The sequence below is a fragment of the Molothrus ater genome, chromosome 17 (assembly GCF_012460135.2).
Source record: "Molothrus ater isolate BHLD 08-10-18 breed brown headed cowbird chromosome 17, BPBGC_Mater_1.1, whole genome shotgun sequence".
Lineage (NCBI taxonomy): Eukaryota > Metazoa > Chordata > Aves > Passeriformes > Icteridae > Molothrus > Molothrus ater.
Genome location: NC_050494.2, coordinates 7,182,549 through 7,312,007, shown reverse-complemented (window position 1 = coordinate 7,312,007; position 129,459 = coordinate 7,182,549). Strand labels below are relative to the sequence as shown.

Below are 129,459 nucleotides of genomic sequence, written 5' to 3'. Positions count from 1 at the left end.
CACCCATATCAGGCCAGAGACTCCTTACATAGCATGGCCCCACAGCGCTTGGCTGTGGGAAGAGCCTCTGCCCTGCTGCAGGACGATCCTGTGTGGGCATAAGCCACAGACAGCAGCAATCTCTACAGTTCCAATGCCTTCCAGGCCATCCATGGAGGGCTGCAGGGAGCTGCCTGCCTGAGTCCCCCATTATCTGGGGGGCTCCATTGTGTGGGGGTCATGGTCCCTGTGTACAGCCTTGGCATCCTGGGCATGCAGTGCTATTTTTGGGAACTCCTCAGCTCCCCTTGTAGGGATCGTTGGAGCTACAGCCATGGCACCTGTCAGCCCCGATCGAGTTTCTCCTGGAGGCGCAGGCCGGCCATGGAGCCAGCAGCAAGGCCGTGTCGCATGACCCAGCACTCGGCTTTCAGCCACCCCCTGCTGCCCCTGCCTCTGTGCAGCCCTGAGCTCCCAACAGGGCTGAGATGGTGTCCCCAGGCACCTGCACCCCCTCAGCAGCTGCACATTCACCCTCAGATCTGTCCTGTGGGGACCCTGCACCACCCCAACACCTCCCTGCCCTCACCACCATGGTCAGCCCAGCACTGGGGACCATATCCCTCCTGCCCTCTGCTGCAGAGGCACAGCCCAGCCCCCCCGGTGCCTCCTGCCCAGTCAGGTCTCCTCCTGGCACACGGCACACAGGAACACTCACCATCTTGGGAATTTATGGAGCTTCCCACCCCCAGAGAATCACCAGCTCCTGCAGCAGGAACTCCCAGAAGCTTCGTGATGCCCCTGGCGCCCCAATTTGTAGTGTCTCCTCTGTGGGATGTGCCTCCAGCTACTGCCCCCTGGCCCCCTCAGCCTATCAGCGCTCTGGCAGCACCCAGCCCCTCTCACTCGCAACTGGCGCCTTTACCTAATTTAGCCAAAGCTTTATTGGTCAAGGGCTGGGATTAACATGGGGATGAGGCTGGGATGGAAATTCAAGCCCTTCAGGAGGGAGATCAAAACTGTGGCAGGAGCGCAGCTCTGCCCACCCCCAACACCCCCATCCAAGGCAATTCAGCAATGAGGGGGTTAAAAATAGCCCTGGAGCCATCAGCATCACCCGGGTAAGGGGGACAGGGTCCTCCCTGTTCAAGGGGCATGGACTATCACCCACTGGCCCCTGAAAATGCAGCCCTTCCTGGCTTACAAGCTCTGAATACCAAGCTGGTTTTCCACAACACAGTGTCCCCCCCTGAACCCCCATTTTCTGCTGCAGGAGGCCAAGGCAGAGCAGTGCTGCAGCCCCCCACCCCAGATAAGGAAGGAGTGCCCTGTGGGGCCTGGGGCGTGAAGTCCCTGGAGAGATTTGGAGCATGAGCCCCATGGTTTGGGGTCCCCAGTGCTGTTGGCACCTGTTCCGGAAATGGCTCCATTTTTTCGTGCTTCTGAGGAGTGGGAATTATGCCCGGTGCCTCCTCGAAGGCTCACTCCTCATGGCCTGTGCCAGCCACTGCTGCCAGGACCGGCTGGGGCCCGTGGCTCTGGGGACACACTGGCCTAGTGGCCCATGCCCTGTGGTGCTCGGAGCCTCAGGGCTGCAGTGGGGACAGGGTGACAAATCTCTGTCCCATAAGGTCCCAGTGCCAGGGATGCCCAGGGGTTTTCTGGCTGCTGCTTTTGCTTGGACCCTCATTCACCAGGTGGGAACTGGGTACAAGTCCAGTCCCTAGTGCATCCCACCCTGCCCAGGGAAGCTCAGGGGTCCCATCTGAGCCCGGGTGGGGTGCAGGGTACTGGAACAGGGCACAGTGAGCAAGCGATGGACAGAGCGATAGCAGCAGCTGGGCTGGTTCCTCGATATTTATAGACATTCCCAAGGAAGCAGTGAGGAGTGAGCAGACAGACACTAAAAAAGGCTGGGCGAGTGCCGGAGGTGCAGCCTGGCCATGGGGCGCGTGGTGAGGCCGACTGAGGCCAGGGTGGCAGGGTGCCAAGGTGGCCCGGGGCACATCCCAGTGGGATCAGGAGCCTGAGTCTGGGGTAGCAGGATACAGGGGTGTTGGGGAATCTGGCTGTCACGGCACAGCGGTGCCAGGGTATTGGGGTATCAAGACCCTGGGACACCAGCGCCGAGCATCGGAGTGTGTGGCTCCTGTGGCCCCAGGGCAGGGATCCGGGGCTCGGCCCGACCACGACATCCCGGACAGGGGACAGAGGAACCGAGACCGGGACGGGCGGGGTCGGTTCCTAGGCAGGGGCTGCGGGCACAGCCAGGCTGAGCCCTGACCCTGATCCGAGAGTCCCGGGCGGTGCTGCACGGACCGATCCCGATCTCAGCCGTGCCGGGCAGTGCCGGGAGAGCCGACCCCGATGGCGCCGGACGGCGCCGCAAGCGCTGCTCCCGATCCCGGCCGTGCCGGGCGGTGCCGGCTCCACCGCCCCGATCCGGGTTCCCGGCGGAGGCGGAGCCGCGCAGGGAGGATCCCGGGACGAGCCGTGGCGGAGCGGCCATCGCTCGGCACCACCCGGCTCGGCTTGGCCCGGCCCGGCCCGGGGTAGCGCGAACGGAGCGGGGCGGGGGCAGCACCGGGAGGGTGTCCCGGGGCCGGGCTGTCCCCGCGGGGGCCGTGCCGCGGTGGGCAGCCCCCGGCCCCGCCGTGTCGCGGTGCCGGCCCGGACCCCCCGGCAGCGATGGCCGCCCGCATCCTGCACCGGCTGCGGCACGCGCTGGCGGGCGAGGCCGGCCGCGAGGAGCCGGCGGGCGGCGGCGGCGAGGCCGAGGACTGCCCGGAGAGCTCGGAGCTGGAGGACGACACCGAGGGGCTGTCGACGCGCCTCAGCGGCACCCTGAGCTTCACCAGCCACGAGGACGAGGAGGAGGAGGAGGAGGAGGAGGGGGACGGAGCTAGCGAGGAGCTGGAGGAGCCGCCGCAGGCGCCGGGGGCGGCAGCGGGCACGGAGGACGGAGGCAGGTGCTGGGGCGGCGAGCTGGGGGGACTGGGGTGACTCCAGGGACACTCATGCGATGGTGGCGTCCGGCAGCCCAACAGATGTCAGAGCCCTGTCCCCACGGAGGGCACTGACACCCCTCTCCCGGCACAGAGTGGGTCTCTGCGGCGGAGCGTCCCGGCGGCAGCCTGCTGACCCGGCAGCTGCAGGAGCTGTGGCGGAGGTCGCGGGGCAGCCTGGCACCGCAGCGGCTGCTCTTCGAGGTCACCAGCGCTAGCGTGGTCAGCGAGCGCTCTTCCAAGTACGTGGTGAGTGAGCCCGGCGCGGCTGGGCGGGCACGGTTGGGTACGAGTCCTGCTCTCCCTAAGGCAGGGATCCCACGGGGCTGGCGCTTATTTGTTTCTCTTTCCCCGTGCTGCTCGGATGGTGCCGGCGGCTCAGATGAGCCTCAGGTAACTATCGCTGATGGGTACTGCAGCTGCAGCAGCCCAATCCACTCCCTTCTGTTTGGGCAAACTCCCCCAGCCCCTTTGAGGCCGCACACCCTGCTGTGCTTGTGCCGGGAGCAGCGTGCCCACAGCACTGCCTGACACCTGCCTCCCCCGCAGCTCTACACCATCTACCTGATCCGCTCTGGCCAGTTTGACAAAGCCCCTGCCACCATCGCCCGGCGCTACTCGGACTTTGAGCAGCTGAACCGCCGCCTGCGCTGCCGCTTCAGCTGCGACATGGCCAGCGTTGCCTTCCCCAGGAAGAGACTGCGCCGGAACTTCACCGCTGAGACCATTGCCAAGCGGAGCCGAGCCTTCGAACAGTTCCTGTCCCACCTGCACTCCATCGATGAGATCCGCCGCTCTCCTGAGTTCCTCGAGTTCTTCTTCCTGCCGGACCTGCAGGCCGCGCAGCGCCTGACGTGCACGGGCATGTACCGCGAGGCCCTGGCCACCTGGGCCAACGCCTACCGGCTGCAGGACCGCCTGGGGGTCTGCAGCTCTGGCCGCTTCCTGCTGACACTGGCTGGGCTGGCCGTGTGCCACCAGGAGCTGGACCAGCTCAGTGAGGCCCACGGCTGCTGCGAGCAGGCGCTGCAGCTGCTGGAGGCCCAGGGCAGCCACCCGCTCCTGGGACCCTTCCTGCAGGCCCACGTCCACCTGGCCTGGAAGGTGGGCAAGGACAAGCGGCGCTCAGAGGCCCGGCTGCAAGACCTGCGGGAAGCTGGGCTGCCCCTGCAGCAGCAGCCTTCCCTGAAGGAATGCCTGATCAAGGAACGTCTGGAATGAGCCACCTGTACTCACATGGGCAGGAGGGCAAGGGCTGTGGGGGGCTCACACGCCTGTGGCAGCTGGGAACAGTGAGGGAAGTGCCATGGGTGGCAGTGGGGCAGGGGAGCAGCACTGCAGTCCCACGGGCAGCACAGTCTATGCCTGGAGCTGCCTCCTGAATGCACTTTCTCTGTGGTTAGTTTGGCGGGGCTGGGACTCATGGGGGTCCACCACCCACACTGGTGCTGCCAGAAGTTGCTCCCCCTCTGCAGGGGATCCTGGAGTAGCTGAGACTCTAGCTGGGACATACTGGCACCTTGCAAGGGAACAGGAAAGCTTCTGGCAGGGTCCAGGGCTCTTGCCGGGAACTTCCCATAAAACTTACACAATAGAAAGGACTTTATTAAATAAAGTCTTGGCAGGAAGAAGAGCAAGGCGCCTGCTGTGTCTGTTTAGCCTTACTACCCCAGGGCATCATCAGTGGGAGGCCTCAAGCCTCCACATAGAGGTGGGAGCTGCCTCATCCCCTTCTCCCAGCTGGGCCCAAGCCCAGTCCTAGGGAGGAGCCCAAGGACAAGCAGAAGCAGCTACTGAGGAGCCAAAGCAGTACAAGCAGCGCAGAAGTGAGAAGAGGAAACAACGTGTGCCAAAGTAGCACCTTCCCCTCCTGTGACCCCGCCTGGCATGGGGGCAGAGCTGATCCACTGTGCTCCTGGCACTGCCCGCCCTCGTGCAAGCCCAGTCACGGGTCCAAGGGGACAAATTCCAGGGACAGAGTCCAGTTCTTCACCCAATGGCTTTATTTTAAGGTGGGTGAAGGATAGCTGATGGCAGCATGTGCTTACATGCTGTGCAGCTAGCAGCTGGTTGCAGTGATGCTCTGTTGGTCACAGTCTGTCGCAGACACCTCTGGCACCAGGACTTCCTGCAGTGCTTGGTCCCACCTGGTCTCCTTCCTGTTCCTGTCCAGGTCCTGTCTTGATCTCAGGGTCCCTCCCTGGGCATGCTTGAAGCCCCTGTCTGTAGGGTGTCCTCAGCTAGAGCTTGCTCTGGGTTGGTGTCTGTTCCACCCTGAAGACACCTTCCTGTGCACAGGTGACAGCCAAGACCCCATCCCTGCGCCACAGCCGTCCCTGCACCAAGCCCCGGCACCCACCTGCAGAGAGAGACTGTCAGACTGCAGCCCACTGCCCTCAGGACAGGCAGGGCTGGCCTTGCCCATCAAGGTCTCAAAAACCCACGAAGGACTTACCAGCCCAAGGGCTCTCACACTCGTACAGCATCCAGTGGTCAGCTCGGAAGGGCGCGTGGAACCACATGGAATGGTCAAGGGACACCATGAACTTCACGCGGTACTGCCGGTGCGGGAGCAGGGCCGTGCCCAGGAAGGCGTAGTCAGAGATGTAGGCAGCCACACAGCAGTGCACCTTCATGTCAGTCTCCCCTGCAGAGCAACCAGTGCTGCCCATCCCATGGGGGCCTGTGGGACATGCCTGGGGTGTTCCACTCCCCTGGAGCCAGCTGCCAAGCACAGCTGGGATTCTTCCAGACTTATTCCCTTTGCCATGCCATGCCCCAGCATGGCTCACGGCATCACCTCTGCACTCACACCTATATTACAGTCTTGAAGTGCCCAGGCTGGGGCACAGGCAGCCCCCTAATCACAGCCCTCCCAGCCCACTCTGTTGAAACAGTGCTCCCCCTTAGCTTGGGGGGCACCTGGACCCAGCAGGACCCACCTATGTAGCCTCGGGCTCGCACCCAGAAGAGCTGCTTCGGCTCCTGTGGCTCTGAGCTGAATATATCTGGGGGGTTCACGGGTTTAATGTCAATCGGCACATCTTGAGCTTGGATCTTGGTGAGACGCTTCCTGTATCCCTCAGCCACGTTAGGATTCCTGCAGCCCAGCACAAAGAAGCGAGGTTGACACCAGACAGGCAGGTTGGAACACATCCTACTGGCAGCAGCTCCATGCCAAGGACCCAGGGGCACACAGAAAGACAAGAGGGGCACAGCTCCTGTTGTGTCCTGCTCCTCTGTTCCCCTCACAGGCACATTTGAGAATTCCTCAGACGATACTTTCCCACGCCTCCCTATGCCCCAGGCAGCAAGGGGACATCCCCGGCATGTCCCTTCCACCCTACTCACTGCAGGAACTTCTGGATGAGCTCCTCCTGTGTCAGCAGCTCCTCGGGGGGTGGCACGGTCGGCATGCTGTACTGGTGCTGCACTGGGCTCCCCTGCGAGAGCTGGAAGGAGGCCTGGCAGATGAAGATGGGCTTTCCATGCTGGATGGCCTTTACAGAGCGAACAGAGAAACTCTTCCCTGTGCGGGTCCGCTCCACCTCGTACAGCACCGGCACCTTGGGGTCCCCTGGGACGGGAAAGGGACGGGAAAGGGACGGGAAAGGGACGGGAAAGGGACGGGAAAGGGACGTTCTGCCGCTGGGCCACGACGCACCGCGCACCGGCGGAACCCGACCGCAGGGGCCGGGCCCGGCAGTGCCACTCACACCGTCCCTGTTTGCTGGCACCGGGATGATGGCGCCTCCTCACTCCTGCGAACTTCCCCAGCGTCCCAACCCCTGCCGGGCCCCTCCGGAACCCCTGCACCCCGCCGCCGGTTCCCCGGTTCCCCGGGCGCACCTGTCCGCACGAAGTAGCAGTGCAGCGAGTGCACCTGCTCGTCGCGGCTCACGGCGTGGGCCGCCGCCACCAGCGCCTGCCCCACGATCTGCCCGCCGAAGAGGTGCTGCGTGGCGGGCACCCAGTGGTGCTGGCCCCTGCGGGGAGAAGGCGGCCGCGATGAGGGTGTCGGCGGAGGACGCGGCGGCCCGGTCCCGCTGCCCCGGCGTCCACCCGCACCTGAAGAGGTCGACCTCCAGCCGCTCCAGGTTCAGCACGCTGGTGATTAGGACGCTGCGCAGGTCCCCGGGAGGCGGCGGCGGCCCGGATCCCGGCCCCGCTCCAGCCCCGCCGGCGTCGCCTGGGGCCCCCATCACCTCCGCGAACCGGGACCGGCACCGCGACCCGACCAGCACGGCGGACCAGGAAGCACCGCCCATCCGCGGGGGAAAGACCGCCATGTGATTGGACGGTAGAGCTGTCAATCACCCTTGTCTTGTCAGGATGCTCTGGGCTGGTTGGCTCGCTTCCTGTCAATCGGGAGAAGCTGGCGCTGATTGGTCAAGATCAGGGTGTGGGCGGTGCCCGTCTGATTTAACGGGGATGGCGGGGTGGGCTTCGGCAGCTGAGCGGAGCCGGTCCGGGCGTCCCCCCGCGACCACCGCTCGCCATGCGCCCGTTTCCTCGCCTGCGAGGGCTGCCCCTAGGGCCTGCGGAGCTAGGCAGGCCCTAGGGGCAGCCCTCGCAGCCACAACCGGCAGCACGGCACCGTTGTCCGCCAGGACGTCAGGTAAGGCCCGCCTGCCGCGTCCGGCTGGAGCTCGCAGCAGCCCCCGTGGTAGGGCCGTGCGCCCGCCGTCCCCCGGTGTAGCACCGCCAGGGCCCGTGGAGCCGCCGCTTGGGCCCAGCCCAGCGCTGCCCCGGGCACAGGCCCTGTCCCGTACCTGGCTTTGATAACCGGGCTGATCCCGGTAGTGGGATGCCCCGGTACCGGGGTGCTGCCAGCTGTACCACGCGCCTGCTGTGCTCGCTGTATAGCTCCTGCCTTTTCCGGCTCTAGACTGCAAGCGTCGGCATCCGCAGCATTCTCCAGCTGTCCTTACTTCACTGCAGTGGAAAGGTGATATCAGGTTTCCCTCAGGGAGCGCTTCGTTCCATGGCCTTCACTTCTCCAAGCAGCTGTAGTGACACTGTTTCCTTTCCATCTTAGCTGGTGGATCTGCTTGTGTGCACAAAGGCTACAAGGTCACTCACTAGTTATGCAACTGCTCCCTTTGCCCTTTTAAAATATAACTTGCCTTCTTAAAATACAATTTAACCTCCTTCCTTGAAGCTTTTCTTGTCGTGTTGTAGCCTGCTCCTCCAGAGCTGCAGAACCGTGTGCTTTAGGGATAAAGACACAATGAGCTTCCTCAGCAATGTGATGAAGTGCTTCTTCAAGCAGTTACCGAGACACTTCTCCTATACCGGGCGCCAGACAAGGGAGGACAAGTCCTCTACGCCTTCCTTGTGGGGAGCAAGGAGTGAGGGTGGAAAGCAATGCACTTGTTGCTGAACAGAGACGTGAGCGAGAGCGCAGTCGATGCGCCTCCAGCCGCTGCACAGCGATGCGGAGGGAGGAGGGGGAGGCAGCCAGGCAGAAGCCGGTGCCCGCACGCCGCCCTGGGGAGCGGCCACAGCGAGCGGCGCTCCCGGTGTTCCCGGGGGTGTTCCCGGTGCGATGCACAGCGGCCACAGCGAGCGGCGCCCGAGCGCTCCGGTGCCGGCGCGGCCGGAGGAGGCGTTGGCGGAGCGCGGCAGGGACCGGGACACGCCGCGGTGTCCCCGCCGGTAGCGACAGCGCGGAGCGGGCCCGCACTGACAGCCCCAGCCGCGCTGGCCCGCGCCTGCCCGGTGCAGCTCCCGGTGCTCCCCCTCCGCCAGCGGCTGTGCCCCGAGCACCGCACCGAGTGGCCGGCCGTGATCGCCGCCGGGAAAGCCGTGGGTGCAGGCACTGAGAGCCACCGGCAGGAGCTGCTCGCCGTCCTGAGAGACCTCATCACGCCGGACTGGCTGCCTCAGCTCCACCTTCAGTGGCTGCTCGAGGATGGGATCTGGGCAGCTGAGGGAGAGCAGAGGCTTCTTCGTGGAGCTGGAGATTGTCATCCAGGGTTAAGTCAAATTTGCAGTGCTGGGCTCTCTCTGGAGAGCTGCATCGCCACCTTTCCTGGCACTAGAAGAGTGTGTTTCTAAGATCTCTCCTGATGCCGTGACACTCTGCTCCCCATCCTGATCATTGTGCTGCTCAGGCAGCTCCCCAAAGTCTGCCTATTTCAGACTTGCCTCTTTGGTGTGCCATGGTAACACATCCCAGAGCTCTGGCCAGGCTTCCCCCACTGTGGCAGCAGCTCAGCAGAAGCAGCAGCCTGTGTCAGCCTCTCTTGTGGCTGTTGAGAGTTGTGTGATTGTTCTCCAGAGTCCACCAGCTCCCTGAGGCCCTTCAGTGTCAGCCTGAAACACCTAATGCTCTTCTCCAGAGTGAGCCAGCAAGCTCAGCTCCTGTTAGATTCTGTCTCCTGTGACAAAACTGGAGGCCACAGAAACCTCAGAGGATGCCAGTGAAGATTAGATTACCCAGAGGACTGAAGACAGCATCAGGCAGTCTTTGAGTGGCATTTGCACAGAGGCTGCCCAGGCTGTGCCTAAGGCAGTGGTTTGGAAGTCCAGGCAGCTGATTTGCACCAGGTAGGACAGGCTCAGTCTACAGATCCAGGAGAATGCCCACCCTGTGGGCATCTTCCAGGAAGGCCCAGGTAGCTACACTTGCCACTTCAACCTGGCCTTCCAGCTGCCCTGCTGGCACATCTTGGCTGTGCTGAATTTGAACAGGAAGCTCTTGCAGAGGGAAATGCTCAGTAGACCATGGGAGAGGGGATGTGATGTCCATCAGGCTGGGTGAGACAGTGCTGATGGCCTCTTGTGGGTCCTAAAGAGCTCCTGGAACAAGTCTTTGGATAAATCCCTGGTGGTTGTCTTTCCTCACAGCAGAGATCAGCCACAGCAATAAGGACTTGGAGCACAGGACTCTGTGGGACCTGGCTGACAGCTGGATCAGCTCCATTGAGGTGAAGCTCCAGCATTGAGTGGGAGCTGAGCTGGGTGCTTCCACTGTGTCCTGTCTTGCACCTTCATTCCCCTCAGCCTGTCATTTTCTCAGCGTGGAAGGGGCAGTTTGGGACCTTGATCTGCTGAGTGAGCGACACTTCTTGCACGGGGCAGCAGAGGAACTGGACTGGGAGCTCCTGATCCTGCAGGAGGGGTCACAGTCACTGACCTGGCTAACAGCTGTGGCCAGGAGCCAGCTCTGGGTGGTGCAATGTGGGAGGTGCTGCTATCCTAGAATCTGCTGAGTTGGAAGGGACCCATTGGGATTGTGTCCAACTCCCAGTCCTGTGCTGGACACCACAAAAATCCCACCATGTGCCTGAGAGTGTTGTCCAGACACTTCCTGAACTCGGACAGGCTTGATGCCATGACCACTGCCCATGGGAGCCTGTTCCACTGCTCAGCCACCCTTTAGGTGAAAAGCCTTTTTCTGATATTCTGCCTCAGCTTTATACCATTTCCTCAAGTTCTGTCACTGGTCATGACAGTGAAGAGATCAGTGCCTGCCCCTCTGCTTCCTCTCATGAGGATGCTGAAGACCACAATGAGGTCTTCCCTCAGTTTCTTCTTCTCCAGGCTGAACAGACCAAGTTACCTCAACTGTTTCTCAAAAGCTTCACCTCCAGTCCCATCACCATCCTCGTGGCATCTTTTGAATAATGTTCTCTAATAGTTCAATGTCTTTTTTATATTGTTGTGCCAAAACTGCCCCCAGGACTTGAGGTGAGGCTGCACCAGTGCAGAGCAGGGTAGGACAATCCCCTCCCTTGCTGGCCATGCTGTGTCTGATGCCCCCAGGACAGGATTGGCCTTTCTGGCTGCCAGGGCACTGCTGATCATATTCAACTTGCCATGGACCAGGTCCCTTTCACAGTGCTAGTCTCCAGCTTCTTTTCCCCTGTCTGTATATACCACCAGGATTTCCCTGTACAAGGTGCAGTGTGTCACTTGCTCTTGTTAAACTTCATACTTTGAGCAATGACCCATCTCTCCAATTTGTCTAGGTGTCTCAGCTGGGCCTCTCTGCCTTCAATGGAGTTGACAGCTCCTCCCAATTTAGAGCTGTTAGCACTAAACATTAATATATTACTTCATATTCCTTCAAGTCCTGAGTCCAAGTCGCTAATGAAGATGTTGAAGACAATTGGGCCAAGGGTGAAGCCCTATGGAACCCCTCTAGTGGCTGGACACCAGCCTGATGTCACCCCATTCCCTCTAAGTCTTTGTTTGTGCCCAACCTGTGAGCCAGTTGCTCACCCATTGTGTAACAGGATTATTCAGCTGCAAATTGGACACTTTGTCCAAAAGAATACTGGGACAGACAGTATCAAAAGCTTTGCTGAAGCCCAAAAACATTACAGCTACTGGCTTTCCTTAGTCAGTTAGGTGGGTTACCCTGTTGTAGAAGGAAATCATGTTCAACAAGCGGGACTTTCCCCTCATGAAGCCATGCTGGCTGTGACCAGTGACTGTGCCCTCCTACAGGTGTTTTTCAGTACCTGCCAGAATGATCTTTTCCATGATTTTACTGGGCACTGAAGTGAGACTGACAGGCCTGTAGTTTCCAGGATTCTCCTTCCTGCCCTCTGAAATCGGGACATCATTCCTCAGCTTCCAGTCATGTGGGAACCTCTCCAGATTCCCAAAACTGCTCCAAAATCATCGAGAGTCTTTGTGATGACATCAGCCAGTTCTTTGTGGTTTCTCAATCCCATAAGGGCCCATAGATTTGTAGGGATCTAGGTACAATAACACGTGACAAAACTATTTCATCTGTGGCCAGCACCCGCAGGTCCTTGCAGCATCCAGCTGTGAGGTGTTGTGCAACTGAGCCAATAAATCACCCTCGTGTTGTTTGGGAGCTGAGCCTGTCCCTGTGCCAGCTGCAGCCACCCCTCCCTGCCCAGGGAACGGGGCATGGGACAGGACTTTGGGCAGTGCTCCTCAGTCGTCCTTTCTCACCATGGAGCCTCAGGTGGCAGGAGGTGGCAGCTCCTGAATCCCTGCAATCCCACTGTGCTGCAGCCCATTACAGAGCAGGGGTGTTGTTTGCCTGGTTGCAGCAGCTGCTCTCAATTCCTCAAGAAACAGGAACCCGCCCTCGTGTGCAGGGGTCACTGCCGGGCAGATAACGCTGCAGGGAGGTGGGGAGCAAAGGCTTCGTGCAAGGGTGGGGGAGGGAAAACAGCCTGGAGAGCAAACTCCCTCCTCTGTGGGCGCTGCTCTAGAGTGGGTGAGTTCCCCAGCCCCATCGCAGCCAGATGAGCTCCAGCCCCATCAGCTCCCAGCCTGCTGTTGGGACATAGCAGGAAATGTCACAGACCTCACTCCATTGCTGTGGTTTGGTCACTGTCCATGTTTTCCCATGGAATTTAGCAATTCCTTCATTAACACTTTGGTGTTGATGGAGTTGGCTGTGGTTGAGGGCTGGGGATTTCCTTTGAGCACGAGTTTTGTAACATGATCTGATACTATCGAGTCTCTGACTAAATATAGCATCGTGTTTCTTTAAAACACGTTTTTGTCAGCTTAGAGCTGCTTGTTTCCCCTTTGGTTGTGCTGTGGAAGAGGCCTGAAAGGCTTTGCCAGCCCCTTTGCTATCTTTCTGGCTCCTGTGGGAACCCCTCTGATTTTAGGAGACTTCTCCCCTCCAGGCTCTTCCTCTGCACAGCTGCCGCCCTGCCTCCCCTCCAGCCTGCCACAGGCACTGCAGGATGCCATCCTCACCTGCCAGGGCTTGAAGGGTCTGGCTGAGGGCACAGAGCTGAGGGCATGGAGCTCCAAGTCAGGATGGCTGTGCCCCACACCAGGTCACTGTGACTGGCTCTGTGGCCACAGACATGTGCCCAAGCAAGGGCTGCTGCCAGCACTGCTATCTGGGTGCTCCAGCATCTGACTCGTCCCCCTCCAAGCTGAACACACAGGAAATAACTCATCGTTCTCTGGGTAAACATCTTTCCCAAGAGTGAAACTGCCCGGCCGGGATGAGTGTCCGGCTGTAATTTACCTCCACGTGAGCACTGTGCTGTGCCCTCCCACGCTCCACCCACTCTGATCCACCCTGACAGTCCCAGAATAATGCCGGGGACGTGTTCTGAACCCCACAGGGCTGTGGCCTGTGCTCCCTTCCTCACTGGTGGAGGAACTACTCCCACAAGGGGAAAAGCACAAGGGCGTCCCAGCCCCCCGAGCCTCCTTTGACAGAGTCTTGTCTGGAAGCACTTTATTGCTGTCTCTGACCCACATCAATCCCCCTGCCCATGCTCTGGGCATGCCACAGCATCAGTGTGGGAAAATCCAAACCCCACTTTGCTCTGCTCTCATGTCAGCCCTTCAGCAGCACATGCTGGGGTGAGTGGGCAGGGAGGGGCTCAGAGCCTGCCAGGCAGCCATCACTGGGGGGCTGCTGATGTGGGGGGCAGCCCAGCAGCACCCTCAATACCTCACTCATGTTGGCAGGAGCTCTTGAGTAGCGGGGGCAAGTCCAGGCCATCGATGGCCAGGCGGTGCACAATGTGTTTCTGGATAACCAGCCGGCACAGCGTCTGCAGGGAAGGAACTGCAAGAGAACAGAGAGTGTACCTGAGCTGGGCAAGTCAGCAGTGAGGCTGAGCACAGTGGGTGGAGGAGTTGGCAGAGCTTCTCAGAGGCACTGTGGTTAAAGGCAGTGGTGGGTGAGTTTGTTCTGCGGCATCGTCCTGCCCTGGGCTCAAACTGGCTGTGCGGGGGCTGGTGCCAGGCTGCTCCAGCAGGGCTGGAAGCTCAAGGGCCCCGGGCAGCAAAGCTCTTCCCGTTATTAGGAGGAAGGCAGAGAGACAGTTATGTGCCCAAGCTGTGTGTGACTGTGGCTGGTTTGCATTTCTTTCTCTGGTGGTTGTCAAGCAGCTCCCCAGGGTCTCACATACCCATGCTGTGCTTCTTTTCCATCCCACTCCCTTGGTCTGCCTGCACTGGCCCTAGCACCAAGCTGCTGAGTGAGTGCAGGCTGGGGCTGCACTGCCTGCAGAGACAGCGCCCACCACACATTTGGGGCAGACTACCATGAGAACCGTCCCCTTGGGCACCTGCACAGAATCTGCCTGGTTCCTGCTCCTGTGATACGACTTCTCAGAGCCATGGGTGGCTCAGCATGGGTACTGTCTGCTGCAGCCATTACTGTCCTCAGCTGTTACACCAGGGAGAATACCAGGTTCCAGCCTCGGGACAGAAGCAGCTGCTCGTGACACCAGCATGTGAAGCAGTGGCTCCCAGTGCTGGGGGCAGGCAGTACTCTGGCTCTAGCTGTTCTTCTGGCTCTGTCTCACCTGATCCATCTCCTCATTTTTCCAGCGTGGTGCTAATTAGCACTTATTAGCGTGGTCCCTCCCAGCAAGCCAAGGGACATGGGCTAATGCCCAGGTTCCAATGGCATCACAGGGTGTCTGCCCAGGGAACATCATGTCTGGGGCACGTGGCAGGTGCGTGGGCGCCGGGTGCTGAGCTCTGGTGGGTGTAGGTGGATGTTTTGATGCCAGGGCAGGATCTTAGCTGGCTCTGGCTGCCACGTGCTGTAGGCAAGGCTGGGCACAGCAAGGCCTCACAGCTGAGGGACAGCCCCAAACACCCAACCCTACCACTCTGCTCAGGAAGGGTGGCCAGGGGGGCTCTGTCTGACTGCTGCTGCTGCTGGGGGTCTCTCCCCTGGCCCCAGCACAGCGCCCATGGCAGAGCTTTCATCAGACACTGCCCAGCAGTGATACTGTGGATCTCACCTGTGCTCCACAAGGACCAGAGGCTTTCCTGTGCCCTCTTACCCCCTGTGTCCCTCTGCCCAGGGGCACATGCCAACCTTCCCTCTGTTGGCGACTACGGCATGACCCCACCAGAGCTCCCCCGCTCCTGGCCCACGCAGCACGGAGGGGCACAGGTACCTACAGCCATAATCCACCGGGATCACCCGGACACTCTTGGTGGAGGCAAAGACGTCGATGACGGCGTAGAGCGGGCGGGAGGTGGGCAGTCCCCTGGCGCTCGGCCCCATGTCCTCGCCGTTGATGACGATGTGCATGTCGGCGGTGCCGTCGGGCTGCGGGGCGTACAGCACCCCGATGCGGCTGCGCCGGGCGGTGGCGGGCAGCACGTTCATCTTGAACAGGTCATCCAGGATGTGGCTGTAGCGGCCGGGCCGGCTGCGCCCCACCAGCGTGTCCCGGGGGATCCGCAGCCGCTCGATCAGCAGGGAGGGCTCCCAGGGCCGCCCCCGCGGCTGCGCCTCCTCCCCCTCCACCACCACACGGTTGTGGTTGCGGGTGATGGCAAACACCCAGGTGTCGCCCAGGTTGACCAGGTCCGGCAGCGAGTACTCAGGCACTACCTCCAGTCTCTGGGGATCATGGGCTGTCAGTCCCACGCGCAAGTGCCCGCACCAGCCCAGCTCCTTCTCCTCAATCTCCACCAGGAAGATCTGCCCGGGTGCCAGAGGCTCCTGGCTGAAGCAGAGCCCGTTGGCGAAGCTCTCCACCCGTGTGGCTTGTGTGTGTGAGGCATCCAGGCGGATGTTGGCGCCGTGGATGTGGTGGAAGCGTGCAGCAAGCCGGCACCGGGCAGCCATTGCAGCCCGAGCTATTTTTAACTGTCCCTGTCACAGCTGCTGTGAGGTGCTGACAGCCCGGCTGGGAGGGACAACCAGAGGGCTCAAGGGGGGTCCTGGTGCCATGGGGGCGGCTGGGGGGGCCCTGTGGCTGATGGGCACAACCGGGCCCAAACCAGACTCGCAGACATTCCACCCTGGACTGTCCAGCGCTACCACCTGGGCCGGGATGTCTGGCTGTGCCCATGCTGTCCAGCAGAGCTGGCAGTGCCCGGTGGTGCCCAGTGGTACCAGCTATAGCCAGCAGTGGCCAGTGGTCATCCCACGGTGATGACTGGCGGTGCCTGGAGATGCCCAGCTTTACCCGGCGGTGCTGGGTGGCACCCAGCTGTAACCGGTGGTGCCCAGTAGTGCCCACCGGCACCCCGTTTGGGTACGGGGGCTCCATCGGTGTCCCCCCGCCACTGTCCCGGTCCCGGTCCGGGACCGCTCCCACGTGCGCGGGCAGGGGCGGAGCGGGGCCGGCCGCCCCCGGGGCGCTGATTGGCCGCCGTGGGGCCCCGCCCCGCTCACGTGAGGGCCGCAGGTCATATGGGCGCGTGTCATGTGCCCGCCGTGACCGCCGCCTGCGAGCGCCGCGCCGGGAGCGGCCGCGGTCAGTGGGACCGAGGGGCGCCGGGACGGGACCGGGGGGATGGGATGGAGGGACCGGGACCGGCGCCAGGGGAGCCGGCTGGGCCGGGCCGGGGATCAGCCCCGAGTGGGGGCCGGGTCGGGGCGCTCGCGGGGCGCTGCCGCGGCCGTTCCTGGCCGACAGCAGCCTGACCGTCCCTTCCGCCCACCGCAGATGGGGCCAGTGTTGCTGTCGTCGCTGCTGCTGCTGGGGTTGGGCCGGGCCGCCCCCCCGGACCATGAGGTGACCTACCTACCCGGGCTGTCAAAGCAGCCGTCCTTCCGCCACTTCTCGGGCTACCTCTGCGCCGGGCCGGGCAAGTACCTGCACTACTGGTACGTGGGACTGCGCCTGGCGATGGGGGGGCATCGGCTGGCACCGGGCACTCACAGCTACGCGTCCACAGGTTCGTGGAGGCCCAGAGCAATCCCCAGAACAGCCCCCTGGTGCTGTGGCTGAACGGGGGCCCTGGCTGCAGCTCCATGGAGGGCTTCCTCAAGGAGCATGGCCCCTTCCTGGTTAGTAGTCACTGCTATCCTGTGGCTCAAGGACTCAGGGGATGACCGGCTGTGTGGCACGAGCCATCCCGCTGTGTCCTGTCCTGCTTTGCCCATCAGTCACCACCTTCTTCCTCAGATCCAGCCCGATGGGGTCACTCTGAAGTACAATGAGTACGCATGGAACAAGGTAGAGGCACTGCTTTTCTTTGTGGCTTTGAGACGGGGTGGCCGTGAGCCAGTTCCTCCTGCTCTCTCCATGGAGCCAATGACCACTGCTCCCCTCCCACCCAACACACCCTCCTCTCCTCTCGAGTGTGCTGTTGAGCAGCACAGGAATGTGGCCGTCCCAGTGCAGCCCTGGGGCGGACCACACTCCTGTGGGTGCTGCCATGGGCGGGGCTAGTAGTCCTTGGCCCCACTGAGCCAGAGGGTCTCCCCTGATCACTGGCTCCTCTGCTGTCCTTGCAGATTGCCAACATCCTCTACGTGGAGTCTCCCGCTGGTGTCGGCTTCTCATACTCTGACGACAAGAAGTATGCCACAAATGACACAGAGGCGAGTGACTGGGAGAGCCCTGCTCCCCTGCCTGCCCACTCCTGGCTATGGGGTGCAGCCTCACCACCTGACTGTGCCCCCTTCTCCCTGCAGGTTGCTCATAACAACTACCTGGCACTCAAGGACTTCCTCCGGCTCTTCCCCGAGTACTCCAAGAATGATCTCTTCCTCACAGGGGAGAGCTATGGAGGGGTCTACATTCCCACACTGGCAGAGTGGGTGATGCAGGACCCCAGCCTCAACCTGAAGGTGGGCAGCTTGGCTCTGCCCAGCCAGGGAGCAGAGGGCTTGGCACAGCCAGGGTGGGACCAGTTAGGATGCAGGGCACGCCTCGCCCTGCAGCCTTTCATCTCTTCCTGGGGTTCTGGCAGCAGCTGCTGGTGGACGTGTCTGTCCCTGCTGCCGGGGGAGTGTCCTCAGGCACCCCCAACCCTCCCTGTTCCCTCTGCAGAGTAAACAGTTCCACATCTGCTTCCTGCCTGCGGCTGCTGTGCTGTGACTGCCCCGCGGGGAGCTGGAACACAACAGGGTTGTTTTCTTCTTGCCTCGCAGGGAATCGCTGTGGGAAACGGCCTCTCATCTTATGAGATCAATGACAACTCCCTGGTTTACTTTGCCTATTACCACGGGCTGCTGGGGACCGAGTAAGAGCAGAGGGAATGCTGGATGTGCCATTTCTGTGCAAGCAGGATGGCTGCACAGCTGAGGCTGGGGCTGTTTGGGTCGGTGGTGTTGAGACAAGGGCAGCCTGTCCTGGGCCAGCATCTGGGCTGTGGCTCCTTGTCCCAGGGCAGCTCCCATGGGTGGGTTTGTTTGTGGGGTAAAGAGGGCATGGGGCCAAGCTGTGTGCCTTGTGGCCACTGGGCAGAGAGCTGCAGGGCAGCTGTCATGTCACTGTTGCCACCTGGTCCAAGTGGTCCTGGTCTCTGCCCGCAGGCTGTGGAAAGACCTGCAGGCCTATTGCTGCTCCCAGGGGAAGTGCAACTTCCATGACAACTCCAACCTGAATTGCACACTCAAGGTGAGGGGAGCCAGAGCCCTTATACATGTGCCGAGCAGAACGTGTCTGGGCCCACAAGGGTCCTGCTGAGTCCCAAACCCTTCTTATGATTCCTTGCAGATGGGGGAGATGATTCAGATTGTAGAGGAGTCTGGCCTCAATATCTACAACCTCTATGCCCCATGCGATGGAGGTGTCCCCGGGAGCATGAGGTGAGAGCTTTGGTTGCACTGACACAGAGGGACGTGGTGGGCTGGGCAGGGGGCCCCTCTGGGACACATGGATGGTGTGTGGCTGCTGCTGAGGACTCCCCCCAGGCGAGCCCTTAGCCCTTGTACTCCAGGGTTTTCAGTCTGTCCTCATACTCTCTCTGGCTACAGATATGAGGGTGATTATCTCATCACACATGACCTGGGCAACTCCTTCATCCGGATGCCACTGAGGTTCTCCTGGCGGCAGGTGAGCCACAGTGCCCATGCTGCTGGGCTGTGAGCAGCCTCTGTTCAGCCAGTTGTGCTGTTGTGGGCAGGAGGGGCAGAAAGCAGCTGCTCCATGGGGCAGGTGCTGCTGTGACAGTGACTCTCCTGACTCTCCCAGAACCTGTTCCGGATGCCAGTGGCTCGAAAGAAGGTCCGGATGGACCCTCCCTGCACCAACTCCACAGCCCCTAGCATGTATCTGAACTCCCCCGAGGTGCGGAAGGCTCTGCACATCTCCCCCGAAGCCCCAGAGTGGCAGGTGTGCAGGTGAGCAAGCTGTGGGCAGGGAGGGACTACTCTGAGAAGGAGCAGACATGCTGCCATTGCTTCCTCCACAGCTTCGAGGTGAACCGCAGCTACAGGCGCCTGTACATGCAGATGAATGAGGTGTACCTCAAACTGCTTGGAGCCACGGTGTGTGCAGGGGAACCCACAGACCCTGGAAGTCTCTCTGCCAGCTCAGCTCCTACCTGGCTGGGGCTGCTGCCCTGCCAACAGCTCACTCTTTCTCTGCTACACAGAAATACCGGATCCTGGTGTACAACGGGGACGTTGACATGGCTTGCAACTTTCTCGGGGATGAGTGGTTTGTGGATTCCCTGTGCCAGAAGGTAAATGGGCAGGGCCCAGGCCAGGCCAGTCACTGGCTCCAGGCTATGTGCTGTAGCCGGCTGTGGCAGGAGCATGGGCAGGGCCAGCCACAGGTGCTGAAGGCACTGCTGCTACTCCCAGGTGCAGGTGGCTCGCCGGCCCTGGCTCTACACGGAAAATGGTGAGAACCAGATCGGTGGCTTTGTGAAGGAATTCACCAACATTGCTTTCCTCACTGTCAAGGTAGGGCTGAGGGCTCTGGGGGCCAGGGATGGGGCTGTGGGTGGATGTGCTGGATACCAAGGCTGCAGTCAGGGTTGGGTAATGTCAGCTGGGCTGTGGCAGCACCCCAGCCACACTGCCAACCACTGTTCCTTTCCTACAGGGAGCTGGCCACATGGTGCCCACAGACCGGCCGCTTGCTGCCTTCACCATGTTCTGCCGCTTCATTAAGAACCAGCCTTACTAAGAGCTGCAGAGGTGGCGCCCGGCGCTCCAGCTGCTCCCACTACCCCACCCGCCCTCACCACCGGCACCTTGCACAGCCCGGCCTTGCTGCTGCTCGGCTACACCACGGACCTGTCATGCCTGCAAACCTTCCCCCCGGCTGGACAGGGTGAGGGGCACGGGCTGGGGGTCTCTGTCCTTGTGCGAGAGGCTTTGTGCACCTGCTGCAGCCACACCTCCTCCCTTGTGGCTTCCTGTCTTGCCTCCTCCCTGTCTGCGGTGGCAGCTGCTTCCCTCCCAGGCAGGGAGCAGTCCCCAGCACTTCCCCTCGGCCCCACATGCACTCGGCCTGGGCAGGCTATGAGGAGCAGCAGCAGGGGGCGGCTGGGTCCTACTCACCTCTACCTTGGCTCCCACCACCTCTGCTCCCACTGAAGGAGACTTACCACCACTACCACAACAATCCTGCTGCCAGGGCACGCAGTGCTTCAGGAACTCGCAATAAACTCTGACCAAGGTGGTTCTGCTCCTCCTGACACCTTTGTGCCAGCCCTTGCTTCACTTTCCTCTGCTCTCTGAGGAGCACCAGTGAGTGCCAATGCCCTTTGCCAGGGAGCCCTGGGCTCTGTGAGCTATGCCCTTTCTGCAGGGGTCCCTGCATCCTGGAAACGAGTGACCCACCTAAGTGGCAGCAGCACGGTCACTCTGAGCCCTCTGGCACTGCACTAAGCTGCGTTTGCTCCCAAGGATCCAAGCTGGGCATCAGCTGCCTCCTTTCCATCTCCCCACCATGTACCCCGGCATGGACCATGTACCCCGGCATGGACATGTCCTCCAAGCAATGAGGCCATGTGGTTGGAGTCAGGTGGTTTATTAGTGTAATGAACAGGGCTGCAGCAGGGATTCCCAGAGCACCCTCTCCACCTTGCTGCGCCCCACCAGGGCCTGGACGCCCTGACAATGTGCTGGTGGTACCAGGGAAGCTGCTTCCTACCTACAGTCTACGGGTCCAGCCCGGGATCTGCCCTTGGTCCAGGGAGGAGAGCTAGAGCGAGCTGGGATCCAGGCTGGGCTCTGCAGGCTGGGAGCTGGAGTAGGCAGCGGCGGTCGGCACCGGGCGGTATTTCTCAATCACCTCCCGCAGCCCCTTGGAGAAGTGGAGATCAGCTCCCACTGTGAGGAATCCCTGCAGAGGGAAGAGGGTCAGTGCAAGGCTGGAGGTGACAGTGCCCTTCCTAGCAGGACATGGAGGCACAGGCTGTGTCCATCCCACCACATACCGCGTGATTGGTGACCACCTCCCTGGTGAAGTCCATGCCTTCAGGCAGTGGGATCTGCACCCCCTTCTTTGTCCTCTCTGCAGTGAGGGAGAGCTGGGATGAGGCTGAGCTCTGCTATGCCCCTGCCTACACGCCCAGTTGTGTGGGAGCAGTGATGCCTACCATTAATGATGGGCATGATGGTCAGCTGCAGCAAGGTCTTCAGTGGGGCCTGCAGTGAGAACAGCTGTGGGAGAAGAGCTGGGGTCAGTGTAGTGGCAGAGCTGCCAGCCCAGGGCAGGGAGGGCTGTAAGGGGGGATCCTGAATGGACAGCCTCTCCCCAGCCCACCCCAGCTGTGGCTGGGTGTAAGGGTTCCCAGGCCATCAGCATGCTCTCACCGCAAGTGACTCCAGCGCTGACTGCTTGGAATAGATGCGAAACCTGCACAGAAGGAGGCAGTTGTGAGTAGGGTGTGGAGGGGACCCTCCCCATGCCCCATAGGACCCCAGCCATACCGTCGTAGGTCCAGCTGCACACGCAGTGCCTTCCCTTGCAGAAACACCTTGGCACTCAGCTTGGTTTCCTGGGGAGGGAGAGGGCTGACTCACGGCAAGCAGAGGACAATAGGCCAGCTCATGCCACCGGTCCAGTGTCCCTCTGCTCGGTGACACCAGTGCCTTACAACACAGGATGAGGGACACTGCTCCCATATACACTGGGGTGACTGCACAAGGAGCCCCAGCCCCCCTCTCACCATGGCCATGCTGGAGAGCTGGACAGGTGGGCGGTCCGGGGGCACCAGTGAGATGTTCAGGAAAGCAGAGACAGAAACTGAGGTCCCTGAGGGTTTGATGGTGCAGCGTGGGGGAGCAGAGACCTGCAGCACCAGCCGCAGCGGAGCATCCACAGAAGGGCTCTGGGGAAGGCAGGTGAGTTGGAGGCTAGGCACAAAGCAGGCTCTGTCCTAGGGCTCTGCCATGCCTTCCATCCTGTTTGGGGGCTCCTTACCAGCATGAAGATGGTCCCAAAGAATGTGGCTCTCAGCAAAACCTCCAGGTCCTTGGGCACCTGTGGAGAGCACAAACTACTGGAGGAGGAGCAAGCCACTGCTGCAGGTCCCAGCAAAGCTGCTCCCTGGATGCCACCTCCTTTGCTCCATAACACAGCCCACCCCTCCCTCCTGCCTGCATACAGTCTGAGCGTCTGGTGCTCCTTACCTTCTCGCCCTGGAGCTCTATGGTCAGTACTCCTGCCTGGAAGTACGAGTGCATGGCTGAGTCGAAGAAGTACTCAGAGAAGGCAACATAAACCATGCGCTCAGTCTCCTTGATCACCGGCTCCACTGCATGGTTCTCCAGCTCCTGGTCCTCTCTCACCCGGGGGAAGAACATGCCCTGGACCAAGAGCAGGAGAGGTTCCCACAGCCACGGGGCAGCCCTTACCTGCTCCATGAAGCCCAATGTGCCTGCTGGCACAGCCTTCTCCACAGAGATGGGGAAGGACCAGCAAGGCAGGACCCAGCGTTCACCTTGAAGTCAAGCTCAAGGGTGTCACTGGTGATGGATGGATCCCGTAGGAGGGAGTAGTCAATCCCGATATGCTCATCCACGTAGTTTCTCACTGCCGGGGAAGATGTGCAGGTGTGACTTAGCCTGGAGCTGCCTGGCAGCTTGATGTCCAGCCCTGTCTGCCTGACAGTGAATGGGATTCCAGCCCTTTCCCAGGGCAACACACACCAGGCACTGTGTCCAGCAAAGAGTTCAGCAGCACCAGGCTGGCATGCTCCAGGGATGGGCAGATCTGCAAGGCAAGGAGCCAGGCTGAGGGGAATCACTCCCAGGACTGGATGGGGAGCTGCAGAGGCAGGACAAGGCCCAGCAGACGGGTGGGATACAACTCTGCCCTCTCCCACACATGAAGGATCGAGCCCTAACATCCCACAGCCCCTCCCTGTGCTCAGCTGTACCTGCTGGCTGAGGAGGAAGCGCATCCCTGTGACGATGAAGGTGCTCAGGAACTCATAGACCTTCCTGGAAAACACAAGAGTGGTTCTACACTGCCGGTTCTCCCTGTGGCTCTGTACCCATTCCAGCACACAGCTGGGCTGAGGAAGCACTGAAAGTGTGGGAAGGGGGTCAGGGAGCCAGGAACACACAGAGGGGTCAGGTGTTACCTGAGTGTGCCAGAAAAGCCAGCGTGCATTCTCGCTATGGAGGCATTGCAGGTCATATTGGAGATCTTGAGGCGCCCAGCCTCATCCTTGGCCAACTGCAGCACTGTGTAAATGTGGACACCATCCGCAGAGGCATTGATGGACCCAATGTCATAGCTAGAAGCGGGAAAGCAGATGAGAGGAGCACACAGCTCCTGCCAGCTGCAGGACAGCAAGGCACCTGTGGCACCCAGCAAGCACAGCTATGGGGTGGGCTAGCACCCAGAGCAGGAGGAAGGGGAGGCAGCTCACAAGAACCAGTAGAGCAGCTGCCTGCGGAAGCGTAGGCTAATGGAAGCATTGCTGATGTTGAAGACAAGGTGCTGCTGGGGCTGGAAGTTGAGGTCTGAAAAGGCCAGCTGCAGGTCTGTGACCTTGACCCTGCAGGGAGGGGACAGGAGTGGTTATACAGACAGATGAACATAGGAAGCCGTGGGCAGCAGGCAGCACTCACTGGCTGATGTTGTACTGGAACTGGCCCTCACTCCCATGCAGGTCTGACACCGTGATGTTCTGCAGCTCCTGCTCCACAAAGCGCAGCCCCTCCTGCTTCACTGCAGGGAAAAACGAGGCTGGGCTGGGACATGCCCTCCTGGCAGCATCGCCCCTCACAGCCCCCACTGCTCCCCGGCCACCCCATGGTGGAACAGTGCAGGCAGAGCCCTACACAAGCACAGACCCCAGGAGGGTGCCCAATGTCCCTCTTTCCCAGACTGAGAGATCCTGGCCGGCGCCTTACCCAGGTCCAGCCCCTTGGAAGTAATCCGGATCTTACAGCCAGGAGCGCTGTGTGAAGTTGTGACCAGCGAGGGCAGAAGGAGAAGAAGGAGGCAGCCGCCGGCAGCCATCTCGCACCTGGAGGCAGAGAGCAGGGTCAGCACGGACTGGCCTGGGGACATACATGGGTGTCAGCACAGACAGGCCCAGGGGACACACTGGAAGGGAAGCAGCTGCTGTCCAACCTGCCCAGGGCAGGGGACAGCTCCAAGGAGCACCCCATGGCTCCAATGTTCTCCCTGAAACCCCCCAGTGCTGCCCAGGTTGCCTTTGCCCGAAACCCCTGGACCAGCAGCCCATGAGGGGCACGGCTCCCACCCCAGGGTGCTGTGCACAAGCCCCCGCACCGGCCCTGTGGAGCCCGAGGGTCCCCCATCGGGGAACACCCACTCCAGCACTCCCCCACCCTGAACACACCCGCTCCCCAAACCGCAGGGCCAGGCGCCAGCCCCGTGCGTGCTGCTGCAGCGGGGAGCCCCAGCAGCTCGCAGAAGAGCGAGCCCTCGCCCGTGGGGCCGTCCCACAACCCTCACAGCCCCCCCGAGAAGTGCCGCCTGCCCCTAGGCTGGTTTGAGACGGGAGCTGGAGCCTGTCCATCCCGCAGCAACAGGCAGAGCTCCGTACGAGCCTGCGGGATGGGACGGGGCTCCCCCACAGTTTCCGCCAGTTCTCTGAAAGGAGAGGATGGGGACCCTCTCCCCGAGGCTGTGCGATGGGACGGGGCACCCCCCACAGCGTTTTCCTCCAATTCTATGAAGGGAGAGGATGCGAGATCCCCTTCCCCGGGGCCCGGAGCCACCGTCCTGCCCAGCGGCTGGGGACTCCCCCACACAATGCCGGCTCAGTTCGGGTACTTACAGCGAGGCTTGTCCTCGGCTCCCGGCGTGGGGAAGCTGAATCACGTGAAGGCAGGAGGCAGGGAGAACACCACCAGCTCCAAGACTTTCTTTTGAGCTGGCTGAGGTTTCCCTGCCTTTATATAGCCCCCAACTGCCACTCCTTGTGGGTTCACAGCTGGGAGGAGACAGCGAGACGGACGGACGGGGAGGATGCAGGTCTGTGTCCCGCCGAGCCCGGCTGGCTGCCAGCATCGGCACAGACAGCGGCTCGCCTGGCCACCTCCAGGCTGGACACGAAGCCTTCCTCCTCCCGAAAACACCGCTCCCCGTGTCCTGCACACGCAGCCACAGCCATGGATCTCTCCGGCACCCCCGTGCAAACGGCAATGTCCGGAGGGCCTGGGCTGCTGGGGACTCCCAGTCTATGTTATGAAGCTTCTGCCAGTGCTCAGCTATCCCAGCTTCAGTGCAGACCCAGGCCGGGGGTGCTGCTGGGGGCTGGTTTATGGCCATCTGTAACATGAACCTGAGCAGAGAAGCTGCGGAGCCTCAGGACTGCCCCGACCCCAAGGCAGGCAGCACTGGCTCTGCAGGATGCGCCTCTGGACGGCCTTGCCCCGTGTGTTAGCGGCAGCTGGGCTAGCTCCGGGGTCGCAGCACCGAAATAGGCACTGCCAGAGTGTCCCCATGAGCGCCCACGGAAAAACGGGCAGCTCCTCAGCCCGGGGCTCCCTCCCGAAAATCCTGCCTGGCCGAGCCATGCCGAGAGTCTGCCCCTGCTCTCTCCACCCCCTCGGCCACTTGAGCTGCCTCGCTCCAAGGCTGGAGTTTCACTGTCCCTTCACAGAGTCCCCTCTGCCCTCAGGGGTCGGTCTGAGCCGCCCTTTGTGCCTTGGGGGGTTATCGGTGCTCTGGGCAGCGGAGCCGGGCTGCTGGAAGCCCAAAACGGGAGCCTCAGTGCTTACACAGCACTTACACACCCCAGAACTGCTGCGCCAGCGTTAACTCATTAAACTGACCCCGGTGCTCCCGGAGCAGAGGGCAGGACTCCGGGAGATGGGAAACCCCTTGGAAAGCTGGGCAGCGGGGATATCCCAGGAGAAAAGGGCAGGAGAGGCCTCGCAGTTTCCCCATCCCGTCTTCCCCGGGGGCCATGGGCCAGCACCAGCCATCGGCTGCCCAGGGAGCTGCGGCCGAGTCAGGACGGGTGCTCTGCTAGGTGGATGTGGCAGAAGCTCCGCCGGCTGCGAGAGGTTCTGCGGCCCCCAGGGAGCCCCCAGTAACAGCCGTGTCCTCCTTCCACGTCCTGTGCCATCCTCCAGCATATGCTGTGGAGCAGCAGCCGCAGGACAAGGGAGCGACCCCAGCCACCTGTGGTCCCTCACTGCCAGCGCCTGTCGGCTGCCACCGGGACCCGCGGGCCGGGGAACGGCCACAGCAATAGTGTGGGGAGGGACGTGTCAGCGCTGCGCCCGAGGGACCGCCGGGACAGGCAGCGGCTGCCAGGGCTAGCCCGGGCTGAAGCGCAGCCGGAGTAACCGCTGTGCCCGGCGGGTGGCGGAAGCCCCACGCCCCCACATCAATGCAGCCCCCCCGCCTCGGCCGCCACCCCGCCCCGGCGCCGCCGCTCTTCAAAGGCCCTTTGGTGGCGACCGCTGCGGCCGCGCCCTGTCAGTGCCGGGAACCGCCCGCGGCGGGCGGGAGGGCGGGGCCGGCCTGCACCGAGCGGCTCCATGACAGCGCGGGCAGGACCGGGACCGCTCCGCACCCACCGCGGGGCGGCGCCCGCCACAAAGATGGCGCCGGGTGGGCGGGGTGACCGCGCAACCTTTGCGCGTGCTCCACGTAATTCCCCCAAGCGCGGGCTCTGCTTCGCGCATGCGCTCCACACCCGCGGCCCCGGCGCAAGATGGCGGCGGCGGGGCGGGCGAGGCGGAGGTGGGGCGGCGGCGGTGGCGGACGCAGCGGTGCCCGGTGCCTGCAGCCCCTGGCCTCACGCCCAGGTAAGCGGCGCAACCGCGTGGCCGCGGCCCGCCGTGCAGGAGGAGGCGGCGGGGACCGGCGGCGGCGCGCGGGCGGCGGAGGGGAGGCGGCGCAGGCCCGCGGCCGCCATCTTAGAGCGCGGCTGCTACTGCCGCCGCGCTCCCGCCGCCGCGCCCCCGCTGTGCCCCCGCTGCGCCTGCGCGTCGCGCGGCCCCTCCCCGCGGCGGCGTAACGGGCTCCTGTCTCCGCAGCCGCCCCCGCGGGCCAGGCGCGGGACGCCCCGCTATGAGGATGCGGCCCCGGCGCGCCAGCGGCGAGTACGGAGCGACGGCCACGCGTCCCGCCAGGCAGCCCGCCACCGTAAGTACCCGCCCGGCCGGCCGCCGCCCCGCTTAGGCCGCGCCCCCGGACCGCTCCCGGCCAGACTGCAGAGTTGTCGCCGCCGCCGCCTCCTCTCCGCACTCGCTGGGCGCCCGTGGCCGCCCGCCGGCCCCGGCCCGCCGCGCCGAGGAGCTCCGTGCCGTCTTCGCCGCCGGCAGGGCAGCCCCAGGAGGTTCCCGGCCGCTTCCCCGCGCAGACACGGTGCCCCGGTGCCCAGTGCCCGTGGTGCCCCGGGAGCGCTGCGCTGCTCAGCTCCGGGCCCGCCGGCCGGCGCTCGAAAAGGGGATGGGTGCCGATGGAGGAGGCGATGGCCTGGCTCCCAGCCTCCTGGAGCAGCCGTGGTTCTGGGATGGGGGAGAGCCGCGGGGTTGTCCCGGGGGGCTGTCGCTGATCTCCTTTGTCTGCATTTGCTGTTGTCTTGTACAAAATTCTATCTCGGTGAAATGGAAACAAATACCGGTCCTGTTTGCTGTACTTCTTTACTCTGTGTCTCCTTACCCCTCGCTGTGGTCTCTGGTTGTGCTGCTGCTGCTCTAGGTTGTAAGCTCTCTGGGCAGGGACAGCGTTGTACCGTGTTTGTGAAGCACTGTATGCATTGCCATGGTGTATAAAAACATACCGTAATCACCATAAAATGCTTCCTCTGGATCCCTGTCACTGTCTAAGTCCCAGTGTAGTTACATAAAAGTAGAGTGGCTTCTGCCAGGATTCCTGTTAGTTTGGCTGTTTCCTTTTCCCAGACCTTAAGGGTACTTGGATTTAATACTTGTTAACACTGATCAAGTGATAAAACTTCTTGGCTACTTCCACCATTCCAGTTTATCCATAAATGGGAGGAGGCAGAGCCAGTCACCCTATTTGACAGCTCTTTTGAGCGATGGGTGGTGAAAAATACTGGCCGGTCACTGGAGCTGGCATGTGCCATGCAAGCTGGCCAGGGCTCTGTGCCCAGTGCTGTCTGTGAATCCTGACAGTCATGACTTTGGGAGCTCTGGTCCCCCCAGTACACACCAGTTCACTCCAGGGTGTGCATGCTCTGTGTAACATGCAGGACACAGCAGCAGTTGCATGTGCAGTGTAGCTTTAATTTGAGGAGGAGGGACTAAACATCTCAGAGCTTCCCTGTGCTCCTGCCTCGCAGCCCTGCCGTCTCCAGGGTCCCTGTACCCACGGGCTGACACAAGCCTGAGCTGCTGCCCCTGGCCCAGCTCACCTTGGCACCTTTGTGAAGTGGCTGTAAGGACACGGTGGGGTTGGAGTTCAGGAGGGAGTGTGAGATTGCACAACGCTCACTGCTGAGGCCATTAAAGGTCCCCTCCTGTGTCCTGTGCTCTGCAGCAGGCACAGGGCATTACCTGCTTGCTCTGGGGCAGAGACCCAAACTCCAGGTGTCCACAGTGTCCCACACCTTCCTTTGTGTACCCTGGCTGGAAGGATGGAAACATCTTCCAAGGGGCTGAAGGAGTCGAGTTCCTCAGTGCTGATCTCAGCCAATGCTGTGGGCAGCTGAGCTACTGGCCACTCGCTCTTGACCACTATTTGTTCCTGCTTCTGTTCTGCTGAAATAGCCACTGGCCTTTATGCACAGGAAGGGCAGCAAAGGCTTCAAATCCCAGTGATAGCCCTAAAAAAATCCAAAGTTTTTATTGGAGAGCTCCTGTATGTGGCTCCTGCTGCCAGGTAGTGTGCTGCTCAGGTGAGGAGCACACTATGCACAGCATTGTGCTGCTGCTGCCCTGACTGCTGGTGTGTGCTGTGGGGTGTCTCCAAAGCCTGAAGAGAGAGTTAAGTGTCTGAGGTAGCTGGGAATTATGTAAAATGCCTTGTTTCCCCCCAGTTCATTGCCAATGCGTTTTGGGCTGCCAGAGAAGAGCAATCTGTGGCGCTGTTTCAGAAACTTCCCCAGGGGAAGAGTGGTGACTAAGAGAGGAAAAGCCTGGCTGTTCCTCTCCAGCTGGCAACATTAAATTATGATTAAGAGGAGCTTTATTGTTCCAACAGACCTTCTTTTGCATAACTGTTGTTATGCAGATGAAAAAGCAGCAAGGGCCAAAACAGCTGGCTGAGGCCCTGCTTGTGGGACTAGGACTAGCACTAGGACGTGTCAGCCTGGGACATGCAGAGGGTAATAATTCGGGAGCTTCTGAGTCCCAGCCTGTGGTTTTCTGAACCACAGAAGTTGTTAGTCAACCTCCAGGGCTATTTTATATAGCAGATTTTTTTTTTTTTTAATGAAAGCCTTTTGTTGAAATGATGTGCAGTTATGTGTGTGTGAGTTGATTCAAACTGTCTCTGAGGATAACAGATCAGACCTGGCCAGTGGTATTGGTGTGGCAGAAGGTGGCACATAATCACAGAGGAGCTTATGTTAATTTTTACAATCTGATGCTTCACTCTTTGGGAGATCTAGCTGAAAAGGGAGTATTTTGAATGCTGCCCTGAAGAACACCCTGGCTAACCCCATTTAACACTGAGCATTCCTCATAGCTCGTTGTATCCAGGATAACAGGTGTTATTCAGGGCTGAGGTGCAGTTTGCGTGTACTGGTTCAATCCCTGTTTTATTATCAGAATGAACTTTTATTGCTACACCTGAGTGTGCCAAGCAGATCTGGGACCTTTCCTGCTGTAACACTGGATATTACTCTGTTTTTTCCAGTGTGGTTGCTGAGAAATGGCCAATGAGAATCACAGAAGCCCTGCGGAGGAAGCGTCTCTCATGAGTCACTCACCTGGCACCTCCAACCAGAACCAGCCCAGCTCCCCCAAACCCATGCGCCTGGTACAGGACCTGCCAGGTACCAACTCTGCCTTCAGGAATTCTGCAGGGTCCTGGCAGTGGGGAGAGGGGTGAAACAAGGCTGCCAAGGGAGGCCAGGAATGATGTGTGTTTCAGAGTGTGCTGTGACAGTGCTGGGCACTGCAGGGCAGGTCTGTCGTGCAGGATGCTCCTCTCCTGACTCTCACTGTCCTCTCAGATGAGCTGGTGCAGGCTGGCTGGGAGAAGTGCTGGAGCAAGCGGGAGAACCGCCCGTACTACTTCAACCGCTTCACCAACCAGTCTCTGTGGGAAATGCCTGTGCTGGGACAGCACGATGTCATAGTAAGTGCTCACTCACCGTGGGAGTGCTGTGCCAGGACTGGGGTCTTCATGGTCTGTGGGCCTCAGATTACAGGTGTGTGAGGGTCTTGTGTGCCTTCAGAACTCCTTGCTCGGTCCATTGTCTGGCATGATTCTGGGGAAGTGTTCCTCTGTCAGGTGTTGCTGTTCCAGGAGTCATGCACCGCTCAAAGAACAGTCAGCGTGGGGGATTTGTGATGAGTTTTTCTCATTAAAGTATTTTAAAGAAGCATATAGACATCTAGAAGAGAATCTTTCAGCTTTGTGCAGGTGTGACTAGTGGTGTCCCTATTTCCATTCACGTGGGAGCTGGGAGCAGTGCAATGGGACACTGCAGTGGCAGTGGATGAGCTTGACATGTGCTGTTGTTTGGACTCTCATAGTCAGACCCTCTGGGACTGAATGCGGCTCCTATGCCGCTGGAAGGTGGGGTGGCAGATACTTCTGTGGAGAGCAAGCAGAGGAAGAGGAGGTTCTCAGAAGAGGTTCCACCAAGTGGCAACAGTGTGAAGAAGCCCAAGGTGAGTGTGGTGCTCTGAAACAAACATGTGCAGCCTGAAACCAAGGGGGGCTGGAGAGCTCATGGGCGTCTCCTGTGTGGTGTGCTGGTGTGGACTGTTTGATTCACTGGGCTGCTTCTCCTTTACCTGTCTCTTTGGTGCAGTAATTCATCTCTCACACACACAGGTGGATGTCCCAGGGAACCCAGCTGCTCAGCCAGTCCCCAGCTCTCCCAGTATTCCAGGAACCTCTGTTTTGAAGTCATGGTGTGTTTCACCTGAAGACAAACAGCAGGCAGCTCTTCTACGACCAACTGAGTGAGTTGTGTCCATTTGTCTTCTGTTCCTTTCTCAGTAAAGTGTTTGAGACACACAGGTTTCAAGAAACCTGAGGGAGAAATCACTGCCAGGGGTCTTGATAGTTTGGTTTCCTGGCTGGTGAAACAGCCCAAGGAAGCATCTTTAAAAGTATTATTTGATAATTAGCCAGTGATCTGGTTATCCTGATGACATTTGCTTCTGCCACAGAGTATACTGGGACCTGGATATTCAGACAAATGCTGTGATTAAGCAGAGGGCACCATCAGAAGTGCTTTCTCCACACCCCGAGGTGGAGCTGCTCCGGTCCCAGCTCATTCTCAAGCTGCGGCAGCATTACCGTGAGCTCTGCCAGCAGCGGGAAGGTGAGTTTCTGTTGGGTTCCGTTGATTTCCATCTCAGTTCTAGTGTTCTGGTGATCTGACTTTTGTTTTATGCCTGTCTAGTCCCTGTGTTCTCTTTTTGTGATGGTTATACTCTGTGGCATTGTTGGTTAATTGATTAGGCAGAACTTCGTGTGATGATCCTTATCAGAGCTACTGGGCATTTCTGTATGGTATTGATTAGACCCTTCTGTGCATCTCCAGGGATTGACCCCCCAAGGGAGTCATTTAATCGCTGGATGTTGGAGAGAAAAGTGGTTGATAAAGGGACAGATCCTCTTCTACCGAGTGACTGCGAGCCAGTAGTGTCTCCTTCCATGTTCAGAGAGATCATGAATGACATTCCCATCAGGTACTGTTCACAGACAGAGCACTTTGTTGGGATGGTTCTGGGTCAGTCTGGTCTGGTGATTTACCTGCCACGGTTCTGATGTGGTGCTTCCCTTTGTTTGGATGCTGGTGAAGGAAAGCTGGGGAACTGAACCTGTCTTCCATGCCTTTGTGAGACTCATGCATATGAATTTAACTTACCTCAGGTTATCCAGAATTAAGTTCCGAGAGGAAGCCAAGAGGCTGCTCTTCAAGTATGCTGAGGCTGCGAAACGACTGATTGAATCCAGGTGGGAGCTCTTCTCGCAGTGCTCTCACGTTCAGAAAAGACAAAAGGACTTTAGGGGCTTCTCATCCTGCCTTATTCAGCACTGGGCATAATGTTATTGAGGAAAAGCAAGGTTAGGAACATACAGAGGAAAAACAGTAGTGCTGGAACCATCTTTTGATAATTATGTTACTGTAAAATGTCATACTGGGGAGCTGAATATGTCTGGAGACAATGAAGTACTGGGTGTGGAATGTCTTTCGTTATCCCTGAGATAAAATCAGGAGTGCTTGGGCACTCACTGGTGTTACAGAGCAACAAGCTTAGAGTGGCATTTTGTATACAAGGTAGGGTTTTTCTGACCAGTTCTGCCACAGGAGACAGAACTGAGGAAGAGAGTTGGGGAGAACCTTGTGGGGGAAAGGAAAAGCTTGTAAACAGGGTAGTTTTCTCAGAGTTACAGGCCCCTAGCAGTAATTGAAAATTAGAGGCAGTGTCAAAATGGACCAGTGCCATGACAAATAAAGGCTTTTTGGGCCTCTCCTGTTGCAGAGAGGACAGCAGCCAGCTACACCAAGTTTTGGAGAGAATGTAGCAGTCTGCAGTCATGCAAATGTCTGGAAGGCCTTTCCAGAGAATGGAGGGGAGTGACAGGGATGGGCCTTGACAAGTGACTGTCCACATTCCCCACTGATAGAAAACTTTGGAGGGGTGTGGAATATCTTGCTGTGCAGCTGTGAGTTAAATTTTGCCTCTGTTTTTGCAGGAGTGCTTCCCCAGACAGCAGGAAGGTGGTGAAGTGGAATGTGGAGGACACCTTCAGCTGGCTGCGACGGGACCATTCTGCCTCCAAGGAGGACTACATGGTCAGTGTACCACTGATGTGTGGCTGGGCACAGGGAGCTGGGGAGGGGACATGTGGGGACAGGTACAGGTCCTTCTGGAGACATTGAAGACCCCTGGAGAGCCAGTGGTGGCCGTTTAAGAGACTCTGGTTCTCTGTTTCCACAGGACCGCCTGGAGCACTTACGCAAACAGTGTGGGCCCCATGTGTCTGCTGCAGCCAAGGACTCTGTCGAAGGCATCTGCAGTAAAATTTACTACATATCCCTGGAATACGTCAAGCGCATCCGGGAGAAGCATCTTGCCATACTCAAAGAGAACAATATCTCTGGTATGCAGCCAGCTTTGAGGAGCTGTAGAGCTGCAGCACTGCAGTTAAAGGCCCCATGGTCTGGCCTGTCTCTATTCAGAGAGTGTTACCTGTTGGGAGAGCAGCTCTGTCTCCAAAAGTCAGACAATCTGTTTCAAAGTAAGAAACAGCCAGTCCAACATGGGCCTCAGCTTTCAGTCCCAGTGTCTGTGCAGTGACAGATTGTCTTCCATCAGGTCCTGTGACCAGCTGTACCATCAGATACTACAAATATGTGATTTGCCAGGATGAAGTAGCTTGTTAGGAGCAGGTCACACTGAGCAAGGCATTCATTCATTTCACTTTTTTGCTTTGCTGCTTCATGAATTCCTGGGGACAGCTGACACCCCCTTAGTAATGCTGAGTGTTCTCCCTTTATTCTCATTTGCCACATTTCTTGTGTTTTGAGCACCCCTCTGCCTCCCAGCTTGTCACTGTGCACCCTTTCTTGGCAGAGTTTGTGTTCCTTGATCTTTCCTCTGTTCTTTCTTTCATTCGTGTCTGTAGATCTCTCTCTAGTCAGCTTTTCCTTCCTCCATGGGGTCTGCTTCTTTCATTGCCACTGTCTGTAGTCCTTTTCCCTTTTGGGTCCTGGCTCTCCTTAGGCTCCCTTCAGGTCCCAATGTCTGCCTTTTGCCATTGTTTTTGATACTTATCTTCCAACCCCATTAAGTCAGAGATTCCTTCCAGCTGATTTATGAGGTCTCCCTGAAGCTGAGGCAATGGATAACCACAAGGTGCAGGGAGATTCTTTTGCCTCCTGCATTTGGCAGCCTGTGAATTTTTATTGTGCTTTGGATCAGTTTGGGGCAAACTGAAATAAGAAACAGTAGCAACAAAAGAGGGTTTTGTTTGTTTGGAGCATGCCTCAGGACGCTGGGGTGGCTGTGTGCTGTCTGCATTAGGGAATCAGCTTTGAACCTAGGTAGCTGCCTACAAGATCTGTGAGGGACCACCATGGTGGTTTTTTGGGAGGACCACCCTATTCTTCAGCCCTTTTTGCTTCGCTGTGTCTTTTGAGGTGGACTGAAGATTGGTCCCGAATACCCTTGGCTTCTCACAGGCTGCCTTTCTGTTCATTGTCCATAGCTGAGGTGGAAGCTCCTGAGGTCCAGGACAGGCTGGTGTACTGCTACCCCGTGAGACTGGCCATCCCCTCCCCGCCACTGCCCAGCGTGGAGATGCACATGGAGAACAATGTGGCGTGTGTGCGCTACAAGGGGGAGATGGTCAAAGTGAGCCGCAACTACTTCAGCAAGCTGGTAAGGGCTGGGCACTGCTCTGCTGCCCCTGGGGCACGGTCATCTCCTGGGCAGGGCTGGGCAGAGGCTGGCCAGCTGACCCTGCAGGGCTGTCACACACTGCCATGGCCATGAGGACAGCTACTCTCACCTTAGCTGGGGTCAGGCTCTGCTGGGAGTATTTCCCAGGTGTTGGGTGTGTGCTCTGAATAAATGTTGTGCTGCCAGAACATTGTACTCAAACCAAGGCAACCCTTGCTGCAACACGTGCTGCTGTGGTGGTTCATTCATTTTGTGTTAGTGACAGGCTGGTGGCTCACGCAGTGACAGCAGATGTGCTGACAACTCCCTGCAGAGCCCACCTGCTCCTCAGCCTCCCTCTCCCTGTCACAGTGTGCGTGTATCACTATAGCTTGGCTGTTCCTGGTGTCTTCAATGGCTGGGCTTTCTCTTCCAGTGGCTTCTTTATCGGTACAGCTGCATCGACGACTCAGGCTTTGAAAAGTTCCTGCCCAGGGTTTGGTGCCTTCTCCGTCGATATCAGGTACGGTCTCACCACAGCTGTACATCAGAAAACCTTGGCAGTACTGGGGAGTTGTCTTTGCTCTGGGAAAGGGTCACAGCTTTGGGAGCCTGGAGCAACATGGGGTTTAAACTGGGTCTGTAGTCTCCTCATGTTTTGCTGAGGTAGGACTGTGGACTGGGGAGCAGTTGTGGTCTTGACATGAGAAATAGGTGTGGGTAAAGATCTTTGTGAAGGAAACCTTCAGTAGCTCTTGACTCTGAGGGCAGCTGAAGAGTCACTTGGGTACAAGAAAAAACTGATGGTTTTGTGGGGTCAGAGTTGGATAAAATCTCTAAAGAGCATTCTTGGGTACATGCAGGGACCTACACGAATTTGAGAAAGGATGAGGGGGCCCTGCATACCTAGAGGAGTGGGTGCATGGACATGTGGTCCTGGGTCTGTGGTCAGTGAAGGGAACAGCAGGAACAGCGAGTGCTGGCGCGGCTCACCAGGGTTTGCTCTCCTCAGATGATGTTCGGTGTGGGGCTGTATGAAGGGACAGGTCTGCAAGGGGCACTTCCCGTGCACATCTTTGAAGCCCTCCACAAGCTCTTTGGAGTGAGTTTTGAATGCTTTGCCTCGCCCCTGAATTGCTATTTTAAACAGTACTGTTCAGCCTTCTTGGACACAGACGGGTATTTTGGATCCAGGGGGTGAGTATTGCGTTCCCTTGCTCTGCGTGGGTGTGGGTGCATGCCCGTGAGATGACTCAGGACGAGCTGATGGGAATCTTTGCCTCTTTCTCCAGCCCGTGCCTGGATTTCTTCCCTATAAGTGGTTCTTTTGAGGCAAATCCTCCGTTCTGTGAGGAGCTGATGGATGCCATGGTCTCTCACTTTGAGGTATGTCTGCTCACAGTGAGGTTGTTTGGGATGGAGCTGTGCTGTCCATCCTCTGCTCCTCACCACTCCTGCACCCTGAGGGCATGGACAGAGGACAGTGACAGCTGGTCACTGCTCTTAAATCAGAAGCATTTCCTTTCTGTAGGACTTATTAAAACACGTCATTGCTCAGATTGTTCCTTTTCTTCTTGCACTAGAAACTGCTGGAGAGCTCCAGCGAGCCGCTCTCCTTCATTGTCTTCATCCCTGAGTGGCGGGACCCCCCCACGCCAGCCCTGACGCGCATGGAGCAGAGCAAATTCAAGCGACACCAGCTCATCCTGCCGGCCTTCGATCACGAGTACCGCAGCGGGTCCCAGCATGTCTGCAAAAAGTAGGCTTTGTTCTCAGATCCTTTGGGAACACAGCTCTGAAGCTGTGTGACAGAAATATCCTCTCCCAGGCTGAAATCAGTGGGAAGCAGGGAGCAGGCAAGGACAAGCACAGCGCATCATCACTTTGGGTGTTTAGGATGGGCAGACAGCATGGTGAATTCAACGTCTGTTTAATGACTGCTAACTTTAGCTTGTGAGAGGTGTGTGCCTTGGGCACGAGTCCAGCTGGAACAGGTCACACCTGTGGCACTGATTTGTGCCTCTGCCAGCCCTCAGGCCTGGTAGCTGCTTGTGATGCAGCAGCTGGATGTCACTGGGAGAGCAGAGGCAAGGGGCAGTCAGTGGGGGTTTGGTCTCCAGTGGGGCAGGCTGGTGTCTGCTCTGCTGCTGAGGCAACAAGTGTGAGTAGCAGCTTGTTTAAGCAACAGGTGCCAGAACACTGAATTTCTTACCTGCTGAGGACTGATGCCTCACTGTGCTGAGTCCCTTCTGCAGGGACAGCAAGGTTCCAGCACGTGCATGTACTGGTACGCAGCAATGGGACTCTGCAGCATCAGTTTCTTCCCTGTGGAAGCTCAGGAGCCTCTACTGTACTCAGAACTGCCCAAGGCTGCACTGCGCTTCCCTTCTGCTCAGAATAATGAGAGAAAGGATGGGACAAATACTTGTCTACAAAGGAAGAGGAGGAGCAGGTGTGAGGGCTTTGGGCGGGAGCCAGGGGAGGTGCTGATGCCTGTGCTCTTCCCTTGCAGGGAGGAGATGTACTACAAGGCTGTGCACAACACAGCCGTCCTCTTCCTGCAGAACAGCGCCGGCTTTGCCAAGTGGGAGCCCACGCCGGAGCGGCTGCAGGAGCTCGTTGCAGCCTACAAGCATTCGGGCCGAACCCTCAGCTCCTCGTCTTCCTCCTCCTCGTCCTCATCTCCTCCTCCTCCTCCACAGCGGACAAAGAGCGGGAGCTGGGCCGAGAGCAGAGCAGCAGCCGAGAGACTAATCCCAACTAAGGCAGAGGTGCGAGGCAGCAGGGGAGGTGCCGGTGGCCCCGGGGGAGGCTGGCCGGGGCAGCAGAGACTGCTGGCTGCGCAGCACGGCCTGGGACTCCTGCGCAGCAGCTCCACGGCACCCGCTCTCCTCTGCGAACTGCACGCCAGCCCCCAGGAGCCGGGAGCGTCCGGCGGCCGGTGGGAGAGGAGGCTCAGCCACGGCCCTCAGCAGGGCGAGGGAGCCCAGTGTGGCGCAGCAGGAGGAGCCGGCAGCTCCGCGACGCCGGAGCGCCGAGGGAAGGGACGGCCAGAGCTGGGACGCGCGCGTGGGCAGGCAGAAGGACGGTGGAACAGATGGAGGGACGGATGGCAAGCGCGAGTGCTGGGCGCTGAGCGCCGCGGCCGGAGGGGCCCCGGCAGGAGAGGGACGGGCAGAGCCCGGGGGCTCCTGCGGCCGGGCTGGCCCCAGCACGGCTCCGTGTCCATAGTGTAAATAGTTCTGTCTGTGGCGCCCACGCTCCTCGTGGGGCTGCTCCCATCGCATCTGTGTTTCTTTCTCATGTGTGAGTCCTGTGTTCGCTGACATTGTGTCCTGGAGAGGGGAGGAGCAGAGGAGAAGAGTTTCTTTGGTGTGTAAAGATGTCTTTGCAGCTGTTTTGTAGTCATTGTGGTTTTTATGCGGAGCCTCCGGGCTTTATTTAACCTCCTTGGGTTTTGTTTTGTAAGGATTAATTTAACACCGCTAACCATTTTATTACTTTTATCAAGAAGAGCAAAATCTATTTTTGATTTCTGTTTCCTAGTTCTTAGGAACATTAAAACCAGCATACAGCTCTGCTTGTGTCCATGACTTGCCTTCTTTGGTGTGGGGTCTGTGCTTATCACTGTCTGGTCTCTTCCTGGGTGGAAGGTAGAAAAATGTTGGGGTTTGATTTTTCAGAACTGTCTGACATCTGCCCTTTTCCAGGCCTCCTGGTGAGGGAGGCATTTTTTCCTAATGACCAGTGTGAGCCCCTGCAGCAGCCTGACCGCCCCACTGCTCCAGTGAGGTTTTGGTGTTCTCCCATTGAAGAAGTGCACTCAGACTCCAAGTGCCTCTGGACTCATTGGGGCAGGCAGCACAGCCAACCTCTCCTGTGCAGTGCCACAACGCTGCTGGTGCTGGACCAGTGTCAGTGCCACAGCAGTGACAGTGCCACTCTGAAGTGGGCAGGAATTGCCCAGCACCAGATGCTTCCCACTCCCAGAGGCTTCAAAGCTCTCCAGAGATGCTTTTGATGGTGGCAAGGAGATCATTGATGTCCTTTAAGTCAGGGCAGTTGGGAATGTCAGCTGTGAATGTGGCAGTTTATAAAGCCTTTTTTTCCCCCTTTAATCATTGTTTTTGACCCAAGACCACCTGCTCCGGACGCACAGGTGAGCAGAGATGTGCTGATGCTGGGAGTGTCCATCACCCAGCCCTTGGTCAGTCAGTGCACACTGAGCCCTTTGCCTGCTCCCTCAAGTGAGGTACAGTTACCTGGTTAAGTATCCAGTGGCTGTGGTCTCACAGGGATGTGTAAGTGACATCAGTGGCCAGAAGCCTGGTGGTGTGGGCTGCTTCTTGAGTCTCCTTTATCCTGACAGAGCAAGAGATGGTCGACGGGACACATCAGGTTGACACTGGGGCATTTCAAGGGCAGATAACCAGGACTAGATCAGTCTGTGAGGGTCTGTGGTGTGAGGGGCAGCTGTGAGAGTTGGTAGCAGTGGGTGGTACGGGCAGGACTGGGGGCAATGATGCACACCAGGAGCTGAAGCCCTTGCATAAAAGCTCTGTCAGGCTGTACTAAACCTGGACAATTTCGACAAAAAGGCCCTCACTCCCATTGTCCCTGTAGTGGGCAGTGCTGCCACTCTCCTGTCTGGAGGGAAGGAGGGGATCCCTGAGTGCTTTTGTCCCCAACGGCTCCTGGAAACGCCCTGTAAGGGCAGCAGCTGGGAGAGGATTTGGGCTTGGGAAACACAGTCTGCAGTGTAGGATGTGCAGGGGACTTGGCTGTGCCCACCCTGAACCTGTCAAGTGCTGTGTCCCCCGAGTGCCCCCGACTCGATTCCCCGGGGATGCTGAACCCCAAACGCCGCTACCGCAGGCCCCACGCCGGGAAGGAGCATCCTCAGGGCTGACCGTGAGCGGGGAACCCTGGAGTACCGGGAGCCGCACCGATCCCGCACCAAACCCTGCACCGACCCCTGCGCCTGCCCCTCAGCAGCCGGCGGGGCCCGGTTCTGCACGAGGGGGCTCCGCAGGGCTCCAGCACGGCCCGTCCGAGCTCCCCCTCGTTCCCCGCTCCCCGTTACCGGGCCAACGCCGCGGCGCTGCCGGCGGCCCCTGCGCCGTGCTCGCCCCCGCAGCGCGGCGGGCAGCGCCCCGCGCCTCCCCCCATGGGGCTGCCGGGCCTTCGCCCGCTGCCGCGGAGCCCACCGGTGCCACCGAGCCCGCCGGCGGCGGGGACCGAGCCGCCGCTGTGTCCCCGCCGGGAGCTGCAGGTACGGGAGAGGATGCGGTGCGGGCCGGGAGCGGGGGCGGGGAGTACGGACCGAGAGCGGCTCGCCCGGGGAGCGGGTGCTGGGTGGGAGGGGTCCCCGCCGCCGGCACAGCCGGTGTTCGGAGCCATCCCGGGGCCCCCGGGAACCCACACGCACCGAGAGGGGCAGAGATGTGTCCGGGAGCTGCCCTTCCACTGGCGCCGGCCCCTGGGAGCGATTTTTTCCCCGCAAAGCAGGGGCGGGATGACGGCGAGTCCCAGCGCCGGTGGCACCGGGCTGGGGTTGGAGTCGCGGTCGGGAGGGGGCTGTCGCCACCACTGTGCTTTCGCTGCCCCGCTCTCCCACCGAGCCCCGGGGTCTGACCGGGACAATGGCCACGGCATGCGGCGGCGCTGGGACCCCACGCGTGGGAGGCAGCGGGCCCGGGGCCTGCCCTCAGCCCTGGCTGACAGCGGTGCCCCCTCCCTGCAGCCCGGACAGCCCCCAGCAGCCCCCCAGGAGCATGGCCCAGCCAGAGAGCAAACTGGTGTCCCCGCCGGTGGCACCCTCGTCCCCCGAGCTGGAGTGCCACATCTGCTACAGCCACTTCGACGCCCGAGCCCGCAGGCCCAAGCTGCTCCGCTGTGGCCATCGCCTCTGTGCCCGCTGCCTGCGCAGGATTGTTCCCCCGGGGGATGCTTCAACCCCCCAGCTCCGTTGCCCCTTCTGCCGCCAGCACAGCCCGGTGCCGGGTGGGGACGTGCAGCAGCTGCAGGATGATGGTGAGGCACTGGCACTGCTGACAGGCCGTGAACGGGCCAAGAAACGGGGTCCACCCCTATCTCCTGAGGTACTCCTTTGCCCCAGCGTGCTGGAGCCCACATCCAGCCCCGACTGCCTGGTTGTCACCATCCTGGAGGTTCCAGAGGACGTAGCCCCACCAGAGAGCCTGGGCAGGCTGGAGGTGGTGCGGCTGTACCGCCCCACGAGCCTGGGTGCCCTGCCCTGCCACGGCCCTGGGCAGAAGTGGCGCTCCTGGGGGTGGCAAGCCATCCCCCGCTTCATTCTGGGCGTCCTCTGCCTCCTCTACTTCAGCTCCCTGCCCTTCGGCATCTACCTCCTGCTCATCGAGCACCACAGCCTGGGCATCATCCTGGTCAGTCTTGTGCCCTCCACCCTCCTTCTCTGCATTGTCTACAGCCTCTGCCAGTGCCTGTGCCTGGAGGTCTTTGGGTTCCCCCACTCCTGACCCTGCACAGCCAAACCCTGTGCCTGAGCCAGGCAGGATTTGGGTTCCTTGGGGCATTGTCCCTTGAGGTACACATGTCCTCTGACCCACAGCATGCTGCGCCTGGACCATGGGGAGAAGCTCAGTGCCTGGTGCCTTCCCACACAGAACAGCACTGTCTTTTCCATGTGGGTGCTCACACTGGCTGGAATGGCTGCAGGAGCTCATTGCAGCCTACAAGCATTTGGGCCAGACCTCAGCTCTTGTCCTCCTGCACAGCAGACAAAGAGCAGAAGCCAGGACTCTGATCCCAGCTGAGGAAGCGCTGCGGCCGGAGGGGCCCCGGCAGGAGAGGGACGGGCAGAGCCCGGGGGCTCCTGCGGCCGGGCTGGCCCCAGCACGGCTCCGTGTCCATAGTGTAAATAGTTCTGTCCGTGGAGCCCACGCTCCTCGTGGGGCTGCTCCCATCGCATCTGTGTTTCTTTCTCATGTGTGAGTCTCGTGTTCGCTGACATTGTGTCCCAGAGGGGAGGAGTGGAGGAGTTTCTTTGGTGTGTAAAGATGTCTTTGCAGCTATTTTGTAGTCATTGTGGGTTTTTTTTTTTTGCACAGCCTCCAGTCTCTATTTAACCTCCTTGGGTTTTGTTTTGTAAGGATTAATTTAATACTGCTAACCATTTTATTACTTTTATTAAGAAGAGCGAAGTCTATTTTTAATCTCTGCCTTGGACCTGCCCTGCTCCACAGGGGCTGCTCTCTGCAGCACTGGCAGTGAAGTTACCCTACCATCTCTGCTGGCACCCCTGCATCCCTACCAGCACCCCTACCAGCATCCCTACCAGCATCCCCACCGCACACAGTCAACACCAGGAGACCCAGGACAGAGTCACATTTATTACTGTTTTGTGTTCCTCCCACCCGCATCTCCCACTCTCCTTGTTGAGGGAGCTGCTGGGTCCCATGGCTGTCTCTCGTGTCATGCCCTTGGGGACAGGACATGACTGTCCCAGTCCTATACCTGCTCCAGCACCACTGGCACCCCAGGGAGACACTCGCTGTTGCTGGGTGAAGATTCCAGCATCTCTGCCACACTCCAGATCTTGGGTTTCTGGGGCTGCTTGTCCTGCCCAGGGCCTGTCATCACCTCGGGGCTGCCCCCACACCCATCCTGCACGGGGCTGGAACTGGGAATCGGGACAGCACCCGATGGGACCCCCTCTCCCTCGCTGTCCTCTCCATCTGAGGCGCTCTGTGTGGCCCAGCTCGCCTTTTTCTCCTTCTTGAGGCGCCGGCGGGCATTGGCAAACCAGGTGGAGACCTGGGTGAGGCTCATCCGGCTGACCACAGCCAGCATCACCTTCTCCCCCTTGCTGGGATAGGGGTTCCTGGGGTGCCGTGCCAGCCAAGCCTTCAGTGCCCCGGTGCTCTCCCGCGTCGCCGCCGCCTTCGCCCGCCCCGGCTCTGTGGGCAGCCCCAGCGGCACCTCAAAGGGTGCTGAGACCTGGAGGGGCACAGGGGTGTCAGGGTGGGACAGAGGGGCACGACGGCCAGAGGAGAGGGGCTGTGGGATGTCAGAGCTCGGCCCTTTGTGTGTGGGGGAGGGCAGAGCTGTACCCTGCCTGTATCCTGCTGTATCCCCCGTTTTCCTCTCCCATGCGCACCCAAAGTGCCAAGTGCAGGACGGTGTGTGTGTGTGGGGGCAGGGGAATGCCAGGGAGGGGCAGGGGCCTCGGGACAGCAGGTTCCCAGCCCCGTTTCCAACCACCCCACACAGTCCCATCCTGGTCCCAGGAAAGCCCCGCATCCCGTTGTTCCTCCCCCGGAGCTGCAGCAAGGCACTTACCAGGGGCGTCACGAGGCTGAGAGGGGGTGGCAGGAGGCTGTACCCGGCCAAAACGGGACAGGGACAGGAGAAGGGGTAGGGGCAGGGCAGTAGGGCTTGGGGTGGCCCCCGCAGGGTCCCCCAAGGCCCCACACAGCCCCCCAGCTCTTGTCCTGGGCTCCTCTCACCCCGAGGTGCTGCCATACTGCAGGAGAGGAGCCGGGGAGCTGCTCCCAGGTCTTTTATAGCTGCTGGGGTCTGCAGTGACTGACAGCTGATTAGGGGGTATTAGCACCCACGAGAGCAGCAGCAGGATCTGGGGCACCTGATACCCCCCCTTCCCCAGCTACTGTTGGGCAGGGACTTGCAGGGACCGTCCTTGCCTGCCTGCCACCAGCCAGAGCCCTGGTCCTTCCCAGCCCCCCAGCTCAGCACAGCCTATGCAGCTCCCAGGGATGGGGTACAATGGCATCCTGGGGCTGGCACATGGGGCCCACCGAGGGCCCCAAGGACACCCAGAGCCACAAACGCACACCCCAGCTGGGGCTTTACCGCAGTGCTGAGCTGTGTCCCATCCATGACCGCAGCCCTGACCTGGGGCTGTGGGTGGCAGAGCCCCTTGTGCAGTGGAAGGGTGGGTTGGAGGGCCAGGGGCTGGTGGAAGAATTATAGCCTGGTGGGAGGACAGCAACCCATGCTGCCCCATCCTGCTTGTCCTCTAGCTTGGCCAGGTCCTCACCCAAGCCCCAGCACTGCCATGCCTGCCACGGGATTCCCAGCAGCAGAGTGACAAAGGGGAAGGGTCCTGCAGCCCCATGGACAGTGGGGACCCCTGCAAGGCACTGGGGGGTTCCTGTGGTTGGCACAGCAGGGCAGTGGGTGGGCAGGGCAGTGGTGGGCAGCTGCGTGAGGGGCCCCGAGAGCCCACGACCCCCTGAGCCACCTGCTCCTGCCACCACGCCTCCCCACTAAGACTGGGATTATCCCACAGGTTGTATCCGTCATTAAATACCGACTAATAACGCTCTCAGGATATTAAATATGTAACAAACCCGCTTAGCGCTGGCCAGGACAGGAAGGCGAAGGTCACCGGTGCTAATGAGCCCGGCCACATCCCTGGATCCCTGCAGGCCCTGGTGACAGCAGAAGGTCCCAGGGTGAGGTGCCAGCACTCAGAGGTCCCATGCCCCTGCACTACCCCGTGGCCAGAGCCTGAGCAGCACCTGGAGCTCCCAACATACAGCAGCCAGAGCTCTGGTCCCATCCATCCCACAGTGGGCTGATGGTGTGCTCTGGGCAGCCACAGGTGTGGAAGCCTCAAGCCAGCCAGGACACTGGTGCTGCTGGCTGGGACCAGCCCTGGCCTTGGCCCTGCAGTGGCCCCATAACCTTGTCCCCACGGGACTCGTCCAGCCCTAATCAGCACCGTGGATCTGCTTGATTAGATAATGGGGCTGTAATCTAGGAAAGCGCCTGCGGATTGCGCGCAGCACCCTGACCCTGCACAGCACAGCTGGAGAGGGAGGGCCCCGCCGGCCGCCGGCACAGCAGGCGGACACAGCTGGAACCGACCGAGCCACAAACCGAGCCACAGCCCTGCAGGCACAGCCACACACCACGCACAGGCAAGGCTGGTGTGAAGGCAGCGGGACAGAGCCACAGCTGGGACAGCCCCATCAGCCGCAGCCACCTCGGGGGAGGTGTGAGGCCACCCACTGCTCACTGCCCTGGTGGTCCAACCCTAGGCAGGTAAATCAGCCTAGGGTTAGGGATGGTCCCAAGGAAAAAGCTGTGGAGGCAGCCATGTTGTGGCAGTTTTGTGCTCACCTTGGGATGCCTTTTGCAGCTGCAGTGTGCCTGGAGCTCAGGGCTTTCTGCTTTAAAAACCCTAACACTAGGCGTAACCCTAACCCTAGGCAGGTAAATCAGCCTGGGGTTAGGGATGGTCCCAAGGAAAAAGCTGTGGAGGTAGCCATGTCGTGGCAGTTTTGCAGCCCTGGTGTCATCACCCTACCATGCATGAGGGCAGGGAGAGCCCCACAGAGATCACCCTGTCCCCGAGGGGCTCAGGCTTCACAGGGGCTCTCACTGAGCCAGGGTGGTTCCTGGCCTTTTCCCCCTCCGTGGATAATCAGTTTAATGCAGGAGCAGAGAACTAAATCTCTGCGATTAGCTGTTATAATCACATGTAAATAGGCCCAGACAAGCCGCTCAGGAGGGTGGTGTGTGGCTCGGGACAGAGTTACACGGGATTTAGGCTGTTTACCACTCGATTAATTTCATGACTCCAGCCCCCAGCCCACCGCTGTCCCAGCTGCCTGGCTCGCTGCTCAGGAGTCAAGGTCACTCGGGCGGGAGGCAGCTGATAGCCCGGAGTGTCTGCCAGCAGCCAGTGGCACAGCACAGTGCTGGGCACAGTGCTGAGGGCCTCAGCTCCAGGGCCATGCTGAGGCTGGGCTATCACATCCCTGGCCCCTGGACCCCCAAGCAGGCACACACATGGCTCTCCATCCCTTTTTATTCATAAGCATAGTCAAAGCTTGAGAATGTCACAGCTGAATCCTCCAACAACCACCAGCGGATTAACACAAGAGTCCATTCCTCTTCAGAAGAAAAATAGAGCATCTTCTGCCGCCTTCTCCTTGGGTTCCCTCCAGTCCAAAGCCCTGCTGCTGCCTGCCTGCAGGCTGGAGATACCACAGGAGGGCTGGCTGCTGGCACACTGGGACCACTGGCCCCATGGCTGCGGGGAGCAGTGGCTGTGGCTGCACACACCTCATCTCTGACACTGCACCACACACAGTTGTGCCCAGCCCTATGGCTTCCCCAGGACCCCCATGTGCTGAGCAGACGCTGATCCATGCCTGCCCACACAGACAGTTCAGGAAAAGGGGTTTCAGACCATCCAGTGCAACAGGCAAAGAGACTGTCCACACAAGGGCTGCTCCTGTGGCTCCTGAGCAGTCTCTGGGGGGAGGTGCAGGACCCCCATGGCACAGGGCCGAGCGGCAGGGTGGCCCTGGCTGTGTCTGTGCCACCACGGCTCAGCTGTGTCCCTCGCAGCCCCGGCACAATAAGGCAACTGCTGGCTGGGGTGGCTGCTGCCAGTGCACGGTGCAGGGTGCACTGCTAGTCCGACAGCGTGATCACATCGTAGTGGATGCCTGGCTGCAGCTGCTGCATCTGCTCTGCTGCTGCCTCGGTGGTGAAGACGCCCTGGGCCTGGGCCATGGCCGCATCCGCCACTGCTGCAGGGGAGGGGGGTCAGTGCTGCCTCCCATCGAGGGCAGGGGGAGCCACTGCCTACTCAGGGCTCCCCCTCCATGTTCCTCACCTGTCCCTGGGAAGGGACAAAAGGCCACCCTGCCCGTGTGGGGCTCCAGCAGGGAGCCCAGCTCTGCTTTCCCCTGTTCCACAACTGACAGGCAGGGAGCAGCAAATATCCTTGGACACCATGGCTGGCAGCAAAACAGTGATCGAGCCTGGTCTTCCCAGCCCTCCCACCGAAGACTGCTGCACAACTTGCTGCCAACCCCAACAGGACTGGCACCCTCCTAAACCTGGGAGGACAGACCCTTCTGGCACAGGGCTGTGCTAGTACCTGAGACAGCCGAGTGTGCTGCTGCTTCCAGCTGTGCCTGGGTGACAAGCTGCTGCTCCGGTGACACAGGCATGTACTGGATCTACAGAGGGGAGAACAGGGAATGCCTGAGGGGAGGATTCCTCCTGGAGCTGCTCTAACCATGGCTGCTGCACTCAGGCACGAGCCATGAGCTCCCCCTATTTCACATATCCCTGTCCACCTGCAGGCTCAGACCCTCCAGCTCCTGCCACCAGGCCTGGCTCCTTACCTGTGACTCCGGGAGGAACTGGCCACCCTGCTCATACTGGATGTGGGTGATCTGACCATCCTGTACCTGGGGACAAACAGTGAGGCTGTGGTAGGGTCTGAGGGTGTCCAGGCCCCCAACAATGCTGTGACCCAGAGTAAGCGAGAGGGAGCAGGAGGGGGTCCAGCCTCACACATGACACCCCATGAGCCCCACCCACCATGTGATAGGAGCAGATAGTCTGAAGCTCACCTGGATGTGATGTCCCTCCGGGACAACAACATACTCTTGGGGAAGCAAGTGTGGGACACCTTCCTGGGCAATAATGTACTGAACCTGCAAACATGGGAATTCAGACCTAGAAAAAATGTCACCACTTCCCACCCCCCATCACAACAGCTGGATCTGGTCTATCTCCTGTGCCTCTTTCTACCACCCCAGTGCCTTCAGCTCTGCCTGTGGAGCCCTGCTCTCTCCCACTGCTGCCAGCTCTTCCCACTAGAGTCTCCCATCCGTGGGCCATGTCCCCTCACCTGGTTGTCAGCAGTCACTAAGTGCTGTACTGTCTGTCCGTCAGCAGTCGTGATCTCCTGGATGTAGGCTGCCTCCTCCTGCAGTGTCAGCAAATTCCCAATGTGGTTAGGGGGGCTGGACCTGACCACAGCCCCCCAGGAAGCCTCCACTGTGAGGAGCAGCCACACATGAGCTGAGGCCAAGGGACCCAACTCACCTGGCTGGTGACACTCTGCTCCTGTGCAACAAGGATGTGCTCCTGCCCCAGGGCCTGCTGCAGCCGCTCAGGAGCCAGCACGGCCTGGCCAGCCTGCAGAGCTGCTGCAACACAGAGAGGGAACTGGTGGGGATGCTGCTGGGGACACTGCCAGGGCTACCAATGGCCTCGCTCCCCTGTGGCCACTGCCTGACACCTGCCCCAGTGAAAAGCACGAGGCAGTCTCTGGGCTGTGCTCACACAAGGTCAGAGCTAAACAACCAGGGGCAGAACACACCCTCCATATCAGAACCTCAACTCTGCTTCCAGTGTGAGCTGCTCCCACATGTACTGATCTACCAGGACCTGTCTGGAGGGAACAGAGGCCCCCTTCATTCTGCACAGTTCCCTGTGCCCAGCCCCTTGGTCTCTGTCTCCATTAGCAATCCCAACTGCAGGAGGGTCCTCCTGGCCCTTCAGCCCTGCCTGACCCACAAGCTGGGTGAATCCTGCATGGGGCTCTGAATGTAGAATACCCACAGGTCAGCCCCGGTCCCGGGGACATGTCTTACTGTGTAGGGTGGCTAGGGTGTCCTCATTGCTGTTCAGGATGATGGTCTGCTGGGCAGCAGCTGGCCCTGGCCTTTTGCCCTCTGAGCTGTGCAAACGCTGTGTGTGGAACTTGAGGTGCCCATTACGGTTGAACCTATGGAGAGGCAGAGTGAGGTGGAGTGTGCCACAGGCAGCACAGGATCCTGTGCTCTCAGCAGGACACGGGCCCCATAAGCACATCCTACAACATGGCCTGTCCCCTCTCCCAGCATGTTCCCATCAGTGCCCAGGGACTGAACCCTCCTATGCAGAGGTTCTTTGGAGACAAAGTTGGGTCCACCTGCAGCAGGAACCATTCCCAAGGGCACTGTCCCCTCTAATGGGCTGATGCTGGGGAAGGTTTGGGGCAGACAGCTCTGCCAAGACTCTATCTCCTCTTGAGCCTTGTGGAGCTCTGTGGGATCCCTCAAAGCAGTATCAGCCCAGCTCCACCACTCACCTCTGCCCACAGACCTGGCAGGCGAAGGGCTTCTCATTGGTGTGGGTCAGCATGTGCCTGCGCAGGTCCTTCTTGTTCTTGGAGGCAAAGCTGCAGTGGGGGCACTTGTGTGGCCGGAGGTTGGCATGTTGAACCATGTGGCTCTGGGGCAGAAGGACAAGTGCTGGGTCAGATACCCCTGCTTCTCCAAACCCCTTGTTCCCAGGGCTGCTCTGCACCAGGAAACTTACCCGGACCTCTGGCCAGAGAGTGGCAGTGAAGGGACAGTCGGGACACTTGAAAGTGCTGGGCCCAATGTGGGCTCTCTTGTGACTCTCCATCTCCGCTCTCCCTGTGAACATGGCTGTGCAAATCTTGCATGAAAACTTTTTGGCCGTGGAAATCTTGCATGAGAGCTTCTTGGCTGTGGAAACCTTGCATGTGAGCTTCTTGGCCATGCCTTGGAGTGCAGGCCACTTGATCTTTGGGGACGACACTTCGTGCCCCTCGGATGCTGGGGACAAAGACGAGTCGCTCTGAGCCAGACTGGTGACACACTGCACCACGGGCCACTTGATGCCGGCAGGCTCTGCCTCCTGGCCCTCCGCAGGTGAGGAAAAGGCAGCATCCCCGCTGAGGGGCTGCAAGAGAAACACCAGTCACATCTGCTGCCACAGCTGCTCGGGATGGGGAGAAGGCTCAGATCCTTACCTCCATGGCCTGGAACTGGCTCCCTGGGACACTGGATGACATGATGTAGTGATTGCTATGGTCCTTCAGTGCCTCCTCTGTCATCACAGCTCCGCTCACCACAACTGTGTGGGAGGTCTCCACAGGACTCTCCTCCTCACTGCTGGAGAGCACCAGGTCAGGGATGGTCTGCCTCCTCCTCCTCACCACTAAAGCCTCCCGACTAGAAGCCAGAAGTGCCTCCCTCTCCCCACTCCTCCCATACAGCTGACCTGTACAGCGTGGCAGGAGCCTGGATCTCCTCACTGATGGGTGCAATGATGCTGTACTCTGCTGCTCCACTGAAGGGGATGGTGATCTGCTGCAGCTCTGAGCCACTCAGGCTCGCTTCCCCATAAGCCTCCTGCACAAGTGTCTGCCCAGGCTCTGCCATGTGCAGCATCACCAGCTTTTGCTGCTGCTCCTTAGAATCCACCTTTGCCTCCTCCTCCTCCTGTGCCTGCAGCTCACAGGGGGCTGGTGCTTCTCCTGGATCATCTGGCTTCACCACTGCCACCTGTATAATACAGCAGCTCAGCCAAGGGGGCAAGGCTCTGCGAGACACCCCTGCAGCAGAACAGGGCTGGGAAGCTTCCTTGTGCCAGCCCCCAGCAGGCCTGGCTCCCCTTGACTCTGCCTACCTGCAGCGAGCTGGTGGCCAGCTCCCGCTGGGTGCTCATGTTCAGCAGGAGATCCAGGGCCGTCTGCGTGGCCAGCTCTGCTGATCCAGCCACATCTGGAGGAGTCAGATAGGAAGGGTCAGGCAGGAGCTCATCTACCTCCTTCCTCATCCCACCCTCTTCCCAAGTGCTCACTTGCCTTGTTCATAGATGATGGTGGCCCCTTCCAGGGAACCTTGCGAGAGAACAGAGGGCTCTGCACCTGCAACAGCCTGGACCGTGTGGCAAGTGATGGGGCCGAGAGGTGCCTGTGTGAGAGAGAGTGCTGACAGCGCAGTGGGCAGCGAGCACCAGGAGGAGCTGGGACGAGGCCTGGCACTCACCGGTGGGCTGGCCTCTGGCTCAGCCGGTGCCTGCACCTGGCTGTGCTGCTGCTTCAGCTCCTCGATCTGCTGCAGGGTGAAGAAGGGGCGGCGGCGGCAGGGCGGCTCCTCAGGGTGCCTCTGTGCCCACTCCTCGAAGGAGTCGGCATGGCGGCACTGCACGTGCAGGCGCAGGTTCTTCTTGTGCTTGGTGGTGAAGTGGCAGAACTCGCAAGCGAACGGCTTCCCTCCTGCAGGGCCCGGGAGGGGGAGTCAGGCAGGAGGTCCCAGGGGATGGGAGGGAGAGCAGGCAGACTCTGACTGTCTCTGGGAGAAGGGGGTGCAGGGCATCAGTCAAACAAGTTCTCTCACCTGTGTGCTTGACTGCCATGTGCGAGACCAGGAAGTCCTCCCGGAAGGTGGAATATTTGCAGACGCTGCACTTGTAGGGCTTGTCATTCATATGTGACAGCTGGTGGTTCAGCAGGACCTTCTTGTCCTCGCAGACATAGTCACAGAACTCACACTTGAACCTGCCAGGACAAAGCCACCTGTGACACCTTCTGAGGGGAGCAGGACACAGGCTCTGCCCAGGCACACCGGGCTCCTACCTGCGGTTGGCAATGGCCTGGATGTGTGTTAGCAGGTGCATCTTGAAGGTGTAACGCTTCTTAAAGGACTTCCCGCACTGGTGAAACAAAGTGAAGCAGCACTCACCCCCCGCTCTTCCTCACCTGCTGCCAGCCCCTCTCCAGGCTGCCCCCCCTTACCTTATCACACATGTGTGGTTTCTCTGTACTGTGCGTCTTCATGTGCTGCGTAAGCCTCTTCTGCATGGGGTAAACACGGTTGCAGACAGGGCACGGGAAGGAGTTCAGCTTTGGTGGCTGGATGGAGAGCATAAAGATGAGATCACCTGGATGAGCTCACCAGTTTCTTTACTCTCTCCCCACTGGATGACCTGGGTTGCCTTTTCTCAGGAGATCCAGAAACAATGCCCCCAACAAGGCACTGAGATTTTGTGAAGACCCATATGTGCCTCTTCCCATATAACGTGCTGAGATTCAAGTCAACAGAGTATTCAAACTCACCGGATCAGCTCTCTTCTTCCTGAAAAGTAAGAAAAGCCCCTTGTGTCAGCCACACCCCAAGACCAGCTTCCTTATACCCAGACACCAAAACTCTCCATTTTGGAAAGGGTCAGGGGACGGGGCAGCCATGGCCACCCTCCCAGGATAGGAAGAACAGTGTCAGTGCTGTTCAGTCCCCAGGACTGTGCTGCCCTCACCTGTCCCTGCTGTGCACTGTAGAGTGTCGAATGACATCCTTCTTGTACACGCTGGTGTAATTGCACTCCTCGCACTTGTAGGGCTTGCTGCCCACATGGTTGAACATGTGCTCCTGTAAGAGGCAGACCAGGGCCATGAGACCTGGGGCTGCCGGGCAGCCTGTGGGTTTGAGGCAGGGCAGATAAAGCTCACCTTGAGGGAGGACCAGCGCCGGGAGCGGTAGCTGCACTGAAGACACTTGAAGAGCTGTGGGTCATTGGCCTCGTGTGAGTTGACGTGGAAGCGCAGGTCATCGTGTGTGAGGAACCGTGAGCCGCAGATCCGACACAGGTAGGGCCGCATCAGGGGCTTGGGGGACTTGTAGTAATACCTGCAGGAACAGGAGCAGGGCTCAGAGCTGCAGTGGCAAACGGGCTGGACCAGCCCTGGGCACAGGCCAGAGGGCCCAGCACACCCCTCACCTGCGCCCCATGTACTTGCGGTATTTCTTGCCCAGGAAACGGCGGGAGGGCCGCCCGCGCCGCCGGGGGATGACGTCTGCATCCTCGGCACCGGTGTTGGAAGAAGGGTCCTTGTTCTCAGAGTCAGACTGGCTGATACCGGGCTCTGCCAGGTTCTCACCAGGCCCATTCTCCAGGCCGGAGGAACTGGCTGCTTCTGAGTTCTGCAGCTCCCGGCTTGGTGTGCTCTGGGATGTCACCAAGGGCTCCACCTCCCCTCCTGCTGCACAGAACACAGCACAGCTCCATCACATTCTCGCTGTGGCTCCAGGAGAACCACCCCCTGCTTCACCCCTGAACAGGGCCGCTGCCTCCCAGCTCCCTCACCTTCCGGCAAGTCCTGAGACACATTCTCCAGACGAAGCAGCTTGCGGGGTCTCCCTGGGCGCCGGCGTGGCCTCTCCTCGCTGGAGGTGGCGACAGTGCAGCCATACTTGGGCAGTCGCCCCCGGGGCTCATCCTCAGCTGGGTTGTAGTCACTGTCCTCTGCAGACAAGTGCCCCAAAACATCAGAAAAGATGATGGGAAAAGACTAAGATACATAAGATGTGGAGAGGTGAGTCCTACCTTCAGGATCATCAATAGCACCAGCATCCATAATATCATCATCTTCTTCTTCTGCAGCCTCCTCATCCTCATTCTTTGGAACAGCTCCCACCTTTCGTGGCCGTCCTTTCTTCAAAGCCAGAGCTGAACCCACTGCCACAGAGAACAGGGTGAAAGTTCTTTACCAGACTGTGCCAGAACAGGCCCTTGTGCTCCAGCTCCTCCCTTGTTTCTTCCCGGGAGAGAGCAGAGCCTGTCTGCAGTGAGATGAATTTCCCTGAGCCCTTGGCACACACCTGGCTGGAAGTGACGCTCTTTCATGTGGTTAATCAGTGTTTTCTTAGACACACTCTTGTACTGACACATCTTGCACTTGAACTGCTGCACCACCACCACTTCCATCATCTCTTCCAGGGTCTCCAAGTCTGGCTGGTCCAGCTCCTCCCCACCATCTGCCTCCTGCGCTTGGTTTGGCTGTGCAGGCAGCTCCAGCACTTCCAACTGCCTGGAAGGCTCTGAAGGGCCGGGCTGGTCAAGGCACGTGGAGGTAGGTCCATCACCAACAGCCTCTATTGCCAAGCTATTGGCTAGAGCAGAAGTGGCCATCTGGGACACCATGGGGGCACCTGAAACACCAAAACCCACTCAGCCAAGACCCTCATCTGCATCCAAGGCTGCATCCGCACAAGGGGCACAGTGCTGAACACAAGCTCGGGAACAGGCTCCCAACAGGACTGGGGTACAAGCACCATGGCTGATACAGCTGGGACACCCACTCCAGGCCCTGCTCCAGTGGCACAAGGTTCAGAGGCACGGATGGCTACCATGGACAGCCCAGGGAGCTCCCTCACCATCATCAGGGCCTTGCAGAATAAGGTACTGCGTGGTCTCTGCCCTTCCATCCTCTGCGCTGGTCACGGCGATGCAGCCTGGAAGGGAGAGGAGAGCAGAGTGGTGACTGCCAGATCCAGAGCTGGAGAGTCACTGGGGCTCCCTGAGGCTCTACCAGCTCAGACAGAAGCCTGAAGGTGGGAGGAGTGTCTGGCTCTGGGGTGGAGCCTGCCCTGGGCTGAAGGAGCAGCTGGACAGAAGGAAGGCTGTCAAGCAACATGAGCTCCTCACCAAACCCTTGAGTCGCTACAGCAAAGCAAGAGAAAACCCTGCTGACCAGCTGGACTCAATGATCTTAGAGATTTTTTTTCCAGCCTTAATAATTCCATGTCCATACTTCCCCCACCTCCTGAGGTCTGGTGTAGTGGCTCCCTCCCCAGCCCACCCAGCCATCTCCACACGGGAGCACACACTCACTCTGGATGATGTCAGGCCCAATTGTGGACTCGATGATTTTGTCAATGGCAGAACCCAGGTCGGAGGAAGTGGATGCAGTGGAGTCTGACACAACTATGGCTCCATCGGTGATGACACTGGAGTGCACCAGGACCTGTGGGGACTCTGACACCATGATGGACTGGCTCACAGTGGAGACACTGGAGACCAAGGTGGATTGGGCAATAGAGGATGAGTCTGGCAGGTAAATCCTTGGAATGGCATCTGTGCTGGAACTGCTCTCTGAGACCTCTTCCTGGCAGATAAAAAGAGTCCAGAAGAGCTCAGGTGAGAGACCTTTGCCAGCCCAAGCCCTTGGGGCTGCCAGCTTATGCAAATGACCGGAGTATCACTGCAAGATTTCCAGGAAAGGCATCAGAGCAAATCCTTTGGTACTGACAAAAACCTGGAGCTGCAGGACTGCTCTTGCTACCAAGGGGAGTTCTGCTCCTCGGACTGACAAGCAGATGCTGGACCAGAGGTGTAACAGTGCCTGCCAAGGCCGCAAAGCTCAGTCTGTCAGAAATGTCTACAGAAACTCCTAGAACCCAGAACCGCGGCTGCCCTCCCTGCCACCCCATCCTTCCCACAGGCACCTACCAAGGAGACTCCGCTGCTGTCAGAGCTCTGCCCCACGCAGGAGTCAGCGGCCCGGGAGAGGAGCCCGTGCCCCGCGGCCGCATCGCTGCTGTCCGCCGACGCGGCCACCGAGCTCCCGACGCCCAGCCCGCTCTCGGTGGGCTCCTCCCGCGCCGCCTGCGAGCTCGCGTCGCTGCTGCTCTCCACCGCATTCTCCTCCATGCCCGTCCTGCCGGGGCCCGCTAGGCTCGACCTGCGGGAGGACCGCCGCCGTCAGGGCCGCCGTTCGCTTCCCGCCGTCCCGTCCCCCGCGGGGGTCCGGGCTGGGCGGGCCCGGGAGCCGCCGCGGGCCCATTCCCGGCGGTCCGAGCATCCTCACGGGGGTCCCGGCGCCACCTGGCGCCCCCGGTCCCGTCATGCCCCGCGGCCCCACCCGGCGTTTGGCCGCCATCTTGCCGCGGGGTCCCCCCCGCCGCCTCCGCGCGCGCGCACACGGCGGGGCGGCCCCGGTGCCGCCGGGGCGGGGGAGACGCCGCCACGCCGGGGCGAGGGGGTCCCGCCGCCGCCGCCCGCCCGCCGACCTGCGCCCTCACCTGGTCCACCGCGGCCCCGCCGCGCCCCCGCCGGCGCCGGCACCACGGCGGCCGCCATGCCCCCCCGCCCTCTTGCCGCGCAGCGATATGGCGGCGCTGGCCCCACGCCGGAACTACTTACGGCCGGCCAGCCCCTGCCCCGCCTACAGCGCACGCCGCGGCGGAGATGCACTCCGCGCCCCGGCCGCCGCCACAGGCGCCTCCTGGGGCCGCCCGCCTCCCGCGGGAGGAGAGAGGCCTCGTCGCCCCGCCGGGGACTACTTTCCCCGCGGAAGGTTCGGCGGCGGTGGTGCGGCGTGCGTCATGGCGTCAGGAAGCGGCGCCCGGGCCCTGAGCGTCGGCGTCGCGCCGGGTTGCGCTGGTCACGTGACGGGAGGGCGGAAGTGGCGGCGGGATTGGGCCGGGAGCGGGCGCTCGGTGCGGGCACAGCGTCCTCTCCTCTCCCTCCTTTTCCCGCCCCGCCCGACCCGACCCGGGAGTGCGTTCCCCCTGCCGAGGCCCTTACCTTGGCTGAGCCGTGCAGCCCCGGCGCTCCAGCTCCCGTTCCATAACCCGCGGTGGGCGCTGAGACCGGCGTGCCTTGTGGGCTGGGGCCGCCCATCCCCGGAGTGATCCTGGCCGAGCCTCGGGACCTCCGCCTCGCCCTTCCCTGCGAGGCCCGGGGCCTTGCCGCGGTCAACGCGGGCCCAGCCTCGGGCTGCTGAGCGCTTTCTCCCTCGGTCTCTGGCGGCGAACGGCACCGACTGTCCGTTTGCTCTTGGTGCCAGACCTGCCTCTTTCGACGGCAGCTCTGCATCTGAACAGCAGCCACCTTCGATGGGCTCTGGCTCACCGAATTCTGCCCTCCGGGATGGTTTTCCCCCAGAGCAGATGGCGGCGGGCACCCGATTTGGCAGTGCTGGCTGCCCGCGCTGGGGGTGCACAGTCTGGGAGACGGCTCTGGCCCCACCCGGGGCTCCCGGAGCGCTGCCGGCAGTGGGGCATTGCTGGCACCTCCTGATGCCCCAGCATTCCCTGCAGGGATGCGCTCGGATCTTGCTGCTGTCCCAGCTCCCTGCAGCACTGCTGGTCGCGGTGCTGCTCCAGATCCTCCAGCTGAGCTCAGCTGTGCATGGCCTGGGCTCGGCCTCTGCTCCATGGTGATGGTTTTAACAAAGCCTCAGGTGGCTCCCTGTCCCCACTGATATTTTCTCATGTTGCAGTGCTCTATTGAGAACAGTTCTATCCTGGCTTTTTCTGGTGGAAAGGCAGCTGTATTGTGCCTGTGCTCTGTCGGGGCTGGGCCAGGGTGGACTGACCCTGGCTCTGGGTCCCTGTGGAAGAAACACACGGGGCGAGGGGGGTCAGGGTTCTGCATCCCAGCCGGTTCCGGGGCCACTCAGACCAAGCCAGCCCGCAGTGCAGGTCGGGGTGGGCAGTGCCATCGTGTCACTGGCCAGGACGGCCGGTCCCGAGCCGGTGCTGACATGGTGCCAGCGGCAGGAGGACAGACAGTGTCTCATCTGGCACAATCTGCGAGCACGGACGGAGCCTGCCAGAAATCCGAGCCGATGGGTGCTGGGCTGGGTCAGCACTCTGCAGCATTTGGCTGTGGTGCCTCTGTGCCTCTGCTCCGGGGCGAGGCAAGCGGTGCCTGGGTCCAGCCCCCACAGCCCGGGGCTCTTCCCTGGGGCTCTGCGCGTCCCCTGTGTCCTGCCCCAGGTGACAGTTCCCGGAGGCACTGTGTGTCCGGCAGAGGCAGTAGAGGAGCTGCACCGCCAGCTGCTGCGTGTGCACCTTCCGGCTCTTTTTCAAGCTAATTAAATGCATCCTTGAAAGGTTTATGCCCTCATCCATCATGGGCAGACAGCAGCGGTGAGAGCCATCCCCGGGCTGGCTGTGTGAGCTCTGCTGCCGCAGCGCTGCTGCCAGTGCCTTGGGGCTGAGTACCCACATGCGCCCGGCTGCTGCCGTCACTGTCATGTCACAAACGCAGAAAGACCAAGGGCTTGAGCTTTTTTTTCTCCCACTACTGCTTTTTAAAGCAGCCCTGTGTAGCTCAGTGGAGGATGGGAGGGAGGTGCTCCTGTGCCTGATGTCCCCTCTCCGTAGTCCTGTAGCTCACACCGGTAGAGCCCAGCACTGCCTGTGACCGGCTCTGTCTGGGTTTGGAATGCCCTTGTGCCCCCTCTTGGGGGAAGCTCCACGTTCCTGTTGGGGAGGGGCAGTGGTGTCAGAGGAACCCCTGGCAAAAGCTGCCTGCCAGGTAGAGGAAGCTGGACGGATTTGTGTCAGACCAGCAGGTTTCCTCTTTCTGCCTTCAGTCAGCTGCCGTGTGAGACAAGTGAAGGATTTTCCCAACTGGTGATGGCTGCAGGGCAGAGCAGCCTGAGCTCCAGGGGCCGCAGGGGCTCAAACAAACCCTCCTGGTGCTGGCTCGGCTGATGGAAAGTTGTGTCAGGCTTCCCTGTCCCCCTGCAGAGGTGCCCCATGTCCTCTGTCTCGGTGAATTGTCCCAAGCAGAGGTTTGCTGTGATGGGTAACCTGCTATTTTTAAAAATGCTGCGTGCCCCCAAGCGGGGTGAGCGGGGGATTTCCAGGGCAGGCAGAGCACGGCTCCTGTCCTGTGTTCTGCAGGCACAGCTCCTTGCTGATAATTCTCTGCTGTTGTGCCTCCGAGCCTGAAATCACTTCAGAGCCAAAGAAAACACAAAGAAATCTCAGCAAGAGGCTTAAAGAGATTCCAAAAATGGCTGCAACACGTGTTGGATGTGTGTCCAAATACCTTGGCGGGGGGAGCAGCAGGTTAAAGGCCTTTTGGGAATGGGCTGAGGAGACAACAGCAGCGCTTGTGCCTGGAGGACAAAGCTCAGGCTTGGGCGGAGTACGAGGCTGGTTTTATCAGGCTGCTTGATGGGCTGCTCTGACAGGCTGTGCCTCGGCCGGGGAGGTTTCCCAGCTCTGTGCTCTTCAGCCTGGATGCAGCGCTGGGAAGGAGCTCCCATCAGAGAAGCTGCCATTCAGGCACGGTGAGCCCTTCGGGGGGCTGTCCTTGCTGGTGCCCCCTGGCCACGCCGGGCTGCCCCCTCCCCAGTACAGTTTGCTGAGCTCCCACAATGGCTCTTCCATGAGCTCATGGCCTCGCTCACTGTCCCAAAATAGGAGATGGTTGTGCTGAGCACGGTGCCCAAGGCAGAGCCTCAGCTTCCCCCCCTCTGCAACCCGAACCCCGGACTTCCACTGCCAGTGATTTTGTCATCCGTGCTGTTTGTTCCTCCTTGTTTTCTTTTTTCTTTTCAAAGAAAACATTGTTGCGATGTTTGTGTAGCTGCAGGGCACGAATCCACATCAAGGCTTGTATTTATATCCCACCTGGGAAGGGCAGTTGCATCAGCACATTTTGTAAAACGTTGAGCAAAGCAGCCCTTGCTGCAGGAAATGGTTTTTCTTCACACCAGATTGCCTCACGGCTCTGTGCCTTCCCAGCAGTGCTGGCTCCTGGAGAAGGCTCCTGGGGCACTCCTGGGGGATCACTCCATGCCAGGGTGGCCATGAGAGCTGGCACAGCTTCCTGCTGGGCACTGCCTCGGCCCCTCTGCCCTGTGCCAGGGTGGTGCTTCTGTGGTGAGCAGCCTCGCCTTGTGCTGTTCTGCTGGGATCCCCATTTTCCAGAGTGCTGGTGCGAGTGGGAGTGCCACAGGATGATGTCCGTGTTCTGTGGCCACCAAAGCTGTGGTGAACCCATGACCTCAGCCATAATGCCACCCTTGGGCTCAGGCAGGGCACTCCCGGGACAGGCAGGAGCCACTCCCAGGGGAGGAGCCCAGGGAAGTTGACAGTGAGACCACTCAGAGCCTCACACAGCCCCCTTGGCAGGAGGCAGCTCACTGGCCCTGGAGGTGCTGCTGGTGGCTGTGCCTTGGGCATGGAGGGGCTCTCCTGGTGTGTCCTGGTGCCTCTTGTGCCATCAGTGCTTGCCCTGACCCCAAGACAGAGCGACGGTGGCACCAAGCCATGCATTCCTTCTCTGATGTGCCTTGTCCCACACCCAGTGCCACAGGTCTTGTCCCACATAGGTCGGTGCCATGGCTGCCATTCCTGAAGATCTTGGGGATATCAACAGCCTTTCCAGGATGTGCTTGGAGCTGCTGGATGCAAACAGCTGGCTCCCCTGCGCCTGCCAGAACTGCTGCTGCTACTGCTGAGTGTTTTTTTTCCCCTTCTGGAGGGATCCTGTGGCTTCCTTCCCAGACCCTGAGACCTTGGAGCCACAGTCCAAGGCCACCAGTTTCCACCCTCTCCCGTGCTGCTGATTCATCACTGCTGGTTAGTTAAAAAATGGTAATCAGCAAATTACTGAAATATAAGTAAAATAAACAAGGTGGGCAGAGAACTGTGGATGTAGCAGGGGCCCAAAGGCCTTGGGTGTGTGGTGTGCTGTGCTCTGTCTGTCCCCTGCACTCGTCCCCAGCACAGGGTCTGTGCCTGGATGAGCACTCCTGGAGCAGGGGGTCAGTACCTGGCGCTGCCATGGCATTCCTGACCCTGCCAGTCCTGCATGCCTGCCCAGGCTGGTCCTGCAAGGCTGCTCTGCTCAGTCCCCCTCGCTCCAGCCCCTCAAATGAAAGAGGGGTTGCTACACCCCAGGGCAGAGCAGGCAGACTGTGGGGCTGCTCCCCACCCCGAGGGGGCATGGCAGCTCCCACAGGTCTGCTGCCTCTTGACTGGGTGCTCTGCAGCCCTTCTCCTCCCCGGGCAGCACGGCAGCTCTGTCCATCCTGGTGTTCCTTCAGCCTGGGGTGTGCTTTCCTCCACTCACACGATGCCCGGTTTTGAAAGGTCTCAGGTCGTGTGGCCGGGGCAGCTCCCGGCAGACAGCCAGGCTGTGTGCCATTCCTGGGCTGCCTGGGCTTTGTCCATATGCCTGTGTTGACAACTGAGCTGCTCTGAGTTAATTTGGCAGCAAGCGCTGGAACAGTTGTCAAATGTTTTACTGAAATCCGAACGTGTTGCATCTAACGCCCTTCCTTCTGCTTTGCGCAGTTTACAATTAAATACCACCAGTTTTGCCCATATTCCACCTTCCACAAACCCCCGCTCCTTATTCCCATTGCTGACAGCCATGGATTCCTGGCAGCACATTGTCCCCTTGCACACAGTCAGGTTCCCTGTCATTGTCACAATTGCTGCTCTTCCTGTTTTAGCAGGCAGCTGCTGTGCCCATGTCACCGCCGGGAGCAAAGTGCTGCCCACCCGTCCTGTGCCATGGTGCTGATGGCTCACTGTGGCAGCTGTGCCCCCAGAGCTGGCAGCCACCCAGCTCTGTCCTGCCCTGCTCCCCTCCCACCTCCTGCCTCACTCCTGTGGTGCACAGGAGATGCTTCCATGGAGCTGATCCAGCAGGTCGCCCAAGAGGGGATGCTGAGGGGGTGATGGCCATGAGGCTGCCCATGGATACCTCTTCCCAAATGCTCCCCAGGTGACCTGGACCCTGTGCCCCTCTCACCTGCCTGAATACCCCATGCTCTTGCTCCTAGCAGGTGGGAAAGTTTTTGGAGGCAGAAGCTGAGGCAGGAGGAGGGTTAAGGGATGGGATGGAGTTTACAACAAGGAACTCCTGAAGCACAAGAGCCCTGCAATGTTTGGAGCAGGTGGTGTGAGGTGTGCCAGGTGCCAGCTTCCAGCCCCAGTGCCTGCTGAATGGAGCTCGGGGTTGGATTCCTGCAGCATTCCAGTGGGACCCCAATAGATACAGGGGGTTCCCAGAGTGGGCATGGAGGGGATGTCCCAGCCCAGCTCAGGGAGGTGACTGTGCCACCCACCTGGATACCGGGAGTCGCTGTGGCAGGCAGGGGATCCGTCATGTGTGCTTTGCAGCTGGGCTGGGTGGTGACACGGCAGCTCTGGTTTCAGTGCCTGCAGGGTGGAGTGAGCCGCCCTGTGACAGCGGCCACGTCATCCCCACCCAGACAAGGTGTGGGGACAGCAGCATCAGTCTGGGCACAGTGGGGCTGGGTGGCAGTGGGACTGAGGGGTGAGGGGCTGGGACACCAGGCAAGCAGGGGTGAAGGGTTGGCAAGAAGGGGATGCTGAGAGGTGGGGAGTTCCCCAGGTGAGGCAAGGGACTGAGCAGGTGCCCCACAGAGCTTGGGGCAGGCAGGGAGGGAATGCAGGGCCAGGCACTGCTGGTGCTGGAGAGCTGTGGGTCTGTGGCATGCAGGGTGGTTGCTGGGAAGGGTCCTGGGCCCAGCTGGAGACTGCAGTCCCAGCCCACGCGGGGCCCAGCGCCAGGACAGCAGATACGGGAAGTGTGTGCAGGAATGTTGTTTCTGTCTGGAGCCCTTGAGCAGGAGTGATGGAGCTCCAAGCTCTGACGCAGAGCTGCTCCCTCTGCCCTGTCCTGCTCCCACGCCAAGTGTCCCCATGCTCCGGTCACTGCATACCATGGACCAGGGCTGGGGTGTCGGTTCTGCTCCCTGGGCATGGGGTGGTGCAGAGCCCATGGCACATGCTCAGCTAGAGGCATGCAGTAATGCCCTGCCCTCTGTTCAGGGTGTCTGGCTGTGCCGTGGTGGCCGTGGCACTGCAGCTTTTGCCAGATCCAAGTGCTCCCTTCCCTCTGCCCAGGTTGTGTTCCCAGTGCGACCAGCACTTGCTCTCCCCAGTCCAGTGCTGTCTCATCTGCACAAGATGCTGACTCTCTCCCACCCCACTTCCCCTTGCCACCACAGTCCTGCTTATACTGAGAGGGATCCTGATGCCATCCACATGCCTGTGCCTGTCTTTTGCTCCTGTGTCCCCCTGTCCCCTGCCTGGGGTTCTGAGTGTGAAGCAGTGACTCTGGCGACTGGGTGTTCCCTCACCCCTGGCTCCTCAGCTCACTACCAGCTTTGTTGCCCTGGTGCATCCCATGTGTGTGGACGTCTCCCCTGGCTGTCTGGTGCCACATTCCCTCCCTGGCTGGTGCCCACCCTGCTTGCCTCTATGGGGGGAATTGAACTGGGGTGGGTCTAAGGACCCTGGCTCCATATAATCCCCCCAAACCTCACTGCTGACCCAACCAGCACCTCCCAGCAGGTGCCCTGCAGCCTCGCAGAGGTGCTGCTGTGTCCTGTCAGCCTCTGTCTGGAGCAGGGATCCAGACAGGCAGCAGCCCCCTTTGAGGTCCTGGAGCAGTTTCCCACAGAGGGTCTGCATGAGGGTGGCCATGAGTAAGGCTGTGTGAAGGGGCTGCGGTGGCTGTTCCTTCCCCTTTCGACAGCGACGGTGGTGACCGGCAACCTCGTGGCTCGGGCAGTGTCTGGGATGCAGGATGTCTGCCTGGGTTTTTCCATCTCACTCCTTTCAGGGGCTCTGAGAGTGAAAAAGGCAGCCTGGGCTGTGCACAGCTCCTGGAGTCTCTGCCATCCACAGCCTCTCCTGCCTGTGGCACTGCCCCATCACCACTGTCCTCCTCTCTTTCCCACCAGCCACAGTGGCTGCCCCAAGCCTCCCTCCACACATGCACTTTCTGAGGAACCTGTGCCTTGACCCAGCTCCCACTGACGAGCCGATTGAGGCTGCCTTGCATGGGGCTCATGCCAGCAGTGCCGAGCCCATCCCACAGAATTCCCTGCCTGGCACAGAGGCTGCCAGTGCTGCCAGACACGGGGGATTCCCTGCTGCCCTGGCCCTGCTCCCTGACGAGCCTCCAGAGAGTCACCAGAAATTCCCCCGGGATGGTTTTTAGGAGGAAGCTGGTGAGTGGGGCCATGAGTCAGTGGGAGCGGCCAGGACGGGGGCAGAGCTGCGGATGGCAACCCCCCCTGGAGCTCCCACTGCCCAGCTCGAGGGCTTGCTGGGACTGGGGCACGGTGTGTGGGGCATTGGCCCTCATCTCTTCCTGCCATCACTTGCTCCAAGGTCCCACTCCCCTCTCAGCCCCGTTTCTACCAGTGCTACTGTGTGCTGCTGGGCCATGGCTCAGCCCTCAGGGTGCCACAGGCAGCACGATGCCATGGTGTGCCCTGGCAGAGTGCCCAGGCTGTTGGAGCCACAGCTTCTGCATGTGGTGGAAACGAAGGATGGGAATAGCATGGGGAAGGCCAAGGGATCTGCCACAGTGCCAGGGAGACCAGAGCTGGATCTGAATTTCTGACTATATCCCAGAGCTGGAGTCAGAAGTGTCCTTGTTGGGGATGCCCTGCAGATTATTTAGCACCCAGCTCCCACAACAGCTTTGTGCTCTGGGAGGCTGGAGAGTGGAGGATGTGAGCAGTGCCTGCTCCCCAAATGCCTCAGGAGCCACCAGCTTCAATGGGCTCTCAGGGCACCTTGGCAGAGACCCTCCTCACCTCTTCTGCCAGCCAGGCAGGGAGCACAGAGAGCCACTGCCTCCTGCCTGCTGGGCCACCACAGGGACAAGGGGGGCAGGCTGGACCCTGTGGGAGGGGGCTGTAGGGTGACCTGGCTGCAGGGCCCCTGGGCTATGTCCCACCGTGAGGGAATTCTTGGCTGGATGTGTTTGTCACACCGGGTGCAGGACGGCGGCTGCTTGTGAAGCAATTTCCTGTGCCAGGGAATGGGGGCTGCTCTTGCAGGGCTGTGGTGGGGGAGTGAGGCAACCCCCTGATTTCTCACCATTGCTTCCTCCCAGCTTAGCCCACACTGCCAGTGAGTTTCCTGTGCCCAGCCAGCTGTGGATGCATCCCACCAGCACAGGGCATCTGGCAGGTGATGCTGCCCCAGGGATGAGCCCTCACTTGGGCATGGCGGTTCCTCTCCAAGGGCACGAGGAGCAGAGCCCTGACCTCTCACTGTCCCCAGCTGTGCTGGGTGCCAGCTGCTCGTCCTTTGGCTGGGCCAGGAGCTGCTGGTTTGGCTCAGCCAGAGCTGGGGGGATACTGGGAGGGAGCAGCTGCTGAGCCCCAGTCTGGCACTGTTGGGAGCTGGGAAGACAGGCACTAACAGCAATGGGGTGAACAGGAGGATCCTCCTGATGAAGCCAGCTGAGCTTCATGGGGCTGAGCTTCCTGGGGCTCATGGGGTTTGTGAGGGCTGGGGCAGGGGATCTGCTCTGGGACCTGTGTCTCAGCAGCCTCGCTGGGCTGCACCAGTGCTCCCTCCCCCCCGCTGACGCTGCGCCTTCTCCTCTGCCATCTGTTTTCTCCTCGCTCCTCATCCCTGTTTGCTTTCCCCTTCACTGCTCTCATTCCCACAAGCGTCGGCACTTTGGGAGAAGCAGGAAAACACCATCCCATGGCAAGGTCTGTGTTGTGCTGGGTGGGAACCTGAGTCAGCAGCACCCTGCAGAGCAGGGCAGCAAGGATAGGGCACCCCTAATGTCCCAGGGCCCCAGGTGGAGCATTCCCGTGCCCAGAGCTGCTCCTGGGCAGGCACTGCCTCTGGTACCAGGAAGCTCTGCCATTCAGCTGCTGGCATTTGGGCTTGGGGTGAGGAGCCAAGGCTGGAAACACTCTGACCCACTGGATGCAGTTGTGGTGGGGAAGGATGTAGAGTCCTCGTGAGAGTGCAAGCTCCCAAATCCCACGCAGGTGGGATCCAGATGCTGGGGCTCAGGTGAGGGTTCCACTGCCATCTGCCCCCATGCCCACCCACGTCCTTGTGGGTCTGGGTCCAGCACCATCAGCCCTTGGCCAGCCAAGCTCAGTGTCAGCCGGGGTGATGGCACAGCTACAGGATCCTGAGCACCTGGCTGCCTCCAGTGATGCCCTGCTGTCCCCACAGCTACCACGGTCTTGGGGCCAGCAGGGAGCAGGGCAGTGCCTGTGCAGGGCAGCCCCAGGGTGGCCGTTCAGTGCTGTGCTGTGGCCCGGTGCGGCTGCCCAGCCGCTGTCTCCTTCCTGTCCTCGGAACGCAGCGTGTTTAGTAAACAAGGTGATGAAACAGTTAAGGCAGAGATGGAGTGTGCGTTTCGTCACCGTGGGAAGGGAGAAGGGAGCGTGAGTCGGCGCTGAGGGGTCTGAGGGTGACTCACTGCCCTCCCACCCCATAAATAGGAGCGGGTAGCCCGGCGGCACCCAGAGCAGACAGCAGGGGACCAGCACTGCCACATCCCTCCTGTCACCGCCGAGCCATGGCACTGCTCCTGGCCCCGCTTGTCGCCGGGCTGCTGGCCGTCTCCTGCTATGCAGCCCCTCTACAGGGCAAGCCGCAGGCGGTTGTCACCTTCCCGGGGGACCTGATCAGCACCCTGCCGGATCTACAGCTGGCAGAGGTGAGGGGAGCACGGCCCCGTGGCGCCCTCCTGGCACCCAGGTCCCCAAGGAGGCACCCAGGCTGACAGTGAGGGCTGCAGGCACAGCTTGAGAGCTGCCGTTCTCCTTGCACTCAGGGAGGCACCCAGGCTGGGATGGGAGCCCGGGGCTGCTGGAGCCCCCTCCTGCCTCGCTCACCCCTCTGGCTGCCTTCCCTCCACAGCGCTACCTGCAGAGGTTCGGCTACACCACGGAGGCAGAGGCTAAGATTGGTGGCAGGCACGTGTCCCTGGGCAAGGCACTGCTCAAGATGCAGAAGCAGCTGGGCCTGGAGGAGACGGGAGAGCTGGATGCTGCCACACTGGAGGCCATGCGAGCCCCCCGCTGCGGCGTCCCTGACATAGGAACCTTCCTTACCTTTGAGGGGGACCTCAAGTGGGACCACATGGACCTGACTTACCGGTGAGTCTGCTCTGGAGATGAACCCTTGTGTCCCCACGGTGATGGTCCCAGGAGAATGGAAAGCCTGAGGGACCAGGAGGCTGACAGCCTCTGCTCAGCCCTTCTCCCGGCTTGCTGCTGCCTGTACAGCTGGGTCCCAGTGCTGCCAGGGCCAAGCTGGGATGGCAGCAGCATCTGCTCCCCGATGCCCAGAAGGGGCACCTGAGCCCTGGGTGAGGTCAAGGCTGGTGACTGCTATCACCTCTGGAGGGTCTGCTCCTTCCCAGAACAGGGTCACTCCTGCATGAGGAGGGGAGTTGGCAGCACTGATCCTCTGCCTCCCTGCATGAGGAGGGGAGCTGGCAGCACTGACCCTCTGCCTCCCTGGCAGGGTGATGAACTACTCCCCTGACCTGGACCGTGCCGTGATCGACGATGCCTTCAAACGGGCGTTCCAAGTGTGGAGCGATGTGACCCCTCTCACCTTCACCCAGATATACAGTGGCGAGGCAGACATCATGATCATGTTTGGCAGCCAAGGTGATGTCCTTTGGGCAGGCAGGGAGTGAGGAGGGACCTGGTGACGCACGCTGCCTGTGAGATCCTTACCCCATGTCTCCTTGGGCTGCGCCCAGAGGCCCCCTGCCCCCACACGTGCAGGAGGTGCGCAGGGCTTGGATGTCTGTGTGCGTGCTGGGGATGTGAGGGCTCCTCTGGCAGGTCCAGCTGAGGGTGCTTTTCCCTGCAGAGCATGGGGATGGGTACCCCTTCGACGGCAAGGATGGGCTCCTGGCCCACGCCTTTCCCCCAGGCCAGGGCATCCAGGGCGATGCCCACTTTGACGACGATGAGTTCTGGACACTGGGAACTGGCTTAGGTAAGGACAAGGTGCGGTGGGCTGGGGGGTCTGCTGGTGCCAACCCCAGCCCTAGCATTGAGCCGCCCCTCTCTGAGCAGTGGTGAAGACCCGCCACGGGAATGCCAATGGAGCCGAATGCCACTTCCCCTTCATCTTCGAGGGCCGCTCCTACTCCCGGTGCACCACGGAGGGGCGCAAGGATGGGCTGCCCTGGTGTGCCACCACCCCCAACTATGACCGGGATAAGAAATACGGCTTCTGCCCCAGCGAGCGTGAGTAGTGGTGACCATAACCCCCGGCCAGCCCCGCGGTGCCTGGGGCCCTCCTCACTCTCCCTCACCCCACAGTCCTCTACACCAATGGTGGCAACAGCGATGGAGCCCCCTGCGTCTTCCCCTTCATCTTCGAGGGCACCTCCTACGATGCCTGTACCACAGACGGGCGCTCCGACGGCTACCGCTGGTGCGCCACCACCTCCAGCTTCGACCAGGACAAGAAATACGGCTTCTGCCCCAACCGAGGTGCCAGCAGGGAGGGGGGCACGCAGGGGAGGGGGCACATGAGGGCTCTCAGCGTTGTCCCGGCTTCTGGCCACTGCAGCCAGAGGCCAGGGACAGCCTCACTGACACTTTGCTGCAGACACGGCTGTGATCGGCGGCAACTCCCAGGGGGACCCATGTGTCTTCCCCTTCACCTTCCTGGGACAGTCCTACAGTGCCTGCACCAGCCAGGGCCGGCAGGATGGCAAGCTCTGGTGTGCCACCACCAGCAACTATGACACCGACAAGAAGTGGGGCTTCTGCCCTGACAGAGGTACTGCCTGTGCTTCCCTTTGTGCCTCCCAGACCCATGCCATATTGTCACACTCCTTGTGGGGACCACAGTCTCTGGATGGTGTGTCCTGCCCTGTTGTGGCCCACCAGGCACTTAGGCCAGTGCTTTCTCCCAGGTTACAGTATCTTCCTGGTGGCTGCCCATGAGTTTGGACACTCACTGGGTCTGGACCACTCCAGTGTGCGTGAGGCCCTGATGTACCCCATGTACAGTTACATCCAGGACTTCCAGCTGCACCCTGATGATGTCCAGGGCATCCAGTACCTCTATGGTGAGCAGCTGCACTGCAGCTGGGTGCATTGGGTGTCCTGCAGCACCAAGCTGATCCCAGCCTCATGCCCTCCCCTGTACTCACTCAGGTCGTGGCTCTGGCCCTAAGCCCACTCCACCTGCACCTGCTCCCACTGAGGAGCCCCAGCCCCTGCCCACGGAGGAGCCCCAGCCCATGCCCACAGAGGAGATCCAGCCCATGCCCACAGAGGCTGGCAGCACCTCCACCACTGAGGAAGAGGAGGAGACAACACCAGAGCCCACAGTTGGACCCATTCCTGTGGACCCCAGCCGGGATGCCTGCATGGAGAGGAACTTTGATGCTATCACAGAGATCAATGGGGAGCTGTACTTCTTCAAGGATGGGTGAGTGGCAGCATCTGGCACCTCCTGCCCTGGTGAGGTGGGATGTGGGGGAACACAGGGATATGGGGGACATGGGCTGTGGCAGACTGAGGTGATCAGGACAGCTCATCTTCCCCACCAGGAAATACTGGACCTACTCGTCCTTCTGGAAATCGGGTATCCAGGGTGCCTTCTCTGTTGCTGATACCTGGCCTGGCCTCCCAGATACCATCGATGCTGTTTTCCAGGATTTGCTCACCAAGAGGGTCTTCTTCTTTGCTGGTGAGCTCTGCCCCCACTGCCCTCGCCCAGCCCAGGGGCAGTGGGAGGAGCCTGGAGAAGGCTGGGAGCTCTCAGGGCTGTCTGACACCCCCACTATCGCCACTATCTCCCACTGCAGGTCGGCAGTTCTGGGTGTTTTCTGGGAAGAGGGCGCTGGGCCCCCGGGGGATCGAGAAGTTGGGTATAGGGAAGGAAGCCGGCCGCCTCTCGGGGGCCCTGCAGCGGGGCCGCGGCAAAGTGCTGCTCTTCAGCGGGGAGAGCTACTGGAGGTGAGCGGGGCTGGAGAGCAGCAGGGCTGGAGAGCAGCAGCGCCTGCCTGAGCCCTGCCAGGGGCTGGGAGGGGGGTTCCCAGCAGCCCTGAGCGCGGCTCTGCTCTCCCACAGGCTGGATGTGAAGGTTCAGAGGGTGGACAAGGGCTACCCCCGTGCCACCGACGATGTCTTCACCGGCGTCCCCCTGGATGCACGCAATGTGTTCCTCTACCAAGGTGAGTGGGACCTGGCAGGTGGGTGCTGTGTGTTCAGGCCTGGGCTGCCTGAGCCTCTCATGGCATTGCTCTGGTTCCTGCTTGGGATGCTCGGGTGTGTGGGGAATGGTTCTGGGACAGGGCATGCCATCAGCCTGGTGGGTTCTTGTGCTGGAGCTGGCAGGGTGCCAGCAAGGTGCAAGGTGTGCTTGTGCTGCTTGGGCAGCCACCAGGATGGATCTTTGTATGGCCAAACTCCTGCTGACCCTCCATTCCCTCCATCCCCCTCCTTGCCCAGGCAAGTACCACTTCTGCCGGGGCAGCTTCTACTGGAGGATGACACCGCGCTACCAGGTGGACAGGGTGGGCTACGTCAAGTATGACATCCTGCAGTGTCCCCAGAACTGAAGGCCTGACCAGCCACCAGCTCTGCCAGTGCTGCTCCCTGCCCACTGCTCCCAACCTGCGGGCTCCTGTCTCATGGGCTGACCCCTGGGAGCCTTGTGGCTGTGGGTAGCCCCAGATGAGATCACCATCTTCCTGGAAGAAAGGGGCAGGGGGTCCTCACCTCCTGGGAGCTGCCCAGCCTGGAGAGCCCCAGCTGGGGAGAAGGACTCTTGCCACAGCTGGCATTGTGCCACTCCTGCCAGTGCCAGCTCAACTGCAGAGGCGTTTGTCTGGTGCAAACCGCACATGGATTCGAGACAAATTTGTCTTTTTCCTGAGCCAGCGATGCCAGGTCAGGCTGAGCCCCACTGGGAGCTGGCGCCTGAGGTCACATCAGGGTGAGGGACAGGGTTTTGCCTACTTCTGCCTGCTGCCCACTCTGCCAACCACCCCCTCTGCCAATTGCCTGTCCATTTGTAATAAAGACAATTCTTTGGACACAGCCTCGAGTGCTCTATCAGCTGTCGGGACTGTGATTTGGAGAACTCCCATGTGCTGGGAGCATCATCCTCCCCCAGCCCCGGGGGTGCCAGCACCAGTGGGCATGGGGGCTCTGTGGGGGGACCGTCACCAAATCCCCCTTAGCTAAGGACTCTGGATCCTGCAGGGACACTGGATCCAATGGAGAGTGATGTCCCTCGGTCCCAACATTGTCCACCACCAGCGCTACGCCAGGGGCGGCACTCTCGCCCCGACTGGCCGGACCTCCCAAGCCCTGGAACCGCATAATCCTCACCCACTGCCCTCCCCTGCGCTCCACCTTTGCACCGAGATGAGGAGCGGGCGGTTGTCGCCGCGTGTGGCCGGCACTCAGCGTGTGACCGAAGTCCCCAGTGCAGCTGAGACCCCGCCGCGGGCTGGCCCCGTAGATTCCCCCGGCCCCGGTTTGTCCCTGCGTGGCCGCAGAGCGCGGCGGCAGGGCCGGGATCGTGTCCGAGGGTGCCCGGGTCCGGGCAGGGTGGGGCAGCCGCAACTCCGGGGCTGTAATTAGCTGTAATTAGCGGCCGTGGCTCCGGACAGGGCGGGGGCAGAGTACGGCCCCCTCCCGTCCCGTTGGGGCACGGTCCCAGCACCCCCAGTTCGGCGGCGGCCGTGGGACCGACCGGGCGTGGCGGAGCGGTCCGGTCCCGTCGAGTCGAGTCGAGCCGGGCCGGACGGGGCCGAGCCGAGCCGAGCGGAGCGGGGCCGAGCCGATCCGCTCGGACTGGAGCCAGCCCTGCGGCCGCGGGGGCGGCGCGGCGGGCGGTGCCGCGGGCACTAGGACCCCGGTCAGCGCCCGGCGGGGCCGCGCTCAGCCACCGCCGGGGCCGGAGCCACTTGTGGCGACGACGGGGCCATGAGCGGGCGGTTCACCGTCACCGGCGGCGGGGGTGAGCGCCGGGGGCAAGGGGGACCCGGGGAGGCTCCGGAGGCGGGACACGGTCCGCGACGAGGATCCGCGGGGCAGGACAGGCTCCGCGGGGAGGCTCCGCGAGGAGGGTCCGCGGGGAGGGCCGGGCCGTCGGGACACCATGGGGGGTGCGGAGCTGCGGTCGGTCTGGCCCCTCGGAGGCAGTGCAGACCCCCGGAGTAGGGATGGCTCGGAGCTGCGGGATCCGGGAGATGGGGGGTGCAGAGCAGGGAGGGGGGCTCAGCCGCCCTCCCGGGCAGAACCCCTCGTCTCAGACTCTTCCCCGCGGCCACCTCCGCTCCTCAGGGAGCTCCCCTGTTTCGTCCCCATAGCGGGGGCTGTTGGAGCGAGGCCCTGCTGGTGCCGGACCGGCAGCGGGATGGAGCGGGATTACGGCTGTGGGTCGGCTGTGGGTGCGGGGTCACATATTGCTCCCCAGAGAGTCGTGGTGGAGGGTGCCTGCTGCCCAGCCGGGAGAGGGCAAGCTGTGGCCAGCCCTCAGATGCAGCAGTGCCCGCCGGGCTGCCATGGGCACAGGCACTGGAGCCGGCAGCCATCGCCTCGTGGCGCCCAGGGGACGTGGCGGTGGGGCTTTGCTGTCACCGGAGCCGTATCGATCCCAGAAAACCGGCCGACAGCAGCACCGGAGCTGTGCTGCCGGAGCTGTGACCTTGCACCCTCGGCGAAGGGCGCGGGTGGGAGGCGCGAGCAGCCGGACGGACACCACGGCCCCCGGGCTGGGCTGTGCCTCTGTCAGGGAGCTCTGGCCTTTGGGGCCCTGTGTAGGATCACACTGTCGTGGGTGATGTAGGGCTGCGTCCGCTGGCCAGGGGATGCAGGGCCACTTGTCACTTTATGGCAGCCGGGCCAGCTGGGCCTGGCCTGTGGGCTGTGTTGGGGCGGAGCGGACCATGATGAGCCAGGGCTGAATTCTGGGGCCCTCCAGGAACAGCTCCTCGGTTTGGCAGCCAGTCTGCTGGTGCGGGGCTGCAGGGAGCTGGGGTGGGCATGCTGAGTGGCCGTGGTGGGACCAAGGGACACATCCTTCTGGCTGAGCTTTGACCTTGTGCCCTCCCAGAGGACAGCCAGTGGCTGGTCCTGCTGAAGGTGTCCTGTTTTGTGGGGTGGTCAGGGCCGTGGCAGGGTGGCTACTTAGGGCTTGGCAGCGTTCAGGGATTCCTCACATCCCACATTTCTCCACAGTGCTGGGACCATGGATGCTGCCTCTTGGGGGGATGGATGGGAGGGGGTGCGTGGGGTTGCAGGACTGGCAGGAGCTGCAGATGGCAGGCAGGAGCTCTGGACAGCAGTGGTCCGGGAGGGACTCGGCCCTGGGCAAACGCTCGGTGTTACCTGACCCCATGTCAGTGTCACGCATGGGGGGGGACAGAGTGACGGAGATCCCGGAGACCTCGGGGCGGTGCGGGAGCGAAGGCTGCAGCCGGCGGTGCTGCCAGTGCCGGGGCGGTGCGGGGACCCCCGGCCAGCTGGAGGCCCCTGCTGGTCCGTGAGCTGGCGCCGTGCTCAGGGCGCCTTGTGGCTCCCGAGGCCGCCCTTTGGGAAGGCCCTGCCCGGGAGCGGCCCCGGGCGGGTGGTGCTGAGGAGGGATCTCAGCCTCCGGGGCAGGGGAGGCAGCGGAACGGGACCGCCCGGTGCCGGGCGGGGCAGGGTACGGACAGGGCGCCGCGGCGGGGCCTCGGGGCCGGGGGCAGGTGCCTGCAGGAGCACGGCCCGATCCAGGGCTTGGCCCGGGAAATGGGATCCGTGCGGGCGGCGGCGGGGGCGGACGGGGCTGCGCGGGGTCTTGTCGGGGTCCGTGCGGGTCCGTGCGGGCGGCGGCGGGGGCGGACCGGGCTGCGCGGCGCCGCCAGGGGGCGATAACGGGACGGGACGGCTCCGGTGGAGGCGTGCCCCTCCCGGCCCCGCCCCCGGGGCCCCGCCCCGCCCCCGGGACTCGCCGGTGCCGCCGTCCCGCGGGGACCCGGTCCCGCCAGGAGCGCAGCGCGGCCCGGACCCCGCGGCACCGGGGATCGATGTGCTCCACCCGGGACCCACCGTGGGGCCGGGGCTCCCCCGCGGGCTGCACGGGGGGCGGCAGCCCCGGTGCCCGGTGCGCTGCCCGTGGGGCAGCCGCCCCGGCCCGAGAGGGCACCGGAGCATCCCCACCGCGCAGCCCCTCCGTGTCCCGAGCGGTCGGGCTCGGCGGCAGTAGCCATGGCAACCAAGCAGTTAAGGAGCCTCTCGTTGCCATGGAAACCAGTCCCGGTGTCACCCTTGCCGTGGCTCTCGGTGCTGAGGGGGTTCAGCAGCTCTCTCGGCCCCCCTGGGGCTCTGGGGTCACAGGGCTGCGGGCCATGAGCCATGGACAAGGCTCTGTGGGGCAGCTGTGTGAGGCTGGCCCCAGGTGGGAGGTGAGGCCCTGAGGGAGAGCAGGGACCCCAGCAGCCCTGGCTGCACCCCTGCAGGGGCCCTGCCGAGGGGCCAGGACACAAGGGGGGGGACAGGGGCACTTGGGGCACCGTGCACAGAGGGGTACAAATGAGCGACAGAGGCCACTAAGGAGGCTCCCCCAGCTCTCCCATCTCCTCCAGCCCCCTCGCAGACACTCAGGTCGGGTTTGTGGCAGACTGGGTGCCCTTGGGGAATCATTAGATGAGCCGAGGGTGTGTAGCAGGTAAAGGCTGATGATACAGGGGGATGGGATGCTGCCAGGGGGCTGGAGCAGCCGAAGCCCCATCAGTAGCCTTCCCAAGGAGTTTCCATGCCACTGAACACACCACAGGTGATTCAGTGGGGTGTCAAGAGTGGAGGTCCTTGCACAGGCTGTGGGGCTGAGTGAGGGGTGCCGTGTGGGGCACAGGACACTTCAGTGCCTCATCAGCTGATCCTGCACCCAAACCCTTCTGGCAGTGGCTGGCAAGTGGCCATGCAGCTGCTCCTCGGCCATCACTGGGCCCTCTGGCCCTGGCTCAGCAGTGGCTGCCTGCAATCCCCAGGGTACTGCAACTGGCACAGGGCTGCCTGGGGGCTCCTCAGCTGCGGGCCCTGGTGGGAGGAGGCTGCTGCTGCTGCTGATCCCTGTGCCAGGCTGCCCGGCCGCCCACTGCCGTGGCCCTGCTGCTGGCAAGACATCTGGGCAAGGGCAGCTGGGGACGCTGCGCCAGCTGCACGCTGCGCTGGGCTCGTGTGACGCAGAAGCTCTCAGCCCTGCCCCATGGCCTCTGCCAGCCCTGCCCCATGGCCTCTGCCAGCCCTGCCCCACTGCTGCCCTTCTGCTCTCAGCCTCAGGCAGCTGCAGTGCCTCCTGTGGCTCCCCACCCAGCCCCATGGGACACTGCACCCTCCTCCCTGTCCTGTCCTGCTGCTGCAGCTGCTGTCAAATCCCAGCTGGTGCCAGCTCTGGGCTCTGCTTTTGCCCCGTGCTGGTGGCAGGGCCCTGACCTGTCTGGATGGAGATGAACAGGAGCACTCCATCCTGCCAAGGTGCTGCAGGATGTGTTGCCCCTGGGCTCCTGGGGCTGTCAGGACAGCGTGGTGAGGGCACATTGTGATGCCAACCCGCTGCTACAGTATTTGGCTGGCATCACTGCCCTTCTGCCCTGCTGCACCTCCATCGTCTTGGGGTCTCTCCTGCCCCAGCTCTTCTTTTCCCTGGGAGCTGCTTGTCCTCGTGCCTCAAGCCCTCGGTGTGGGGTGTCCCATCCTGGTGGGATGTGGACGGGCAGGCTGTTGACAGTGCCCAGGGATCACAGCAGGCAGTGCAATGTGCTGACCAGCATCTCCAGAGCACAGCCGCCCTCCCTGCCCGTGTGGCACACTGCCAGGCTGCCCGCTCCCTGCCCTCAGGAGGTTTCCCAGTGACTCCAGCACGTGTCTCGCTCCTGGGAGGTTTGACCGCTGCTGGTAATAGGACGGGCAAGGGCCAGCAGCCAGGATTCCTGCCCTGGGAACGTCTCTGAGAACAGTTCCCCCTACCCAGGCTCTGTGCAGAGGGGTCTGGGACATTCTCAGGAGTCTCTGCAGGGGTACAGGACCCTTTGCAGGGATGATTCTTGGCTTGGCCGCTCTCCATCGTCATTCCTGGGCAGCCTCTTGCAGTTAAGTGGGGCACTGATGCTCTGCCTGGCCTGGTGCCAGCATCCTGCCTGCTACTCCGACTCAGGGGCCACTTGCAGCTGATCCCCCACTCCATGGCCAGGGAAAAGTGTCAGTCTTCCTCTTTCCCCATGCCCTCATGCTGCCTGCAGCACAACTGCAAGCAATGCAAGGGCATGGATGATGCCCAAACCGTGCCAGACCTCTCTCTTTACGACACATTACACCACATACCCCAGTCAGGGGCGTTTTGGCCAGGGTTAATGCCAGTGCTCTGCTGGGGGATCAAGCCCCCTCAGTCTCCTCTGCCTCAGAGACACTCTCAGTTGCCCCCACATGCTGGTGGGACCCTGCACACAGGATAAGCCAATGCAGTCTTGATAGCGTAGCCCCCTGTGCTGCCGTCAAATCCCAGCCCCTGAAATGGAGCCATAATCCAGGGATTAGGGGATTAGTGGTCTTTCACGTGCTCCCTCCCCCGCATCTGTTTTAGTAGGAAAATCCCTCTTGTGCCGAGCCCACGCGCTGTGTCCTCCTGCAAAAAATCACCCTGTGGGGCTTGGCACTCACCATGGCTGGCTGGACTCTGGCCTGCTGCCCTTCTGGCCAGCCAGAGCCCTCTGGGGTGTTGGGGGTGCCCTCTGACCCCCCCAGGCCAGCATGGGATGGTGGTTTTGTCCACTACATCCTGTCTGCAGCCCCTTCCTTCCAGTCCCAGCCCTTGGGAGTGGGCCAGCCCTTGCTCCAGCGCTGGCTACTGCTCAGTGCTGAGGGGTGCAGGTGTGAGGGGTTGGTGCTACTGCAGCTGGACAAGGTCAGCCCCATGTGGTGACTGTCACCCAGAGCCCTGGGCGGGGAGTGCCCACCCTGAGTTGCCCACCCTGAACTGCCCATCCTCCCTGCAGCCCTCCTGTGCCACTTGCCATGGAGCTGGGGCTGTGCTGCTGCAGCTCCCCGGGGATGCCAGGTGCTGGGTCCTGGCAGCAGGGATCAGTGCTGCCTGCCGGGCTGGGGTGAGGGGTCTGAGCCTCTCTCCTGGCCGCGAGGTCAGGCCGGGGAGCACCCGCGCTGCAGAGCAGCTGGCTCCGCACCAGGAGAAAGTAAACAATTAATTACAGCCGTCAAGAAGTAACGGAGGCCAGCGGGCTGTCATGATCTCAGCCTGTGCTGGAGGAGATGCTGGGAGCTGCAGCCAGCTCCGGTTGGGGGATCCTCCCGATTAAGTGCACGAGAGAACAGGGGGCTTCAGGCAGCCTTGCAGGGTCCCTCTACAACCCCAGCTTGAGAGTGGCCTGTGCCCCTGGCCCTGCGGGTGACAGCTGCAAGAGCTGGGGCCTCGGTAGATGGTACAGATGGCACAGGGCCTGAGGATTCTGGCCCCATTGCAACCCTTCTCCAAGTCTGAGGAGGTTGCTATGGGTGCGATCTCAGCCCCCTGGTCACCAGGGGAGGTGACATCAAGCCTGTTCCCCTCTGCAGGCAGCTTTCCCTGCGCTTCAGGTCAGCTGGGCACAGCAGGGTCAATCACCTCCGTTGTCCTGCCAGCCCCACCATGGGGTGGTCTGGACGTCCCCCCCTTCCTCGGGTGCCCTGGGTCGTCCTGCTACTGGGGCACGGGTCTCCATCCACGGCCAAGGCCCTGATGCCCGCAGAGGGGTCCCATGCATGACGTGGTGCTGCCCAACCGGGAGCCGCCCCCACCCGGTAGCCGCCCGTCGCGGGGCAGGGGCTGCCGTGATCCCGGGCCTCAGCCGCCTCTGATGTGTGGGTCCCGCGGGCAGAGGCTCTGCCCCTCTGTGCATCCCGAGTGTGTTCCAGGTCCCGAGGCTGCGCCGGGGTCCGGTGCGGGAGCTGGTGTGGGGTGCGGGAGCCGGCGGCGGATGCGGGGCCGCTGCGAGGGCCGGTGCGGAGTGCGGGGGTTGGAGGCGGGGTTCGGGGCCGGGGCGGGTGCGGGGTCGGTGCAGTTGCGGGGCCGTCCCGTCCCGTCCCGCCCGCACCAGCCGGGCCCGCAGCGCTGCCCTAGTTCCCCCCCACGCCTGGCGCAGCCGGGAGGCGGCCCCGCTCCGCTCGCTCGTCTTTGTGCCCCCCCGCGCCGCCGCGCCCCCCCCTCCCCGCCGCGGCGGGGGCAATGCCTCCCGCATACGTGATGAAGCGGGCGGCCGGGCTGGGCTCCGCCGGCAGCAGCCGTGAGCCGTGAGCCCGGGCGCCTCCGCACTGCAGCCCCCTCCCACCGGCGCGGGGGGCGGCGCGGGGACGCGGCTGCTGCGGAGCGAGAGCTCCAGCTCCGGCGGCAGCGAGCGGCCGCGGCACCGGCGCCATGCTGAACAACCTGACCGACTGCGAGGACGGCGACGGCGGCGCCAGCCAAGGTGAGGCACCGGCATCGGCACCGACGAGCGGGACAGCGGCACGGCCCGGGGCGGCCGCCGCCGCCGGGCCGGGGGCCGGCGCCGGCGCGGGGCAGGAGCGGCGCGGAGCCGGAGGCAGCGGGGGCTGAGGGTGCCGTGCCGCGGGGCGAACGGGAGGCACCGGCACCGACACCGGCCGCGACGGCGGCTCTCGGCCGGCGGCCCCGCGGGGCTGCGGCGGGCGGTGCGGGGATGCTCCCGCTCCCGGCGCCTCCGCGCAGCCCCGGCCGCGCTCTCGCCGCTGCGGCAGCCCCGGGAAGCGGCGGTGCGGCCGAGCGGTGCGGGGCTCACCGAGGAGCCTCCTCCCGGGCGGGGGCTGCTTGCTGCGCTCCGAGCGACCCTGCGGGGCTGGCCCTGCCGCTTCCCGGACAGACCCCGCCAGTCGCCGCACCGGTCCCGCTCCCGCCCGCCCGGGATCCCCGCAAGGGTCCCCTCACCTAACTGCCGGCCCCCACCCCTGCCTCCCGCATCTCCGCTGCAGCCCCCCCAGCCCTCCCTGCTGCCGCCCCCCACCTCCGGCTGCCGCCCCCCCCATCTCTCCATATCGCCTCTCTCACCCCCGCTGCCCTCCCCCCCATTCCTCTCCTCTGCCGCCCCCCATCTCCGGCAGCCGCCTCCCCATCCCGGGCAGCCGCCTCCCGCTCCCTTCTCCGCTCCCGCCCCCCACTCCCTGCCCCCCCGCTCCCCCACCCCGGGGCCGCTGCCGCTGTCCGCGGTGCTGAAGTGGCCGCCCGGGCCCGGCTCCGCGGCCACAGGAGCCGTTCGTCCCGGGGCCGAGCCCAGCCGAGCCGAAGCGAGCCCAGCTGAGCCAAAGTGAGCCCTGTCGTGCCGAGCCGGTCCGGTGCAGTCCGTGGCGCGCCGCGCTGTGCCCCGTCCCGCTGCAGCCCTGGCGCAGGGCCGCTGTCCTCCGCCGGCGAGGGGCCGCTCGGCCCCGCAGCAGCCCCGTCACTGCTGCCGCTTTGGCCTCAGCCCCTCCCGGCACTACCGAGCTGTGTGAGGGTCCCCGTTCCTCACGGGGCCACGTCCAGCACCAGGCGGCACAGGCCCCGTTCTTGTGGGTGTTCCTGCCGGGCGCAGGGGTGGGCTGCAGCCAGGGGGATGCAGTGTGGGCGTAGGAGGACTTGCACTGCTCCTCTGAGCCTCCCAGACACCTCCAAGTCTCCTCTCCAGGTCCCCTGGTGGGGTCTGCCAAAGCCCCAGCCGGCAGCACATGGCTGGCTGTGGCAGTGGTTGTGGGGGTCCCGGCTGCCCACAGTGGGGCTCTGGGCACAGCCACAGACAGGTTCTGTGGATTCCTCTGCTCTGCCGACCCCAGTCTGTTTATTTGCTTGTTTATTTGTGGCTCCGCTCAAGGTCAGGGCTGGCAGGAGACTTTTGGGGGCACCTTGCCGGGCTGGGGTTGTCGCACTGGCCCCCAGCCGTGCCCTTCGCTGGGCACTTGCCCTCCCCTTGCCCTCTGCAGCACCAGGATCTCTCTCACTCGCTGATTTCCATCGCGGCAGTGCCAGCGGCGTGGCAGCAGGCGGTGCAGCCATGCTGGGGTCTGGCAGGAGGGCTGGACACGGTGCCACTACAGATGGACCAGGCAGACTGTCCCTGGAGCTGAGCCTGCCGAGATGCTGCCCTGTGGGACAGCGGATGAAGGGCTGGAGGAGTCGGGGGCCTGGGGCACCTGGGGGAGCAGGGATTGTCTGTAGGAAGGGGCTCAGCAGAGCTCCCCACACCTGTGACAAGGGTTGTTGCAGTGTTGTGGGGGGTTGTCCCCCCATGCCAAGGGTCAGCTGAACTCCCATCGTGAGGTCTGTCTGCAGGGACCATGGAAAACCCGTTGGATAGCAAAGCTGTTGATTGCCAGTGGGCCCCCTTCACATGTCCTGGCTGCTCCAGTGCTGGCTGTCCAGCAACTTGCCAAGCCGAGCACGAGCACTGAAGCCCTGGGTGCCACTTAGGCCTTATTTGTCAGAAAGGTCAGCAGTGTCCCAACTCGGGTCATGCTCTGGACAGCATGCGTGAGCTGCATGACAGTGGCTGGAAGGGCTCCAGCCCAGCAACCCAGCAAGGGCTGGACCCTCTGGGGAGGTGGTGGGAGCGGGGAGCAGGCAGGGCTGCTGCCCGCAGTGTCCGGGCTGGCACCTTGCACTGCTCTGGTTGGGGTGTTGGGATGTCAGCCGCAGCCCCACTGCAGGGTGCCATGCTGACACCCAGCCCGGTGCCACTGGGATGCCTGGGGAGCCCAGATCCAGCACCAGGAGCTTTGCTGGAACTTGTGTCCACGGCCATTTCCAAGGCAGGGCTTGGACTGTCAGAGAATCTGGGAAGCTGTTTAAATGCAGCCAGCCAAAACGCCTGTGCTGGAAATCCTGCGCTGCAGGGCCGGCTGATCAAAGGGAGGATAATCCTGGGTTTAGGAAGGAAGAGGATAGGTCTGAAGTAGCAGTTGGTCCAATTTGGGTCAGGCTGTGAAGGAATCCAGCCCAAAAGGCCACTGGGTGTGCTTGCTGGCTGGAGGGGGAAAACGCAGCCCTGGCATGGGGGGAGCATCCCACTCCACCATCCCACCCCGACCCCCAGCCCTGCTCCCCTGACACGCTGCAGCTGGAGTGGCTCTGCTGTGACGCTGCCAGCACGAGCCAGCACTGCTCTGATCAGCAGTGGTCTCTGCCTCAGGGGGGCTGCAAGGGCTGTGTGGGATCCTTTGCAAGGGTCGCCCTCCCCAGAGCAGCTGTCAGACACTCCTGTGCAGGGTAGAAGGAAGCTGGGTGGGCGCAGAGATGCCACTGCCATAAGAATACCTTGGCCATCCCCACCTGCGTTAGGCACCCCAGGCCAGCAGCCCAGGGCCAGGCAGTGTGTGTACAGCCAAGTCCCCTTGATAGCCGGAGGTGACAGAACAGCAGCGTGGCCTCCCTGGCCAGCAGCTCCTGCAAAACGGCAGCAGCTGGGGACATCAGCCAGGGCCACGTGCTCGCCCATGTGCTCGCTGGCCTGCTGGGGTCACCCTGGGGTGCCCCTTGCTGCAGGCAGAGCCCCGGGAGCCCAGGTGTCCTGTGGCAGAAGTCAAGGTGTCCTGTGTACCTCCAGGGGAGCCCCAGGGCATCCCTAGTGCCATGAGCAGCCATCGCGCTGCTGCTGCTGCCCCTGGGGCTGCGGGATCGGGGCGGGGGTGGCGCAGGGGAATTCCGGAGCCGTCAGCAGCCCCGTGCAGGAGCGCAGACGGAGGCACGGAGGGCTCTGAGGTCGGGGCTGTTCCTGCCACGGCCCCCCTCAGCCACTGCACCGCCCGGCAGTGCCGCAGCCCCAGTGCCCGATGTCCCTGGCTGGGGCTCGCTGTGCTCTGGATGCTGCGGAGGGCACGGGCCGGCCGTGGTCGGGTGGCAGCGTTGGCAGCAGCTGTGGTTAATTAGCCCGTGGGGGGTGGCTGCTGGGGCTACCCCAGCCAGTGCTCGGTGCCCTGCGCCGTGTAAAGCGATTAGGGAGGATTTGGGATAAGGGACATGACGCTTCCCAACCCAATTTAGGGCTAAGTAAAAAGCCATTAGAAGATCAAATTGTGGTTGGTGCTGCTGCCTGAGCCCTGCCTTGGGGGGCTCCGAGGGTGCTGTGACGGTCCTTTGGCGCTGCTGCGTTTGCTCCGGGCTGCCCCGGGCAGACAGGTTGGTGGAAGCCCTGCTGAGAGCGGGGCTGCGCGGTGCCCACGGCGGGGCTGCGGGTTCCTGCCAGCGGTCCCGCTGCCAGCCCTTCCAGCCGCCGCAGCAAATTAAAAGGCCGATTCGTGTTGAGTGATCCCTGGGGAGGGGGGCGGCTGAGCGCCGGGATCGAAGCCTGGCACGGCTCGGCTCGCCTCTGCTCTGCTCACACTGTCTCTCCCGGCTCGGCTGCTGGCCTTGGGGCTGCTAGCCCGGTCCAGCGCTCCGGCCCTGCGCTGCTCTGTCCTGGCTGCTCTGGCGGAGCGGGGCAGGGGCAGCCCTGTGGGCGTTGCTGGCACTGGCAGTGTCCCACGTGTCCCCAGGGCCGGGAGGCAGCACCCCATTTGCGGGAGCCAGCCGGGCAGGGCTGGCCGTGGCAGTGGCAGGTGAGGGACGGGGCATTGCTCCTGCCTGCCCTGGCTGCCCCTGACTTCAAACCACGGGTCTGAGGCAGCTACCGGGGAGAGGCTGCACCAGCCCCGCTGCGGCAAAATGGTCTCCGTCAGGAGCAGGAGCAGGAGCGGGAGCGCTTTGTCACCTGGGACCCTGCGCCCTGTGCTTAACTCCTTCCAGCCTGTGGGGCTGCAGCGACGTGGGAGACTGAGAGTCTCCCCGAGCCGTGCTGCATCCTCATGCTCACCAGCCCGGGGCCTCTCCCAGTGCTGCTCCTCGCAGCAGCATCACCCAGCGAGCGAGGGGCTCCTGCCCCCGGGCCAGCCCCGGCAGCCTGGGTGGTGTCAGCACGGGCCGTGGCCCCGGCGTGAGCAGCGCTGGGCAGAGCTGGGGGTGGAGGGACTGCGAGCTGTGGGTGCTGTTTGTGGTGCCAGGGGTTGGAGCGCCCCAGGGTGCTGCTGGCGCCTGTCGTGTGGAGCCGAGCAGGGCAGTCCCGGGGGGTCGGGGTGGGCTGGGGCCGGGGGTCCGGCCGCTCCATCCCCCGGGCGCCGGTGGGCCGGGGCGCGGGTGCCATGTGGGGCCAGCGTCCGGCTGCCTGCGCCGTTACATAAGAGCGGGAGCCGAGGCGGCCGTGGCTCGCCGTTGCCATGGAAACCTGCACGGTGATGTCGTCGGCTGGGTACCAGGCGGTGAGGCGAGGCCCCCGCGGGCTCCGTTCTCCCGGAGGGGTCCCAGAGCCTTGCCACGCTTCGAGCACGTCTCCCTGCCAAGCTGCCCGTGTCCCCCGGTGCCACCCAGCCCCAAGGGGGAGGTGAGCTCGAGCCACCCCTGCTCCTGCACCCTTCTGTCACCTCACTGGGGATGGCCACAGCATCAGCCTGAAGGGTGTCCTGTCAGCATGGTGGATGGTTCACATCAGTGTGGTCCCCAGAGCTGGTGCGGGTGGGCAAGAGCCGTGGCGAGTGGGTGGTTGCCAGCCCACACCACTGCTGTTACCTAATGACAGCAGGGTTCAGTGGGGCTTTAGACCAAACACAGAGCAAGGAGCGAATGAGGTTTGTGATGAGACCCATTGTGGGAGATACAGGGCAGGCACATGGCAATGGGGCAACCTGGGGGGCTGGGTGTGTGTCCAAGGGGACTCTGGAGAGGAGCCTGTGGGCCAGGGTGTCCCAGTGGCACTGCCATGGCCACTCCTGCACAGGACGAGCCTGCAGGCTGTGCCTCAGTGTTTGGCTGTGCCCTTAGGGACACTGCTGCCCTGCTGCCCCGTGCTGGGGGAGCCCAGGGATGGTGGGAGCTGGGGGCCAGCGCGCAGGTCCGTGTCACCTGTAGCATTTGAGGCTTCACCTCCTGGTCAGCCAGGAGCACCCTGTGTGCCAGGGAATTGCAGATGGTGAATCACTGCTGCACACGGGCTTCCAGGATCCCGAATATGAGTCAACTGGCAGGAGAATGGCGGTCTTCAGAGGACCAGGATGCTCCAAACGGTCGCAGGGTTTGTCTTGTGGCTGCCACCATGAGTGGGTGACTACACTGCTAGGGCACCATCCCTCTGCCCCGGGGCGCTCATGAGCTCCATGCTGAAGGATGGTGGAGGGGACAGTTCTCTGGAGCTGGTCTGTGACCCTGCCCATGTGGGCAACCTGCCCGGCAGTGCGGTGGCCAATGGCAGTGTGACTGCTCTGGCTGCAGGGCTGTGCTGCTGGGATGGGTGTGTGGCAGGGAGCCTCTCTCCCCCCACTGAGGGCTGGGGACTGGCCTGGCTGCCCAGGTTTCCCTGTGCCATAGGTGCCTCCTCAGGTGCTTCGCCCAGGACTGTGTCCTTTGGCTCCTGGCCCCCATGCCCTGGTCCCTCTCTGCTCTGGACCTTCTCTTGGAGCTGTGCTGCTCCGGCAGCACCATCCTTACTGCTGCTCCATTTCCAGCTTGATTTATTTCTGCTGCTCTGCAGCTCAGCTGTTTTCATCGCTATTAAGCCAACTCCAGGTTTCTTCTGCACTAGGTCATTAATGCAGTGAGTGCCTGTGGTCCCTGTCCTGGTAGTTCTATAGGCCTGGCACTGCTGTGGGTGGCTCCACTGCCCCGGGCATCATCTGCCCTCAATGATGTCACCTCCCACCCTGTGGTGCATGTCTGGGAGGAGGACCAGACACCTGGCCAGCGGCCCCAGTCCCAGGCACTGTGCCGGGACCATCCCCTGTGCGCCAATGCTGAGCAGCCCCGCAGTCCCAGCGCCGAGGGCAGTCCCAGCGCCGAGGGCAGTCCCAGCGCCGAGGGCAGTCCCAGCGCGCTCGCCCGCAGGTGCCGTGAGTTATTGCAGCCCGTGCCGTGAGTTATTGCAGCCGTGCCTCCCGCCGGCGGCTCCCCCGATGCACTCTGCTCGCCTCTCTGCGTGGATGCGCTCCGCCGGCTCTGCGTGTCAGCACGGCCGGGCGGGGCAGCGGAGCCTCCTGGGGATGGCAGCCCCTGTGTGTGCTGTGCTGTGGGAGGTGATGCTGGGGGCTGGCATGCCGGCCTGGCACTGCCTCTGCTGAGTCTGGGTGTGAGCATGGTGCCCACAGCCCTGGCAGCTCCGCTGGCGGCCCCGGGCAGCTGTGACCCCTCACAGCAGTGACCCTGTGGGGTGGATGTTCTGCAGGTGTGGGTGGGGCAGGGGCTGCCTGACTGACTCAGTGGTGTCTCTGCAGGCGATGGCAATCCCAAGGAGAGCAGCCCCTTCATTAACAGCACGGACCTGGAGAAGGGCAAGGAGTACGATGGCAAGAACATGGCCCTCTTCGAGGTAGGGCATGCAGGCAGTGGGGCACGGGGAGGGAGCTGAGCTAAGCAGCTGTCCCACAGCACCCAGCCTGCACCCTGGGCACTGGGACATGCCAGAGCCCCAGGCCAGGGTTGCTGCACTGCCAAAGCCATTCCTGGAGGGGCAGGCAGTGGGGCACCATCTGGTGAGGTCTCCTGGGGGTGGCTGGGGTCCCAGGGGACTGTCCTCACAACTCGGGATCTGCTCTCCACAGGAGGAGATGGACACCAGCCCTATGGTCTCGTCCCTGCTGAGTGGACTGGCCAATTACACCAACCTGCCACAGGGCAGCCGGGAGCACGAGGAGGCTGAGAACAATGATGGAGGCAAGAAGAAGCCAGTGCAGGTGAGGACTTAGGGGGGAGGTAGCCTTCCCTCCCTCTGCAGCCCTTGCCTGTGTAGTGCCAGGCCACAGACTGCCCTGGGAACAGGATACCCCTTGGCCTCAACCAGGGGTGGTTTTACCCTGGGTTCCTGGCTGCTTTGTGGGAAGAGTGGGATCTCTTGCTCCGCTGCCAGCCAGGCCCCTGAGCCCTGGTAACTGCTGTTCCCTCAACAGGCCCCACGGATGGGCACCTTCATGGGTGTCTACCTGCCCTGCCTTCAGAACATCTTTGGAGTCATCCTCTTCCTGCGTCTCACCTGGGTGGTCGGGATTGCTGGCATCATGGAGTCATTCTGCATGGTCTTCCTCTGCTGCTCCTGTGTGAGTTTTGGAGCCATATAAGCCTTCACTAGCCTTTCCCATGGTCTGGGGTCACCAGTGTGGCTGGCTGGACCATGGAGAGGTGCACTGGCTGCCAGCCCACCATGCCCTGCCCCAGCTCTGCTCCTGCCCCAGCTTCTGCCCCAGCTTCTGCCCCTGCCCTAGCTCCTGCCCCACTTAGAACAAGGAGAAGTCTTCAGCTTCCCAGAGGAATCAGCAGTGGAATGGTGCTTAAACGGTGACCCAGATCATAGCTGCTATGTGGGGGGATGTGCTGGGGGTCCCCTGCTCTGGTACCATGCAGAGAGCCACCTCGCCAGGACAGTCACCCCAGGGCAGAGGCTGGGAGGGCTGGCCTTGTCCAGTGTCCTGAGCCACCCCAGCGCTGCAAGCCCCTCCAAGGGCTCAGCTGTGTCAGCTGTGCTGCCAGCCAACATTCTGCCTGCCCATCCACACACACATCTATCCATTCATCCTCCTTGGGCATCCCTGCCCCGTGGCACATCTCAGCGTGGCCCCAAGAGGCCCCATGTCCTAGCGTGGCCCCAGCTCTCCCTTCTCTCCCCTGTCCCTCTGCTCCTGAACACGCTGTGTTTCTTCTCGCAGACAATGCTGACGGCCATTTCCATGAGCGCGATCGCCACCAACGGTGTGGTGCCAGGTACAGCCAAGCCCGGTGTGCGGGCAGCTGGGCGGGGTGCGGGCAGCAGGGTGGGGTGCCTGCCGGGGCTTTTCCCAGAGAGCATCCTCCGGGGCTGCCAGCCGCTCCCCAGCCTTCTGCCACCAGCCCGCGCGGGATCCCCAGGGCCCGGGGGAGCGCAGAGCTGGAGCCGCCACCCGTCCCCAAAGCCGCGAGGTGCAGATGGCAGCGAGAGCCGCCAGCCGCGGCTCCTCCCTCCGCCAGACTGGCGAGGCCGCGGGGAGCCGGGAGACACACGGCAGGAGGATGGGAGCAGGGCGTGCTGAGAGCCAGGGCTGGGAGATGGGATGGGATGGGATGGGATGGGATGGGATGGGATGGGATGGGATGGGATGGGATGGGATGGGATGGGATGGGATGGGATGGGATGGGCTCTCCCACCACCGGGACGCTGCTGTGTGTGGGCTCTGCCCCGCAGGAGGCACCGTGGGCTGTGTCCGGTGGGTGCCCCGGCTGTCTCCCCCAGAACATGCCAGCCCTGCAGAGCCCTGGGGAGCTGTGAGCTGCGCCAGGCTGGGCACAGCGCTGACAGCCCAGCGCGGGGTGTAATTAAAGCTATTTATCATCCTGCTGCCGCAGTGGGACCATCGATCCTGGCAGCCCGGCTCTGAGGGCTCCTCTGGGAGGATAGAGCAGGGTATGGTCCAGGTCCCTGGGGCTCCAGCTTGTGTCTGGTGTCCAGGGAACACCTGTGCCACTGGCCATTGCACCTGGCTGCTGGGGAATGACTCTGCCCGTGTGGTCACTCCTGCTGCTCTGCATCTTGCTCAGTGCTGGAGCAGGGCCTGTGGCTATCCTGGCTCCAGTCTGCCCTCTGGGATACCTGGCAGGGCTGAGGGTGTCACTGGGGTCTGGCTGGGACCCACTTTTGCTCTCTCTGACAGCGGGTGGCTCCTACTACATGATCTCACGCTCGCTGGGACCCGAGTTTGGTGGGGCTGTGGGGCTCTGCTTCTACCTGGGCACCACCTTTGCCGGTGCCATGTACATCCTGGGCACCATCGAAATCCTGCTGGTAGGTACCTGGTCCTTGCCTTGTGCAGTGCCATGGGCTCAGCTCCTGGCAGGGCAGGGGGCCTGAAGGACCTTTCTCCTGGGGCCCCTCTGCAGGCTGTTAGCCAGGTGGTGATGCCATGACTCTTTCCCAGGCCTACATCTTCCCGGCCATGGCCATCTTCAAGGCAGAGGATGCCAGCGGGGAGGCAGCTGCAATGCTCAACAACATGCGTGTGTATGGCACCTGTGTGCTGACCTGCATGGCCACCGTGGTGTTCGTGGGTGTCAAGTATGTCAACAAATTTGCCCTGGTCTTCCTGGGCTGTGTCATCCTCTCCATCCTTGCCATCTATGCTGGAGTCATCAAATCTGCCTTTGACCCACCAAGCTTCCCGTGAGTACAGGGCCCTGCAGGGATGCAGCAGGGCTGGGGCATGCAAATGCTGAGTGCTGAGTGCCCGTGTACCCCCAGGATCTGCCTCCTGGGCAACAGGACCCTCTCACGCCACGGCTTCGACCTCTGCACCAAGATGGTGGTGGAGGGGAATGAGACAGTTGGCTCCAAGCTCTGGGAGCTTTTCTGCACCTCCCGTTTCCTCAATGCAACCTGCGATGAGTACTTCACCATGAACAATGTCACTGAGATCGAGGGCATCCCTGGTGCTGCCAGCGGCCTCATCCAAGGTGAGCACATGCCAACAGAGGCATGGGAACGTGGGCATGGGCATGAAGGCATGGGAATGGCAGCATGGAGAAGGAAGGGAGCTGTGGTGAGGCAGTGGCTGTGCCTGCTGGGCCGCTCTGACAACAGGGCTGGTGGAGGTGTGCTGTGGGAGACCATCCTGAGCATGGCTTCTCAGCCATTCCAGGTGTTGTGGGGGCAAACAGTGCTGGGTCCAGGTGAGAGAGCATGTGGGAGATCCCTGCTGGCGGCTGCTCTGCTCCTGAGGCACAGGGAGCTGTGCTCATGCTGTGCTGGGCAGTGGGACACTCCTGCACTGGGTGACAGAGCAGGGCACTGCAGCCACCTGCATGCAGTCTGTATCAGCCAGTGGGGTGGCTCAGAATGAGGCCCAAAGGGCTGGGGAGGAATAAATTCTCCCTCTGCTTCCTCTTGGCCTTTGGAAAGGCTGGTATTGATTTGAGGTTTTGAGAGAAGTGATCACCCCTTGGGGCCACTTAGCTACTGTGGCTACAGCCCTGCTGGGAGAGTGGCCAGGACCACAGAAAGATGTGTGAATTTGCTGGGAGCAGCACTTATGACCTGTTTTTCTGGAGATGCTGGTGTATCTGCTAGGTGCTCACACTCAGCAGTGGGTGGCAGAGGCTGCTGTGCCACATTCAGAGGGTGTCTGCAGACCCCCATGCTGGAGTGGTTGTTGGGACTCAGGAAAGCAGCAGAGCCACAAGCAGGATCAGTCATTCCTGATGGCTGCAGGGCTGCCCCAGCCATCCTGCCCTGGTGTCTGCGTGGACACGGGCACGGGAGGTCAGACTTAGCTGAGCACGTGGTGCTCAGGGCTGCAGCTGTGATGGTGATTAGTGGAGTGCAGTCACAGGGTGTTTGGGAGCCTCCCAGTGATGTTGCACTCTGAGGTCCTTTGGGTCAGATCAGGAGTTCCTGGCTGCTGGGTGGAACCTGCTCCTGTTGGCAGTGGTGCTGCTGGGGAGGGGGTGCAGACCCCCACTGCCCCGGTCTCTCTCAGGGCAGCAAACCCTCCTGCACTGGGGGCAGTGGGACAGAGCCAGGACCCCACTCTGGGGTGGCTGGTGACAAAGGTGACCGGCCCAGCAGCATCTTAAGACGGGTGGCACAGTTTGACCCTGGCAGAGGTGACTGGGGCTTGCTGTGCCCTAGGTGAGGGGTGGGGAGAAACACAACGTTTCAGGGAGGATGAGACAGGTGACGCCAATAGGGGCTGCCAGCCCCATCTGTCACCTGTGAGCAGCCATGAAGGGGGCTCAGTGCTGGGGGCTGAGGGCTGGCTGCTCCTCTCTGCCCCCCCAGCAGTGACATGCCAAGGGCAGTTGCCTCTGCCCACCCTGCCCGGTGCTGGCTGCTCTCCACTGCTCCAGTTTCTCCCCATGATCTGCAGCCAAAGCAGCACACGGAGGGACACTAAGCCTGTTACATCAGCCCCGCACTCATAATCCCATCAAAAACATTATCAAGTTACTTTGACACGATCCACTTCCCTTAAACCTGTGTTGATCAGCATTAATTATATTACCCTCTTAATTATTTGCTACTGCAATCCCATGTCAGCTGCTCCAGTATCTTGTGGGGACGCTGCCAACAGCATTATGAACCTGCTCTGGTTGCCCACCTGTGCTGCCATCCTCACCCTCTGCATGCCCGTGGCCCCGTGAGTGCTGAGCTGGCTGCTCAGTGGGGCCGGGGAAGGGCTGGGAGAACCACACACCCCCCAGTTCCATTCCTGCGGGGTGGGGATGCTGTGCTGGGTGTGGGGGCTTGTGGGCACCTCCTGCCAGAGGCACTGCCCGACCTCCTCCCTCCTCACAGAGAACCTCTGGAGCTCATACCTGACCAAGGGCGTGATCGTGGAGAAGCGGGGGCTGCCCTCGGTGAGCTCCCCCGACACCCCAGTGGACATGGACCAGCCCTACGTCTTCAGCGACATGACGTCCTACTTCACCCTGCTCGTCGGCATCTACTTCCCCTCGGTGACAGGTGGGAGCCGCCGCGGGCCCCGCTCCGTGCCGCGGGCACAGCACGTGTGGCCGGGCGCGCTCCCCCACGTGTGCCACCCCCGCACCCGGGGGTGCGTGCGGCGGTGACAGCGGCGGTGACAGCGGCGGCGCGGGGGCGGCCGGTCGCCATCGCCTCCCCCGCAGCCGCCCGCGCTCCAGATCTGACGGTGCCGCCCGGTGCGCGCTGACGTCCCGCCGCTCCGGTATTTTTAGCTCTCCGGGGGCAGAGGAGCCCCCCCGGCCCGGCCCCGCTGCGGAACCGAGCGGGCGCAGCCTCGGGGGCTCCCCTGCAGCTCCGCGGGGCCAAGGCGGGAGGGAGTCCCCGGCTTGCCCCGGGCATGGCGAGCGCTGGAGGGTCCGGGGCTGCGGGGTCCCCGGCAGCCGCTCGGCCTCCGGTGCCGGCCCTCCCGCCGCCGTTCACCAGCCGGTCCCCCGGTGCCGCGGCTCTGGGCTCCTGCCCCGGCTGCACGGGTCATCCCCCGGGCTGGGTTGATCCCGCCTGTGCAGCCGTGTCCCTGCGTGACCTCCTGCCCTCCCCGAGCAACGTCGGGGCTGGACCCTGTCCCTGCCCCTGCGGCAGCCACCGTCCCTGCTTGAGCTAATTAAGGGCTAATGAGACAAGGCACTTGAGAGCTTTTGAGCCTAATCCTTGAGTGGCCTCAGACTGCGGTTTGGGGTAGGGGGGGAAGTGTTGGAGGGGGGTGAGAAGAGCAGGCTGGATATCCCAAGCCGCAGCAGCGCCTTCTCCCCCGTCCATCATGGCTGCTTCCCATGCTGGCCCACACCGAGCCGTGCCCTGCTGTGCCCAGGGCTCACACGGTGCCTGGCATGAGGGACGGGTATGGGCTGTAGCTCTGCTCCCCCTGACACCATCCCCTCTTTCCCCAGGCATCATGGCTGGCTCCAACCGCTCTGGAGACCTGCGGGATGCCCAGAAGTCCATCCCCACGGGCACCATCCTGGCCATTGCCACCACCTCTGCAGTCTGTATCTTTCAGGGCTTGCCTGAGCCTGGGCTGTGGGGCTGGGGGTGGGTGGGCTCTGCAGGGCAGATCAGCTCGGGTGCTTCACTGGCCCTGTCCCAGCACCCACTGGCTGGGCAGGCAGGACTCTGCATCCTCCTGGCTCTCCTTGACTACCTGGCAGATATCAGCTCTGTTGTCCTCTTTGGAGCATGCATCGAGGGGGTCGTCCTGCGTGACAAGTGAGTGTCCCAAGGCCATGGAGGGCATGGAGAGAGTCTGGCAGCCCCCTGGAACAGGCTGGGGCAGGGGCAGCCCCAGGGGCAGGAAGAGGTGTGGGGAAGGCTGCAACCATGACACACTGGGCAGACATGGGAGCATTGGGGGGCTCGTGGGTGTAACCAGGCAGGGGGGCTGGAGCTTGTAACCAGCACTGGGGGCTTGTGTGCATCCCAACCATCCATGTTTGCTGCATTCCTCCCCCTCCAGGGCTGCAGGCAGCCACTTGTTTGTCAACAGGCAGGGCTGCCTGTGCTCCTGCTTATCTGGGGCAGCCCTGCTCACCGCACGTGGCAGGTGACACTTCTGGGTCGCCAGCACCTACACAAACAGGATCCAACTGCATGCATCATCATTGCCCCCCCGGCACAGAGATGAGCAGTCCTGTCCCACACCTGCCCTTGTCCTTTGCCTTGATAATGGGTACAGGGATGAGGACAGACCCCTGGCAACCTCTGAGCCTGCTCCACTGCTCACCCTTGAGTCAACACCCCAGCTGTGTCACATCCCCCCAGAGTGGTGCTGTTGGGGGAGGCTGGGTTGTGCCACTGTGGTGCTGGTGCTCGGTCATGGGATGGAGCTGCAGGTGATGCTGATGCCCCGCAGGTTTGGTGAGGCTGTCAACGGGAACCTGGTGGTTGGCACCCTGGCGTGGCCGTCCCCGTGGGTCATTGTCATTGGCTCGTTCTTCTCCACCTGCGGGGCTGGGTTGCAGAGTCTCACCGGAGCTCCCCGCCTCCTGCAAGCCATCTCCAGGGATGGGATCGTTCCCTTCCTCAGGGTAGGTGACGCCCGAGTCCGGTGTTTCCCCACCCTGAGCGCCCACTGTGGCTGCAGAGAGAGGCCCTGGGACCCCGCCCTGCCTCCTCCCGGCGCCGTCGCTGCCGGAGCAGCCCCACATCCCTGCCCTCATCCCGCCGGCACCGGCACCGGCACGGCGGTGGGCGGCCGTGGTGGTCTGGCTGCGGTATCGGTGGGAGGAGAGTGTCGGGAAAGGTCAGAATTCCCTCCCCCCCGCCGCCGTGCCGCTTCATATTTTATCTGCTCTCTGAAGACGCGTTCCCACAACCTCATCTCTCCAAATCCAACCCGACAGCTCCCCCCAGGGAAGAGCGGGCTAATTTTATCCTCCCTCCTTCTCCTTGCCAGCCCCAGCCCGAGCTCTCGCTCGCACCGCCCGCACCCTTTAATGCGTCCGGACACGCGCCCCCGGGCCCCTCCCCGCTCCCCCCGCAGCCGCAGGAGGGGCCACTGTCCCCCGGCTGTGTGTCCGTCCCAAGCACGGGGTGCCCGGCTCCGTGCTGCTGTGGCCGGGCTGTGAGCAGGGGCTCGTCCCTGGTGGGGTACAGGGGCTGCTCTACTGGGTGTGGGGAGAGCCACGGGATCTGCCGGGAACGGGACTGTTCTGTCAGCAGGAGCCAGCGCTGGGAATGCTTTCCTGGCAGACATCCCTGGTGGGGTACAGGGGCTGCTCTACTGGGTGTGGGGAGAGCCACGGGATCTGCCGGGAACGGGACTGTTCTGTCAGCAGGAGCCAGCGCTGGGAATGCTTTCCTGGCAGACTCCAATGGGACATGTGCCAGCTCACGGCACCCAGTGTTCCCAGTCCCTGCTCCTGCCAGGGCTGGGTGTATAGGAGGGTCCAGTCTCATCGGACTGCACTGAGTGCCCTTGCCCAGGGCTACAGGGCACCGCAGAGCCTGACACGCCCCTCTCCCCCCATTTCCAGGTCTTTGGCCATGGCAAAGCCAACGGGGAGCCGACGTGGGCCCTGCTGCTCACAGCCTGCATCTGCGAAATCGGGATCCTGATCGCCTCCCTGGACGAGGTGGCTCCCATCCTCTCCATGTAGGCAGCGTGCTGTCGACCCGCCCCTTCACAACAGCGGGTGGCGTGTGTGGGTCTCTGCTCCTCGGGGGGAGGGGGGAACGGACCTGCTGCCCTGGCCCCTGCCTGGGAAGAGGCGGGCCCTGCAGGAACTCTGGGCTCACATCTTGGCCAGCATTGAGGCTCGGTTTGTCCATGGCGCTGCTTCTCTGTCCATCAGCAGGGCGTGCTCCGGCATTGGCCACCCCGGGGCCAGGAGGTGTGGAGGCTTCAGTCGCTCACACTGCACCCACTAAGCCCCCTGCTCTCTCCCGCAGGTTCTTCCTCATGTGCTACATGTTTGTGAACCTGGCGTGTGCGGTGCAGACGCTGCTGCGGACGCCCAACTGGCGGCCCCGCTTCCGCTACTACCACTGGTGAGCCGGGCGGGATGGGGCAGCACAGGGACACCCAGGACACCCCAGCGGGGAGCTCAGGGCAGGCTGACAGCTCTGTGCCCTCTGCAGGACCCTGTCCTTCCTGGGCATGAGCCTCTGCCTGGCGCTGATGTTCATCTGCTCCTGGTACTACGCGCTGGTGGCCATGCTGATCGCTGGCCTCATCTACAAATACATCGAGTACCGCGGGTAAGGGAGGCCACGGCGTGCAGCTCCTGTCCAGCTCCCCGTGGCCATGTGGCCTCTCAGTGTGGCTGCTGGGCTCCCCTGGGCTGCTTGTCCCACTTGGATGCTCCAGGGTGCCAGCGTGGTGCCTGTGGCCAGAGCCATGGGCATCCCTTATGTGCTGCTGGTTCCTGCAGGGCAGAGAAGGAGTGGGGTGATGGGATCCGGGGCTTGTCCCTGAGTGCAGCCCGCTATGCCCTGCTGCGGCTGGAGGAAGGGCCCCCACACACCAAAAACTGGAGGTGAGGCTGCGCAGGGAGATGGGGATCTCAGGGTTCCAGGGCAGGGACAAGCTGGGTGCAGGCACTGACTGCAGGACCTTCCTTCCAGGCCGCAGCTGCTGGTCCTGGTCCGTGGGGATCAGGAGCAGAACGTGGTGCACCCGCAGCTCCTGTCCTTCACCTCACAGCTCAAGGCTGGGAAGGGCCTCACTATCGTGGCCTCGGTGTTAGAAGGGACCTTCCTGGACAACCATCCTCAGGCACAAAGGGCAGAGGAGGTGAGAGCTGCCTGCACTAGGACAGGCTGTGCCAGCATTAGGTCCCCAGGTGCCCAGGGTTGTCTCTGCCCCATGGCCAGGACTGGTGGCCCCGGGATGGCCTGGAGAGCTCTCAGTGGCATCAGGCAGAGCCTGAGGACTCCATGCTTCACTGGTGCTCACAGTACCACAGGGACCTCTGGACTCCTCTTCCCCTCCAAGATGCCAGAGATGCTGGCACCAGCCAAGCACTGGTCCTAGTCTTGGCCAGCTGCTGCAGGACTTGGCACAGCTGCTGTGCTCCTGGGCTGAGCAGACTCCTCAGCCTCAACCCTTGCCACAGTCTCTGTGGCCCTGGTGCCAGGCAAGGTGGGAGATGAGCCTTTCCCCGCCAGAGTGAGAGCACTCCCCACCCCCTGCACCCGCGGGGCGGCACATTAATGAGATTAAGCCCTTGGAAGCAAACACTTTCTCTCCCATGCAGACATGTTATAATTTCTCCGAGTAAATAACTCTAATTGCTGCTCTGCCACCTGTCAGAGCCCTGGCACAAGGACACCCTCCACTCTGCACGGTGCAGAGCTGCGTGCCAGCTCTCTGCTCTGCTGGGTATCACCCCCCTGGCTCGAGCCACTGGCCTGCCATGGGGCACAGAGACCCAGGCACCCTGTGAGGATCTGCACCCCACAGCCTGCGCCCTGCACCTCACAGCCCTGTACCCCATACTCTGCACCCCCCATTCTATACCTGTACCCTACATCCTGCACCCTCTATCTCATCTGGCCTGGGTTGGGCCACTGCTGGGCCTGGCAGCTGCTGTGCCCATGATCCATGCCTATCCCTGAGACCCTGGGATCTCTGACTTCCTTCTCCCTTGCAGTCCATCCGGCGCCTGATGGAAGCAGAGAAGGTGAAGGGCTTTTGTCAGGTGGTGATCTCCTCTAACCTGCGGGATGGCATGTCCCACCTCATCCAGTCCAGCGGGCTGGGGGGGCTGCAGCACAACACAGTGCTGGTGGGCTGGCCCCGCAGCTGGCGCCAGAAGGAGGATCACCAGACCTGGAGGAACTTCATTGGTAGGCACCGTGGAGGGTGGGCACTGCCGGACCTGGGGGGCTGCAAGCTGCCCTGGCTGACGTGGCCCTTCCCCTCCCAGAGCTGGTGCGAGAGACCACAGCTGGGCATCTGGCCTTGCTGGTGGCCAAGAATGTTGCCATGTTTCCGGGCAACCAGGAGCGGTTCTCGGAGGGCCACATTGACGTCTGGTGGATTGTCCACGATGGGGGGATGCTGATGCTGCTGCCCTTCCTCCTGCGGCAGCACAAGGTAGACTGGGCCCCGCAGTGCTGGGCCCTGCAGTGTGGGGCTGGGGCTGGGGCTGGGGCTGTCCCTGTCGAGCCGTGCCCAAGCCTCCCCCATCTCTTGCAGGTGTGGCGTAAGTGCAAGATGCGCATCTTCACGGTGGCACAGATGGATGACAACAGCATCCAGATGAAGAAGGACCTGACCACGTTCCTGTACCACCTGCGCATCACCGCAGAGGTGGAGGTGGTGGAGATGGTGAGTGCTGGGACGGGGCACGTGCTGCAGTCAGGGATGCTGTGCATGGGAGCCAGACAGAGCCTGACATGAGGCACATGGCACCATGGGGGGACACAGCACCACGGGGACATGCTGGGCCTTGCTGGGAGCAGGTAGTACAGCTAACCCTGCCCCAAATTTCTTCTGTTCTCCCCACAGCATGAGAGTGACATCTCTGCCTACACCTATGAGAAGACACTGGTGATGGAGCAGCGTTCCCAGATCCTCAAACAAATGCACCTCACCAAGAATGAGCGGGAGCGGGAGGTGAGGCTGCAGGACAGGCTGGGTGGGCTCTCACCCCTGTGGTGGCTCTGATGTGAACCTAGCTGCCCTGCAGCTCTGTGTGCTCATCCTGGTGGGCTTCAGGCTAGGCTCTGCCCAGCCAATCCTCTTGTGCCCAACTCCCTTGGCTGATCCCTCCCACACAGATCCAGAGCATCACGGATGAGTCCCGTGGCTCCATCCGGCGCAAGAACCCAGCCAACACCCGCCTGCGCCTGAACGTCCCCGAGGAGCAGGCTGCTGATGGCGAGGAGAAGCCAGAGGAGGAGGTGAGGGGCTGTACCAAGGCACGGTCAGGCAGGTAGCTAGCCCCAGGCCCCAGGCCCTGCCCACCATTCCCCTCTTCCCTCTGCAGGTCCAACTAATCCACGACAAGAATGCCACCACCTTCTCCAGCAGCTCTCAGTCTCCTGGTGATGAGGTGGAGGCAGCCCCTGAGAAGGTGCATCTCACCTGGACCAAGGAGAAGTCCGTTGCTGAGAAGAACAAGAGCAAGAGCCCTGTCAGCCCTGAGGGCATCAAAGACTTCTTCAGCATGAAGCCGTACGGCCCCCCATGCTGCCACCTTGTCCCACCCATGCCCTGTGATCCTGGCTGTCCCTGCCTGCCCCAGCCAGGAGGTGCAGGCAGGGCCTCGGCAGCACCAGCTTGATCCTTGCCCTGAGGAGTGGTCAGGCAGCCTGGGTGCTGAGTGTGCCCTTGCAGAGGGGCTGGGGGCAGGTGGGGAGGGGTCCCTGTGCAGAACTGTGCTGGCAAGGGATGGGGTGCCCAGGCTGGGTGTGCTGTGGGGAGTGGGGGTCCCCACTTGGTGTTCACCACATTTCTCTCTCTTTCTCTTTCTCTCTCTTCCTCTCTCTCTCTCTCCGACCCCATCATGCTCCTGGCAGGGAGTGGGAGAACCTGTAAGTCTGGGTTTGGCTGGGTGCCGGGGCTGGGATGGAGGGAGCTGGGTTGTGCTCATGGGGCAGCATGATGGGAGCCATGGGGGTTGCCCCTGTGCAGGAGGGTGGCTCAGTGAGCCGTGACAGCTGCAGTGCCAGACAGCTCACCCGGGCAGCTCTGGCTGCCAGCCCCGTGCACCGTGCACTGCCCGTGCCACACGCTCCTCAGCTGCCCTGCTATGCTGCCAGCAGCTCCCTGCAAGCCTGGGCTCAGGCACCCACGGTGACCCTTGTGCTGCCTGCTCCTGCTCACTCCATGCAGTCTGGCCCTGAGCAGCCGTAGTTGCCCCTGCCCACGGGCACTGTCTGTGGCCCTGCAGCTCATGGTCACCAGTGCAGGCTCAGAGTCACCAGTGCAGAGCCTGGCAAAGCTTGCTGCACCCCGAGTTTGTGCTGCACTGCCCGAGGGCAGGAGGCCGGTGTGCCCTGTGGCTCCCTGGCCTGGTGTGGGCTGGAGGCTGACCCTGCCTGTCCCGTGCCCACACGTGCTGTTGCCCACAGGAACCAGTCCAACGTGAGGAGGATGCACACGGCTGTGAGGCTCAATGAGGTGATTGTGAAGAAGTCCCAGGATGCCAAGCTGGTCCTGCTGAACATGCCAGGGCCTCCCCGTAACCGGAAAGGGGATGAGAACTGTATCCTTCCTGTGGGGCCACTCATCAGAACCCCTCCGTGTCAGGGGGAGCAGGGTCCATGTGTTCCCCAAAACTGGTGGGTCTTTTAGGCGAGTGCCAAGAGGCACAGGTCAGTTCCTGAGCTTGGACCCCCTCCACACCTCCTGCTCCTGGCCGGCTCCAGTAGCTGTCGTTGGCACCAGCCTGCTCCTCCAGCACGTGATGGGTGGTGGGAGCACATGACACTGCACCTACACCATGAGTGCAGTGGCACATGACAGGGGCCGGGTAGAGGTCTGTGGGGCTCAGCCATCTGCTGGCTCAGTCACCATCCCCATCGCACAGCACCAGCACGGGTGGGCTTCCCTGGCCCCTTGGCTTGGGACTGACCCCGCCAGCTCCTGGCTCTGGTGTGGAGGTGTCAGTGCTGCAGGCTCAGCTGGGGCTGGGCAGGGATGGCACAGGGCTGTCCCCATGTTCCCCAGGTGTGAAGTTTGTCCTCCTTGACGGCTGTGCAGACATGGAGTTCCTGGAGGTGCTGACGGAGCATCTGGACAGAGTGCTCCTGGTGCGTGGTGGGGGCCGGGAGGTCATCACCATCTACTCCTGAAAGACGGCGCGAGAGAGGTTTGTCTGCACACTGAGAGCCCCGCCACCCCTTTGCACCGCGCTCCCCGAGGGGAGGAGGGAAGGCCGGATGGCAGCCGGTGCGCATAACCTTCTCCTGGCTTTGGCCGTGCCCCTGATCTCTCCATTCGAACTGCAGCACCAGATCTTCCGGGAGCATCCAGCACCAGAGCAGCTGTTCCTCATTGCAACACCACAGCACTGCTGTCCTTGTTTATATATAAATATATACAGTGAACCGCGGACTGAGCACCAGAGCTCGGCGCTGCCGCCACCGCCCGCCCGCCCTGGCAGGGCCAGCCCCGCCGCCAGCCCCAGCACTGCCGCTGCAGCCCCTGCCGGGCCGGAGGGCGGCTGTGCCGAGACGGACCTTGGCCCCACCGTGCTGCTACTCCTGCACAGACTCGGCTGGACGCGCCCGTGCCCTGTGCCCTGTGCCCGCCGCCTGCCCCGCGCCTCCCTGCGGGGCCCTGCGAGGAGAGAGAGGCCCGCAGCACCACGCTCCGCTCGCCGGACGCTCCCGTCCCCACCTCCGGCCGCGCCCGGGGCCGCCTCCGGGGCCCTCACCTCCGGGGCTGCCTCCCTCGCACTGCTCCCCCGCTGCCCCTCACCGCCACGGGCCCGGACAGCCCCAGCTCGCCGCTGCCTCGGCACCGATGTCTCCGGAGAGCGCGGGCTGAGCTTGTGGAGATGCAGCACGATGGTTTGGAGGAGGCAGAGGGTGGGGGGCGGCTGTGCGGGCTCAGGTGCTGGAGCACAGCAAGGCCGTGAGAGCAGGAGCCCTGACCTAGGGTGGTTGGGGGTGCTCCCCGTTCCCCCTGCCTGACTCCGGGCTCTCTCTTCCCGGCGCTGTGCAGGTGCTTGCGCAGGAGTCGCGGTGTGGAGCTGCGGTGTCTGGAGCCGCAGGGACCCTGCCATGTGAGCGTGAGCTGGGCACCCCCGAGGCACCAGTGCCTGCTCTGGGCTGGCACAGGGGTGTCCCGGACCCCCACCCTGCTCCCCCTCAGCCGCGCTAAACTGGGGGCTCTCAGGGCCCGGCACCAGCCAGTCCGGCTGGCCCCAGCACCTGCGCATGTGTCTGGGTCGCCCCTGTGCCGCGCTGCACTCCCTGCTGCTCCCCAGGGCTTTGCTGCTAACCCAGCCCTGGCCGCGGCCCCAGGCAGTCGCAGATGCTGCCGGGGGCTGTAGGACAGTCTGGATCTGTGTGTATTTTTAACATATGCAAAGGCTGTTTGCTGATATGACCAGCAAGACGTCACAGTGAGGGGGGGGCTGCAGGGGTCCCACTGTCCCCCCGGCATCTTGGCACTCCCTCACCCGGCTGGCCAGGGCAGCCCCGGCACCAGCCACAGCCGCAGAGCTCCCCGGGGCAGATCAAACACCTCTTATCTTTGGCAGCAGCTGCAGGGTCGCCCCCGCCGCCGTCCCCCCCCGCTCCCCCCCCTCCCCAGCATCTCTCACAGAAGAGAAACTGAGGCGCTTTTAACAAATGTGAACGGTTCCAGGAACCACGCAGGAAGCGGTGCGAGGGCAGCAGGGTGCCGCTGGCGCCCGCCCCAGCCCCATGTACATAGTGTACATAATACAGTACGTGTATTTTTAAAGTGATCATATTTATGTTAATAGAACCAGATGAAGTCTATATATAGAGATCTATATCTATTCTGAGAGATGCAGGGCTCTGCTAGCACCAGGCCGCAGGGACGGGGAGCTGAGCCGGGCTGCTCCTGCACAAACCAGGAGCCCATCCGTCGCACTGAGCGCTCCAGAGTGGTGGTGGAGGCTGCAGCCTTCCTCGGCCACCAGCAGCCCCTGGGAAAGGGCCAGGTCGCAGGTTTATTCTCTTCTCAATTTAGCTTCTTAAGAGTTTTCAGGGAAAAGAAGTCACAGACTTTTCTGAACTTGTTTCACAGCAGATTTGAGCTTCCACTCTAAGTGCAGCCTGCTAAGAGTTGCCCTCTCCCGGCAGCGCTGGCGGCTTTGTGCCAGCCTGGGCCCTGGGGCAGCACTTTGTCCCTGGCCAGAGCTGAGCCCCTGTGCTGAAGCACTCGCCCCCTCAGCCCCTCCAGACGCTCCCCAGTGCTGCTCTGCACTGAGCAGGGGCAGGGGGAGCGGGTGCTGCTACAGCATCCCCACGGGTGTCCATCCTGGCAGCAGCTGCCTCCTGCCTGACACAGGCAGCCCTGACTGCTCCCAGCTCCCTGCCCACTCCACCCCCTGCCAGCCTTGGCTCCTGCCTCCCTGAGAACAGGAAACCCCCCTTGCACCGGCCACTCCAGCCCCTGCTCCCTTTCAGAGCTCCTCTACTCCAGGTCCAGGCCAAAGCTATTTGGGGATGCTTGGATAGAAAGAAGTGGGTTTTTTGATGTTGGATTTTTTTTTTTGTTGTTGTAAGATACTACTTGGACACACTCCTAGACCAAAACCAAGCCCCAGCTGCACATCTGTGCCTGCTCATACCTTGCTCCTACATTTCCATCACTCCCGAAGTGCCTCCCTTCTCTCCAGGAGCAGTCCCAGTCACAGCCAGACTTTCTGCCAGGGTAGCTTGGTGGCCTGTGTGGCTGCAGGTCTGTGCCACAGATGCTGCTGTGGAAGCTGCTCCCACAGGCATGGGGAGCTCAGCATTTACAGGGGGACTGTCAGGCTGAGCTGAGACCTGGCTTCAGCACAGGAGCTCAGGGCTGACGAGTGGTGCAGATGCACAGGGTAGCACTTTCTGGTCCTGCTGCTGCCTCAGCAGCCCAGGAGCTGTGAGAAGAGCAGGTAGGGGTCTGCAAGTGAAGTTCCTTTAGTTTTGGGAAGAGCAGCCCATGGGAACCAGCATTTGCCAGTGTCTAGCTGCTCTGCCCCTTGGAGCTGGCCCATTACCACCACACACAAGCTCACCGGCTGTTTCCAGCCTCCCAAAATTATTTGAGGCACTTCAGCAGCAGCGGGGGAAGGCACAGCAGCCTGCCCACACAGCTCATGTGTTAGCACCATGTTGTTGGGCCTCGAGCACTTGCCAGCTGCTCTGCCTCTTCACAAGATGCCACTCACTCCCTGCAGTTGCCCTCTAATTGCAGGTTGGCTGCTGCCCCCTGTGCTGCTGGGCCTGAGGCAGCGAGCACGGTCCCCTCCTGCCCTGGCACAGGGCAGAGGGCAGGGACAGGTTATGCACAGCCTCTGCTGAGCCTGCAGACAGCACTCACCCTCACAGCGCCAGGTGAGAGGCTCCTCCGTTGGCTGCAGGTACAGGGCAGCCAGGAATGACATTTGCAGAGCAGTGGTGAGAGCAGCCAGGGCACACTTCTGACAGGTTTGCTTCATCCCCCAGCATCACCAATGGATCCCATTCCCCTCAGCATCACTCCACCCTGACGGCAAAGCCATGGTCCCGGCTCCCCCAGGGAGTAGGAAGGCCATTCCTTTCCATCACTACTGCTGAAAAAAGGCATTTTCCTTCCCCATCCTTCAGCAAGAGCAGGGGCACAGCTCTGGACAGAGTCAGGGCTGCTCCCACACCCCTGCCAGGCAGTTTGGCTGTGGCAAGACAGGAGCTGGTTTCCACAGCGTGTCCCCTCGCTGTCGGCTGGAGAGGGCCAGTTTTAGCAGACAGCACTGCATGTTAGTTTACAAACCCAGCCCTGCACGTTTGGCCTCTGTGAGTGTTCAGTTTCCCCATGGAGCACCCTTCTGCCGCTCCACCGTGGTGAAGACAGTGTCCTCCTCTGGTACACATGCAAGTTCCTCCTTGGCACATGCGCAGACACGGTCCGGTTTTTGTTCCAGACAGGAAGGTCTTGACCCCCCAGTTTGTTTTACAGGCAGGCTGCTGCAGGAGCAGCACTGAGCAGCACAACCCACGGGAGGGTGGGCTGGAGCGTGGCCACAGCTGGCAGGGAGTGCTCGGCCAGCACACAGCGCTGGTGGCACGTGCTCCAGTCCCTGCTGCAAGAGGGCCAAGCAGTCCTGGCCCCTGAGTGGCAGTGGGCAGCTCAGGTCACTGTGGAGGGCAGCTCAGGTTGCTGTGGCCACCACACAACACAGGCAGCAAGCCACAGGGCAGCAGGGACAGGAGGCACAGGCAGCATCCAGCCTGGGCAGATGCTGGTCTGTGGCTGGACGAGAAGGACAAGAGACTGCACAAGGGCAAGAGTTGCACTAGAAGAGTCAAGACCCTCCTCTGTGTAGCAGGACTAAAAACTAGCAGAAAGACCGAAAGGTCTGAGATCTGCTGGTTACAACACTTTCTGTGCTACATGTGCAATATATTTGTTATGAATGTTATCACAAAGTCGGTTCATTCAATACTCTTTTAATCACTGTAGCTAGATGTTCTCTGTCCATTCAAGTGACTTTTATTCGAGTGCAATATTTCAATAGACATGTAGTGACCTAGAATGCTTTGTGTTTTAGAGAATCTGTGTGCAGAGCAATGCAATTAAGTTTAAAACCTTGTAAATAAAACAGGTTGCAAACCAAAAAAAACCCCAATAGGCTTGCATTTAATTTCTGTGTGTGTTTCAGTGTTGTGCATTAGGCCGCCTCGGTGCAGACCCTGTGTTCTCTGTGCAGGTGTTCATGGAGGAGTGGCTCCTCAGCTGTTGAATGCTCCCTGTTACTGCTTTACTGCTTTACCTGTATTCATTTTTCTAGACTCCTGTCTGCACAAAATGCAATAAATGATTTTATTACACCCTTCACTACTTGCACGGGGACTTTTCACTTGCTTCCAGGTCTCCACAGCTATTTTGCACCATTTCAATAACATGGAGCAAACCCTGACAGGGTGCTGATTGCAGAGGAAGCAAAGCACAAGGAGAGGAACAGCCTCTCCAAAGGGATGCAGTTCCCACATTTCACCTCACAAAGATTTCTGGTCACCCCACCAAAAGTGCTCTACCTGGCTGCAGGATTAGAGGTGGAGAAGGGGATCTAACAGGAGGAGAGACAGCAGACAGACACACTGCTGTCCAGACTCAGCCTGTGGGGTGATGTAGCACAAAGCCATGGGACACTGGTGCTGAAGGCACAGGGACTTGCAGCCCTGACCTCACGCTGGCTTGTGGCACTGACCTGGACCTGTCCCTCCCACCACCTGTCACCAGAGGTTCTGGACTCCTTGTATTGGCTGTGCCACACCACATCTTCCTGAGGCCACCCCAGTGCTGTGCAGGAGTCAGGACCTGTGAGGTCCACACACGTTCTGCTCAGCATCCAGTGTGAAGCTTCCAGGACAGCTTCTCCAGGAGAGGAGAGTAACAGCAAACACAGTGAAAGGATGTATTCTGAGAGTACTCAAGTGTCAAAAAATGCAACAAGAAATTTTTCTGACTTTTATTAGAAAGTAATGTCCTCTTGTTAACAGCACAGAGATAAAAGAAATGCTACAACACAAACCACCTGGGACAAAGAAAATCCTCTGCTTCAATCCACTGCTTTCTTAGTATCTCACAATTCCCTGCAGGAAGCCCACAGACTTCAAGAAGGCCATGACAGGAAGGACCACACAGCTAACTGATGTTTTGTGTTCTGGTATCAAAGTATGTTCCCAGTAAAAACACGGTGAGGAATCACTGCCTGATACCACTCCACTGTCCGCTGCAGCTACCAAAGTGTTGAGAAAACGTTTAAAATTATGGTATTAACATCTTTAAAATTATGGTATTAACCTCTCCTCCTCAGATGGACCAAACATCCATCAACAGCAAGAGGTCTGATAGAGCAGCACTGCCCCCAATACCTGGTGACAGGCATTCCCAGGGAGAGCCAGCAGCACATCAGTGTGGCTGCAGCTAAGCTACACTAACAACGGTGCCAAAGACTGTAAGAAAAGGAAATTTACACACCAAATTTACCAGGTTGATCTTAACACTGATTACTCACGGTAGGAAAATTGACAGACCGTTTGAAATCTCTGCCTTGGCTGAAGTTCTTGTGTTGCAGATGTGTGCTCAGCCCACAGCTGCCAGTCTCTGTGAGTGGTCAGGAACACCAGCCTCTCTGCTTGGATAGGGCAGGCAGCTGCAGACAGACTGCACAGTCCTGGTTACTGAGCAGTGGTTAGGCATGTGCTTCATGATTTTGGCTGCCAGCACTATCACTGGACTTTCCAAATGGCTTATATGCTATTAAAAGGAAAAAAAAAAGAAAAGAAAAAAAAAGAAATCCAAAGAAAAATAGTGCTCATTCCACACTGGTGGGTGTCCAAGGCTCGTCAGTTTGCTGCTCTGTTCAGTCCCCTAAGTCATCAAAACTGATGATCCAAAACTACACTGACTTCAGCGAGCCCAGACTGCACCTCAGTGGGAAGGTGCACCAGGTGCCAGGAGTAAGGAAAATGCAGCAGGACTGAAGCTGTGGCAGCTTCTGGGATGGGACAAGACAACCAATGATCCAACACAGTTCAGCACATCGTGCCTTGGAGAAAACTGAGCATTCTGCTCCAAACACTGCTAACCAGACCAAGGAGAGGGAGGGCAGCGCCAGCAACCGTTGGCAGCAATGCTGCAGGGGGTATGCTCTCGCCAGAGTGGAGAGGACATGCATGCCCAGGGCATCTGTCCCCGGGCAAGGATGGGAGAATTCTTTAACAGCTATAAGTATGGAATGGCAAAGGGAAGGGGAATGGGTCCAACAGCTCAGCTCTAATAGTGTCGCTGGTAGGCACCCATTGGTTGCTGGGCTGAGGACCCCGCTCGCCCCTGGGCCACGGTTTGGCTCACAAGGTGGGAGAGTGCAGGACCACTCTGGATAAGGGTGTCCAAGGCTTTCTGTACACTGGGGTTGTCAAAGTTGATACCAGAAGACACCGGCCTTTGGGCGGGCACACTGCCAGGCGCAGGGAGGCGGGTTTGGTGCTGACCATAGAGCGGCTGCGGTTGTGGAGGAGCTCCAGGTCTCGGACCTGCGTTTCTCGAAGGGCCCGGGAGAGCAGGAATCTGCGTGTTTGGAGTCTGCAATCTCTGCTGAGCCTGGTTTAAATTTCCAGCATTCATCTGTGCTGGCCGGGGCTGCCCGCCGGCCAGGTTAGCAAAGTTCTGGTTGGGAGTGCTGGCCGAGGAGCCCGCGGAGGCCGCAGGACCACTGTTTGCCACAGCAGCTGCTGCCGCCGCTGCCCCGCTGTTGAAGAGACTGAGGATTTTTGCTTGAAGCTCCTGCTGAGGAGTAGAAGAGGACACTGGAACAGAAGGAGTAGAGACCAGAGGCTGTGAACTCTGATGAGCCTGAGAACTTGGAAGGTTGGACTGACTACCCAGTGATGATCCTGAAGGTGGCCCCAAAGGTTGTCTTGACATGGGTGCTGGGAAAGAAAGGAAAGGTGGTTAAAGCTCTGCAAATGCCCTTGAAGGGACACGACACCTAAAGAAAACTAATGAAACAGCTACCAAAGACATGGCATCAGTGAACATCCACCCTCAGATCACAGCTGCACAGCTCTGGGAACCCAAACCACTCTAGAGGACTGAGCGTAGCAGCCCAACCAGTTATGGCAGTCCTGCTGTTGCCCTAAGAGAATCCAGCATAAAAGATCTTCCACATGAATACTCTGAATTGTCTCATGCATGCAACAACACATCCATCTCAATAAAATGAGGTACTACATGAGGACATTATGCTCCCAAATTCCCCTGCAGTCCCAGGACTCTTTTCTTGTCCCAGCCCTGAGGACCACAAACCACACAGTAAAGTCTGTCTGGGGCTGTGGGACTTACCCTGCAGAGATTCAGTGCTGCCCCGCAGCAAGCGTTCCTTCCGGTCCCTCAGGTAATCAATGACTTTATCTATCTCCTCAGCAGTCACATAGCGATTGTCTGCCAGCAGGTTCAGGAGAGTTTGGATCCTGGGAGAGTGACCTCCTCTGACACCCTCCTCCATGGGGGGTGGGCGCTCCCTCTCCTGCAGAATGGCTTCATCTGCCATCTTGGCAGCCTGCCGGGCGATCTCCTCCCGCTCCTTCTCCCGGGACTCCGTCTTGTAGCGCTCGTAATTCCTTGCCACCAGCACCATGGCATCAGCCTGGGGCATGTTGCGGTGCTCTGCACAAAGGAAAAAATGCTCTGAGTGACCCAAAGTGACCCTGATGGAGGTGCTGTTCCTCCTGCCTGCCAGCACAACCCGGTCAGCAGCAGGCACCACTCAGGGAGTGTGAGTACAGACTTGGGAACTTCCCAGGCACATGGGAACAATTGCATTTTCAAAGCCAACAGAAGGCCCACGGCTATCAGCCATCAAGGCCAGCCTTTCCTTCCACAGCGGAGGGCTCAGCCCAGAAATGTCTTTCTTATCTCTCACCAGTTAAAAGGAAAGCAGCTCCCTCTACCTCTCACATAAATCCTCAGTTCTCCAAGATGAGATGGTCCCAGTCATTTTACTGCTAAACCCTGGGACAGATCCAAAACTTGCCCTCTGAAGGCTGTATGCTTCCCAGAGGAGGACAGCCATGGAAATAGGTTTGTTTCTGTGCTGCCAATGCCTTAACATCTCATGTGCACATGCAGCTGGGGAGGGAGTAGCATTGGCTCAGTGTCACATGGCTGCTCACATTCACCACTCTTGAGGCAACAAGCAGCAATCAAATTCTTCTGTAATAAAATGAGTAATGGGCAATTTCATTGGTGGGTTTTGGGTCATTATTTCCAACTCCCAAAGCACACACATGAACAGTCACCTGAACACAGATTTAAATTGGGAGATCAAAAGAGCCTTTACCTTCCCAAACGTGCCCAAAGCTCTGGGCAGGGTCCTTTTAACACCTGCAGAACATCAAATCCTGCAAGTCTTTTCCTCCTAACAGAAACTTGGGTTCATTTTAACATTAGGCTTTGCACAAACTGTGAAAGAGTTCCCTGAAACAAACATGCATGCAAAGGTGGCCAGGAGCGGTTGAAGTGACCATATCTAATCTCTGGAATGAGCTGTGGATGAGCTAATGACTGGGGTTCCCATCATGTCTGATACACCAGCAGATCCAGAGAAGAAAAGAAGCTTTGGCCTTCTGCCAAAGGTTTAACAGGTGTTAAACCAAAGAAGTTGAGAATTAAAACCAAGAGTAATGGGAAGCTCAGTGACAGTGCATGTGAGCTGTCTGCAGGAAATGAGGGAGCTCTCCTATCCCATCTGCATCTGATGTTAAAAGAAACTGGGCTTCTCCAGTCAGTGAGCACACACCAAGCACTGATTGTGCACTCAGAGGTTTCCTCTCCCAGATGAACTCACAGAACATTATTTGGGAACACAGTAAGGGAGAAATAAGCTTTGAAAGCTCAGCTGTGGTCAAACCAGTCACCTGTGCTGACAGATTACATGAACGTTACATGTTGCTATGATCAGAGCAACAGCTGCTTTCCCCAATCACATTTTGACATGGCATTTTTAGTACTTACACCCACCCTCATGCAACAACCAAGTCACACCTTGTGATGGAAAGTGATGTGACAAGTGTAAAGGTGCTGAGAAGGTGGAGCCTGTATACCCAAACACTTTGTAGATCTATCTTTTCATAACACTGTAGTTTTATCTTTTCATAACTCTTCCCAGTTTCATTATCAAATCTCTATCATTACCAAATCCTTATTAAATCACATTTGATTTTAAAATCTGTCCTTTAATTTGCCACATTCCCAACACACTCTTTCTGAGAGCAACAAGTGGTAGAGCGAGGTTGGGCTGGTATAACTCAGAGATGTCCCAGAGCAGTGCAGCTCTGGGGTCCATGACTTGCCCTAACATTGCAAAGGCTGGCAATGTTAGGAGCCAAGAACACAGACGAGATTCCCTCTTGGCAGGAATTAGACATTCCTTTTGACAAGGGGCAAAGAGAGCATTACAGAAACTTTTAAATAATGATATTCACATTTATGACATGGTGTCAAGTCATTTATAACCTCTTATGTGACAGCAAAGATGAACTTTGTTCTATGTGGTTCTGCCTGAAAGAAAAGTTCAGAGTGACCACACAATTCCCAGGCTACTGAGACCTTAGTACCTTGTGGGGTGCCAAACATGATGTTAACAGTGCAAGAACGGTGAACTTGATGCTGCTGGGTGATGACAATGGCGAAAGGAGACCCTCCCCTGCTCACATCATCCAGGGCTTGTGTCAGTGACATCTCTGTGTTCAGGAAGATCAGGTCCACTACCATGCCCAGGTCCCGCACCTTCCGCCCCACGGACTCTGCGTACTCCCTACCACAAAGCAAAGCAGCAGTTTAACAAATCAGTCACACACAGGAACAGAAACCTTGGCACTGCACCCTCTCCACCATCCCAGATTCGCTTTTCTGATTACTTGCCCAGCTTCATGACGTTTACCAGGACAGTACTAAAGCAATCCCATTATAGAAATATAAAAGCCCTTATTCTGATCTGAATCAGTCATTTCAGTTCAACCAAAATAAATTACAAATCAAGCCTTAGCTGAGCTGAGAAACAGAGTGTTTGCAAAGGGATTTACACTATTACAAATTTGTTTACACATAAATGTGTTTCAACTGAATTCACTAGGGGAAGGAATATCTGCCAGCAGAGGTCCAAGGGGTACAGAGCAGAGGAGCCAACCTACAGAACTCATCTACTCCTGCTTTGTTCAGTATCTCAACTGTTCACACGTGCCTCATTCCTTATTGGCCTGCTCTTTTCTACTAGCTGCTTTCTGCTCTAATCCACTGCCAAAACAGCATCTCTGGATCCACTGCTCCTGTATACCCTGTCCTACAGACTTCCCCATCCAAGCACAAAACCCAGCTTACAAGGCTGAGCTTGAATTGCCAAGGGTTTTTATTTTTAAGCTTACTATACTTAGAACCAAACCTGCAATGCTGACTGCACAAAAGTCTGACAAATTCAGTCTGTGTGCACCCACACTCAAGAAAGAGGGTTATTTTATTGTATTTGGAGGTGAAGTCTGTAATGGTGATTAAAACTGTCCCCCCTCAACCATCTTTTTAAGAGCTTTGAAGTCGCATGATTGTATCTAAGGCATTCAGGAGTCACCTTTCAACAGGTCTATAGAAAGTGACATGAGTGCTTCAGTACAAGATTTATGAACAGGCTCCAGCTCTTAAGGTTTGTAGCTGTTACAGACCAAAATGATTCTTGGGATACTTAGCTGATCCTCTGGCACAAAAAAAATATTCTTAGGTCAAGCACAATAACTTATGGTCTATTAGAATATCTTCCAAAGAATTTTAGCCACCAGGGGATAAAGGATCTAAAATTTCCTATCAAGATTTGTTCCAATAGGTAATCAACTCCATCAGAAGTTTATTTCTAGTTTCACTGCTTCTCCTGTTTCCATTTCCTGCTCCATTTTCTACCAGCGCATGAGGCAAGCTCCAGCTGTCTCTTTCTGCCCCACATGTACAGCAAAGTTAAAGAAAAGCAACTCCTGATCTTTTCTCTGAAGAGTGAAGGAGACAGAGCTTTAACTTTCCCCTGACAAACATTTTCCTCAGATTACAAGCCAGATCTGTGATTTATTTACACATTTACTATTCTTTAGTATATTTAATTGTAAAAATACAGACATCAGACTGGTGACATTGTTAAAGCCCTCTACTACTGTGCCAGGTGTACCTCCTGTTCCCAACAGGTTGCCTGCCCCATGAACTCAGTAAGTGCTCAGCTATGTGAGATCACCCTGGTTACTACTTACACCTGCTTTTGATACTGTCCATGACTGCCTTCAGCAGTGATTTTGTACTTCTTGCACACTGGACTAATGGCAATGACTGGTATCTGCCCTAGGAACTAATCCAACAGGAGCTCTGAACTAACACCCCCAAATCACCCTGACCCCTGCTCTGTACTGTCACCTGGCTGGCACATATTCCTAAGTTCTATATCATGCTACTCATGAAAAACAAGTACAGGCCCCTACAACCTGTTGAAATGGTAGGCTTCTATGGAGAGTAGGTATAAAAGTATCAGGAGAAGGTATAGCAATAGATTACAAGGGGAAAATACAAGCAAAGCACAAGATACATTTCCTCATCTCATCAAAATATATTTCCAGAAGAAAAATGGGAGCTGTAGCTTCCTGGTGGCTCTAAACCCACACTCCTCAAGAGCAGCCAGTAAGATAAACAGCCTCAAGGCAGGACAAAGTTTAAATCCATTCTCTTCTACCATGCAATAATAACACTGATTATAACTGTTTTCTTACTTTGTCTGTTTATTCACCACTATCACAGAACAATCCACGGGTCTCTCTGCATCAAACCGTCTCTTGATTTCCTCATAGTACTGACGGTACAGCTCCTCCCGGCGCCGCTCCTCGCGCTTCAGGCGGTCTGAAACGAGCCACAGAACGAGTGACACCCTTCAGACCTGCTCAGAGGGGCACAGAGCACCACAACCGTGGCACTGTGGCACCATGGCACCCTCCCTTTGAAGTGGTGCAGGTACTCACCCTCTGGCTCCTTGTAGCGGTCGTAGTAGGAGTCGTCCTTGCGCCGGTAGTAGTCGTCAAGGCGCAGGTAACGGTCGTAAGACTCGTCTCGCCTGCAACATTCAGAAGCAGCAATGGTTTCCTGCAGCACCATCTCAGGCAGCAACTTTGGGCAAAGCATCACACCCAAACCTCCCCCAGGTTTAATTTCTGAGGTACCCATCTGCTCCTCACAAGACACAGAGCAGCACCCAACTGTCCCCAGCTAAGGGTGATTTCCTTAAACACCTGACACCACTCAAACAATTGTGTCAGAAATGCCATAAAAACATTACTTTGGCAAATAGGATCTTGGAGAGTTTACCTGTACAAAGGGTCCCGAGGATCTCTCATATCCCGTGGATCCCTCATATCTCGTGCATTTCTCATATCCCGTGGATCCCTGTATCGATCATACAGCGGCTCCCGTGGGTCGCGAAGATCTCTAACATCACGTGGGTCCCTCAAGTCCCTTGGATCCCTCAAGTCCCGTGGGTCTCGCAGGTCCCGTGGGTCCCTGTGGTCTCTGGCATCACGCATGTCTCTGCCTCGAATGTCTCGAGCGTCTCTTGCATCTCGCCCATTCCTGCCATCCCTGCCATCCCTGGGGTCTCTCCGTGGGCTCCCCCGAAGAGGGGAGCGGTCACGCCTGGTATCTCGGCCATCCCCGTAGGCATATTGCTCTCTGAGGAAAACACCAGGGAAATTCCATTAGCCTGCTAACAACAAGAGTACAGTTACTCTTACATCTCTTACCTGAGGTGCCAAAGTCACCTTTCACAGCAGATGAATCCTCCCTCTTACCCCACAAAAACAAACATTGACCAAAAGTCATATTTTTGTAGCAGTCTGGAGAAGGTTCTTAATTCTAATAATCAGCACGGCCAAACAAGACCCAGAAAGCTCCTTAATGGAACACTAAGTGTAGAGCACCTGTGGATGAAGTGAACAGGCACTTCAGAAACCGCCATTTTAAGGCCTCTGACCTCCAACATCAGCCATAGATGATCTATCAATCATGTTTGGCAAATTCTTTGAGAATTTAAGGTGATGTAGGCTAATACCCACATATATGCAGTAGCCAGGAGTGTTCAATGGATCCATTAAATTCGCTCATCAATGACAGCAGAACACTTGAAGTAACATTATTGGCATATGATTAAAAAAGGAGCAGCTTGTGAGGAACGACATTGCAGGTTCCATGTTGCAGTTGGGTTTGTGCTGCTGACAGAAAGCAAAGACAGCTATGGCCTTCTCCTGGATTTGAGGGATAGTTTCTGTAGAAAGCCAGCCTTATGTTTATAATGCCCTGGTTAAGAAGGTACTAAACCCAACCAGTACTGTATCCTCAGTGGCCACAAAAGGCTTCTCTGTTGGATCTGAATGATCCATCTCATTCAGACTTTACATTGCAGTCTTCAGAGGCAAGGAAGAATAATGCTCCAGTCTTCATCCTTTCCCAAAGCAGTAGGATTTTTTCCAGGTCGTATTCTGTTTTCCAGAGAAGACTTTAATTTCACTGTAGTCAAAACAAAGCATTAAAAAATCTTGCAGAGAAACTACGGAGTTTGATGTGTTCGGACTGTTTTTTCCCCAAAATAGTGACAACCATCAGGAAAAAACCCCAGCTTTTGAATCTTTTTATTTCCCATACTTGACATGACTTTTACAGTCCTCAAACAGCCTAATCTAGTTTATGAAAGAGAAGCAGAACCTAAGTCTGCATCCACTGCAGTGCAGTCACATAGACATCACCTGGAGAGAATGAGTCAGATGAGCCCAAGTTTGGTGTCAGGCAGAGTGACAGGAATGAGATGGAAGAGCAGTCTGTGCATGGATTTTGGTGTCAGACACCCAGCTGTGCTGGGAACACATAAGAGTGCTGACATTCTCTGTTTGCATGTCAGATACAAAGCAGATTTTGGGACAAATTAGGGATGCCACCAAGAGAACACATAGCCTCCTGCTCTAAGTGACACAATGAATTTGCAGACAGCCAGATGTAAACTCCTTCAGCTTCTTGGACATATAAATCCACTTTGTGTTTGTGATCTGCACTGAAACCACATCCTGTGAGAGACACATCATAGCCCCCTTCCCGCAAAACCTACAATGAATGATGGTGGAAGCTCAGGGGAAACTTCTGACTTGCTCTAATGGATACTGAGTATAACTGATCTTTCCATAGCTGTGAGACCATTTAGCAAAACAACCAGATGCAGGGGAATTGTTTGGCATATGACATTTATTCCAGCTGGAGTGGGGGTGACCAGAACAGGCCACATTTATTATCTGTAGAGACAAATAGATCCGGAATGAACGCACAACTGTGACAGAAGTAGAGATGTGGCACAGGTACCCTCAGCTCTTGTGCCTGCATGGCTGCCCTGCTGGAGGGAGACAGCAGCACCAAGGCACAGCTTCCACACCTCAGTCACCATGGTCTGGCTCCTGCAGCATCAGCACCACTGCCTGCATCTGTTTGGGACTTGGCCCTGCTGGCCCAGCACCGCTGTGTGCGGTGCAGCGTGGGGCTCTGCAGCACTGGCAGTGAGAGCTGCTGCTCCCAGGCCACAGCGTGGTCCAGAGTCCACTGATCACAGCCATGCCCAGGACTTGTGACTGTGACCCCACTGCCACCTGTGCCCACAGTGCTGCTTGGGACCTGGTGCTAACCACATGTGATGGCCATGGTGTATGCAGTGCCAGCTGAAATCCAGTGCATGTCACAGTGGCACCAAAAGCTTTGGCTGCTCTCCAGTCACGTCCAGTGCTCCTTAGTACTGCAGCACAGGCACCTGCTCTTGCACACATGCAGGATGACATAGTTTGCAAATGCCCATGGCATCAGTGCCTGTGCTTGTCTCTCTGCAGTGCAGTCCAAAGATCAATGCTCATGGTACAGACACCTGCCCCTCACCCCAGCAGTGCTGCAGCATTGGTGGCACTGAGACCAAAAACGTGCCATACTCCCAGGGACCTCCCACCAGCACTGAGCACACCCCATGCCCAAGACTTGCTGCATCTGCCACAGGAATCCCAGCACTTCTTGGGCCTGATGCCCACATGCTGGTCTCTGCAAGCACATTTGGCCCTATGTAGAGTTTAGTGCAGTGCATAAAAATCCTAGATGGTGCCAAGAATTGCAGCTACTCATTCTCTGCTTTTTTTTTTTTTTTTGGTGTAGATGTCTTGCTAGTTGCACTTTTCCCTCATTTTTGGTAATTTAACAGTTCAAGCCAGTAAAGCACACTAGACGTGGCACCTCGACTACCTTCAAGTTTAAAAAGCACCATGCTTTTTCATGGAAAGTTTTACAACAGAGGCACACAGGGTGGGTACCTTGTACCAAACAACACTGGAACGTGTCTTTGTGTGCTTCCTAGTGATGCTGTGGAAAAGAAACTGAAGTTGTCTTCCTGTGACAGGCCAATCCATATCTTTTCCCCTTGCCTGTGGCTGCCTACACAGAGGAGGTGAAAGAGGTGAACGTGCTGTGCCCACTGCAGGGTGGGAAGCCAGGAGAAGCTGGAGAGTACAATGGTGACTGCAGGGGGGGCTGGCTCCAGGCTCTGATAACACAACCACATGGGCAGACAGGACCCTGCAAGAGACATTTGTTCTGTCTTGTATTTTGCTCAAGCGCTCTTTTCCAGTCTCATGGCAGCATTGGAAGCTTTCAACATCAGAAGAGGCAAGATCCCAAGATCCTCTGCACTAGGAATGCTGCAGCCCCTTGGCATTCTCCAGGTATGTCTCGGCTTCTCTGATCCTTGGAGGCAGGAGCAAACATCAAGCGTATTCTTCCTCTCGAGTCTCTTACAGCCTGTGCTGCAAAACTGAAGGCTGGGCTGCAGTACTGGCAGCAGACACAAGGTTTCCCTCGTGCCTGCCAAGATGCCCATGCCTAAAGTGCTCTCAGAGGTGGAGCAGAGACTTTCCTGCTGGAGCATCACTGTTTGACTGGGGAGGTGGCAGTAGGGAAGAGACACAGACATTTAGCACAGGCCGCTGGGCTCATGCCCCAAAGGCCTGAATTCCTAGTATAACTCACTGCTTCCAGGTACTTTACCTTCGTGTGGGACTGGACCTTGATGAAGCCTTATTCATATTTCTTCTTTCCACTGCTTTATTAATATCTGTAAAGAATAATCAACCCATCTGTTCAATGCTATGAAACAAAAAAAAGATCATCAGCACAATTCAAATGAAAGCAACTTAAGCTCAACAACATCCAGATGGTGCAAGGAAATCCATTCAGCAGAGAGACATTGTCACTTTGACAATTTTTTATTAAGTTTAGATAGTACAACATAATGGAAATTTCATGGATTTCTTTGACTTCAAAATAGAGTGGACAGCTTGGGTGAAGTTTTAACCCTGCATGTTCAGGCCTACATCCAGACTCTTCCTTCCATAAGAGAACCTCTTTCTTCTGCAGTCTATGAGCAAGCAGAAAGCGACTCATGGACTCTAGGAGAAAAAGCAGAGTCTGAAAACCTCCGAGAAAGGAATGATGGCCAGCACAGTCTTAAGTTCACAGCCAGTCCTGTTCAATGGAGCATGCCGGTACCCTTGTTGGAAACAAGCCAAGGGTTCTCAAAGGGGCATGTGCAACTGCCTTCCAAGAGACTGCTGCAGTGTTAATGTGCACGGCCCCCACCACTGAGAAACGGATCCAGGAGCCTGGAACACAGGCTCCTTATGAAGTCAACATGGTGCATCCAAAACACCATTGTTAACGTGATGCAGACTAAGGCAACAGATCAGAAATTTGAAAACTGGTTGGCTTCTGAGCATCTCTGTGAAAAACACCATGAAGGGAAACATAAAGAAGGAAGAGAGCTGAAGAAACAGAAGCTTGTCCTCAACCCACAAAAGTGAAGTTGCCCAGAACTGGCAGGGACCCACACTGTTCTCACAAAGCCTCCCATGACAGCTGACTGGAGATGAAATAATGCACTGGAGGAGGGCAAAAGCAAACACCAACATGCCTTTGGACATTTTACTGAGAATCTTTTAAGGAAAAGAACCCAAATCTAGGCCCTATCTGCTCCCCCAGAATCTATCAACAATTAGCATTTCTGATGAGTTATTTGCATTAACCACTTTCAAAGCTCTTGCATGAGAATATAAACATGCCGTGATGTCTTTAGGCAGACTCGGTCTTAAAATCTTCTGTAACGTCCCAAACTATCCTTCATTATTTTCAAGATTAAAATTGTAATTAAGGGATCAGGTCTAATTTTTGTTCTTGATGTCAATCAAGCAGCATGTTGTCTCTCAGATGGGGCAGAGAAGCAAGTGCAATCTGAACATGAACTACAACTGCAGCACAACACCACTCACAGGACCCCAAAGCACCTCCCCAGGATCAAACACAGCTGCAGGGTCTACTGTTACAAACTACATCTGAAGGATATTTATTCTTTAAGTTTTACTATTAAAGATACAAAAACACTACTGTGCATTTGTGGAAATATTTGCGTTATGCTACACTGGAGTTAAACTTTCCCAAAATTTTTTACCTTACTGTGTTATTAACGATTGTATTTAATACTCAGACTGCATAACTGAAGTAACTGTTCTCCTTGCATTCATTTTTTAGTTGGTAATTTTGCCCCTTAAAGTCAAGTGTTATCTTTAAGCAAGACACTAGCTGCTTTCTTGGGTTTAAGATTATTTTTATTTTCTGTTTTAAGATGCCATTGAAGAAACCTATTATGATTTTTACACTTGGTATCATACATTTCTTTCAAATAAAAAAGTATTTAGATCTCCACAAAAATATTTTACTAGAAGAAAAAAAAAAACTTTGACAGGGATCCTTCTCTTGTGCAAAACAAACACATTTAGTAACATTTTATTTTATGCCAACAGCATTTACAAGTTAAGTATTTGAACACTGACAAAACTTCGGGAAAAAAAAAAGCCCAAAAAAAATCTTCCGTCCTGTTGGATTTTGAGATGACAGGGCCACTGTAATCACACAGTGCAACCTTCTGAGCAAACACAGGTGACAGGAGTTTCTGGAATCCATCTATCTCAAGTGCAGCAGTGGCACTGAACTAGTGCTTATCTTTTAGCAAAATATCCAATTCCAATTTAAAAGTCTTCAGAGCACAGAAACCACCACAGATCCAATAAATTACTCCAGAAGCCAATTACTCTGCTGTTAGAGAAAAGTCTTTATTCACATTCAAGGCACTGTCACACTTATGCCGACTACACTAAAACTCCCAGATCCCAGGTCTGTCTGTAACACAGAGATCACATCACTCCTTTCTCTTGAGATTTTTGCTTGGGTTTGTTCTTTAATTCTAAACCTCTGCCAGGTTTTTTCAAGGCTTTTCCAATTCAGCATTATCCTTTTTGAACCAGGCATACCAAAACTGAGCGCTCTTCCAGCAGCAAAATCCCACAAGTACCAAAACCTCCCTACTTGCACGCGTGTGCTTTGCACAGCCAAGGATGACCAGGGCACTCTGGCTGGGTGCAGACCTTCCCTGTCAGCTTCACTTAAAGCTCAGGTCTGTCTGCACCCAGGATAGGAAGTCCAGGTTCTTTCGCCATCAGTGACTCAGTCTTCTTTATTTCATCCTTTTTTTAAAACATGTTTTTCTCTCCAATTCACTTATAAAAGCCCTGTATGGCCAGGACTCAGTTTTTCTAGACCACCACTCAAAGCACTGAGAAATTCCATCATGTTACATCTATTCCATTCTAGATTCACTTGAAATCCATTTAACTCTGTTGTTTTTAGCTGTTCTCCCTTCTTATCAAGTCAAGTACCTTACAGAAATCTTTACACTAACACGGCTGCTTCCAGCCCTAGAGCTTGCAGTACCTTAAGAGTAACTAAGACAGGATTTATTTTGATGGACATTAATCAATTGCCTTCTCATCAGTGTCAGGTGAAAGAATCCCTTTGCTCCCAGGCTCTGATGCCAGGCTCATTCCATTTACCCTGCCTATTGCCTCACCTGCAGCACTCTACCAGCTCCCTGGAAACTCCCTAGTTTTCCAAGGCTTGTGGAAAAACACCAGTAAACAGACTAGGCAGGTCAGTAGTTCACTGAGCCTCACTGACGTTAATTCTTTTGAGAGCTCTAGATTTGGTAGCTGCAGCTTTACCTTTTTGGTTTTGCTACTGAAATGGAAATTACATTAAACAAATCCCCTGCCTCTTCAAAAACAGACAGCAGAAACATTAACTGGCCTTACAGTTAGAAATTTTATCATTGCCAGTTAGTTACCCTTAGCTTCTAAAGCAGCCAAAGTTGTTCCTATTTAAGTCTCTACACTTGGATAATGCTGGACATCATTTCTTGTATCCTTCTACCCTCCTTGTCTATTTGCCTTCATTTCCATCTTCAGGCTCCTACTTGTTACTGCACATACACCTTCCCACAGGTTACTATTTATTCCTCCTGTCATTCTTTTTTAAGTCACACTGTTTTTCTTCAAATTATCATAGGCTTACTTTGAAAGTAATTTTTTCCTTGCATTTAAAAGATTACTCGTGGATTTCTAACCATTCATGTCCATTTAAGTCTGCTCCCAGCACACTTAGCAGAATTATCCTCATCTTTATGAAAATATCCTTTTTAAAGCACCCAGTATTTATAGCACTGCTTAAAGGCTGGCTCCACTTGTGCAAAAATCCCAGCTAAGTTTACTTAGCCAACCAGCCACTAAGCACTGTGACCAATTCCTTTGAGCATGTCAAGATGAAGCCCAGTTTTGGTTTACAAATGTTATTAAACTCTGTGCTGGACGTTTCAATGATCCCTTTCCAGGGCTCACTTGCTGCACAGTTTCTTCTCTGCTCTTAAGGCCAACAGAGCTACCCAAACACTAACACATAAAAATTCAGGGTAAGACCCAGGCAGCAAGGTGAAGCACACAGCAAGAACTCAGGAGGCGAATAAATTCTGTTTAAATTGATTGAGACTAAGGCCAGACAAGTGTCACACTGTGACTTTCGAGGAGGGCTTTAAAACAACAGCACCCTTTCTCCGGAACGCATGCTGGGGTCAGGAGAGCGAGGAGCAGTTTCCTTACCTAATCTATACCCTTTATAAAGGCGACCCTTCTCACCGTCCAGAGCGGCCTGGACATCTTCTAGACGGTCATACTGCACGAACCCATAGCCATGGTACATGCTGAGGGCTGCAAGAGTTAACAGCAGGGCAAGACCGGTTACAAGCACAGACAGAGCCGACCCACACACACACCGCTAACCCCACCAGCTGCACTCTACCCAGAAACCACTATGCGAGCTTCCTGGGAAAATCTAATCCACCAGGATCAAAGTGCAGAGTTTAAACACTCTGATCAAGTTCCTTCTGACAAGGCAGTGACCAAAATACAGCCCGTGAAGTGACCAAGATTTGATTAAGATGCCATGAAAGAGTATTGTGACATCACACTGCGACCCTAAAAACTAAAACATAGCTGATATATTTGCATTATGTTTGAGCTATACTGAAGGAATCACTTTTCCAGACAAAATGCAGGCAGAGAAAATTATCATTAGAAGGTCACTATTTAGGAACAACATTGGTCACTCCTCTCATCATCATCAAATAGCATTTGACAAGCATGAAGCAATATTTCTCCCTGAAATCCCTGCCACAAAAAGGCATAAGATAATATACTAACCCCTGATTTTGCCATATTTTGAAAATATCTCTTCCATTTCTTCACGAGTCATGTGGTCTGTGGGCAAATTGCCGACAAAAAGTCTTCTCTCTAAATCCTGAGGATTGGTGCTGTTAGTGAAGTCGCTCTGTTTGATGCTATTGCTCTTGCGTCCTCGAGCCATTTTGCTTTCGTTCCAAATCCAACTCTTCACAAAAAAAAAAAATGGCCATGCATATAATTTCAATCCATGACATTAAAATTAAACTGGAACAAGATTAAACTTAACAGCTTTGCAGACTAGAAGCCAACTGGGTCTGCTTGACGCAAACTTCACTCCAGAGAAATCTTAATACGAGGGACACAGAGGTCAGGCAAAAACACTCACTGCAGCATTCTGGTTGAGCTTTTCTGTAATACTGAAAGGTAGCAAACCTAATTATTTTGCAGATAGGTTTTAATGGTTTGACTCCAAACTAAGATACAAATAAAACTAATTTTCCACTAAGACTCCTTAACTTTAAGCTTTTCAACATGCCTATTGTTGTCACATCTAGTTCTTCAATCCACTGATGAGAAATATTGAAATTTATGCAATATTTTAATAAGCTGAAAGGAAACACTCTTTGCAACATTGCATAACAGCACCCAAATATTCCAGTAGGGCTTGGAATGAGGCATCAGGAAATACTGCTGAAATACTCCTAAGTGACCACATCTGGGTCACTTCACTACATGTGAAATCTCAGCTTTCCAATCCCAGAAAGCACAGGTCCTTATCTGCATCTCTGTTAGACAGCACAGCCCTGTCCCCATGGAGATGTCAGCTCCCACAGCAGGCGGGTCCAGAGCTGGGAATTTAACCACCCCCAGGTAAATGCTGCACCTTCCTCACCTCCCCCATGCAGAAAAAGCACATTCCCTTAGCCCACACCCCTGCACACAGCTGGAGCAGTCAGCAACATTCACTGCACAAACTCACCCAAACAAATAAAAAAAGCCACCCCAGAAGAAAAAACAAAAACAAACCATAACAAACACTGCCATGGCTAACAAAAAACACCATCCCCAGTATTCAGACTTTCTGGTTTAAAATTCACCATTAGATAAAGCTCAAAGAAATTAATAACACAGAAACTTTCAAGGTGAACTTAAAAGTTTGAAAATGATTTAATAAAGTTGTTCTACTTCCTAAACATTCACCTACAGGAATGCAGGATGGGATTTTCTGTTAGTAACATGCAAGAAGCTTGGAAAAAGAAAGATGATGAAATTGAGTGTATCAACAGAAACTTATCTTTTTAATCATGCAATGCCTACAACCAAGATACTCCCTAACAGTACCCTGGAGTAAATACAATTTAAAAGTCATCTCTAAATAAATAAATCAAATGTCAAAATAGATAAGACGACTCTATATGAATACTTTTGCAACACTTAACTGGCATGAAAAATACATCTACTCCAGATCTTAGACATAAATTGTACTTATTTATCCTTTAAAGATCAATCAACTTCACATTTGTGTTACTCCTGCCCCTTTTTAGGAAACCCTACAGAGATGGGGGCAGAGAACACTTCCCTGTCTAATCAACTTTTTAAAATTAGCTGCCAGAACTGGGGTGAGGAAAACAAAACTCAACACCCAAACCAAAATCCAACAAAATAACAAAATTAATCTCTTCTATCATATTTGTCCCAATCCCCCTCAAGTTTGTCCACACACATACACAGAGTTTTATCTTCCCCATGAGAAGTAACAAATCCCTTTTTTTTTTTTTTTTTTTTTTTTTTTACACAAAAGCACTGGACTTCTATTCCACTACTGCAGCTCAAGTTCTCATCAGCTGAGGGTAGAGAAGCTTCCAAAATTCCCTCAAAAGGAATAAGAGGCAATAAAACATGGAAGGCACCATCTAGCCCAAGTTCCCATTCAGAGCAGGATGCAGTGCACAGGCACACAGCAAACAGGTGTCAAACAGGCCTGTAGCTGCTGGCAGATCTCCCTTTCAGGATAAAAAGCTGTAAGAAATTCCTTTTCACGTTTCTTAGGGGTGGGATAGCAGAGGGTGTCTGAGGAAGAGGCTGCAAGAACTTTCCACGTTAAGAAAAACAGAGAGCTATTTACCCCACTTCAAAACAATCAGTAAATCAGAACTCTCATCTAAGGTAATTCACTGCCTCTTATCATTTTCCACGCAGAAGATTACATAATTAAGGGCCATTTAGTGATCATAAGACCAGAATAAATGAATGTTGTCCCACCTCTGGGCACGCTACATCAGGTGAACACCTAATTCCCACATTAAGTCTTGTACCAAATCAGCCAGAGAGGCACCGGCACAGTTTAAAGGTGCCAGTTCCCCGCGCAGTAACTGTGGGTCCTACCACAGGACAGCCCACAGCACCTCATGAGCCAACAAAACCTCTGGAAGTTATTGAAACCCACATCTCTCTAAAAACTTTATATATACAACCAGAGTTGTTTATTAATAGCGCTACAGCTTCAAGGAAGCAAGACTGCTGGAGCGGCATATTGCAACTCATTTGCCACAAGCGAAACACGACACGAATCTCCGTGAAGTCCGGGGCCAAGCAGAAACAGTGGGCGCGGAAGGCAGAGGTGCCGAGGAACGGGAGCTCCCCTCGGAGCAGCCCCGCGCTCCCCCAAAGGGCCCTCCGGGGCACCGCCCGTCCCGGCCCCCCGCACCTGGGCACACGCGGTGCCGCCCACACGGTACCCGGGGAGCGCCCCCGCCTTCCTCCCGCCGCCCCGCCCTTGTCCCGCTCAGCGCGGGCCCGCCGCAGCTCCCGGGCCAGCGGGGAGGGACCCCCGGCCGGGAGCTTCACACCGGCGGCCGCCGCTCCCTCCCGTGCTTCCTCTCCCTCCGTCCGGGCCTAGGCGCTGCCAGCGCCGCTCAAGCCGCGCACCGGTTCTCCGGGGGTGCGGAACAGCCCCATCGAATCCCGGCGATCCCGCACTGCCCGGATGCGAGGCGGAGGGGCGGCCCGGACGCGAGGCGGAGGCGCGGCCCGGACGCGAGGCGGAGGCGCGGCCCGCCCGCAGGCCGCGAGGCACGCCCGGCCCGGCCTCAGCCGAGAGCGAGCGGGCTCTCTGCGGGGCTCGCTGCCGTAAGCCTGTCGCTCGGGCGCTCCGCGTACCGCGGCCGCGGACCCGCAGACTCACCGCCGCTCCCGGCCCGGACCCGGTGCCCCGTCAGGCCGCCGCCGCCAGGACAAAGGCGCCACCCGCCACTACCGCACGGCGCCGTCGCAAAGAGGAGGAGGGGGAAGCACGGTCGCTATGGCGACGTAGCGCACTTTACGGCGCGGCAGGGTACCGCCATACCTGCCGAGGCACAGGGCACTTGCCCCGGCTCCCGGCGTATCCCGCGGTACGGCGCTGCAAGGCAGGCCGGGAGTTGTAGTGCCAAGGAGGCCAGGCGGGGCGGCCGCTGGGTGGCGCTATCGGACCTCGCGCGGGGGAGGCGGCGGAATCGGGACCGGGACGGGGATCGGGATCAGGATCAGACTCGGACAGGGACTGGAATCAGACTGGGACTGGGACAGGGATCGGGATCAGACTGGGACAGAGACCGGGATCGGAATCAGACTGGGACAGAGACCGGGACCGGGATCAGACTGGGACAGGGACCGGGATCGGGATCAGACTGGGACAGGGACCGGGATCGGGGTCGGACAGAGACCGGGATCGGGATCAGACTGGGACAGGGACCGGGATCGGGATCAGACTGGGACAGAGACCGGGATCGGGGTCGGGTTGAGACTGGGACCGGGATCGGGATCAGACTGCTGTTGAGACAGGAGTAGTTGTCGGGGTCAGACAGGGACCAGATGGGGCTTTGGAACGGCACCGGGACCGGTGTCAGGATCGGGACTGGGGTGGGGATCAGACCAGGACAAGTTCTGAGACTGGGGCCGCGATCGGGATCAGACCGAGACAAGGACCGGAGTCGGGATCAGACCGGACCCAGGGCCAGGACCGGAGTGTTCCTGACCCGTTCAAGGGGTGGCGTTCCCGTGCTGTGCCCCCAGCCCCGGCGTTGCCCCGAGCAGCAGCTGCCCCGGGATTCTGCCCCGCTGTGCGGGTAGCGGGACCGGGGGCTCTCGTAGGGGCTCCCACCTGAGCAGCACCCGAGCACCGGCCCCTGCCCCGGGACCAGGAGCGAGGGGCGCTCACAGCCCGCGGCCACAGGAGACCCTGCTCAGGCAGTGCCCGGCGCCGCGGGGATTTCCCAGGCCAGGCTCACGGGAGTCAGACCCAGAAATCCCCTTCTCTCTGCGGCCGCCCCCTTTGCCCTCGAGATTCCCCAGGGACCCTTCGTGCTCCCCAGTGAATCATTCTGGGAAGTGACATTGGCCTGGGGAACCCAGAACGCTCGGTTCCCAATTCTCGCTGCCGTTGTCCCCGGGAGCAGCTGTGACCCGGCCATGGCCGATTGTGGCCACCACTCTCTGGCTGGGGCCGTGACCGTAACCGGGAGGCGGCTGCTGCGGTCTGTCCTCTCCGGCACCACGGCAGTGTGAGCAGTGTGGCGGCAGTGCCATTAGTGACCGGGGCACCGAAGTGACCGGAGCACCGAGGGGCGCTGGGGAGCCACCGTTCGCTGCCCAGCCAGCGCAACGCCAAGGGAAGCGCAGGGAACGCCTCCGGAGCAGGCAGGGAACCTGGAAATTCCTTGGGGGTTGCTGGGAACCGCTATGGGGAACTGAAACGAAGGTACAGCCACGGCACAGCACTGTTGCCCCTTCCCCTTTCAGGACTGACGCGTTTGCGGGGACACTCCGCCCCTCTTGGCGGCTCCGGGGGCTCTCCAGGGCTGCAGCCAGAGGGGCTCTCCCTGACCACAGCCGTGGGGGCCCTCCAGGGCGACAGCTCAGGGGCTTTTAAAGCCTAAATAAGAAAAAACCCCAAAAAACCTCTCTGAGCTTCTGTTGGAAAGAAGTGAAACCTGGGGCTCCTGCGGCGGGGGGGGCTGCACAGGCGCTCCCCTCCTCTTCCCGCGGACCCCGGCCGACCTCTGCCCCTGTCCCTGCTCCTGCCTGCGGCCGTGACTCCGGCCGGGGGTTCCCGTGCGGGCGGCGGGGGCTCGGGGGGGCCGGCGGTGAGCTGTCCCCAGCCGGGGCCGGCGGGGAAGCCCCGGACAAGGCGGCCCAACGCCCCTTCCTGGGCGGGAACGGACCGAGGCATTCTTAGCAGGGCGGCGGCGGCGGCGGCCGGGGCGCAGCGCCATGAACCGGCTGGGGCTTTGGGGACTGCTCTGCGCGGCGCTGCTGGGCGTGAGTGGGGCCGGGACCGGGGCAAGGAGCGGGACACGGGCAGAGGCGGAGGGGATCCCTCCATCTCCGTGTCCCGCCGGGCTTTCTGGGAAGGGGCACGCTCCGGCCGGTCCGGCCCGTCCCCTCGGGGAGCCCCGGGGCTGAGCGCGGGCGGCGTGAGCGGGACCCGGCGGCGCTGCCGCCTCGGGTCCGTCGGTCCGCTCTCCAGGGACACAGCCAGGGCGGAGGAGCTGTCGGGACTGCCTGGTATCCTCTCCAGCTCTTCTACCCACGCGCTTTCGCTTTCCCCTGATGGCGCGGGCCCGGCAGCGCAGCCCCTCCCTGCGCTGGCCCGGGGGTCCCCACGTGCAGGGACGGGCAGCGGCGAGCCCCGGGACCCTCGGCCGGGACCCCCAGTCGGGTGGGGCGCTGGAACCGGCTGCCGGCGCTGCTTTCACTTCTCGATTGCCTCTGGGCGGCCGGGACGGCCCCGCAGCCTCCTCCTGTCCCCGCACCGGGGCTGCTCGAGGTGCGCACGGGGGTGGGCTGCGCCCGGCCGTGCTAAGTGCTCGTCCATGGCACCCTCCGTCCCTCTGTCCCTCGCTCTCTGCCGGAGCCCCCGTCCCGCTCCCCAGGATGGCCAGGCAGATCCGCCGGGAGCTGCCGGGCTACTGGGGATGGGCAGCGAGGGGCTGGCTCTGTGAGAGGAACGGTGCTCTGGGTGCTCTCTTGCACCCTGTTTTGCCCCAGAGCTCATTCCCTGCCTCCTTTTTACCCTTCCCTGTGCAGGTAGTCCCCTGCTAGGGGGAGCAAGGGCAGGCTCTGGCAGTTTTCATGGGTGATGCGCTTGTCTGGGGCTTTCCTGTCCCTCAGGGACGGCGTGTCAGCCCTGGGACGGGGCCGGCAGCGCTCTGGGCACGAAAGCTTGGTGATCGCTGCTCCCTCTGTGAGGGACTGCAGTACTGTTGGCGGAGACACGGGGTGATGTGCAATCACCTTCTGGTAGGAAATGTGGAGCAACTCTGCCAGAATCACTGCCACCCCACTTCAAAGACAGCACAGATGGCATCAGGCAGCGTGGGTGGCTGCTGTGGTCTGTGGTTAGTGGAGGTGTGGGAAGAGCAGTGTGAGGAAGCCCTCACCTCGGGGTGCAGGTCAGCACATGTGTCTGTGGAAGCGCGGTGATCCCAGGAGCATTGGATATGAATTCACAGGTCTTGTTTCTTCCAGTGCTGGGAGCCTGCTGATGCCTTGACATGCTTTGATAAGCAGTATATATACAAGGGCAGATGCTGCAACCGGTGTCGGCCAGGTATGGAAACCCTTTCCTGGGGACCTCACAACTGGGCAGTGCCAGGACCTACTCTGGGCACAGTGGGGAAAGCTTTGCTTGGTGTGATGGAGCCCCTCCACCTCACTGCCAGCAATGCTGACAGCTTCACTTCCCTGTGTCATCTCAGTGATAGAGCAGCTGGGACCTTGTGGGTGGTCTTGGAGACCCCTTGGATCTTACCAAATGTGCCACAGCTCTCTTGGCACTGTGGTCTTGCAGCTTACAGGACCCCATGGCAAAGGCAGCTTTGTGGGGGGAGAGTGCTGGCACTGGCACTAGCAAATTGTGATGGTGTTTGCCAGCTCCTGCTGTCACTATCAGGTCATCTCTCAGTCCCTGGAGTGCTGGAGTGGCCCACAGCCCTCCCTCCCCACCTGGCCCCTGCAGTGTTTGTGGTGATCAGAGCTGACTCCTTCAGCCCTGGCTTCCATGCAGAAGAGTGCAGCAATCCTGGCATCCACAGCTGCCAGCCTTCCTCTGTCCTGCTGGCAGAGGTGCTGTCTGGAGAGAAGGAAAGCCCCCTTGTCCCTTCCTCACCAGCCTCTATTGCAGGGGAAAAACTGATGTCTGAGTGCAGTGAAACAGAAGACTCTGTCTGTGTCCCCTGTGACAGCGGGCACTATCAGCCAAGCTGGACCAAGGAGAAGCACTGTGCTCCTCATGACATCTGTGAAAGCAGTAAGTGCTCCCTGTGACCACTGACCCCAACCTGGGGGCACTGGCTGCCCTGCTTGGTGTCTCACCTCGTCCATGTTCCCTCTGCCCAGATGCTGGCCTGATTGAGAAGATAAAAGGAAATGCAACACACAACACGGTGTGCCAGTGCCAGGCTGGCACGCACTGCTCTGACATCAGCTGCCAGACCTGTGTGGAGAACCAGCCTTGCCAGCTTGGCTCTGGCTTCGTGGCAGGTAAATCTGACAAGCTGTTCCCACTCAACAGGACTGATGCCCTGTCAGTACTGACATCAGGGAATGGGGGCTCCCCCAGCCTGGTGCCCCCTGGCAGGGCTTTGGGAGAGCTGTGCCGTTGCCACAGGGAGTGCTGCACATCCGGACTCTGCAGCCCCTTGCCCCCCAGGCCCTGTCCCCCCACAGCCCCATCTTGCTGACCTTGCTGCCCTCTCTGCTCCTCTCCAGCCAAGGCCATGGAGCGGATGTCATCCCCCTGTGAGCCCTGTGCAGAAGGCACCTTCTCCAACGTCTCGTCGAAAACCGAGCCGTGCCACCCCTGGACAAGGTATTGTCTGAGTACACACCATGTACTTCCTCCAGCCCCAGTGAGCACATCCTCTGCTGCCAGTTTCCTTGGTGGCCTTGGGGACTGGGGAGCCGGCCTGGCCTCTGAGGGACACAGCATCTGGCTGTTGTAGGGCCAGGAGAGAGGAACAGGGCTAGGAGCACAGTGTGGTCCAGGACAGCATTGGCTGAGGTCGAGGCAGACATTCAGGCACTTGTGTCTGTCCCTTGCTCTGTGCACAGATTGCTTGTCCCTTCAGAGGTGTCCATGCTGTCATCCATGCTGGAAGTAAAGGGTCAGGATCTATGGGGATGCCCCATGCCCTGTTCAGGTTCTCCCTCCCAGTGCTCTCTGTGGCTGTAGTCATCAGCCAAAGCACAAGCCCTCTCCATGGGGAGTTTGGCTTTGAGGATGCCATGAACTGGCAGGTCATCCCTGTCTTTAAAAAGCTGCTTGAGGGTTAATTGCAGTTCCTGGTAGAAACATGAGCCTTATTTCCAAGCTGAATTAGTCTTGCTTCAGCTGCCAGCCATTGGATTTCACTTTGCTTTTATCTGTGCCCAGAAATTACTTCCCCACAGAGCCACTTGTAGCCTATCTTAGCTTTTCTGTCATGGCTACAGTGCTGAAGCCCTGGGGGCTCCCCTAACTGAGCAGGTCTGCTCCATCCTGTGCCTTGTCCCTAAACTTGTTGCCATCCTCAGCAGTTTCAGCAACTCCAGGCCAAGCCCCAGCGTTGGTACCCTGCTGTGTAGGTGCTGTCCCACTCATACCGTGTCGGTGGGGGTCCCCCTGCTCGCCCTACTGGAGCTTGGCAGGCTCAGAGCAGGATGTGTTTTGGGACAGCTCGGGTGCCTGCCCAGCCCCAACTGTTCCCTGAGCTCGGGTTACTGCTGTGGTGACATGGTCTTGTTCTTCCCTGCAGTTGTGAGGAAAAGGGGCTGATGGTGAAGGTGAAAGGGACGAACTCCTCGGATGTGATCTGCGGTGAGTGCCTGGTGCCCAGGGCCATCCAGTGCAAGGCAGAGAGCACCCAGGGTTCCTGCAGCACTCAGCAGAGCTGGCCTCATGCATGGTGGTTTTGGGGGAGGAAGGTCTGAGTGCGTGGCCAGTGTGATGCCTTCCTGCCTCTGTCTCCCTGAGGGATCCCTGTGGGGCTGGGGTGTGACTCTGTGTCACACTGGGTGTCCTGTGGTGCCTCACTGACCCTGTGTCCTCCTGCAGAGTCGAGCAGGCGCTCCTCCCTGTCAGTGCTGATCCCCATCACAGCTGCAGTTGTCACATGCCTCGTGGGTGTCTGCATCTACTGCCTGGTGCACACAGGTGAGGGGCTAAAGCCTGTGAACTGCTGCCTTGGCCGAGGGAGGGAGAGCCTTGGCCAGAGGGGCCATAAAGGGCTGAGGGGTTGAGCCAGGGAGGACAGTGGCAGCTCTGCTGAGAGTGGGGAAGCTCCTCTGGGAACATCACCAGGACAGGGTTTGCTGAGTCCTGCTCTGTCTTTGGGAGCAGGTGTGTTGGCACTGCTGCAGCCTGAGCTGGGCCAGCTCTTGGGGGACAGCACTGGTGCCCCACGAGGCCACTCTGGCTCCTGCTGTGACCCCCAGCCTGCCCAGCCTGGCAGTGGCAGCAGGCACAACGTGAGCTGCAGGACCTGTGGTGCAGCAGCACCAGCCCTGGCTCTGACCCTGGGCACGAGCACTTCCCCCTGAACATTGCCTTCTCTGTCCCTCTTTCCATCCAGATTCCAAGCGACGAGGGCCAAAGGAGGTGAGTCTACCCAGAGCCCCCTCCAGCAGTGGGTTGGGATCCCTCCTGGGCACAGCTGGGGATGTGCCAGCAGCAGAGCAGGGGCTGTGGCTTTGCAATGTAGGAGGGGTGGGGGCTGATCTAGGCTGCCTGGCTGGGGCAGGACAAGGGCTGGGGCAACCTGAGGGTGCTTCTGGCAAGTGCTGAGCATTTGGGAGGGACCCATACTCTGGGCTGCATGGGAGTGTAGCAGGAAGGACGTGGGTGCAGAGTGGGGGAATGTAGCTGCCTGCCCCTGACCCCTGCCCCTGTGCAGATAGAGGCTGGGGAGCCCGGAGAGAACTCAGATACCCAGCGGCCCACGGAGCAGGATGAGAATGTCTTGCCTGTGCAGGAGACCCTACTCAGGGGCCAGCCTGTGGCCCAGGAGGATGGCAAGGAGAGCCGCATCTCGGAGCAGGAGATGCTGTGAAGGCGCAGGGCACTGCCTCCGACAGGAGCACAGACTGGACAGCACCATCTCCTCTGTCCCCTCTCCAGCTGGGGAGGAAATCTGGCATCTGGCCTGGCTGCAAATGATGGGATGCTGCAATGGACCATGGCACAACCACCCCACGGGAATACCACTACAGCTCCTGGTCTGGTCACCTGCACAGGGCTGCCCTGGTGGAGCAAGGCTTGGCTGTCCCCGTGGGGACATGGAACAGAGCCCCATCCTGCTTCCTGCCCAGGTGATGCAATGAAGCCCAGCGTGCCTGCTCACCTGCTGAGCCCTTGCAGAGCCCAGTGCAGCCCCTGGCACTGCTGGCAGGAAGACCCCAGCACAGAGCCCCATCTCCCTGAGTGTTGGAGAAGCCAGGGCTGGGAAAGGGCGCTGTGAGATCACCACGGCAGAGCTCAGTCTCCTGTCTGGGGTGCTGTGGAAGCGCTGCCCGTGCTGGAGCAGTCCCCGGTGGGCGCTGCCATCCAGACAGGGCACCCCGGCCCCTGCGTGTTGCCCAGCGCTGCCGGGCTCCGTCAGACCAAGAAAGGCCGGACCGGCGGGCCCACGGCTCTGCCCCGGGCCGGGGATCGCGGCGGCGGGGCCGGAGCGCAGACAGCGGCGTGCGGCGGCCGGGAGATGGTGCTGCGGGACCGGCGCGGGCTGCGCGGGGCGGCACCGGCACCGGCACCGCCCGTCCCGCGTACGCCCCGGGCGGGCACGGGGGGCTCTGGGCACGGGGGGCTCTGGCCTCGGGGGGCTCTGGCCGCGGGGGGCTCTGGCCTCGGGGGGCTCTGGCCGCGGGGGGCTCTGGCCGCGGGGTTGCCCAGCGCGGGGCCCCGCCCGCGGCTCCCCCGCACACCCGCCCGTCCGTGCGGGAGCGGCCGCGCTCCGTCACCTCCACCCAGTGCTGGCGACACAGCGTGATTAAAGGTGATTTTCTGCCCCTGTGCGTGAGCAGCCCCGAGCCCTTGCCGCCCACTGATGTTCCGGGAAGGATGCTTTCGGAATGGGCGGGTGCTCCCAAGGCAGAGGCTCCCAAGGCAGA

The 129,459-nt window shown here is 59.6% G+C and overlaps 14 protein-coding genes across 29 annotated transcripts in view; 7 read left to right on the top strand and 7 right to left on the bottom strand.

Moving 5' to 3' along the window:
• Nucleotides 1-779, bottom strand: part of TNNC2 (troponin C2, fast skeletal type) — a 1,855-nt gene extending 1,076 nt beyond the window's left edge. Inside the window, exon 1 of the mRNA XM_036395873.2 lies at nucleotides 698-779. Within this exon, the coding sequence (XP_036251766.1) occupies nucleotides 698-700 (3 nt within the window). The 5' untranslated portion in view covers nucleotides 701-779. The remainder of the gene's footprint in view (nucleotides 1-697) is intronic.
• Nucleotides 780-2,451: 1,672 nt separating this feature from the next.
• Nucleotides 2,452-4,617, top strand: SNX21 (sorting nexin family member 21). Its single transcript, XM_036396007.2, has 3 exons — nucleotides 2,452-2,944; nucleotides 3,079-3,233; nucleotides 3,534-4,617. Exons 1-3 carry the CDS (start codon nucleotides 2,668-2,670, stop codon nucleotides 4,203-4,205), a joined length of 1,104 nt encoding a protein of 367 aa, XP_036251900.1. The 5' UTR covers nucleotides 2,452-2,667; the 3' UTR covers nucleotides 4,206-4,617.
• Nucleotides 4,618-4,969: 352 nt separating this feature from the next.
• Nucleotides 4,970-7,273, bottom strand: ACOT8 (acyl-CoA thioesterase 8). Its single transcript, XM_036396045.2, has 6 exons — nucleotides 7,053-7,273; nucleotides 6,834-6,970; nucleotides 6,336-6,561; nucleotides 5,927-6,084; nucleotides 5,440-5,631; nucleotides 4,970-5,343 (listed from the first exon to the last, which is right to left on the bottom strand). The coding sequence occupies exons 1-6, from the start codon at nucleotides 7,271-7,273 to the stop codon at nucleotides 5,225-5,227; spliced, it is 1,053 nt and encodes a 350-aa protein (XP_036251938.1). The 3' UTR covers nucleotides 4,970-5,224.
• Nucleotides 7,274-13,177: 5,904 nt separating this feature from the next.
• On the bottom strand, nucleotides 13,178-15,546 carry NEURL2 (neuralized E3 ubiquitin protein ligase 2). Its single transcript, XM_036395740.1, has 2 exons — nucleotides 14,871-15,546; nucleotides 13,178-13,515 (listed from the first exon to the last, which is right to left on the bottom strand). The coding sequence occupies exons 1-2, from the start codon at nucleotides 15,544-15,546 to the stop codon at nucleotides 13,400-13,402; spliced, it is 792 nt and encodes a 263-aa protein (XP_036251633.1). The 3' UTR covers nucleotides 13,178-13,399.
• Nucleotides 15,547-16,107: 561 nt separating this feature from the next.
• CTSA (cathepsin A) lies at nucleotides 16,108-20,306 on the top strand. The gene is made up of 15 exons (XM_036395744.1): nucleotides 16,108-16,180; nucleotides 16,373-16,533; nucleotides 16,605-16,716; nucleotides 16,835-16,885; nucleotides 17,167-17,253; nucleotides 17,347-17,502; nucleotides 17,806-17,897; nucleotides 18,190-18,274; nucleotides 18,374-18,465; nucleotides 18,634-18,712; nucleotides 18,851-18,999; nucleotides 19,071-19,146; nucleotides 19,254-19,343; nucleotides 19,465-19,566; nucleotides 19,709-20,306. Exons 2-15 carry the CDS (start codon nucleotides 16,373-16,375, stop codon nucleotides 19,790-19,792), a joined length of 1,416 nt encoding a protein of 471 aa, XP_036251637.1. The 5' UTR covers nucleotides 16,108-16,180; the 3' UTR covers nucleotides 19,793-20,306.
• A 319-nt stretch (nucleotides 20,307-20,625) lies between these two features.
• On the bottom strand, nucleotides 20,626-24,990 carry PLTP (phospholipid transfer protein). Its single transcript, XM_036395743.2, has 16 exons — nucleotides 24,879-24,990; nucleotides 23,983-24,098; nucleotides 23,698-23,797; nucleotides 23,496-23,624; nucleotides 23,205-23,360; nucleotides 22,998-23,061; nucleotides 22,768-22,831; nucleotides 22,560-22,651; nucleotides 22,249-22,425; nucleotides 22,040-22,099; nucleotides 21,786-21,947; nucleotides 21,547-21,614; nucleotides 21,430-21,472; nucleotides 21,213-21,276; nucleotides 21,051-21,127; nucleotides 20,626-20,956 (listed from the first exon to the last, which is right to left on the bottom strand). Exons 2-16 carry the CDS (start codon nucleotides 24,089-24,091, stop codon nucleotides 20,816-20,818), a joined length of 1,506 nt encoding a protein of 501 aa, XP_036251636.2. The 5' UTR covers nucleotides 24,092-24,098; nucleotides 24,879-24,990; the 3' UTR covers nucleotides 20,626-20,815.
• A 1,764-nt stretch (nucleotides 24,991-26,754) lies between these two features.
• Nucleotides 26,755-38,176, top strand: PCIF1 (phosphorylated CTD interacting factor 1). Its single transcript, XM_036395551.2, has 17 exons — nucleotides 26,755-26,862; nucleotides 27,094-27,202; nucleotides 29,882-30,020; nucleotides 30,201-30,325; nucleotides 30,727-30,864; nucleotides 31,031-31,161; nucleotides 31,372-31,526; nucleotides 31,749-31,896; nucleotides 32,081-32,164; nucleotides 32,909-33,008; nucleotides 33,154-33,316; nucleotides 34,424-34,596; nucleotides 35,033-35,119; nucleotides 35,609-35,793; nucleotides 35,889-35,982; nucleotides 36,180-36,355; nucleotides 37,109-38,176. The coding sequence occupies exons 3-17, from the start codon at nucleotides 29,897-29,899 to the stop codon at nucleotides 37,830-37,832; spliced, it is 2,607 nt and encodes an 868-aa protein (XP_036251444.1). The 5' UTR covers nucleotides 26,755-26,862; nucleotides 27,094-27,202; nucleotides 29,882-29,896; the 3' UTR covers nucleotides 37,833-38,176.
• A 1,434-nt stretch (nucleotides 38,177-39,610) lies between these two features.
• LOC118694466 (E3 ubiquitin-protein ligase RNF182-like) lies at nucleotides 39,611-41,651 on the top strand. The gene is made up of 2 exons (XM_036395553.2): nucleotides 39,611-39,868; nucleotides 40,340-41,651. The coding sequence occupies exon 2, from the start codon at nucleotides 40,371-40,373 to the stop codon at nucleotides 41,094-41,096; it is 726 nt and encodes a 241-aa protein (XP_036251446.1). The 5' UTR covers nucleotides 39,611-39,868; nucleotides 40,340-40,370; the 3' UTR covers nucleotides 41,097-41,651.
• A 385-nt stretch (nucleotides 41,652-42,036) lies between these two features.
• Nucleotides 42,037-43,476, bottom strand: LOC118694688 (putative iroquois-class homeodomain protein irx-1). Its single transcript, XM_036395872.1, has 2 exons — nucleotides 43,450-43,476; nucleotides 42,037-42,576 (listed from the first exon to the last, which is right to left on the bottom strand). Exons 1-2 carry the CDS (start codon nucleotides 43,474-43,476, stop codon nucleotides 42,088-42,090), a joined length of 516 nt encoding a protein of 171 aa, XP_036251765.1. The 3' UTR covers nucleotides 42,037-42,087.
• A 1,925-nt stretch (nucleotides 43,477-45,401) lies between these two features.
• Nucleotides 45,402-55,198, bottom strand: ZNF335 (zinc finger protein 335). Of its 12 annotated transcripts, none has more exons than XM_036395672.2 (28): nucleotides 55,132-55,198; nucleotides 54,439-54,670; nucleotides 53,821-54,094; nucleotides 53,364-53,441; nucleotides 52,809-53,138; nucleotides 52,534-52,665; nucleotides 52,294-52,452; nucleotides 51,928-52,189; nucleotides 51,659-51,836; nucleotides 51,466-51,578; nucleotides 51,269-51,287; nucleotides 50,948-51,064; nucleotides 50,789-50,865; nucleotides 50,550-50,710; nucleotides 50,199-50,428; nucleotides 50,015-50,123; nucleotides 49,837-49,931; nucleotides 49,429-49,712; nucleotides 49,178-49,319; nucleotides 48,718-49,107; nucleotides 48,488-48,630; nucleotides 48,009-48,142; nucleotides 47,458-47,561; nucleotides 47,261-47,338; nucleotides 46,980-47,063; nucleotides 46,749-46,814; nucleotides 46,499-46,580; nucleotides 45,402-46,145 (listed from the first exon to the last, which is right to left on the bottom strand). In XM_036395672.2, exons 2-28 carry the CDS (start codon nucleotides 54,637-54,639, stop codon nucleotides 46,027-46,029), a joined length of 4,161 nt encoding a protein of 1,386 aa, XP_036251565.1. In that variant the 5' UTR covers nucleotides 54,640-54,670; nucleotides 55,132-55,198; the 3' UTR covers nucleotides 45,402-46,026. The 12 variants fall into 12 exon arrangements, with proteins under 12 accessions (XP_036251565.1, XP_036251564.1, XP_036251568.1 ...); XM_036395671.2 differs by lacking the exon at nucleotides 55,132-55,198 and adding an exon at nucleotides 55,011-55,068; XM_036395675.2 differs by lacking the exon at nucleotides 55,132-55,198 and having other exon boundaries at nucleotides 45,402-46,142; nucleotides 54,439-54,812.
• Nucleotides 55,199-64,958: 9,760 nt separating this feature from the next.
• Nucleotides 64,959-69,567, top strand: MMP9 (matrix metallopeptidase 9). Its single transcript, XM_036395998.2, has 13 exons — nucleotides 64,959-65,205; nucleotides 65,409-65,647; nucleotides 66,018-66,166; nucleotides 66,375-66,503; nucleotides 66,584-66,757; nucleotides 66,833-67,006; nucleotides 67,125-67,298; nucleotides 67,435-67,590; nucleotides 67,679-67,955; nucleotides 68,077-68,216; nucleotides 68,335-68,485; nucleotides 68,600-68,703; nucleotides 68,981-69,567. Exons 1-13 carry the CDS (start codon nucleotides 65,065-65,067, stop codon nucleotides 69,088-69,090), a joined length of 2,118 nt encoding a protein of 705 aa, XP_036251891.1. The 5' UTR covers nucleotides 64,959-65,064; the 3' UTR covers nucleotides 69,091-69,567.
• An 871-nt stretch (nucleotides 69,568-70,438) lies between these two features.
• Nucleotides 70,439-101,962, top strand: SLC12A5 (solute carrier family 12 member 5). 3 transcript variants are annotated; one of them, XM_036395470.2, is made up of 27 exons: nucleotides 76,723-76,983; nucleotides 83,792-83,886; nucleotides 84,119-84,250; nucleotides 84,464-84,610; nucleotides 85,217-85,271; nucleotides 86,195-86,325; nucleotides 86,459-86,700; nucleotides 86,779-86,990; nucleotides 88,831-88,998; nucleotides 89,907-90,005; nucleotides 90,165-90,222; nucleotides 90,866-91,040; nucleotides 91,989-92,107; nucleotides 92,404-92,502; nucleotides 92,593-92,712; nucleotides 92,886-92,990; nucleotides 93,079-93,247; nucleotides 94,107-94,302; nucleotides 94,383-94,552; nucleotides 94,655-94,786; nucleotides 94,967-95,074; nucleotides 95,239-95,361; nucleotides 95,448-95,635; nucleotides 95,980-95,994; nucleotides 96,535-96,668; nucleotides 97,166-97,274; nucleotides 97,414-101,962. In XM_036395470.2, exons 1-26 carry the CDS (start codon nucleotides 76,932-76,934, stop codon nucleotides 97,255-97,257), a joined length of 3,336 nt encoding a protein of 1,111 aa, XP_036251363.1. In that variant the 5' UTR covers nucleotides 76,723-76,931; the 3' UTR covers nucleotides 97,258-97,274; nucleotides 97,414-101,962. The 3 variants fall into 3 exon arrangements, with proteins under 3 accessions (XP_036251364.1, XP_036251363.1, XP_036251362.1); XM_036395471.2 differs by lacking the exon at nucleotides 76,723-76,983 and adding an exon at nucleotides 70,439-70,499 and having other exon boundaries at nucleotides 97,166-101,962; XM_036395469.2 differs by having other exon boundaries at nucleotides 97,166-101,962.
• Nucleotides 101,963-102,581: 619 nt separating this feature from the next.
• NCOA5 (nuclear receptor coactivator 5) lies at nucleotides 102,582-121,607 on the bottom strand. 2 transcript variants are annotated; one of them, XM_036395625.2, is made up of 10 exons: nucleotides 121,520-121,607; nucleotides 118,354-118,540; nucleotides 117,754-117,861; nucleotides 113,762-113,828; nucleotides 110,015-110,374; nucleotides 109,672-109,763; nucleotides 109,426-109,552; nucleotides 107,248-107,447; nucleotides 104,975-105,298; nucleotides 102,582-104,562 (listed from the first exon to the last, which is right to left on the bottom strand). In XM_036395625.2, the coding sequence occupies exons 2-10, from the start codon at nucleotides 118,514-118,516 to the stop codon at nucleotides 103,907-103,909; spliced, it is 2,097 nt and encodes a 698-aa protein (XP_036251518.1). In that variant the 5' UTR covers nucleotides 118,517-118,540; nucleotides 121,520-121,607; the 3' UTR covers nucleotides 102,582-103,906. The 2 variants fall into 2 exon arrangements, with proteins under 2 accessions (XP_036251518.1, XP_036251520.1); XM_036395627.1 differs by lacking the exons at nucleotides 113,762-113,828; nucleotides 117,754-117,861; nucleotides 118,354-118,540 and having other exon boundaries at nucleotides 121,520-121,585.
• Nucleotides 121,608-123,529: 1,922 nt separating this feature from the next.
• On the top strand, nucleotides 123,530-129,125 carry CD40 (CD40 molecule). Of its 2 annotated transcripts, none has more exons than XM_036395643.1 (9): nucleotides 123,530-123,633; nucleotides 124,843-124,924; nucleotides 125,498-125,623; nucleotides 125,713-125,856; nucleotides 126,085-126,184; nucleotides 127,110-127,171; nucleotides 127,409-127,507; nucleotides 127,926-127,951; nucleotides 128,325-129,125. In XM_036395643.1, the coding sequence occupies exons 1-9, from the start codon at nucleotides 123,586-123,588 to the stop codon at nucleotides 128,400-128,402; spliced, it is 765 nt and encodes a 254-aa protein (XP_036251536.1). In that variant the 5' UTR covers nucleotides 123,530-123,585; the 3' UTR covers nucleotides 128,403-129,125. The 2 variants fall into 2 exon arrangements, with proteins under 2 accessions (XP_036251536.1, XP_036251535.1); XM_036395642.1 differs by having other exon boundaries at nucleotides 128,247-129,125.
• Nucleotides 129,126-129,459: the final 334 nt, after the last annotated feature.

Bases quoted from the DNA above. Each gene is read 5' to 3' on its own strand.
- PCIF1 (XM_036395551.2), top strand. From the start codon at position 29,897: ATGGCCAATGAGAATCACAGAAGCCCTGCGGAGGAAGCGTCTCTCATG. The intron at 34,597-35,032 runs GTAAGGGCTGGG...TTTCTCTTCCAG, and splicing joins GCAACTACTTCAGCAAGCTG to TGGCTTCTTTATCGGTACAG. The intron at 35,120-35,608 runs GTACGGTCTCAC...TGCTCTCCTCAG, and splicing joins GCCTTCTCCGTCGATATCAG to ATGATGTTCGGTGTGGGGCT.
- ZNF335 (XM_036395672.2), bottom strand. From the start codon at position 54,639: ATGGAGGAGAATGCGGTGGAGAGCAGCAGCGACGCGAGCTCGCAGGCG. The intron at 48,631-48,717 runs GTAAGTTTCCTG...CTTCTGCCCCAG, and splicing joins CTCTCTGGCCAGAGGTCCGG to AGCCACATGGTTCAACATGC. The intron at 47,064-47,260 runs GTGAGGGGACAT...CCATGTTTGCAG, and splicing joins TAGTGACTGCTGACAACCAG to GTTCAGTACATTATTGCCCA.
- CTSA (XM_036395744.1), top strand. From the start codon at position 16,373: ATGGGGCCAGTGTTGCTGTCGTCGCTGCTGCTGCTGGGGTTGGGCCGG. The intron at 16,717-16,834 runs GTTAGTAGTCAC...CTTCTTCCTCAG, and splicing joins AGGAGCATGGCCCCTTCCTG to ATCCAGCCCGATGGGGTCAC. The intron at 19,147-19,253 runs GTGTGTGCAGGG...TCTGCTACACAG, and splicing joins TCAAACTGCTTGGAGCCACG to AAATACCGGATCCTGGTGTA.
- NEURL2 (XM_036395740.1), bottom strand. From the start codon at position 15,546: ATGGCTGCCCGGTGCCGGCTTGCTGCACGCTTCCACCACATCCACGGC. The intron at 13,516-14,870 runs GTAGGTACCTGT...GTTCTCTTGCAG, and splicing joins GATCCCGGTGGATTATGGCT to TTCCTTCCCTGCAGACGCTG.
- ACOT8 (XM_036396045.2), bottom strand. From the start codon at position 7,273: ATGGCGGTCTTTCCCCCGCGGATGGGCGGTGCTTCCTGGTCCGCCGTG. The intron at 6,562-6,833 runs GTGCGCCCGGGG...TTCCCGTCCCAG, and splicing joins CTGCTACTTCGTGCGGACAG to GGGACCCCAAGGTGCCGGTG. The intron at 5,632-5,926 runs GTGGGTCCTGCT...GTTGCTCTGCAG, and splicing joins GCGAGCCCGAGGCTACATAG to GGGAGACTGACATGAAGGTG.
- PLTP (XM_036395743.2), bottom strand. From the start codon at position 24,091: ATGGCTGCCGGCGGCTGCCTCCTTCTTCTCCTTCTGCCCTCGCTGGTC. The intron at 22,100-22,248 runs GTAAGGAGCACC...TGCTCTCCACAG, and splicing joins TAGAGCTCCAGGGCGAGAAG to GTGCCCAAGGACCTGGAGGT. The intron at 20,957-21,050 runs GTATGTGGTGGG...TTCCCTCTGCAG, and splicing joins AGGTGGTCACCAATCACGCG to GGATTCCTCACAGTGGGAGC.
- NCOA5 (XM_036395625.2), bottom strand. From the start codon at position 118,516: ATGGCTCGAGGACGCAAGAGCAATAGCATCAAACAGAGCGACTTCACT. The intron at 117,862-118,353 runs GTTAGTATATTA...TAACTCTTGCAG, and splicing joins AAAATATGGCAAAATCAGGG to CCCTCAGCATGTACCATGGC. The intron at 109,764-110,014 runs GTAAACTCTCCA...TGAATGTTGCAG, and splicing joins CCTCGGGACCCTTTGTACAG to GCGAGACGAGTCTTACGACC.
- LOC118694688 (XM_036395872.1), bottom strand. From the start codon at position 43,476: ATGGATGGGACACAGCTCAGCACTGCG. The intron at 42,577-43,449 runs GTAAAGCCCCAG...GTGCCCCTCCAG, and splicing joins GGACACAGCTCAGCACTGCG to GTCTCAGCACCCTTTGAGGT.
- SLC12A5 (XM_036395470.2), top strand. From the start codon at position 76,932: ATGCTGAACAACCTGACCGACTGCGAGGACGGCGACGGCGGCGCCAGC. The intron at 83,887-84,118 runs GTAGGGCATGCA...TGCTCTCCACAG, and splicing joins AGAACATGGCCCTCTTCGAG to GAGGAGATGGACACCAGCCC. The intron at 92,108-92,403 runs GTAGGCAGCGTG...TCTCTCCCGCAG, and splicing joins GTGGCTCCCATCCTCTCCAT to GTTCTTCCTCATGTGCTACA.
- SNX21 (XM_036396007.2), top strand. From the start codon at position 2,668: ATGGCCGCCCGCATCCTGCACCGGCTGCGGCACGCGCTGGCGGGCGAG. The intron at 2,945-3,078 runs GCAGGTGCTGGG...CTCCCGGCACAG, and splicing joins AGCGGGCACGGAGGACGGAG to AGTGGGTCTCTGCGGCGGAG. The intron at 3,234-3,533 runs GTGAGTGAGCCC...CCTCCCCCGCAG, and splicing joins AGCGCTCTTCCAAGTACGTG to CTCTACACCATCTACCTGAT.
- MMP9 (XM_036395998.2), top strand. From the start codon at position 65,065: ATGGCACTGCTCCTGGCCCCGCTTGTCGCCGGGCTGCTGGCCGTCTCC. The intron at 65,648-66,017 runs GTGAGTCTGCTC...CCTCCCTGGCAG, and splicing joins CACATGGACCTGACTTACCG to GGTGATGAACTACTCCCCTG. The intron at 67,956-68,076 runs GTGAGTGGCAGC...CTTCCCCACCAG, and splicing joins CTGTACTTCTTCAAGGATGG to GAAATACTGGACCTACTCGT.
- CD40 (XM_036395642.1), top strand. From the start codon at position 123,586: ATGAACCGGCTGGGGCTTTGGGGACTGCTCTGCGCGGCGCTGCTGGGC. The intron at 123,634-124,842 runs GTGAGTGGGGCC...TGTTTCTTCCAG, and splicing joins TCTGCGCGGCGCTGCTGGGC to TGCTGGGAGCCTGCTGATGC. The intron at 127,952-128,246 runs GTGAGTCTACCC...GCCCCTGTGCAG, and splicing joins AGCGACGAGGGCCAAAGGAG to ATAGAGGCTGGGGAGCCCGG.
- LOC118694466 (XM_036395553.2), top strand. From the start codon at position 40,371: ATGGCCCAGCCAGAGAGCAAACTGGTGTCCCCGCCGGTGGCACCCTCG.